Source organism: Diabrotica undecimpunctata, chromosome 6, assembly GCF_040954645.1.
Source record: "Diabrotica undecimpunctata isolate CICGRU chromosome 6, icDiaUnde3, whole genome shotgun sequence".
Taxonomy (NCBI): domain Eukaryota; kingdom Metazoa; phylum Arthropoda; class Insecta; order Coleoptera; family Chrysomelidae; genus Diabrotica; species Diabrotica undecimpunctata.
In genome coordinates this window covers 29,108,650-29,217,369 of record NC_092808.1, presented here as the reverse complement: position 1 = coordinate 29,217,369, position 108,720 = coordinate 29,108,650, and the positions used below count along the sequence as shown (strand labels likewise).

Here is a 108,720-nt window from a genome sequence, read left to right as displayed (position 1 = left end):
TTCGCTTATTTTGACTATAAAATTATCTCTTTCTGACAACTTATAATTAAAATAGTTATTTATATGTACCAAGTCAATAAATTGATACTTTATCAATCGAGTAATAGCTGAGTTGGATGAACAAACTTTATGTGTCGTATATAAGCTTTTATAGCAAACCATAAAAATTTATCATTAAAAAATGAGATCTACCCTTTTTTACAGTCTGTAATAATCTACAATAAGTAAATTGTGTAATTATTTTACAAGTAACGTGCAAGTAGTTGTCCCATTACAATTTGCTATTATATTTTAATTTTAACATAAATTATTTGTAAATTTGGGATATAAAGAGAATATAAAAATAACTCATTTAGAAGCTTTGTTGAAAGATCACTGGGAGTGTGTGTTTAAATAGAAGACTTTAGTCTTCGATTTAGTAGTGACCTTATAAGGTTCTTTGCATGATTGTTAGGATGGTTTTAAGCCGCAGAGCATATTTTTGGGAGCAATTTTGTGATCTCTTCTTTAACAGTCTTGACTTAAAAGTCACGCGTAATGAGCTGATTAGGTACATACCATGCTGCATTTGTAATGACGCGTAGGACTTTTGATTGAAACCTTCCCAAAATATCTACATTAGGCGGATCCCAAAACTCCATACTGGCTTTATGACTGATTTACACACTAATACCTTATTATGTTGCAGCAGGTTATATCTATGATCGTTTCTATGATAGTTCGTGATCGTTTGTGATCGATAGTGATCGTTTCGCAGGTTATATCTATGATATAACCTGCTGCAACTTATATTACAGGGAAAGGTCTACGGAAAGAGGGGACCAGGAAGAAGAAGAATATTTTGGCTCCAGAACTTACGAAAATGGTTTTCTTTGACCACTTCAGGACTATTTTGAGTTGCGGTCAATAAAGTTAGAATTGCCATGCTAGTACCCAACATCCGTAACGGATAGGCACCACAAGAAGAAGACCTTATTATGTAGAGATAGTTGTGATCTTTTACCTAGTAACCAGTTAAATCTGCTAAGCTTAAGACCCAGTTATTTTCTTGTCATGAATATATACTTCTTCCATGTTAACCGCTGGTCGAGGTGCATACCCAGGTATTTTACATGATCTTTTTGTTGTAACTCTTGGTTATTTAAAGACACTGGTGGGCATGTGTTTTTATATTCGTGTATGTTATATGGATTGACTTGCTCTCGTTTACTTTTATGCTCAACTGTCTCAGCCAAATTTGTATTTTGTTAAGATTGGCCTGAGGTAGCTAGGAAGCAACGTTGGCGTTTGGGTGTGAAGCTAAAATTGCTTTGTCGTCTGCGTTAATTGATGTGATGATATCTTTGCTCGTAGGTAGATCGGCTGTAATTATAAGGTAAAGGACAAGTGCCAGAACACTATCCTGCGGAACTCCTGCTTTGATTTGATTTAGATTTGTGTACTGATCGTAATGTCTTACAAGTAAATGCCGGTCATGGACGTAGGACTTGAAGATAAGGAAATAATTTAAGGGAAGGACTTCTTTAAGTTTGTAGAGTAGATCAGTGTGCCAAAAAAAAAGGCTGCTGAACAGTATTTCCTTTCTTCTAGAGCTTTATGAATAAAATTACAGACTTTATGTATTTACTCAGTGATGGCATGTTCTTGTCTCAATCAAATCTGGTGGTTAGGTATTACTTGGCGTTCTGCCAGAATTGGTTGTAACCTATCCAACAGTAGTTTTTCAAAAACCTTTGACATCATGGGCAGTAGGTTAATAGGTCTATATGATTTAAAGTGTTCTGTCAGTTTACCTGGCTTAGGTAATTTATGCCACTTTCCACGGAATGGGGTAATAGCCTGTTCTTAGGCTTAGCATTGAATATATGTGTCAAGTACATAATTCCTTTTTTGACGGGTTCTTTGAGGATTTTGGCAGTAATCTAGTCGTAGCCAGAGACTTTTTAGGGTTCAAATCTGATTGTATCTTTTGGTGAACTTGTTTGGTAGTGAATTTTTCCAAGCGTAGCTCAAGTTGATGTTATTCTAAATACTGGTCGGTCTCGTTTATTATGTCAAAATTGGTGTTTTCTGGAGGATTTTGATGGAATACATTCACCAGGTGATCGGCAAACGCTTCGTCTTTTTCTTTGTTGCTCCTAGCTCATCTTTCATTACCTACTTGAATAGGAGGGTTGGTTAATTGAGGTCGATTTAATTTCCGTGTTACCTTCAAACTTGAGCAGTACTCGTTGATTTCGGTTACTGATAAGTTTTTCAGGTAATACTATTATCCTTATGATTATTTAGAAGGATTTTTAATTGGGCGGTAGCTTGGTTCAATTCAGTTTTATCCTGAGGCGCGCGTGTTCTCTGCGATGTTTTCCTTAATCTTCGCTTTTCTGCAATTTTTTCTTTAATTTCATTAGGCAAGTGTTGGTGTTTGGTTTTTAACTGTCTTGTTGGTGTTGACTGCCAAGCCGCCTCTTGTATTATTTTAGTAAATTGTTCAACAGTTTCGTCTACATCTCTGACACTTTTCAGAGGTATTTTTGTATCCTATTTGTTATTGATAATATTGCAAAATATTTCCTAATTCGTGAATTTATTACCTAGGAATGGTGGATGTTCCTTTTCAAGAATTTCTATGAATATCGTACCCATTATAGGAGAGTGGTCGGATGACCATTCAACACAAGATTATACTGTTCGAAGTTCGGATGGAATTCCCTTAGTGACACAAAAATCGACCAAGTCTGGAGTTCTTTTGGAATCGGTTGGCCAGTATGTAGGTTCACCTGTTGATATCTAAGATTATTACTATGCATTGCTATATACAGTTGTCTGCATTTCGGATTTATTAATCTAGATCCCCAGTAAGTGTGTTTAGCACTATAGCCGCCCCCCGCAAGAAACCTATTGACGAGTTTATTGAAAAACTCCTGATATTGCTGTTTGCTTATTGTGTGCTGTGGTTGACTACAAATCTGAACTGAACAGTTAGTAGACCGTTCTAGTTATCTATGCTAACGTAGTTACTTGGATATAATTTTTACGAAATTATTTGATGCTGCCTTATCGATGATCTAATCGAGAACTACCTTAGTACGTTTTATTATGATACTGTAAACAGAAAAATAACGAATATAAAACAAATCTATTTAGTCCTTACATTAAAGGTGGACGTACGAGTTTAATTAAGACACTCCAAGGAGGATTCCATTTGGAAATGTCTGGGGATTATTATCTATCGTACCATCTTTGCTACTATCGTTTTATTGGAAACTGATTACTGAACAGATCTTTGTAGATTTTTATGATTCTGTAAGCTGAGATGTATTGCAGAAGGTTATGGTAGAATTGTGGTTATTATGATTACCGCGAATATTCGTATAGGGTCGGCAACATAAGAAGAAGATATTAGATTAGTTCATTGGTATATATAAAACCTCAGACAGCTTCTTCTTCTTCAAATTTCTTCTTATATCGGGGGTTAAATATCATCATGGCAATTTTCACTTTATTTGTGGCAGCTATAAAAACTTATATGAAACTCGAAAAATTTTCTCATTTTTCGCAACCAAAAGGTTCGCCTGCTTCCTCCTCTTTTACCTTCAATTTTATCTTTCATGATCTTTTCACGACATGTCTAAAATATTCAAGTCTTCGCATTTTAATAGTTTCAACGACTTCCTCATTTTTATTAAGTGTGCATAAAATTTCAATCTTGGTAACTCTGTCTATCCACGATATATGCAGCATTCTACGATAGCACCAACGTCAAATGCCTACAATTTCAGTTCAGCGATTGTTTCAGCGTCTAGGCCTCAGAGCCGTTGAGTGGCGTGGTAAAAACGGCAGCGCAGTACCCTTATCCTTAGGTCTATTTTTAGATCATAATACTTTCTTTATATATACAAATTTGGCTGTAGCTATTTCAATACCACTTTTGATTTCTTGAGTTTGCTCTACAATATGACTTATCAGTATACCTAAGTACTTATTGACCATGAATTGTGTTTTCGGTAAGTTGATTCTGATGTTATATTTGCGACAGTTGTCGTTTAGTCGTTGTAATATATCTGCCAAGGCCTATAAAGGTTAAGGTAAATATGACCGTGTCGTCAGCAAACCTCAGGTTGTTAATAATTTCTCCATTTATGATCATCTGTTATCATTTTAATCTTTATAATCTTCCTAGAGACTCTTTGAAGATGCTCTACTTGTATACCTATGTTAAATAGCAGTGGTGATAATATACATCCCTCTCTTATCCCCCAACCCCTTCTGACAATTGACATTCTTATTTTGACTTTCAGATTCCAATATAAATTTGTTATCATCCTGATTTCACAGGTTTCAATGTTCTTTGTTTTTATAATATTAATGCATTTGTCGTGTTGGACTTTGTCGGAAGTCTTTTCAAAATTAATGAGGCGTGTTTAGGCATCTTGGGTCATATCTAGGTTTCTTTACATGCGCACATTTATTCCGAATAGCCTCTCTAGTAGCCATGCTAATTTTTATAAATCCTATTATGGTTTATGCTTTGGAACGTCTTTAGTACATGGTTCATCAGTGCAATTGTCCGGTCTTCTAAGCACTCTTTCGTAGTATGCTTCTTAGGAATGTTTACGAATGTCGATACTACCTAGTCTTTTGGTATGGTGCCTGTGCTATAAATATTATCGTACAGATCTACTAAAATGTCTTCCATTTCCTCACCGACAAGCTTAAGAAATTCAATTCGGATGCCATCTGGCCCCTCGCTTTTCTCACTTTGGTCTAAGTTACTGCATACTCTACTTCTTGTCTTAGAATTGTCGGTCCGGTTTCTTCCGTTTGCTCATCTGCTATTTGTTGCATCTCATGTCTGAACAATTCTTTGACATATTCCGATCATATATTTAGTTTATGCTTTGTCTCTGTAAAAATTTACCATTTGAATATTTTATTACATGTATGTGTTTTTGTTACTTGCCAAATCTTTTGCTGCCTTGCCTTATTTCAAAGAGAGAAATAAATCTAAATACCATCAAAATAGTTGTGCGTGATCGGAGTAATTGTATGCTGTATCAAATTAGACTTCGTGTTCGAGTGAATTTAATACTGATTTTTATAATAATCTTAATCTGTGTGATAAAACTATAGCTAAATTAATAGCAATAACCAATCTTACTCAGCGTGTTAGTTTTTCTCTTTTGGCAAACGTGCAAGATGATTTGGACAAAAATAAATATACAGTAGCGTAGTGAATATAAATATACAAGTCATAAAATTACTTGCTACATTTTTTGTACCCATTTTTAAAAACAAAAGCTGAAGCTTATAAAGCAGAGCAGAATTGGCAATAATGTTCTTACACCTTTAAGATGTATGTGAGCAGTTCTCTACCATTGTTTATTGTTTATTTTCTATATTATCTTATATTTTTTAGTTAGTATTGTAATTCTGTTCGTAAACGTTATTCGAATTGATTTTTTGTTCATTTTTTATTGAACTAAAAACATTCTAATAAACTTAATAATTTTCGATTTAAATCAAAATTTATTATATCGTTGTCCAATTAGATAATACATTTTGATATTAGTGTAAGACAACGTACAATGTCATCATCAGTATACTTAATATTCCACTTTTTCAAATTTATTTCTTCCGAAAAGTAATTTTGCTGGAACTTTTCGTAGGAGTGTGAAGTTTCATCTATAACTTTATCTTTCTTTGCAAAACGGCGTCCTCTGAGCCATTGTCATTTTAGTAGCATACAATAGTTAAATATGCTGCATGCAGCGAGTTGAATTTGTAGCTCAATTGGTGTAATTTTGTTAGTGCAACGAACGGCTTGTGAGCAGGTGAGTAACCTTGAGATGGAAGAGGTTTTTGCGAGTCAAGCAGGGCATTTTAAATCGGCGATATTTCATTAAACACTTATCATTTTTCTGGTCAATCTGGTGGTCTTTGTCTTCTGCGGTGCGCCATCGTCTCATCTCTCTCCACTGATTTGACTGTTTTTAAAATACTTATCGGAGAAAAATCCTTTAGACTGTCTTTTATTACTGCCAAAGGATGCTCCTAATTAACGGCTACCTCTACTGAATTTGAATTTCATATTCTGTCGTTCCATATTCTGTATTTACGACTTTCTATGACCTATGTAGAGTGGAGACCACGGGCTGACAAGCGAAGCCGAGGAAGACCTCCAACGCGATGGACCGTCGACCTCAAAAGAATCGTGACCAATTGGATAGCAGAGGAGCAGAACAGAAGCAGATGGAAAAGTCTAGAGGAGGCCTAAGTTCAACAATGGACAACTCAGGGCTGATTGATGATGTAGAGTGTGTCGTTCGTGGTATTAACAATATATTTAATTAGACTATGTATAGTCTGTGTGGCAATTTCGGTCAATCAATCTCTATCTCTTGCCATTTCTTTTAACTTATGCAAAGGTATTTTGCATTCCTGTAATTTGGTCGATCCATCTTTTTGGGAATCTTCCTCGTGATCATCGGCCTTCTACCTTTCCTTGGATAATAAGTCTTTCCATGTTTTCTGTGTATGCTCTCATAACATGTCCAATGTATTTAAACTGTTGAAATTGTTCAGCTCATTTAAAATTGAATTACTTATCATGTGGTCGGTCCACGGAATTCGTAATATTCTTCTCCAACAGAACATTTTAGTGGGGTCTATCTTTCTTCTTTCCGCTTGTCGTAGGGTCCAAGATTCGTATCAGTATGTCAGTATTGGGAGTATTAAGCAGTTGATGAACCTCATTTTTAGATTTCGTGAAGTTTGAGAGTCCTTTCATAAGGTTGGCGATCACTTCTTTAAACACTTCTCTATCTTTTGCAACATGAAATATCTGTTCTACACTGAGGTTAAATAATCTCTAACATTATTCAACCAAGATTTCTTTTTCTTCCATCTATTTATTGATTGCTTATAAGAGAGAGTATTTATCATTATTTTAACTGTCTTCAGAAGTTTTTTATTGTATCCATTCGTCTTAATACTATTTGTGATCTTAGCCGCCCAAGGAATTTTAAAATTACGTCCGTAGAGCCACATTTCGAATGCATCTAATTTTTAACTTTCTACTCCATATAGCAGCTGTGACTAAACTTAGCATTCTACGAACTGCAATCTAAGTGCCAAACTTAATTTCTTATTTGTGAACATCGAGACTCCTCGTCTGAGTCTAACTGGGAGTTTATGATTGCTCCTTGGTATCTATTCTGGTCGACCTTCTCTAGCTGTTTACCTTCCAGTGCCTGTTGTATGGTGTCCATAGAAGTTTTTGAGAGATCACCATATTTTTTATTTACATTCATTGTCAGTCCCATTTTTTTACGTTATTAATTCTTATCCAAAAGTACTTGTAGGTTTTCTATATTTTCTGCGATAATTGCGGTTTCGTCACCAAATCTCATGTTATTAATGACGTTCCCCCCAATTCTTACACCTTCAGTGCTTCCTGAAATACCAGTGGCGATTATTAAACAATTGTGGGGTAGTAAACCTCCCTGCTTGACCCCTCGTTGAATTCATATCTATTTTGTCTCACTGTCTTCTACCTTTACTAGCTTTGTTTAATTCTAGTATAGATTTTTTATTAAATAAACGAAATAAGTCTAAAATTACAGCAACCGAAATCATCTTCATAAGAATAAGCTGTAAAGTAACAAGACTGGATGGTATTAGAAATGAGGAGATAAAAAGAACAATGCTAGAACAAGACATACTACATAAGCTACATTGAAGAAAAACGTTTAATTTGGTATGGACACGTGAGAAGATCAGATCGTACACGGTGGATATGAAAATGTTTTGGATTGAAGCCCAATAGGAAAGTGGAAAAGAGGCAGACTCCGAAGATCATGCAGGCGTGACGTGGACGAGCCCATACAAAGACGAGACCTTAGAGATGAAGAATGGCAGGATAGAAAGGACTGAAGACGTTGGGTGAAAGAAAGAAGGTTGCGACAACCGTAGAAATCCTTGTATATATAGTAATATTCTTAGGATTTAGGTTTACGCATGTCTTAAGTTTACCATGTTGAATTCGGTCAAACGCTTTTTGGAAATTTGGAACACATTTCGTAATATATTCCCCGCATTTTTGTAAAAGTACCGCCATTGCTAACAGTGCTTCTCTTGTTCCCATTCCACCTCTAAATCTAAACTGTGTCTTGTCTAATTGCCCTTCGCATTTTTTATATATCCGCTGTTAAAAAACATTCAGTAGAGTTTTTAATGTGTGGCTGGAGGCCATCGCAGTCGGCACTCGTCGCAGGATTTAGGATTAGTTTTTTGGGTAAGATAATTCATCTGATATTTGACAGTCGTGGTTTATTTTATTAAATAATTTAGTAAAAAACTTTATAATTTCGTCGTCCAAAATAATTTATTACATCTACTGGAATTTCTTTGGGACCTGGTGCTCTACCACTTTTATAATTGTATGGTTTACTTCTGATGTTACGATTTGTAACTGGCCATCAGTTGGTGCTGATGATAAGTGTTATATTTTTAATAAACTTATCATAATGATGCTACGACATTGTTGTAATGTTTAACTAATAAGAAAATTTTCTCTCGCATTTAGCACTGAATTAATATTAATGAAAGAATACAACTTAGTTGGAATAAAAACTCATTTTTATACAGATAACGAAACTGTGAATAAAGGAAAAATGTAACAACAAGGAAAAAATAAACGGCACGTGGCACTTGTGGTGTGCCGACAGAAGTGAATACTTATAGCTCTATATTACTATATGTGGGATAATGAAATTTTATGTCTGCTTATTACTGAATTGTTAATAGTTTTTATAATAACACCACACATTTAAGTTCTTTAAAAACTTTACTTTATTTTATTTAAATTTTTTCATGAATATTTTATTATTATCTTGTATTTATGTTAAATTACTTCATTTTGATTATAATTATATTCTAAAAAATAGTATGTGTATGTACAAGTCGATGAGCAGAATAATAAGTGTTTATGTATGTATATTATACTGCAACCGTCTCGGTCACCGGTGAGATTGATTCATGATACTTCTTATCGCTCATACCGAGCGATAAAAAGTATTCCCTTTAATAATAAAAGATTAAAAGTTAATTGATTTAAAAGAAAACAAAAAATTTCTCCTCGACGAGGAATCGAACTCCAGTCATTCGCGTGGAAAGTAAAAAAAGTAAATAGACGTGAAGATAGCCATGGTCTTAGCGACGTATTCTTCATCATATTTTCTCACCTTTTAAACTTTCCCTGAATTTCTACAAATATTTCAAAATCAAACTTAGGCAAATCGATCCGTTGTTATGACGTTAGTTGTATTGACGACAAAATTACGTTTTTTAAGACATTTTATTTTTATAATAAGTGTATATGCAACCAGAGAGGCATGCTATAACTACAACTCTACTACATAACTCTTTTTAATTTTTAAGCAATCCATAGTACTACTTGTCATCTTTTGTATTTGTCATAACTAGAAACTATAAACACATGCTGCCAGTTTACTAGAAATTAATACCACAGAATAAATAACAATCAGAATGCCCACTCTCAGACGCCGCCTTTGAAGTGTGTCAGCACGCGATCGCCATATTTTAAACGGAAACATAGACTCGGATTGAGAAATTTGTGACAAGCTACGATAGAAGTGTAATTTAAATTTTTAGAGATTAATAATTTAGTAAATTTGAAATAATTTAATCTATTCTTCGACTAAAAGTACGAATAAAATAAAATTTTATGTCTATGGTTGCCGTAAATAAATTAAACCGGATTAATTTTTCTATTCACATCAGATAAAATTTCACTGAACAGCACTGGTTCCGTTTAAAACATGGCTGATTCTGTCTGCGCGGACGAGATGCGCGTAGCTTATCTTGACAAGCAGAGTGGGCATTCTGATTGTTTATTATTCTGTGTTAATACTATTCGGTTTTATCACTGAGTTTTAAAATTTAATATATTTGGTTATTTTCTTGAATAATTTTATTTATATTATATTATCTTAATGCGGTTTTGGCGCTATTTTACCTACGTATAAGTTTTTTATTATTGGGTTTAATATTTGCTTTTGTGTGGTTTTCAAAAAATTGTCAAGTGTTTGTAAGCGAACTGTCTATCGTTACGTTTTTAATACATTTAGTATTTAATGTCATTGCGCACTGTGTTATATTTTTTTAGTATAGATTTTATGAATTGTTCCTTATACACTTATGTACCTAAGATAATAAAGATTTAGAATTTGAAATTTTTTTCAATTTTCTATCACTTTTACGAAATTATTTTATGTTAATCATTTAAAATGCCTGTTTAATTCTTACATAGAACATTGATAAAACTCTCAAGCTTTTCAAATAAAATATCGGAACTAAATACTACCTTTCAAATGGGACACACAGTATATTTCATATCTGTAACACACCTACATTTAATACAGGTTTATGCATCAACTGCTGATCAGGAGGAAGAAGGAATAGAAAAAATGTACACAGAAACTGAGAAGACATTACAACTGACAAAATCTAAAGGCATAGAGGGATCGTTATCGTTAGGAGTGTTAACACCAAAATTGGCGAAGATAAATGTGTATCCATAGGAAGAGCATACAAACTTGGTGTTCGCAACGAGAGAGGTGAGCGTCTCATATAATTCTGCGTTAATCACATGATTTAGTAGTAATTAATACCTGTGATTCTTCCTTTTCTCTTCATTGGTTTGGCCTTAGCTACCAGGGCTATCGGGCTAGGATCTGGGTATTTATACTGATTGTTTAAAGCGATATCTAAGATATAAAGTTATAAAGCCGGTTTAAAAGTTCTTTCACATAAGTTCTATTATTGTAGTCCAGTACTACCGCACTGAGCACATGCAATCCAAGCAAGCAGATAAAGTACATTAACAAACTATACATGTGTCCTTGTTGACGCTAAAATCTTTTCTACTGCGAGTAATGTCTTTGGGTTTAAATTTTTGAACAGCACACTAATAAATTTTGGATGAATTTGTAATTCACTTCTAACCAACTGGGACTCCCTTTGGTATCTAGTACATCTCAATAAAACATGCTGTAGGGTGCCTAAACTCAAAACTGCCATATGGAATTATACCCCTCTCCAGGTTGCGGAATCTGGTAAACCAGGTTTTTTTATATTGAACCGCAACATATGTTCTGCTTTTGGTGCCTGTTCGTTTCGAATATTGGCGATCATTCTGGCTATAATTATTTTATTTACTGATGCTTTAAATAGATTAGTTGTTGCTGTGGTTAACCGTAATTATTCTTTTTCTCCCAATTCCTCGTTTTCCGAATACTTTGCTTTGAAGGATTATTTTCAATAATCTGTATTTAGTGCTGTTTCTCATTATGTGTCCGAGATATTCTAACTATCTTCTTTTAATCGTACACATCACTTGTCCGTCCATGATATCCTTAGGTTTCTTCTGTATAGTCACATCTCGAAGAAGTTTTTCTTTCAAGTTTTTTAACATGTGTACCATATGTAATTCCTTTTACTTGTCCTATTTTTTGGAACCGATTTTTCCAACTAATCCATATTTTTTCTTTATATGTAGTTTGGAAATCTTTAAAGGAACCTTTGGTTCTTCAGTAACGGGTCTTTCTTCCAAGATGTGCAAGATGATCAGCTCTATCATTCCCCATAATCCCGGTGTGATTTGGAATCCATGCAAATTTAATTTCTGTATGTTGTTCATAATGTTGACAAAATTTTTGTTTTAATTGAAGAGTTTTTGTGTCTGTTGCAGCGTTATAACTTGGTCTTGTAATTTTCTTCAGAGCACTTTTTGAATCACTACAAATAAGGCTTTTTTTATCATTCTGGTGAATTAAGTCTAACGCCTCTTTTACCGCAAATAATTCGGCTGAACAAGTTGAATTAGTAGATGGTAATCTTGCTGTTATTACGGTGCTTTCATTAAGCCCACATTACCTTGTTCATCTTTGGATCCATCTGTGAAATTTAGTTTATATTTATACCAGTTATCAAGGTACCATGACATAAACTTGACTTGATTATTTTCTTCCTTTCCTAAAACGATATTTCTTCTTTGGTTTCATAAACCAAAGGAGAAATTTGAGACTTAAGCGGACAGGAGTGACAAGGAAATAAGGAGTTATGAGTCTTCTATAGAAATTAAATTAATTTAGAAAGACTTTGTGGAATTACTTAATTGAGAAATATATTGGGTTGTCATATGCTACCACCTTTAATATAAATTTAGATACTAGCCAAATCTTTCTAAGATCTAACGGCGTTTCTCCGCACTCCGACAAAATAATATGAACTGGAGAAGACCTCATAAATCCCCCTACCACTTTGGGAGCACTATATTACCTCCAAGAAAAATCGATCCATAATTTAGGTATGATCAAATAATATAGGCCTTATGTAAGATGAGTAAAGTAATAGGATGTGCTCCCCACTATATTCGACAGTCATCTAATAATGTTGACTCGACTGGATGTCCTTAACATCATCTTTTCGATTTGGATTTTCCAAGGAAGGGAACTATCTAAAATATATCCTAGATGGGAAACTGTTTCAAACCTAGCAGCGTGTTATTTACTATATGTGTGTTCGGAAGAAATGGCTTGCCTTTTGCTAGATGACAAACACACTCCCATGTCATGAAGTTTTCTAGATATTATATTCTGTACTGTGCCATTAAATTTTTCCCACATCCCCCAGCTGTAGTCGTAATGGTAGAGAGCAACATCATGTGCATATTGAGTCATTATGGCATAACCTGATATAGGCCAACATTAGCCGTTCTTGGCCCCAACAGGTTAAAGGAAATAGGATCACGGACGAACATATGATTTGTCAATATATAATCAACTCAATAAGTAACAATGGCAAATTAAGATCTACCAAAGCATCAAATAATTGGGTAATATATACTTTATCATATGCTGAAGAAATGTCTACTGTAACAGCCGCCGCCGGCTTCATTTTTGAAATTTTATTGACCAGATGAATAATGTTTTCAGACACCTCTGACACTTCAGACATTTACGAAAGCCCGTTTGGAAAGGCGATAGGATTTTATGTTATCTAAAAGTTTACTGACACATGAGGTTAGGGCAATTGGTCTCCAACCTGAAAGACAATTTATATTTTTGTTGAGTTTGGAGATTAAACAAACTGTTTGCCATTTCCATTGTGTTGGAATATGTTTTCCCTCCTTAAGACATACATTGAGAAAATTGATAGTAACTAACCCGGAACAGTATTCCTTCTTTCAGGTAAAGCCAATGAAAGCTCGTTTAAAGAATAGTGTTCACAGTCAATAGTATTAGATTTCACCGGGTGAGATGTAATATTCTCAAAAATAGGTGGAGTCAATGAAATAAGTATTTCCTCCCCCAATTAAGGATTGCTAGGAATGCGGGTATCAGGGGAAGTTGTAGAACAAAACATTGCAAACGATTTTTTCTAATCTAATTTAAAGTTCTCTAAAGGGGCTGCTGTTCCTAACCGCCTCCCTATTTGATTTAATCAAAACTGAACATTTTTTATCCCACCAAGGTATGTCTGGTTTAGAAAATCTAATACGCTTTTTCTTAGAGATGAACCTATTTGTTGCATCTAATATTAGGTTCTGAAAATCTGTGTGTAAGAGTCATTAGCTATATTGTCAATGTTAGACTCAATTAATAGATTAAATTGCTCGCAATTGGCTTTTTTCACATTAAAGATATTGAGACCTTGAAGAAGATCATTTATTTGGGGGCTAGTTCTATGTTGTCCATAACACACTACAAATGGTAAGTGATCACTAGCTCCTATCTCTGGAAAAACTTCCCAGACAATTCGCAGCCAAAACTTGGAGATGCTATCACTACGTCAGGAACACTGTTAGAGTCAGTAGGCGAGATTCTTGTCGCCTCTCCTGTGTTAAGAAAGCACAAGTTATCTTCCTCCAAAGATCAGCAAGACGATTACCATTCGGATTGTTAGATTGTGATCCCCATGAATAAGGTTGGCAATGCAAGTCACTTATGAAGAAGAACGGTTTGTCACATATTTGGACCAATTCTCTAAAGATCTCGCGAAAACGTATATTTGGTGCCTTATATGAGCCTATAATGAAAAAATTGTTCAAATTTAACAACGGTTGTGAATGTGTGAAATCTCCAACCTATTAGCTGCCAGATACTGATGTATAAGAACAAGAACAGCTGTTCCACCCCATCCGTAAAAGTTTACAGTAACAATAATGTCGATAATCGCTTGTAATCCCTACACCTACGTCACAGCCACGTACTGCTGTGACAGACATATTTGAACGATGGCACTATCCTTCTAGTTAACCATACGTTCATGAGTTAACCGTTCTTGGGTGTTAGCTGCATTTCTAACTGTCCAAATCCAAACTGTCGCATTCGCCAAAATTTAGACTGTCAATAACGCTCTCACCAAATTTTAACTGTCTTTTTGTATAATGAATAAACATCCTACTATACGCGTTATTTCATTTTATAAATTTATTGCTTCAGCATTTTCTTTTATGCATTTTCCACTGTTTAATTTATACTTCTATGAGGAACTTTCTGTGCTGTGGTAAATGAATATCATGCTCAATTCCTACTATGTAAACTACTTTTGGTTTTTATTAGCGTATTGTTATCCCTCTGTGTATTCAGTTACATGGATAGCTGGCAATGTACATTGCAGCAAAGCATGCTTCGAAAAATGAATAGATCTTAGATGTGATGAAGAATAAGAAAAGAAAAAAGATTCTTTTGATTACAATTTTAGGTTTTAATTGATATATGTGATATAGTTCAGTAGGAAGTTTATTTATTTTCTTTACGATATAGCTGTATTCTACTGTATCTTTATTTTTTAACATTATCCTACCTTTTATCTGTTTTAGAATGTTCTTGGCTGAAAGTTTCGGTGTGAAATTTTAAATCTTACCTTATTTTAAATTTTACCCTACATATCCTATTCTACGTCTATTGTAGATATTTTCGACTATTTTATTAATACAAGAGATATCCCTATATAGTAAATCAAATGCATAACAAGTCGATTCGCAATTCTTTTACTACCTCTGGCAATTACCAAGGGATATTCAGTTCCGTTTTCAGTGTCATATTAATTAAAGTTTTTGATACTTTAGCTGTTTGATTGACTTATAGTCTGATTTGAAAACATTTTGTGACTCCTACAGCCTTATCTTCAATCCTGATATTCAGTCAATAAAATATTACTCATACTTTAACCAATATCACGATTAGTATTGAGCTTATTTTTAGGAGAACGGATTCCACATAGAGAATAACTACTCTAAAGTGGAATTGGTCAAGACTTATTGTCAGAATGAACGATAAATGGACCAAGATAATTATCGAGTGGAGATCCAGAAAAAACCTCTAGAAATAGTAGGCGTTCTCTAACAAGATGAACCAGTAATTTGCGATCCATATACATAAATTAGATACAAAGTGTAAAAAGAATAAAAGAATTTCGTAAAAGAATTTCGAAAATTGCTAATTAATCTTATTTGAAGTTTGTTTCCTTGGAACGTGCCTGTATAATAAAGCAAATGTATATCATACCCGATTCACACTTCTTCAAGTACAATGTTTTTCGTGTTTTTTGTTTTTCTAGTTTACCCTTAGTAAAATTTATAAGTCTTTTTTTGGTAGTTATGGTTATGGTTTCTTCGAATTCGAATACTTTTCGGCTTAATTTTAAAACTTTGAGGTGAATGGCTTGTCTTTTGGTTTCTTGTGTGCCATTTTTAAGATGAAAATTATTTGAATAAAACTACAATTACGCTATTAACAAATTTTTATTAACAATTAATATTTTGTATTGATATGTAAAAGATAAAAGTCTATACGGCAGGAATCATTCTTTTTAAATGCTAATCTTAACGATGGATATATATTATCTTTTTACTCTTTAACAATAATACAAAATAGGTGTTATACATAATTGCCTACTACTATTCATAAATTTATGTTTCGTGTAATTTACAATACAATCACAAATATTCGATATGAGATTCTTTTCTCCGAAATGTTATTGTCGTACATTTTAAGTTGATGAGCTAGGAACAAGAAAATCTTTGGTTGAACTGTAGACAAAATAGTATAATAAAGAATATGTATTTGATTAAAAAATATTTAAAAATATATGATTACACATAAAGAAATATGAAAGGTTAGTAAAAAGTATCGCCCAGCTTAAAATCAGGAGGAAGAGAAGAGAATATTTACTAAATTTAGCTGTTACCGAAAGGTCTCTAGCTTTTACCAAACTAATAAGTCTAATTCTCGTAATCTTTTCTCGTAAAAATAAATTTTATTCGTGCAAACTTAGGGAATAGACTTACAGATTGGCATAAAGATCCGTAATGAACTATGAAAACACTACGCTATTCTAACGGTGATTATACAAGCTCCTATAATACTTTAGGTAAATATTATAAGCTCAATATAACACTGAAAGAGCTACGATTTTAACCTATATAAATGGTTTATGGTTTATAGACAAATCGATTACGGCTGCATCTTTTACTATAATTATTTCTATTACGGAAATAGTCGCTGAAAAGTTGTTGCATATGACGAATATAAAATATACTATTAAATGCGAGATCTATTATTAAAATATGTTGAAAATATTAAGACGTGTATATAAAACTGTTTAGAACTTTAATGATATTTGATGAAAAATGTTTTAAAACACCTTCAACAGAATGGAAAAACAATATGGATGATGCCCCAATTTAAAAGCAGTTAGTCAAGTTCTGCTCTTATGTCTCGCCTTCGCCTGATTTCGAATTATACCGCATGACAATACAAACTAGGCAGATTCCAGCAGAATAGAAAAATAACCTGGTTACCCCCATACATAAAAAGGAAGAACAATGTTAAACTTTACTTTAAAAATAGTGGAACAAAGACTTAGGCAGATGATAGAAGATCAGATAGGAAAAAAACAAGCTTCTTTTATGAAAGGAAAACAAACGAATGGTAATATACTTATAATTAAAATCATTATAGGGAGGAAACTAGAAACGGGAGACGAGCTATATCTATATTTCATAGACTTAAGAGCGGCTGCCAGTGCTGACATATGAGTCAGAAACATGCACCATCTCCACAACAGACGCAAATCCTCTGCTAGTGTTCGAAAGGACACTTATATAACAGAGTATTTGAATAAGTTCCAAAGAATGGAAAAAAATCTGAAAGTTTCGAAATGCAAAAAGGTAAAAAGTAAGCAGATACGCCGGTTCCACACATGGGGGCCAACGTTGGCGCCAACGTTTTTATGACTTGCTCCAGCGTTGGGAGTTTTCCGTAGGCTGTCGGTTTTTGCGTACACATCAAAGGGATTGGCGTCAATACTGGTGTTGCCGACCACACATTGACCATACAATCGGCGTATAATTATGCGATTTGCGCATAATTTAGTTGTTGGCTCGTATTTTTCGCATCCTGCATAAAATTACCTAATTTTGCACAATCTAGCATAGCAAAAGAAAATAAACCAATGACAATTTATAAAAAGAGTCATCGTCTTCTTTTTTCTTTTAAAACGCTTGTGCTGCCATTTTACACAGCATTCTTTTTAGAAAATAAAAGTTACTTTATAGAAGAAAATTTCCATTCCGTGATGGCATTAAAAAACAAATTTACAAATGTAAAAATCGATCTTCGGCTACTTGAGTCACCTCCGTTGAGTTGTTTAAGATTAATACTCCGATACACGACGGTGGACTATCAGAACGGAGTTTTTGCTCAAAAGCAAAAACTCCGCTTTGTACTTAAATATTTTACAAAAGTATATGCTTGTAATTTTGAAATATAGATCATTTTGTCCTAATAGACCAGCGTCGTGTGGTCATGTAACTTTTAAAATATGTACTTCCATATATCGCCACTATCTTCTTCGACGAGGAGGCCTTCGCCTTCTTTGTAGCAAAATATAATGATATGCACTCATTATCGACAGTCGCAGCCGCTGCAATTATGTCGTACATGTTGACGTTGGCTCTAGACTGACGTTGGTAACAGACTGATACCGCCCTAATACTCAACCCAATGTGTGGAACCGGCCTTAGCTTAAGTTAATGGACAAAATGTAACCAATACAAGTAAAAGTACTAATGTACGCATACGATTTAATTATTTTAGCAGGACATTACGGCAAATTTAAAAGATTGCCAGAGATTTAGACGGAATGGACAAAAAATGAAGATGGAAATAAACGACGAGAAGAGCAAAATAATGATAATAAATAATAAAACCAACACATAATTAAAATCAAAGAGAAATAATTGGAGATAGATACACATAAACAATATTTAGAAAGGAAGAAATAAAAATATAAGAGTTAAACAAAGTTTTTAACGCAATCGTTGTCCCATCTAGTATATATCACAGTATGTAAAGGATGTATAACCCGTATTACAAAAAATACCAGTTGTAGAAATGAAATATCCTTAGGATTGCCGAAAGACCAAAATGGATAGATAAAAAAATAAGAAATTAGACAACAGATAAATCAAGAACCTCTACTGGAAAAAATCCATAGGAAACAGTTTGGCTGTTACGAACATCTGATATTAAAGAAACGACAAAAAAAAGCCAGGCGAAGGAAAAAATGGATAAATATGATAAAAAAAAATTAGAAAAAAGAGAAAGGGCCATTGAATAAATGGATCATTAAGTGCAGACCGAAAAAAATCCACAAGAAATGAATTAGTAACAATTATTAAATTAAAAAACCAACACTGAGAGATATAAGGATTCATCCGAAGAAAAAGATAACTATAGATATCTTGTCCGTGAGGCGAGTTGAGACCAAAAAGAGTGATATAAACAAAATAACCTTTTCCGAATATTTACAATGAAAATAAAGCCGCATTATAAAATAAATAAAAAATATATGCATGATGAATAATGACAATTTATGCTTATTTATGCTACAACTAAATGGATCTTAATAAGTCGTCTTCAGGATTTAGACGGCTTCGTTTTGGGTACCCATGAGAAAATTCGATCAAGCTGTCTACATATATAAGAAGTTTAAACAGCAGGTTTTTTTGTCTCCTCCACTTACGTTCTATTATTTCCCCATCTCTAATACCATACCGTGTTTATCACGCTCCAATAAGCCTGGAAGTGAATTGTCAGCTACATCTTAAGTCTGCGTAAAAATCTGTTTTTAACGACCATATGAGGTCTCGTATTTGCTGCTATATCGTGTTGCGAGAGATAGCCAGAAAGTGACACATCTCAGATTTTGTTTAAAACTTTTGATTTTTTTTAAATATTACAGGTTATAACATGTTTATTACCTTATATTAAGTTCCAAACTGTAGCGGCACCAGTAGGAAAGACGCGCAGGGGTAGACCAAGACCTAGATGGAGGGATGGTATGGACGAAGAGCAAGGAAGATCGCAGAAGTTGCGCAGCAAACTCGCAACCGTTGGCGATGAACAGAAACGACTGGCGAAATAGGTGGAGTTAATACACTCACCTTGCTATGAGTAGTGTATTGGGTGCATTGTTTAAGTTACACAGAATATAAAAAATTAAACTCAACAGTACAAGATCCAAACTGGATTGGCGGCTTTCAATTGAAATTCGCGAGTGGACAGAGGCGCTTGATGTAAGAGATGGCGACTTACGTCCCGGAGACGCACATTTATTGATCCCTGTTTGCATTATGTAAATCCAGAGAAAAGTTCATCATATTTTAAAGGTCTCCAAACCAACATAGTCCAAACCAGGAGGGCGATCTATTAAATATGACCCACAACTAAATCTGAAAGCCTATGTACTTTAAATCTGTCTCACCCTAATAATTCTAATACCAAAAAATATAAATGTAACTTAAAAAAATCGAAACTGCTTAAATATGTTTCTAAGTAACTAATAGTATAAATAAAAAAACGCCCATTCACTACTAATACTTTTAAATTAATTTAAATTTGTTAAAAGAACACCAAACTTTTATTTCCAAGTACATTCCTAATTTCCCATTTTTCCAAATTAAAATAATATTTTTGTTACCAACACCATTACCAAATTAATATTTTGTATAGATCTGAGGATAGATCGATTGATAGTAAACAATGTCAATAATTAGCAAAGAACTGTAATATATTAGGCACCTACTGAGTAACAAAATTATCGAATTAATGATACATTGAATAATATTTGAAATGTGCAACTAGAGTTTGGAAAAAGTCATCATCCAAAGAAAAGTTTCTAATATATGGTTCTGATTTTGTTACGTTTGAAATAACCTGACTAAATCTATAGCTCTTCTAATATAAGCTGAATAAAATACACAGACAATTTCGACTTCTTATTGCTTATTTGGTCTTATTGAATATATAACATTTCAGTTTTATTGCCACAAAGCCGAACAAGTCGTTGCCAATTTCGGAATCTACTTCCATTCACAATCTAACAAATTATTTTAGTTCTAAATTTTTCAACTTCATCACACACAAAAAAAGAATCCTCGTCTTTTAAGTACAGATGCTCTTTTATGAAGTTACTATTAAAACTTCGGAGCGGTACTTATATTCTACGAATTTTAATAAAAACCTTTAGCAAAAGAATTAATAGATTGCACATAGTCATACAATTTCTATTTTGTTTCAGTAAGTTATCGCTGCAGATACCACTTATTTTATTAAATGTCTTATTTCAGTAAAAAGATACAGTAAACGCCAATTACAGTGACGTTTGTTCGCTCAGTTAAGACTATTTGGCAATCGTGTCGTTTACAAAAGTAAATCGTGGCAATAAAACATTGGCAAATGCAAATATGTCTAGATCTCAGGTACTACTAATTAACACCTCGTAGATACGTAAACTAAACTTATTTGATCGCATCGCTGATCAGTGAAATCCGGTAAGGCAAGGTGAAAATACGTCAATTCGCGCACCTCAAGAAACCTCACTATAATTTGCATTTATTGTACTTAACTGAAAATGATATTTAACGCGATTCTTTTTCCTAAACAAAATTTCGTTTATGAAGTACACGCGCAACTGGAACTTATTTAATGCAGCTGCTTCTTTTTTGTATTTTTACGAAAACAAAGGTACCACCATTTAGAAATTGAGAGTAGCTTGGAGTTCAATCACGAATGATATGTTCTGTTGATGACCAGGTGCTTTTATTGAGAGTACCATTAGCTTTCCTTTGCTCGTAATGTTTTTAATCATATAGTTTCCATTTTCTTTCATCAAGTTTCTCAGATTTCCAGAGTTTCTGCTAGTTGGTTCTCGTCCAATTTATTTGTTTTAATACTTTTACAAGGTGTATTTCCACTTTCATATTTGCAATTTTCTGTATAATGTACATTATTTGGGTCACAATTTCAATTGCCTTGTAATGAAGTCTATCATTATTATTCTAAATAACATTTTATACAATATAAAATTTTAATGATTTGCTACTGTTATTATTACGTACTATTATTCCTTCACTTTCATATGTTATTGCTTTTTCTATATAATCCAACCGTTCAAAATATAGAATTCAATGACGCGTGATCAATGAATGCATGTAGTGGCCTGTCGTACGATGCGACGCCTTCTAAGAACTGTTTACACTGTTTTCGGAAAAGTATTGAAAATAATTAATTTTCGATGAGTCTGATTTTGTGATTTTTAATGTTAAAAAATATAAAACATTGAATATTTTGCAGCTTTAAAAAAAGATGCCGAAATAGTGTGTTTTCCGAAAAGGAGAAAAATGATATAATATCGTGGAGGCGTCGATACTTGCGATGTATAAAGCAATATAAACAGGAAAATCGAAGTATCCTCTACCTAGATGAAACTTGGGTCAATGTTGGCCATACTGTTGACAAAATTTGAACTGATATGTCAGTGCTCGACAAGCGTATGTGGAAGGCTTATCTACAGGACTGGAAAAGGAAAAAGACTAATTATGTTACATACCGGTTCTCAAGATGGGTTTGTTGAACATGGATTGCTCTTATTCGAATCTAAGAAAAATGGTGACTAACACAAACATGAATTCCGATCTTTTCGAAGAGTGGTTACAAAGAGTTTTGCTAATTTTACCTGAAAATGCAGTTATTGTTTTAGACAATGCATCTCATTCCACAGTAAGAAATACGAAAAATTGCCAAAAAGTGCTACGCGTATGGCTGATATTCAAATTTGGTTACGACAAAAAAATATTCCATATGGTCAAGGCAAAATTCGTAACGTTGGTGAAAGCCAGTAGGCTACCACCGTACTATTGTGAGTTCAACCCCATCGAATTAATTTGGGCGCAAGTAAAGAGCGAAGTTGCGAGAAAAAATAGTACATTTAAATTTTGCGACGTAAAAGTATTGTTCAACCAAGCCAAAACATTCAATAATGTTACAGTTAATAATTCAATCATGTACAGTTCCCGTCATATAAAACTGGTAAACTTTTTTTTCCCAATGTAAACCTGTGTTCAGACTTGACACAATGGTTCATGAATAAATTCGTTGTTGGCATCACAGATAACGGAATTGCAATAAATTTAAATAAAAATAGAACGTCCAAAAATGTTTAAAGTTTTTATATAAGTATTATTATTATTATCATTAACAACAAAAAATCATTAACATTATCATTAACAACAAAAAATCGTATCTAATAAATTTAATAACCAGAGAGCGGGTTGAGTTAATGTCCAAAATGTTTAAAGGATCTTTAAACGTAAGGTATTGGCACAGGGAACATTGGAATGCATCTACTGTAATTTTATAATGTGTCTGTCGCACAGCCCTCCTTTTCGCTGATTTCATACAATATTTTCGTTGAACTGGCAACGTTGTCCTAGAAATTAGAATGAAATATGTGATAAGATCAACTTACACAACTTGAAAATCACGATTTTCGGTTATAAGAGTTGTATCAGTTTTTTATGACGCGAACGGTACATGGCATTATATCCAAGATGTGGCAATTGGATTTGACTATCTAACAGAATTCAGAACCTATTATTATTAATTTAGGTAACGATGATTCATCACCGGAAGACTCTGATAGTAATTAAATTACGTCACCAGTTCAAGTACGATCCGGAATTTTGTTCTCAGAACCAAAGCGCTTTTCCGAGGAGGGCTCTCATACTGTAGGCATTCCACAGGGCAGTATGGTAGGCCCTTTGTGATTTGTTTTTTATATTAATAATCTAGCTATAAATATTATAAAAAATAGAGACAACATTCATCTGGCAAACTGTGCTGGTGACACAAATATATTGATCTTAGGATCGTCTTTGAACCACCTTCTGAACAACAGTACAATATTAAATTTCTGGGTCTGAACAAGTTTTTATTATTCAGAAAAAAAATTGTTTAAATCACCAGACAATTAAGTAATGAATATTTATGCTCTGGATTAGTTTTTTTTTTGCTTTTTTTAAAACTTTTTTGTTGTTGTTAGTAATTTTAAGTAACCATACTGTTTTTATAACATTTAAAAAAAACTCGAAATTTTTTTCAATTGCGGAAGCTTTTAAAAAATAAAAAGTGTATTAAACGTTTTAATTAAATCAATGAAGTAGCTGACATCTTTTATTTGCCAACATATATGACCAGTTAAGTCGACAGCATATCGGAAACTTTTTTATTTTTAGTTTTTTTTTAAAAAGTTTCAGTTATATACGCGGTTTTTCAAAAACTATGAATTTTATGTAAGAGTTAACACCCAAAATTCATATTTTTTGACAAACCTCGTATATGACTAAAAAAATTAAATATCTGATGTTTGTATTCTACGTTTTAGAACATGCAGAACTTTTTATAAAAACTAACTTTTTTTCATAAACATAAAAATAAAAAAATTACAATTATGGTCCAATTAGTATGTCTCCACCATATTGAAAACTTTTTTATCTTTAGTTTTACGAAAAAAAGTTATGCTTTGTAAAAAGTTCTAAATGATCTATGAAAAAAGAAAAATATTTTTGAAAATATGCGCCACAAGTGTCCCATTAAATCAAGTTTGTTATTCTAAAAGTTTCTAACCATAGAATGCAGAATAGATATTTTATCTACCTACGGAGCTTACTTATCTCAACGATGCCGAATTTATCTAATACGTCTGATAGAATGTGCAGTATACAATTAAATATTGCATTTGGCAACAAAGTATTGGTAATTTTTAATAGATCAGGCCAACATTATCACATCATTGTCTTTGATAATAAAATTTCACAGCCTAATAATGCACTAAATTTCCATAAAATTGGTGAAATTAGGAGTTGTACTATAGAATTAAAAAATACCATACAGCAATGTGCATTCTTAAAAAAAATTCTATAAAATTAAAACTAGTTGTAAAAACTTTAACCCCAATTATTACCACTATACCATAAAGATGACTTTCATTTATTATATTTACTAAAAAGCAATCATTTTAAAGTTGTTTAGTGGTAGTAATTGTATTATAATGTTAAAATTTGAAAACTTGCAGTCGAATGAAATGGCACTTAAAAATGATCAAAAAATATAATTACTATTTAAAACATATAGTAACTATATAATAGTAACTTCTATGTATAATAGTTGATTAATCTAAATAAGTGGCTCGCCCAAGAATGAGCTACTTAATAAGAATTCTCAATAATTTTAATCACCCGAAGTAAAAAGACATTTAGATGATTTATTAGATAAATGAGATAAATGAGAATAAGATCTTGATTAAAATTGCTCAACTTATCATAGTTTACGAGTAGATGAGTTTTTCGTCTTCTTCTTCAGCTGATCTCTATATTTTCGATATAAGCACTCTCATTACTCTCAAACAGAATAAAGATTTACTCACGACAACGTGAAATGTTAAAATTATAAGAGTAACAAAAAAATATGCTTTGGGTACGCTGATGATGTGGTTCTCATTGAAAGAAATGGAAAAGAACTGGCAAGTATAATAAGAAGACTGATTCGGGAAAGCTCTAATATGGGACTGAAAGTTAATATTATTAAATCGAAGTAAATGAAAATCTCGGGTAAAAAAGGAATACACACTACAGGGACTCCTTTAAATTAGAGGTGGAGGATGGATCTGTCGTAGAATTCGAGATGGTTGACGAATATATGGACTATATATGGACTGTACCCTTATTGTCCAGACATGTAAGAAAGAAATCGAAATCAACCTGAGACTGATCAAGAGCAACAGATGTGCTGGGGCCATGAACCAAATAATTAAGGTCAAACATATATCTCGTAATACAAAAATGAGAGTATATAAAACTATAATTAGACCTTCAATGCTATACGCTGCGGATACATGTACTATGAACAAAACCATACAGAACAGACTTGAAGCATGGGAAAGAAAGTTACTTCGCCAGAATGTTTGGTGAAAACTAGTAGAGGCAGAATAGAGAAGATAAACTAATATAGAAGTGCACCAATTATATGCTAACCCTTCAATAGCAAAATTGGCTCAGACATTTAGAAAGAATGCAAAGTAATAGACAAGTCAAGAATATTAGTTGGAGAGTACCCAAGGGCAAAAAAGAGAAGACCAAGAAAGAAATGGAGAGATGTAGTGATGGAAGATGTCAGAGACATGGGAATCAGAGATTGGAAGCTGACAGCTAAGAACAAAAAACGATGGAAATTATTCATCCAGAAATGGGCCTAAAAAGCCGGTTAGTATCATACATACAAGAAATAATTTAAGAGTTCTATAGTAACTTAAGAACATACATGTATCACACATAAAAATATTATAGGCTTAATTAATTAAGACTCAAAATATTTTAAAACTGTTTTTAAAATGAAAATTATTCATTTCATAATTGCAGTTACAAAAGTTTAGATTAATTTAATTTAAAAGAAAAGAAAAAGCATCAAAGATTTGACCCCTAAAAATCATACGAACAAGCTGAATTTTGCATAGAATATCATCTTTGAGACCCCAAAAAAGATGAAAAAAAAGTTTACCACTTTTACCCTCGGGCTTCCCCCTAACCCCTTTCCCTTAGAGGGGTAAAAACTCAAAAAAATCAATTTACCATGAACCTGTACGCCGTAGAAAAAATGTTTTAAATAAAAAATGTAGCTGAGATGATTTTAAACAAAAATGTTAATAAGCACTTTGTGTGGAATGAAAGGTTCTGTCAGAAACAACGCTTAAAGCGACCGGTGATTTTGAATGTAAGTTGTGCACACGAAATCAATGTAAAATAAAATGTGTATCAAGTCGATCTCCTCTGAAAGATTCGAGAAGCCACTGGTCAATACAAGAGGAGAAACACACACCTCCTCATAAACAAAGACGGGAAACTGGCGACGACAGTAAACGAGAAGTTGGTGACCTGGAAAATGTACATCGAAGAACTTTTCTGGGACTATCGAGGTAATCCTTCCAGAAATAAATTGCATGACAGGGCCGTCAATACTAGAAAGCGAGATGAAAGCAGCTTTAAAACAGGCTAAGAATGGTAAGGCTAAGAATGGAAGTACCACTGGAACTACAAAAAAAAACGATCTGCGAAAATGTGCGAAGATTTCCGAACTATCAGCCTTATGAGTCATGCACTTAAGATTTTTCTTAAAATCATACATGCCAGAATTTACAAGAAATGCGAAGAAAATGTCGGTGAAATGCAATTTGGATTCCGCAATTCCGTGGGTACACGTAAAGCACTTTTCCCCTTACAAGTCCTACTTCAGAGATGCCGCGATGTCAGTTGCGATGTCTATATTTGTTTTATTGACTACGCCAAGGCATTTAACCGTTGTCAGCACCAGAAGATGTTCGCCGCTCTACAAAGAGTAGGATTGGATGAGAAGGACATTTGGATCATCATAAATTTATACTGGAACCAGCGTGGAACCAAATCAAGGTCGAAGACCAGCTGACCGACCAAGTGAAGATCATGCGAGGAGTAAGGCAAGGCTGTGAGTTCTCGTCGACTCTTTTCAATATATACTCTGAGGTAATTTTTACTGAAGCCCTCACAAACCTAGAGATGGGAATTCGAGTGAACGCTACTACCTAGTAAAAAGAGCAATTTTAAATGTTTTAGATCGTTATAAGCATATTTCAAATGCCTCATATTTGTTGCCAAAACTCTAAACTAAAATTTAATGTTACAGGTTTTAAACAGTGGCGCACCCAGGGGGGGTTTTGGGGGTTCAAACCCCCCCCCCCCTAGGGCCCTACTCCGACACTGTTACTCGAGACATTTTAAGGACTCAAAATGGAGGTAGCATCATAAGAAAAATTTCGGTGACCAACCAAAACCCCCCCAGAGGCAAATTCTAGGTGCGCTACTGGTTTTAAAGATTAGGTTCTAGTTATCGACACTCCCCAGTGGCCGGTTAAAAAAGCGATAAATTATATTGATCCCATGAGCATCACAAAAATTGGCAAAAATCATTGGCATATTTATTTAATGCCTTTATAAAAACTCAGTTTATTTGCGGCAAAATCCAAAAATTGCGGACAAAAGCTGCACTCTTTACCTTTAAAACGCATCTTGATTTTTGTCGATAGGAGACTCGCATCAAAAGATATCTGACTATATCCGACCCATCAAAACTGACATAAAAATTGTCGATCGCTTCAAGCGTTGTTTCTGAGAGAACGGTTCGTTCTACACAAAAAATGCTAATAAACATTTTTGTTCAAAATTATCTCAGCTACGTTTTTTATTTGAAATATTTTTTTCTATGGCGTACAGATTCTTGATAAATCGATTTTTTTTCGTTTTTCCCCCTCCACGAGAGGGTTTTTAGGAGAAAGCCCGAGAGTAAAAGCGGTAAACTTTTTAGCATCTTTTTTACCGTTTTAAAATTGACATTGTCGGCAAAATTCAGCTTGTTCGTATGATTTTTAGAGGTTCAGTGGCATTTTTGTCTTTGACGACTGGAGTATAAGTGTTGAAATATATATACCATATATAAAAATGATCAAATATCATTCCTCATTTAAAAAGATTCATAATTACTGCAAGTTTCCAAAATGTTACCCTGAAAAGCGCAATTAGCAGAATAAGTGAAAGCAAATATTCTTTCTCGAGACAATTATCTGACTGACTTTAACTACATGACGTCCTCTTCTTGCTTGGCCAGTGATTCTGTAAAAATCAAAATTTTCAATTAGTGATGTACATAATTAAGTGTTTAAAAAAAAAATAAATGCTTTAATACGTATTCTGCTTATTATAGTTATGCATTAGGTATATTTTGCGGATGAGTTTTTACTATCAATATAGATAGAAGTAATGATATGTCAAAAGTTGGTATATTTAAATTTTTAACAAAAGGTGTTTCTTTTGGTTCTTTAAAAATTATGTTTACAGTACTTTGTGGTGGTCTTAGATTAACTTACAGTTTTAAAAGCAATAGATAAAACTACTGTCTATAATACAAAATCCGTATATGTTTACAATCAAAAAGCTTTTTTTTAGTCTTTATAGAGGGGGAGTCTGGAATCCTCAAAATATATTTCAGTCCAGGACGCCGCCTGACTGACCTTAGGGCACGATTCGTTCGTTGTACTCCCAGCGATAGTTCCCGAGGTACTTTACAGACTCTTTTCTGTCATCCAGCGATCCGGAAGCGGAATAGCCGCTGTGAGGCCGGCATCACTTCCGATGCACTACCTTCATTTATCCACAAACTGTCAACAAGGAGGCTTTTTTTTTAACTTTCTACTTTTCTACCTTCAACTTCCAGCATATTTCCCTCTTACCTTTGCCGTTGGCCCAGCTGCCTTTCTTCCTATTCTTTTTTCTTGATCAGTGCACGGATATAGTTGTGTACACTAGTCTAACTTGCTTTATTTTCCATCATTCTCCCAATCATGTCTCTGACTGTAACAAAATTCATAACTGTCTCTCTCTCCAGTCTGTTCCTTTCTACTATCCATCTGTTGAACTGTAACATCGTATGTGTCACAGTGTCCGAGTGCCCTAAAACACCCGTGTCCTAGGTTTACCTCTCTAGGTTCAAAATAAACATCAAAAAGCTGACACCGAGTTGAATTCTACTGGTAAAGATATTAAATTTCTATGGATTAAAGCGCATATAAGTGTTATATATAAAAAATATGTAGACCAACTTTCACGCATTGCACACATTTACAACTGATAAATGCGAACACTGAAAAAATGGGATCTTTAACATAACTTTTTCGAGTATATGAAGCATACTCCTTTCAACATTATGTTTATACTATCTTTGGAATCTAAACAATTGTGTGAATGTCTGATCGATTTTTTGTCTACAATTAATCTTAGGTTATAATAGATTAAAATTGATACTTATTGTTGTCCTTTTTTTATTTTCCTGTCTTCGTGGCCTAACTATTCTTCTTCTTCAAGTTACATCTTCCAGCGAAAGTTGGAAATCATCAGGCTATAGGGATCTTGCTGACTGCCACTCTAAAAAGTTATGCACTACTGCGTTCAAGTCATTCCCCAGGTTCTTCTTCTTACGGCGCCTATGTTGGCATTCAGCATGGCTATCCTAACTTTAATTGCAGGTATTCGAACTAGTCCGCTTTTCGACGTACTGAACCACTTTGTCAGGTTTTGAAGTTAAGATATTCTCCTCCTCTCTGGTCCTTTCTTTCCAAATACTTTGTCCTGAAGAATGAGTTGCAACATGCGATATCTCTATTCATTTCTTATCACATGGCCAAGATATTCTAATTTACGCTCTTTGATCGTGTTAATAATCTCGCATACCTTGCCAATTCTACGTAGAACCTCAACATTAGTTGTGTCCACCCATGAAATTCTTAAGATACGTCTGTAACACCACATCTCGAATGCCTCGAGCTTTGCTAAAGAAGCTTCAGTAAGTGTCAAGCCTATACTCTGTATAATAACGTAGAAAATACGTATCTAATGATAGAGATTTTGGTAACAAGTGGTAAATCGTGACTTCTGAAAAGAGACATTTTTTACGAACTCTGATCTTGCTTTCCATGTGCGAGTAGAGTAGTTTCATTGACGGTTTATGTTGGTAGCAAGATATGTGTAGCTGTTCCCTGTATCCTGTCAATTGGCTGTTAAATAAAACAAAGATCCAGTTCATATTCTCTATTTATATTTGATATGCGCGACATTTTATTTGTAAACTGCAAAAACTATTGCGTCGTCGGCATATCTAATGTTGTTTAGACGCACTCTGTTGACTAGCTTGCTCGAAGATATGTTCAGAGTAACACCGGGGACATAATGCATCCTTGTTTCACTCCTCTATCTATGGAGATCGTCTCTGTCAACTGGTCTGTAGCTGTAATATAAATTGTATATGATTTTCAAGTCTCTATCATCCAAGCCCGCTTCTTTTGAGATGGTTATGAGCTTATCATGTTTACTCTATCAAATGCATTTTTGTCGACAAAGCAAATACATACGTCACAGTTGACATCCCTGTACCTCTGCATAAGTACTTGTACAGCGAATAAAGCCTCTCGAATGTCCATGCCACTTGTTCATCGCATTTGTTATATATTCTGCCGTATTATCACTTTTAAAAACGTTTTAACTGAGTGGCTTATTATGCTAATTAGTCTTCGCATGTTTTTGCATTTAATTTTTTTTTGCTATAGTTATGAAGGTCGACTTAATTTCCAGTTATATATATTTTGCTAAATATAGTTGCTATTCATTTTATTCCCTGTTCATCCATAAGTTTCAGGAATTTTGAAATATCAGGAATCTTCTCAAGTTCTCAAGCCAGGATATTCTTTGTCTTCTCACGTTTCGCTTTTCTTGAACTTTGCTTGTAAAATGAGTGGTAATAATGAGTATTTTTGATTTGACATTTGACACTCTTCCGTTTGACAATTAAATCCATGATATTCTTCTGGAACACCAAAAGTAAAAGACAGCCAACTTATTTATATGCACTTATTTTAGTATCAATGCTTCCAAGACATAAAGAAGAGTACCAAAGCCTCCATAGCCCTAACCTTATATTCCGACAACATACAAACTTTTTAAGTTTAATGAATTAAGCACGTGCTATTTCAATACGTACCGTGATTTCTTTGTTTTGGTCTAGATTTCATTTTCCCATCTTCCCACTGTTTGTAGGTATCCATGATAACAATATCTAGTTGGATGTTTGCATTGCTGACCTAGCCATGATCATGCACTTGGTTTTCTTCAAATTCATCTTCATCCCGTATTCATGACAGCGTTTGCATTACTTTCTGTAAATCATAGTTGGATAGCAATAGTAAAACGAATCACATGACGCCACTACATCTTTACAAAGGAGAAAAGATAGAGGAGGAGGATCATTTCTGATGTATTTGACTTGAAATCCTTTTTGCTTCGTGCCGAGTTTCCTTACACGTTTGTTGGTTTTCCTCGTTCTTACTTTGCAGGTACTTATATGTTGTAATTTCTAGTATTTCTATTCTAGTATTTCTAGTATTATAAACAAAAATTGTCGTCATTGGAATTGATATTTTAGATTAATATTAGAAAGTTACTGTAGGTATACACAAGCGGGTAACGTGTCAAATATACTATAGTCTAATAAGGGAGCATACGCTCACACAAAGAACCAGTAGAGAAAGAATACCATAAGAAAGTATTACATCGTTTGACGTCGCGATAGATGAGGCGGTCTAATCGACATGGCGCGTCATTAGATGCATCACGTAAAAAAACCCTTTTGTCAAAAATATGGTTATAACTTTTGCCATATCGCTAAAAAACTAATAGTAGCCATATTACTATAGTATACCCCCATATTACATCCTTAATATTAAAATTATAAACAAAACTAAGTTTAAATTGACATAGTTCCCAGGAGTTGGCTGTATACCATATTAGTTAAAATAACTTAACATCGAAGTGAAAACTGTTATAATTGGTACATATTTAATTAAAAAAAAATTCCAAAAGGATTACAATACTTGATTTAATGTTCAGAACGTTTTCGGACTTATCCGTTAATCTTCAGTGAACTTTGAATTACTTGCACTAATAACCGCAAAACCAAATAGTGGTTGAGTTTAAATTGCTGACTACAGACTTAAAAGCATTAAATTAAACGTGATAATGCCGATGAACATGGATATAACTATACCGGAACAGTATGTCTCTTCTCGAAATAGCACTCGCATCAGTCTTGGCCTGCAATAAGCTGCCAACTTAATTTACCCATCTTGGACTAAGTTGGCAGGCTACTGCAGACCAAGACTAACGTGAGTGCTATTTCGAGTAGGGACATACTGCTCCCGGATTGATAGATTGATAAGTGCGAAAACGTTTTAATGTTTTAATTAAATATATACCAATTACTATAGCAGTTTTCACTTCAATGTGATCAAAACTAAGTTATTTCAAAATAGTATAAAATATACACACAAATTTAAAAATATATTTGTGTATATGTGTGTACCACAATCATATAATTAAAACAAACAATTTAATACAAACATTCTAAAAGCATGATATTTCCCAGAGCATTACAACAGTATAATCAACAAACGACAGTGTTTATCATTTGTAGTTTAAAGATAATCGAACTAATAGAACGATATGGTGATAAGAGAAAAACAAATCAGTATTTGCCTTGCTTGAAACTTATAACAAAAGTATACAATATATATATATATATATATATATATATATATATATATAATATATTAAGATAATTAAAATATTGGATATTTTTGTGCTATTGCTTTACACTAATATTTGTTGATTTTACTTCACCACCCAGTAATACTTCACGTAGGTACTAGAAACAATTTAAATCTGATACATTTTTCTTTTACCTTTGTTGTCCTTTAAAGCCAGGTGAAAAGCTAAGAAAAATACACGAATGACAGAAATATTACAGTAACAATACTAAAATAATTTCTACAATGTAATCTACTACACCGTCTTCAATGGTACATTGTTTTGGGGGTTTGTAGGTTGAGTATTCTGAAATAATTTCTTCATTCGTCTGCAATTCAACCAGACATAAAAAACTCACCAATTAGTGAGCTACAACAAGCTACGACCTTTGGCGAATCGCCTTAATCTACCGCTATCTATCATTACCTTAGGAAAAAATAATTCCAGATCATTGCCTAGAAACTTCCGAAAACAATCTACTATTATTATAAAACACTAGCCGAGGAGGTTTTTTGAACCGCTTTGTAGAGGTCTGCTTCCAAAAGCTAATTTTTCCTATTTATTGCGTGATCTTATGACTTTTTAAATTAGTCTGGTAAAACATTTTATGCTAAAAAATGTATTTGTGTACCACATATTGTTTAAGAAATGCTTATACCAATCCAATTGGATATAAATCTGGAAAAATAATCGCAAAATTGTATGGCCAAGTTGTGTTATAGTACGAGATCGTACTGCAACACACACCAAGTTCATAAAGTAGTTAATCAAACTCACATTTTTACATACATTTAAACATAGGAGAATACATCCATAAAAGTTTGTCAGTCAAAAAGTTGCCGCAACTAATTTTAACTGTTCATGTATAAATTTCGTTCATTATTTATTTTTTAAATAAAATACTCTGCTCATGACGTACATGCATGTTTTTTATATCTAGAAATTTTGGGCTAGATTATTGGGGAGGTCTGTTAGTCTCTGATCATATTGTTGGCAGAGTTGGTGACTTCTTCGTTCACAGTTATCATTTTGAGGTCTCGAGTCAAACTTCAAAACACTCCTGTAGGTATGAAATTTTCAATATTAAAAGAATTTATTTTGAATTAAAAATAGGTTTGTTCCAACACAACGAAAAACCGTACGTAACTTTTTATTATACTGTTTTCCGGCCCAAAAATTTACGGTACATGTATCTACGGTAATGTTTTGATACTTCTTTTGTCTGTTATGCAGGTCCTTGGGAGTCTCCACCAATGAACGACCACTTATTTTGCCTTTGTAAACACAGAGCTCTTGTATCAAGGCTACACTAAACCTTCTCATGTCAACAGTAAGTTCTGCTGAAGCTGCCTTACTATGCAGTAAATTCGCTTATATAATTCTGATTGAAGCCATCGAGGCCCCTTATTGTCTTTAAGGATACCTTTTTAAGTTTACAATATGCCATGAAATGAGTAGCCCATAATGCTTTATACGAGACCGCGTCAATCGTACCTATAGACTATAGGTTTGCGCGTCCTCACCGATCTTTCGATTTTTCAACAACCAGTCTTCTGTCTTAAGGTCTTGATTTTGACTCTTTAGACGGGTCCTGATGGTTTCTTCATCAACCTCTTTCTCGGGGACGCCGGTGAGGACCATGGGGTGCTTGGGCATATTATTTGGATCAACTTTATTTAAGTCTTCACCACTCCAGTCGTCGATTTTTTTTGTATACTCGTTAGCACAGTTCACGGACAGGGTCCCTTCGCTAAACGATGATTTATGGAACTGCAGAAGTTCATTCTGACCTCCAATAGGAGCCTCATTAAGTGCTTGTTCCAGTTTGTTAATGATCAAATCTGCTTGAGCCCGATCTAGTTGGGTATCAGGATGGTGTCTGTGTGTTACCACTATTCTGAATACTTTTGTCTTGGTGTTTTATGACCTAGTCTGCTCGTTAGAGCCCCTTGGTTTCTTAGCAACTCTGTTGCGAGGGGTGTGATGGTATTCTGCTTTAGTCACCTTCATCCTCGGGTGGTACTCGAGTTGGTACTGTATATTACATAATTGGGACATTTGAAATAACTGCGGCTGGTAAAGTGGGTTTCAGATATCAGCATTATGTCAATGTTATTGTTGATTATGAAGAGCATGTTGCGTTAGCCCGTTAGCATTCCAGAGTGCCACTTTGCGAAACTTGGTCATTTGGACAGTGTAGCGATCATTGTAGCCAAGAGGTTTAACATCGTACTCTTTTATTCAATAATTATTTGTTACAGTTTGAACATATCGCCTTTGGTTTCATGTGATGTCTATCTTTTGGTGTTGCTGCGCCCTTATGCTAGGGAGTTCCATTTGTTTGTTAGATTTTACCTGAACATATGTGATGCTGGGTTGTATATATTGTACAGATTTAATATTGGTAGAGTTAACTTACTTTGGACGAAGTGCCTGATATTTTTTCTGCTGTAATTCTTTGTATATTGTACAGCTCTTGTATTTGGCTGGATAATTGCCTTCGCATAGTATGCATTTCACATTAGTTGACCTTTCTTTTCTTGGGCATTTTCAGTCCATGTCATCTCACGTGCACTTGAAGAAGGTATGTCTCTTCTCTGTCACGGTTGTTCAAATTTTATCTTGTGGCGAAGAAGACGCTCTAGATCATATATGGTTTTGTTGTTTGGTGCTGGTTTAAGATCAACATAAAACATGGGCAGTGGGTTTTTAGTTCTGTAGTGTTTGAAACAGTTAGTGTCTAACACCACAAGTTAATGCAGATCCTCAAGAAAGTTGATATAGACCAAAAAGACATAAGATGCATTGAAAACTTGTACTGGCATCAAACGGCACAGTTAAAAATAGACAATTCTATATCCAAACCCATACATATAAGAAGGGGCGTTCGATAGGGATGTGTGCTTTCCCTCTTTTATTTAACATTTATTAGGAAGCCATATTTCAAGAGTCTTTGGAGGATGCAAAGATGGGAATCAAAGTGAATGGAGTATTGATCAACAACATACGATATGCTGATGATGGTGTCTTAATTTGTGACAACATAGTCGATCTTCAACAACTTGTCACTATAATCGGAGAATACAGTAAGCGAATGGGATTATAGATTAATACCAAAAAAACCAAATTTATGATCATCTCCAGAAACTTGGATGCACTTGAAAACTCCACCATAACACTAAATACTAAGTCCATTGAAAGAGTGAGTAAATTTAAATACCTGGGATCGTGGCTTTTTGAAGACTGGGCATCGGACAGGGAAGTAAAATGTCGCATTGAGCAAGCTCGACAAGCTTTCGTAAAATTCAAGAAGGTACTGACTTGTTCAGAGTTCGATCTTCAACTGAGACCAAGGTTTATTAAGTGCTACGTGTGGTTAGTTCTGCTATATGGCGTAGAGGGCTGGACACTCAAAACGAGGGATATAAACAGATTAGAAGCTTTCGAAATGTGGCTCTATCGCCGTATCCTAAAAATACCATGGACAGCGAAAATCACAAATATAGATGTCCTTAAAAGAATAAACCAAGAACGCCAACTTTTCGAAACCATCAAGAAAAGAAAAACGGCGTATCTAGGTCACATCATGCGAAATGAAAAATACCAGTTCCTCCAACTTATAATCGAGGGTAAAATTAAAGGCAAGAGGAATGGGACGCAAGAAAATGTCCTGGCTCCGAAACATAAGGCAATGGACAGGGAGGGATTAACGACATACAATCTCTGATAGATATTGCAAGAAATAGTGAATTAATGGAAAATGTGATCGCTAACATCCATTAGTGGATTTGCATCTGAAGAAGAAGAAGTGTTTGAAATTCCAAACGTGCTCTACACAGTGTCTATGTTTTTCTATAGCGTCTTTTATGTTGTTTACGTTGACTTACTGGTGCATATTTTTCAGTAGTACTCCGAAGTTACGTTCTTCTTTCAGCTTATATGTATGAAATGGTGTTTTCTTATCTGTTAGGGCTTTATTTATTATCCTATAATTTTCCGATGCTTCTGATTGGACTATGACTTTGTCTAAGCTAAGAACTTTTATTTCGTAGCTATATTTGGCGATTTCGTCCAGTAATTCTATTAAAGGAGTGGCACTCTTCACTCGACTAATAAATATTGGAGGCGGTTTGGCGGTTTTAGGTTTTTCAGTAACATCTGTCTGTGAAATGCTGTAATTTTCGCTCTCTAAATCATTATCTAGACTTTGAAATCTGTTAAAAGTAGTGGTTGGCGAATTTAACCAATAAATAATCATTTATTTTCGTTTGCTTCACAGTTTTTTTATCAGCACTGTTTCTGTTCCTTTTTTTGTTTACAATTGCTTCCCATTATTCTGTTTGACCGGTTTCATTTCTATATTGATTGAGGTTTTGGGGTTGTTGGGCTAGTTGTTTTTTGTATGGTGTAGGTATAAAGGAAAAATTTGGTACATTACCTTGTATCTGTTGTTGTTCGGTGAGCATTTGTGGTTGTGCAAATTGCATTAGTTGAGGTTCATACTGTCATGTTTGTATCATGGTAGGATGCATCATATTTTTAGCCGTTTGTCGCATTATTTGGAACGGCTGCATCACGGGCGTAGTTGTGGAGTCCATTTGGATGTTTTCTTGTTCATAATATATTTACTTAACTTTCGCTGACTTCAATGAATTCAATTATCAAATAATCTTAGGTTGGTTGACGCATTTTCGCCATCGGCTCCCGGACAGGACTATTAGTTTATTCTTTATTTATTTGATTTTTATTAACCGGCAGCGCACTTGTTAGATTACTATATCTAGACAAGGCGGAAAGCTTGGGTTCGTTCGGAAAAATATTCTCATGAGAATTTTTTGCATAATCACTTTCATGAGATACCCCAAAATAATGTTAAAGAGATCGCTCAGGCAAAAAGTTGCTCAACTTTTTTTTTAAAAATTGTAACAATATTTTTTCGGCCCGGAAATTTGTTTTTTGAATTTTTTTTGGATCATTTTGAACAAAATAGGTCTCTTGTAGTTTTTCTGTAAAGTAAATATGAATGTGAAGGAGTTTTAAAAAACTGCCAAGTTACTAAATTCGTTAAACCATTGCCTAAACGTGAAGATAATATGTAATTAATCAATATATATGGTCAAAAACTTCCATAAACTGATTTATTTCTCCGCGAATAAAGAGCTTTTATGACGGCTACGTAATTCGGGCATCTAAATATATAAATTCTTTTCAAACCGATGGAAATCTCTTTAAAGAAATCTCTCGAAATTATTGTACTGCTAAACAATTAGTCTTTAGTCACAATCATAGTTTTCTGTGAACGAAATGAGTAACTGTTTATGTTTACATAGTTTTTTGTGTCTTAGTAGCCTTATTGACATCTATTATCAGTCATAAAGTCGTATCGGATTAGATAAAAAAATGGTAGATCAATTAATCAATCAGAATCATTTGATACTAACTTTTTAATTGCTCGCAATTGGCACAATCTCAATAACAAAAGTTAAATGTTAATAACCTCGAATTATGTTTATTAAATGGTGCCGAAGATATTAATGAACTGTAATCAGTAATTAACAACAAAGACTAGACTGACTTGGTAAATAATCTATTTAAGATGCAATAAAATCATTGTTGTTAGGAAAATTATATCTGATATTCCAGAATATAGTCGTACAGCTTCCTTGTTTAATTTTTTGTGAATACTCGCGAATTTTAGCAGTGACTAAATACAATTTTAATTTTTTAATTAACAGTTGAAATGGTGAGTGGAAGAAGGAATTATGTGGAAATTATGTACATTTTGCGATATCACTAGAAATGACATTTATATTAAGGGGATTACCATTTAGAATCATAAATTACAAAAAGCATGTATCACAATTTCCGAATTATTTGATTTATGAAAGACTCGAGCAGTCGGTAGAAGCATTTAGCTTTGGAACTAAATAAATTTAATTTTGAACATTTATTATGAAAACCCTAATTTTATATTTTAATCCTTAAATTAAACTATTTAACATAATATAAATAATTATGGATTAAAATGTAATGGCGGTACCACACTTCGCTATGTGTTATTTGTTATGCGGCTTCGATGTATTCGGCCAAATATTTGTTATTCCTCGGCGAATAACAAATACGCTACTCCATACTTGTACCGGTGCGACGGGCCAAACATGCCAAATATTTGGACGTAGACGTATTGACGGTAGCTGCAACTTATTTTTACTTAAATGCGGCTTACCAATACTTGTGTAAACATAAAGTGACTAAAAGACCACGTAGAAGATGCTGGTGGACGTCTTTTACAAAAAATCATAGGAAACGAACTCTTTTCAACAAACAGTATACTGAAGCAGCACATGTAACAGATTACCGCGACCACTAGAGAAATATCATTAATCAAACTATCCAAGCTGCTGAAGCTCAATGATGAAGCACAACATATTATCTGATGATAATGATTTGAACTTAAACTTAAATCTTCGCAAATATATGCTTTAGTAATTTATTATTTTAATTGTATAAAAATATTCTTACTTTTGCCAATTCTAAATGTTATAATTATACATTTTTGTGAAATCTGCAATCGCAAGGCAAGGACGTTTTCAATTTTTGCTGAAATTAATATTGGCTCCTTAAATTTGTAATTTATAATCTGAGACTTCAATTTATCTACTATAAACTTGACAAGTAAGAACTCTTCAGCCCATTTTTGATATGTATGAATATTTCAGTGAATCAATAATATGTAAAAACACTTCATTCATCCCCAAATGTAACATCACGTAAGAAATATTTATTTACAGCATGAAAACATGAGGTAGCTAAGATGAATTCACCTACAACATCATTATATGAAATAAAAGCAGTTTTTTTCAAGAAAACCTTAACAACGGGTGAGTAAACAACAAAAGAATTAGTATTTATTTTTATGCAGAAATTATTTTTTGTCGCAATTTGCAATTGTCGCTAAACATACTCTTGCTGCAATGTATGGGACATCATGCCCTACTAAACAAACAAAACGACATAGTAAATTCAGAGAAATGGATTCTTAATTTTCTACTTGAGCTTCCCGACTGATTAAATTTGTATCTTAGATTATTCTAAAACAATCTTAAAGAAACTGTAAGATCCTAAAATAATCTTAAAACAATCTTTCGATTTATACTTCCTACTTTAACTCTCCTTTTTATCTACAACGGAAATTTGATTTTATTGACCTACATTCTATCTGGATAGATCTGGGAAACAATATCCCGAGAAGAAAAGGATGTTTATTTTAACCACTCCTTTATGTGCCTACTAAAATTAACTGACATTGACGATCGCCACAAAGAAGCGCGTGAACATTCACTTTGCTGAAACGGTTGCATCCCTGCTGAAACAAGCGTGAACCATCGCGTAAGTCAAGCGATCAACAAGCATACCTTGGCCGCTCAGTTAATGCTAGCTAATAGCCTTAAGAATGAACTTACGAATAATCGTCCAAAAGCAAAAAAATCGAATTATTTCGTAAATTCGCACATTCATTCGGATTTTGAAATTCCCTAATCCTGTTCCTAGTTAAACGAGTTAAAAAGTTTCAATTTACCGTGGTTTAACCCAAATTAAGTCTCTAACTGCTACATGTAGGTAAAGTCTAATAAAAAATTTGGATATTAAATGTTCTTCGCCACTGTTACGGCGTAGCTTTATGGACAAAAAAAACGAAATCAGAACTTAGTGATTGTACTAAAATGTTGATAATATAATTTACCGGATGTTTGGTTTATACATAATGACAATGCAATTAAATATTTGATACAAAATCTGAGGAAAAGAACAAATGTCACTTCCCCAAAATCAAACTTATCTCGTATACGTTCCTCGACAAAATCATAAAATAAACGAAATTGTTTGAGAATTTTTAAAAGAACTAAGAAAATTGAAATTGAAATTTAATATAGATTAGTTAATTCAGCAGATATGAGTTATTTAACTCCTCATCAGGAGCACAGGAGTTAAATAACTAGAAACACGTGTAAAACAATGGTGGAATTCGAATTGAAATGAAATGCAATCTTTTAATTTCATTTTACCGTCTTTTCTCTACGTAAAGAGCGAAAACGATAATGTTTTCAAGGGTGAACCGTAGATGCATGTCGGAATAAAAGATTTCCTAGTTTCAAAAGGCTCCAGTAAGAGGCTTTGAATTTGCGGTTCACCTAATTTGTTCTTGTGACTTCATATATTTACTTCATACATATATATATATATATATATATATATATATATATATATATATATATATATATATATATATACATATACGTATATTATGTAAGAACAAAAGAGAAAAATATCTGAATAACCAACTGAGCAAAACTGATTGACCGACTAAAACCAATGGTGTAGGAATCTGAAACACATTTAAAGATACTATTTCAAAAATAATGAATGAACATATTAAACATTGCACTTTGAACATACTAAAACGAATCAAAGAAGACAACTGAAAAACAATAGAGAAGACTATAGAAACAAGAAGAAATAATTAAAATAAAACATAAAAGAGGCTAAAGAAAAATTGATGGAGTATAAATGCGTCGAAATTGAGAAGTCAGAAGACAAGCTGATACCTCTAAACAATGTTTAAAAAATTTAAACAAATAGTAGAACTGTATCAAAATAAAACCCCTAACAAACTAATTAACTTGACGGGGAAAATAATAATAGATAATAGAAAAAGAAAATAAATGAAGTAATTTTAAATATATTCAAAACAAAATTAAATAATGATGATACATTGGCAATTAGAACAAGACTAAATATATCAACTATAATGGAGTTATTGACTTTAAGTACTGATAATACCGGTTTTCAACTAAATAATGAAGTCTATAAAAATTTTGGTCTAGCAATGGGCTCTTGTTTAACATTTCCATTATTAGCCAATATATTGATGGAAGATTTTGAAACAAATATTATTTCTAAACAAAATTTAAAACCCACAGTTTGGTGGATATGTGTAGATAATGTATTTGAAATATGGCGTCATCAGAGTTGTTGGACACATTCCTGAATGATATAAACGATAAAGAAGAGACAATAACATTTATAATGGAAAAGGAATATAATAACACACTATCTTTTCTGGATGTTTTAATCTCAAAGAACGATACTGGATATAAGACTCACGTGTATAGAAAATCAGCATACACCAACCAAAAAAGGAATTTTTAAGAATCGACCAAAAGGTACAGAACAACTTAAAATAAGACCCTACAGCACCCACAAGAAATAATGCGAAATAAATACCAGTACCATATATAAAAGGATTATCAGAAAAACTGAAAACGATAGGAAATAAATTCAACATTTCAACAACATTCAAAACAACAAACACAGTGAGATCTATTTTATCTAAAACTAAACTTAAAAATGAACAAGAAAGAACAAACAATTGTATTTTATAAAATAGCTTGTGAATGCGATCATTTTTATTTAGGTGAAACATCTAGAACTTTAAATGTTAGAATAGGTGAACACAAATATTATATTAAAAATAGAGAATTTGCGCATGGGAAAATTAACATAAGGTTCAATGGTTAACAATGGTAAAAAGAGAAAAATCAAAGAAGCAGCTCTAATTATGCTAAATGAGACCCAATTGCATCGCAAATTCCTCGGCAGAATCCAGTAGGATGTGGTTATCCATATTAAAGAGGAAATCAATAAAATGAAAATACATTAGTCAAGTCAATAAGATATCGAGTATACATCATTTATGTTTCTAAATAATATACATATAAAATCAGAGCTTGGTGTTTATTGCGGGTAAACTAAATGTAAGACCAAATACTTACCATGTCGGGATAGTATTATGAGGTTTTTTTACTAGAGAATCACTAACAGGAGGATTTTACTGTCATCATTTTATGTGGTTGTCTTTAAATACGAATCATATTATTGGGATTGATATTTTTTAGCCATTACAAAGTTGTCATTGAAATTCAAGATATTAATGGCATGATTACACACGAGAAAGTATTAACGAAACCATTAAACTATGCTTAATGAAACCTTTCAACTATGCTCCGATTGAAATCAAAGCAGAATCTTCCAGGTAAAAACAAAAAATGACGTCACTTGATTTATTAGTAAAAATCCCGAACATACATTCGGTGACCAATGCAAGATTATCGTGAGCCTTTGTAATCGCGGCTAAATATATAGTAGGTTAAGTACAACAAAGCGTAAAAGAATTGCGATATTATCTTTATATGGTAATCTTAAGGAAATGGTTATTAAAAATCATTTTTGTCTTAAACATTGTTTGGGTAAAAAACATTTATTATAAAATAACTAAAATTATAAACGAATAGTAATTCAGTAAATAAAAAAATAATCTAAAATATTAATAACTTTTAACGCCAACATTTTACATTGTCAACGTTTAACAGGTTTATGGAAGTTTTTAAAATAAAGTAGCAGCTATAATTTACCTACACCAAGATAAAAGTCAATGTTGTTTAAAAAAAATTTCGCAAAGTCTGACCTGTACAGACAACCGACGAATGATCTCCAATTTCGGTACGAGTCATATTAACATCGAACACGGGCAATACGTCCCCACAGTACTTAAAAATTCTGGAATCTTTATGTGAGAACAGGATTCGAAGGAATTATGTACTTCTCGTTTATTCGACTGTTTACGTGAATTATCTCGAATTTATTACTTGGCTATACAACGACCGGTTATGGTTATGGAGTTAGTTTGTAAACAGTAGTTTAAAGATATATATATATATATATATATATATATATATATATATATATATATATATATATATATATATATATATATATATATATATATATATTTCTTACACTACGAACAAAAAGTATGAAACCAAGAATCTGAGGATATACCAGATATTACCAAATATGAGAAACAATAGATATTCAAAAAGTAAAACAATAAGACCTCAAAACTCGGAGGAATTGTGTTTTCCAAATACGAATCTCGCAGCCTACTAAACCTAGAATTTTCCTCGATAGCTCGATAGAGAGCCCGGGGACTGAGTTTTTTGGTTATTGTGTGACGTTTTCATTTATGATAAATAATTGTGCTCTGGTGATGGTAATTGAGTTTGGATTGAGCATATCTAAAGAATACCAGAGAATAGACTGCGTTAAAGAATACTAAATGCGGAAATTGGGGAAGCGGAAAGGTTGATTTATTAAAAGATGAACGATACCCACAAACTGAAAAAATAAAAAAGGAATAGAAAAGAGTGGAAAATGATAATCCAACAAGGATGAGCAACCTAGACCTGAAGAACTAATTTATGTAGGTATATATCTATAAAACGAAACCTACTTCTTTTAATGATATTTGATACTGTATGGTGGTATCATGTGACGAAATAGTGTTTACTATAATTAATAATTGGGACATTTGTAATTAAGGGATTTTTTGTGTTAAATAAACCACGTTGTGCTTCTCTTAATCTCTGTATCCAGAACAATCGGTGTCAGAAGTGGAATTAAGTGTAGAAATAATTTATTTTCGAGAATTTGTGTGGTAAAAACCAGAAGCGAGATCAAGATGGAGGACATTCGAGATATGATTGTCGCAATGGAACAACGCCGTTAGAAAGAAAAGGAAGCTGAGAAGCGACGTCGTCAGGAACAAAAGGAAGCTAAAGGGAGACATCTTTAGAAAGACAGAGATTTGCTTGTGAGTTTGATATCAAAAATAGAGGCATCAAAAGTGAGTAAAGAAGAATGAAAAGAGAAATCAAAGAGACAACAAAACATGATTAAAGGCATTAAAGTAACAAGAGGTCTAGTAAAGAAATGATATGATTAGGCAACGAGAACTCGAGAAAATAACCGCCTAGAAATTAAAAATACCGTTCCAGAAAGAGTGACTAACCCCAATAACAACAAGATCACCTTCAAAAAGGGCAAAAGTACTTGGGCAGAGAAAAATGGCCAGAATAGAAGAAAACGTGCCACCAGCCAGCAGTACACACCATCTCCCCAATGAACTGTTGGAAAATCTAAAGGAGTAAATGGGTCATCTATCAGAAGAATTCATCAAAAACAAAAGTATCATCTTCTTTAGAGGAAGAATAACTAGCGACACTGACTTAGTTCAAGTCAGTACAGCCAGTCCACTCAAATAAATACTGACAACTCCAACCCCATAAGGTAGGCACCAAGACGTATTAGTCCAAGTCCGAACTGACTTAGTGTGGCCAGTTCAATCGAATAAACACTGACAACTCCAATACCATAAGCCAGGCATCAAGATGTCTCCCATTTTCAAAATAAAGAGAAGCTTTTCATTCCATTCTTCAAGATATGTGGAAAGAAAACGTTATCGAAGAGTCAAGTAGCCCTTGGTCTTCTCGTGTGATATTGGTAAACTAATAAAGATGGCTCCACAAGGTTCTGTGTCTACTACAGAAGAATATATAGCGTAATGAAGAAAGACAGCTACCCACTGTCCTGAACAGACGATGCCCATTGCGCCTTGGCTGGGTCGAAAAGGTTTTCCACAGTTCATGTTCAAAGCGATTAAAACGTAACGTGAAATTGCCAATCATAAGAAATATCTTGTTGGAAATATCACCCATATTTCCAACAGGATTAATATAAAAACAAAAAATAAAACCAATATTTTATACCTTTAAAGAAAACCGAAATACCTCTGAGGCCCATAACCCTCTTCCATTTAAGATTCTTAAAAGGACAGCTAACACGTTTAGGGTGATGAAAGCTGTACTACTACTATCGGTTTACAGCGTTCTCCGACGCCTTCCGACTCCTAACCGCCATTCTTCTCTATTCAGCCATAGGCTTGGAGGGATTTCTCTTTCCTCTAGTTCTTTTTCAATTCCCTCTCTCCAGCTTTTTCTCGGCCTTCCTCTTTTCCTTCTCCCTTGTGGTGTCCACGTCAAAATCTGTTTTGGAATCCTGTCATCTGGCATTCTCTGTACATGGCCGTACCATATTAACTGTTTTGTTTTTATGTCATCAACTATTGTATGCTTGACTCCCATCATTTCACGTATTCTCTCATTTGGTATCCGATCTCTTCTTGATTTTCCTGCTGCTCTTCTCCAGAAGTCCATTTCTGTTGTTAGTAATAGTTTCTCTGTTCTTTGTTTCATTTGCCAAACTTCGCTGCCATATGTGATTACACTTTTAAGTATGGTGTTGTATATGAGTTGTTTGTTCGCTTTAGGTATTGTTTGGTCCCACAGAATTCCGTTCATCATGGATATGGCTTTTCTACCCTGTATGTTTCTCTCTTTTATAGCAGCATCGAGTGTTCCATCTTGAGTTATCTTCATACCCAGGTACTTGTATTCATCACAGTTTCTAATTTCTACCCCATCGTCTAATATAATGGACTGTTTTGACCCTCCAATACACATGGCTTCAGTTTTCTTAATGTTGACTTCGAGACTCCATTTGTTATATTCTTCTATTAGCTTTGGTAGTATTAGTATTTGGTCATCAGCGAAACATAAGGTGTACAGTGTAGTCTCGTCATTGAGAGGAATTCCCATGCCATTACATGTTCTTTTCCACAGCTTGAGTGCTTGTTCCAGATAAATTTTGAAAAGGGTAGGCGAAATACAGCAACCCTGCTTTAGTCCTTTCGTGACCTTAAATCCTTCAGATATCCTTGATCCAGTTTTAATTTTTGCAGTCGTTCCATTATACAGACTTTGGACTGCTTTGATAAGACCATGCTTAATGTTGGTTTGCTGTAGGGTTGACCATAGTTTACTTAGGGGTACACTGTCATATGCTTTTTGTAAGTCTACGTACATCAGGTGAACTTCTTTATTGACGGCTGTTTTTTTTTTCAATAACTTGCGTAATAGAGTACAGGTGGTCTACTGTGGATCGCCCAGCTCTAAAACCAGCTTGTTCCTCTGCTTCGTAATCTCTATAGTCATTTTCTATTTTGTTCTTAATAAGTTTCCCATACATCCTACTTATTGTGCTGTTTACCGCAGTTCCTCTGTAATTTCCACACTGATCCTTGCTGCCCTTTTTGTGGATAGTTGACATGATAGATAATTTCCACTCTTTTGGTAATTCGGCTCCATTAAGCTCGGCTCGGGGTAAGCTGTATTTTAATATAAATATTCAAAAATATACATTCAAAGATACAATTCTTTACAAACGAATCAGCAACATTACTTTAAGCCAGATTTTAAAATTAAAATTACTCTTATCAACGCACTTATTCGAGGTCCCAAATTGTCGGTAAATTGGGTGATAAGTAAATTATAGACGCTTATAAAAATTGTTTCATTTACTCAAGTGTCAACTTGACAATGAAACATACTTCCGAATAAACCAATTATCTTATATATCACATACTTGAATATCTATATCTTTTAATATTAAAAGATCTATCATTTATTCCTTGATCTACGAGACTTGATCGCCTGAATTTGTTTAAAAGCGTACCTTTTTCATGTGGTTCTTCTTTAACAAAATTCGTTCTTCCTATAGAGACATTCGATAACGGGGCTTCTGAACATTTTATCACAAACATTACTATTGAGCCTATCACAGGTGGGATGCCAGCCAATACGAATGGTAACGTATAACTATGCTGGCTGTCGAGAATTAGACCAGCAACATAAGGTCCGAGAGTCAGCGGAATTGAGCATAATCCTAACAGGAAACCAATTGCTTGGGTAGCCCCTTCACGGCCGCAGAGATCAAATGCAATAGGACCTGAAAGAGTAGAGATTATTTATTAGTTTCGTATTAGTTGTTTACAACTCATTTTATTCATAATTTATTATATGTTTGCGGTTCCTTTTTTACAGCTATACGTAAATATCTATGTAGAGCAAGTAGATTCTTTTTATGCAAAAATACAATATCATACCATATTCTTTTCGAAAACACTGTTCCACCTCTGATAATTTTGTGAACCTTGAATCAAATATAAACGAAGCATTCGAAATAAAACAGTAATATTCTTCGATATAAACAAAGCCTATGATAGAGTTTGGAAATATCCATCGAAATATCATTAACGTATGGTCCTAAAGTTTTGGGAAAAATTTCACCTGGTCTGATTGAGAAGCAAAATGCATTTAACAAAGAAGGCCATAGAATTGAAATGTCATCAGTTATTGACATTTAATAAACAAAGCAGAATATTTTGGTTTGTGCTCTGCAAAATGTCTTATAAAATTGATATTCGTCGAGGTGTTTATAATATGGTTGGGCGAATGTCGAAACGAGATATTGTTAATATTTATCGAGATCAAAACATAAGCAAATCGACAATTTATCGCACAATCAGAGAAGGTGAAGAAGGGATACCATGTGTTAACTTGCGTAAAAGTGGCCGACCGCGGATTTTGAACCATATAAGAGAGGCAAGACTGATTGAAGCAGCTAAGAACAAAATTGGGGTCTCACAGCGAAAACTGGCCAGAAGATTTCATGTTGGAAAGACTACAGTATACAGGACCCTATCGAGTAACAATATTATCTACCGGAAAAGAAGGAAAGCTCCAAAATACACAGAAGATCAATTAGAGAGAATTCCAAGATGTTGCCGCGCGTTAAGGCGAGTGCATTTCGTCAACAAGTTGATCGTGATGGACAATGAAAAATATTTTACTTTGTCCAACTCTGAGATGAAGGGTAACGATGGGTTTTACACGAACGATTACGAAAATGTACCTGATGAAATAAAATTCAAAAGTAAGAAAAAATTTGAGGACAAAATTTTGGTATGGTGTGCAATTTCTGAGGCTGGCTTTATCTCACAGCCCTACATTGGTGTTGTTCGAGGCGAAGCCTTAAACGCAAATATTTATATTCAAAGATGTCTCTCTAAATTGCTTCAGTTTGTGAACACACATCGTGCAAATGATCAAAGAGTCTTTTGGCCAGATCTTGCTTCATTACGCGAGGATCACAAGGGACTGGTACGAAACTAACATTACCTTTGTACCGAAAGCAGACAATCCCCCCAACCTACCTCAGGCTCGACCAATTGAAGATCAGGCAATATTAAGTCCGAAAATCTATAATAACGGATGGGAAGCACAAAATCAGGAACAGTTAAGACGCCGCATATATACAAAAATTAGAGAAATTGACGCCGAAATCGTCCAAAGGATGATGCAACGTGTCAGGGGAATTATTAGGCAAATCGAAAATAATGGTCCTTTGTCTGTCATTTAAATTTTGATTTATAATAAGGATAGTTAAGTTAAATTGTTGAATAATTTAATAAAAATATAAGATTATTGTGGTCAGAGTTATATGCTTTTGAAATTTTTCCCAAAACTTTAGGACCATACGTTAAAACGCTTAGTGAAAATATATCTCACTGAAATATATCTTAAAATTTCTGGAAAACAGAAAGGTGGAAGTTCGTGTTAACGGAATATAATCACAAACAAGAATCAAGAAAATCATATACCAGAAGAATCAAAATCCTCGGCACAACTTTGTTCTTGGTTCATATCGAGACTCCAAACCGAGTGGACGATTAAATAGTTTTTGTTATCACCATGCGACAAGTTCTCGAATTGAACAGATAAATGTTAATGTAAAGTGACACTTGAAAAAAATAAACTCATCCAATTTTTTCAAATTTAAAAACAATTCACTAAATTATTTATAATGTTTTCAACCGGAAACGGATCAGGATTTGACAACTATATAGTTAGGGAACAAATGCAAAATCTAAACAGCGAGCCAATGTCAAATCAGTATCCATCAAACTAAATAAATTCTTACCCACTAATACAGATTCCAAACAACACACAGGGTCGCCTAAACTACAGAACTAAAAATTGCAAGAAAAGAATCAGTCAAAAAATACGTAACACAACTTAATAGATAGGACCATTCAATATAGAAACCATTTAAATCATCCTTAAAACTTAAAACAGTATCGACAGCAGTACTAAAAACTAGAGACACACACAGAACCAACGGGCAAGAAGCGATGAAGAGAAATCAGAATTATTTACTGAGCATTTAGCAACAGTATTCCAACCACACAAAAATTAATAAGATCAAGAAATTCTTAATTATTTACATTCAGAATAACCATCAATAAAGCCAATATGACCAACAACGCCAAAAGAACTTCATAGATATCATAAATATATTAAAATTAATCGAACATTTCAAGATGAATTACTCACAGTTACGCCAATAATTCTAACTTCCGTTTTTTTTGCAAACATTCAGCTTCAATACTGAATTAGATCCTGAACCGCAGCTAGATAATCAAAGAACATGAAAAACCATAGCTGGAAAACAACTTTTTAAATATATAATTGAGGACTCTAGCAAGTAAAGAGGTATAAGTGAAAAAAAGTTAATTTTGAGTAAATTTGAGTAAATTTTATTGACTTTACTTATTTTGGAGCTATTTTTAGATTGCTAAGTAGCACTTTTACATCTAAGAAATGCAACATAAAGGTAAAACATGTAAAAAGATCATAAAGTTTTTGTACAAATTCATTCTTCACCATAACACTAATACATAACTGACTTATGATTCATCGACATCAGTGTCGTAATCACGTGGTGACAGATATGAATTCCTAAACCTAATAATGCAGGGAAAGATTCAAGGAAAGCGCAGCATAGGTAGAAGAAGAATGTCCTCGCTGAGAAACCTCGGAGAATGGTTTGGATGCAGCTCAACTGAACTCTTTCGGGCTGTACTGTCAAAAGTTAGAATAGTTGTGATGATTGCCAACCTTCGTCGCGGAGATGGCACGTAAAGAAGAAAAAGTGTCGTAATGATGATCAAAATCGTCATTATATATAGGCCCAAAAGAAAATTTATTCAAAAATTTTTAGTTATTTTTGTTTATAAACTTTTTTATATTCCATTTTAAAATTAATAGTAATAAGAAAAAAGTGTAAACAATTTAATTTCCTACAAATAATGTTTAATAAAATATTCTGTAGGGTTGCTAATTTACGATATACAGCGCGAAAACCCTTTTTCCCAAATGGCAGCCGGTAAAAATATAACCTCAATGTAACTTTTCAATGGACTATTAATGTTAGTTTGTAATTGAATAAAATACATATACCCTAATTATTAATGCTGGAAAGATATTTCTAAATTTGTTGGAATTGCCAAACAATAAATAAATAACCACTGGGCAAATTCTTGTATGCAGATGATATATTATGAATGTAGAAAGAAACTGCAAAAAAGAAGCAGTGGTGGAATATTGTGAGATGTTTTCTTTTATGATTTCTATTATTATTGTGATGTATAGTGTTATTTTTATTTTTATTTATGTTTCTACAGTTTATAAATAATATTTTACAACAAATAGTAACAGTAAAAACTAAGACAGTACAGGAAATATATAATTAACGTTTAAGCAAAAATATTCTTACCTAAGAGAGAAATAAAACAGCCGTCAAAAAGCCCCATGGCTAACGTAATGACAACCAGCCATGGATAGTGTCCAACGGTGAAAGGTAATAACATAGTCATTAGACCTATGCTAAAGAAACTGAGCTGTTGCATGTATATCCTGTTTACATTTGGCAAATCAGCTATATATCCAAAAATAAGTCTTCCAATGCCTGAAATAATATGATGAGTATTATTGTTTATCGAGATTTTGCAATTACAAATATATATATATATATATATATATATATATATATATATAAGACGTAAGAATTTAGGTTTTCAATAATATTTATCTGTTATCTGTAAAAACACATTAAATTAATTATAATTATCAAAAAGTTTAGCGAGTTGTCTTAAAAACGAATTATTGTTTTATTTATGCATTCAAATAATAATAACACATTTTTAGCTAATTGTTTTAAAAACAAATTGGTGTTTTATGAACATATTTACGGGGCGTTATTCAATATACATATCATGTTGAGCCTTATGTGTAATATAATTTATTACAAAGGATCCCGGCACTTTTCTTATGTAAAAGTTAGCAGAGGACAGAGACTGTTACCACAGGGTAGTGATGTAACGAATGTCAGTTTTGTCGGTGGCATATATTCGCATTCGCGAATACTCATGCGAATGCGAATATTCAGTTTTTTTTTAATTTGGCAATTTTAATTGTCTCCGGCATTGCCGGCAGTCTCATTTGCGTGAGGTGTGTAGTTAGATAAGTTCAGATAAATTTAGTAATCCAGCAATTTTCAGAACAATTATACAAATCATGTACTGTATTACATTACAGTGTAGTGTACATTATAATATGTATCTTGTTCCGAAAATTGCTGAATTAATAAATTTATCTGAACTTATCTAACTGAAGTCGAACTGTTTATGTTTGTTTCTTTACATAAAAACACATAGACTTCCCCATGTCTCTATTAACATCTTTATCAACGTCTGTTATACCTTGCAATTTTTAGAAGGTTCAGATTAAAGCAGAAATCTGAATTTGTTTCGAAACTATTTTACGGATTTTTCTATCAGATGTCGCTATTGCGTCCATAACGAAGCCATTTTATTGTAGCTTCTTAAAGACAGAAAAGATTTATTTTTCACGTTGAGAACGCCTATGAATAACTGTTCTGATGAGACTTATTAAGTCGAAATACGTATCAACAGATACATAGACGCTTTGTGCGTGAAATCAAATCTTTGCTGTCTTTTTCAGACTATTTTTAATTTGTAGTTTAATAATTCTTAAGACTTTTTCAAGATGATTGTCTAAAATTAAAAAATTTTGGATAATAAAAGTTTCAGAGAATAATTTGTTTTTGTTTGTTTACACTGCATCATTTACTTTTTGTTTTCTAATTTTATAGTTTTCTAAGCTTGTAAAATAAAGTGAGTTTTCTTATAAAAAAACTGAGAAGTGAATGGATTTTTATTTTATAAACCTAATCTTCAAATTATTTTTTTTTCTTATACATATCTATATGCAAAACATTCGCACAAATTTCGCGAATGCGAATATGCAAAACTATGCGAATATGCAAAACTATGCGAATATGCAAAAATATGCGAATATTCGCGAATGCGAATATTCGTTACATCACTACCACAGAGGTTTTGTTCGTCCTTAATTTTATGTTAACTACACTTCTCCAAGAAATTAACACACCACTTCGAAATATTAAAATATTTTATTAGCGTTAATAAAAATTTCCATTGTAATGTTATATTTTGCAAGCCCCTTGTATATGCTATTCGTACACTCTATACTTATTGACTGCGTTTTATCCGTATAGTTTTTTTGTATCCGTATAATTCTATAAATATACTAATTTCCAAGTGTTCACGAATTTTATTCGGCTACTGTTTAATTGTTGATTATTGTTAATTGTGTTTATTATGGAGCATCAACCACGTAATTTAACCCGAGATGAATGTGCCCAAGCAGTGATACTGTCGGAAGAAGGTTGGAGTTACCGAAGAATTGGTCGTCGGTTTAATATGTCCCACACATCCGTCTCACGGGTATTAGAAAGATTCCTCGAAACAGGGGATCATACTCGCAGACCAGGGCAAGGACGAAACCGGGTAACTACCCCTATTCAAGATAAATTTTTAAGAATTTCTGCTCTTCGACAACGTTTTGTAATACATCGAAGTCTACAAATTCAGCTTCGAGACGTGCATGCTATACAAATTAGTACTAAAACTGTTCGCCAGCGACTTAGGGAATATAACTTGACACCTAGGATTGCCGCCCGAGGTCCTCTATTAACTGCAGAGCATCGAAGGGGGAGACTACATTTTGCCAAAGAACACCGTAATTGGTTAGAGGCTGACTGGGAACGAGTGCTATTTACTGATGAATCCCGATTTTGTTTGTACAATAACGACAGACGTGTTCGTGTGTTGCGACGACCCAACGAACGATATGCTCAGTGTAACTTCTCACACACCACATTTTTTGGTAAAGGATCCGTTATGGTGTGGAGTGGTATTTCTTTGACCACACGTACGGACCTGGTGGTCATACAAAATGGAACTGTTACAGCTGAAAGGTACATATTGGAGATCCTGGAGCAACATGTAGTACCATTCGCTCCTTATATCGGTGAAAATTTCTTACTAATGCAAGATAAGACTTCACGCTGCACAGATCGTCAGAAATTATCTAGAAGAGGTAGAAATTAACACTATGGAATGGCCAGCACATATTTCGGATTTAAATCTGATTGAAAATCTCTGGGATATCCATGGTAGGCGATTAAGAGCGACACCGATCCAACCAAACAACTTACAGGAAGTGGGAGAGAGGCTGATCCAGATTTGGAGAGAACTAGACCAAAATGAAATACGGCAATTAATTTTAAGTATGGGATGAGTATATGATGTGCGGCTGTTATACGTAGTAGAGGTCGAAACACTCGTTATTAAGACTTTTTTTAGTTTACTTTTCTCATCATTATTTTTTTAGAATTTTCCGTTTTATTTTTTTTTCTCCTATACTTTAACATTTTCTGATGATTAGACAAATTGTTGTAATTACCAATAAAATGTAGAATAAATCTGGTGAAGTTTTATTTTTTTTTCTTTGCCTGTTTACAAATAAAATTGATTTATTGAAGTGGTGCGTTAATTTCTTGGAGAAGTGTATATGGATATATATGTAAATACATATCCCTGTGTGCTCGTTACTCCATAGAATTATGGAGCGTCGTCCGTGTAAATATGGCCTTAACAAAGGCGTTCCTTCTTTACTATATAAGTTTTGATTATATGGGTTGTGTTTTCCCCTTCATAATGGATTGACGTTGATAAATAAAACTTCAGAGATTCGAAGGTACAGTGGTAACACCAGCTACAGAGTTAACTGTGAGGCAGTAAACCTGTGAAGGCTGAGGACTCCCGGCATGGGAACCCCAGCAGGTCGCTAAGGACCCAGACCGGTCCAAGGTCTGGTGATCAATAGAGACCGATTGCTTGATATGTTTCAGAGAGGTTATTTCGAACATTTTTTGTAGCTATCCTCCTATTTAAAATTATATTATTAGTATATTCTGTTATTGTTCTGGTTTAATGATAATGATTTGTATAAAACAGTTCTTGAGAATGTATTAAAGGAATGAAAAGTGCTCGTTAAGATGTTTTATTTTTTTTGCATAAAAACGGCGCCTCATATAGAAAATAGACAAGAAAGATTTTTTGTCACGAGTTGAACGAAAAAGTTAATGATTATTAATTAGAAATACTCAGTGGCGTACCATTTTTTTTACTGAATTTTGCCGAAGGTACCTACCTTCGATAAACTTATAAGTAATGAGAACAGCAAAAGTTTTATTTTATGACTTAAGTACAATCATTGTATATGACTTATAGATATTTGGCTACATGTCAAATTTTATTTAAACGATTACCTGATGCTATTCCAATACACATTATGGGCAGCTTAGTATCTGAGCCATCTTCAAACTTCTCCTTCACAAGTTTCGACATATAGACGTATGGTACAAAATAGCCGAATAATGAAAATGCGATCGTAGACACCCAGACCACATATCTAAAATTTTTCAGTAATGCGAGGTTAAAAATACTGCGAAATGATATTTGCTTCCTTTTGGTTGAACTAGTTGTATTTACTGGCTTAAATAGGAAGGAAAACAGCATGATAAAACTCGATTTTAAGGCTAGAAACCTCAGGGTCCATTCTATCTGAAACAAAAACGTACTCTTAAGGAAAATATTTTTATAGGTTTAGTGACTAGACAAATAATAAATATAACACTCAGCGGCACGAAAAACGGAGCATTCGTATTTTTAAAATAAAAGCTATAGTTCTCCTTAAACTTTTATTATTATAATATCGTAAACACAAACTGTTTTAAGTAATTTCCAAAAAAAAATTAACTTTTGAACAAAGAACTGTTTCAGTAGATAACGCTTAATTATTGAAAACTTAAATCATGCGTCCGGACAAACTTACTTTAATAATAAATATTTCCTCCACGTGCTCGAATTATTGCCCGAATTCTCATTGACACGCCTAAAATCAAATGAGAAATGTCCTGTTGAGGAATAGGTTCCCATTCCTCTAAAAGGGATTCTTGTAACTGATATAAGGTTAAAGGGACAGGAACAGGACTTCGTATCCTTCGCCCAAGCATGTCCCAAACATGTTTGATTGGGTTTGTGTTTGGACTCAATGCTGACCAGTTCACTACAGGAATGTTTACTTACTGTGAGGCTTGGCATTATCATGCATCAGAACAAAGTCATTTCCAATAAAACCAGCATAAGGCACAACGAAATCTTAGAGAATTTCATCAATGTACTTGGCAGCTGTTATGGAGCCTCTCGGAACGATATGCAATTCTGTACGTGCCTCTAGACAAATTCCAGCCCACACCATAATTGAGTCCCCTTGATAGCCTACCCTAGGACTAAAGGTACATTCTGCAAAACGCTCATGTGGTCTTCGCCATACTCTCTCACGGCCATCTGGAGACCGCAAGGTAAATCTGGACTCATCGGTAAATAAATCGTGCCTCCAATTATTTACAGCAAAATGAGCATGGTTTCTGGCAAACTGAAGCCGCGCAACTCGATGACGCCTTAGAAGTTGTAGGCCCATTACAGGTCTGCGACTGCTTAAATTTGCTTCTCCAAGCCTTCGCCTAATTGTTTGTTCACTTACGTTAGTATTCCGGACGTACTGAAGTTGATTTCGGATTTGTACAGCCGTGGCACGACGATCTAAAAGGCCGGGACACTTAACATACGCTCAAGGAAATCCAATAGTTGATATTGAAGAAACAAAAACAACATGGATGAACTACGTGACAACAACATTTGAAGACAATAGAAATGTCACCGTCATACAAAATAAAAATGACGATACCGTACCACCTATTCTCGAAGCGGAAGTAGAAGCTACTATAAACAACATTAAGGAGGGAAAAGCCGCAGGACCAGACGAGTTCTACCCAGAATTTTTGAAAATTATGGATAAAAACGAAGTAAAAAGACTTATCTTGATCTTTAACAATATATACCAAAGTGGAAAAATACCCCAACAGTGGCTAAGATCAACTTTTATAACAATCCCTAAAAAACCCAATGTCAAAACTGACATACTGCTCTGTCGTTATGTAAGTCCTATTCGGCATCTTTGTCAAGAAAAGCCCTGTCTCATCACAGTTGAAGACTTGCTGGGAGATATGTATCCTTTGGCTTCTATCATTTAGGAAAACGTTTTGATGTAAAGCTCAGCTGTTTTCACATCCGAACTTGCTGCCTCATCATGCTTGACGACGGAGTGAATGTCGGTCCTTTTTCTTAAGTTGTCAAACCAGTCCCAACTGGCTGGAGTCTTCCGATTTATCATTTGTGGAAGTGTGTGGGATCTGCTCCAGCAAATCTTCGTAAATCGCTCGTGCCTACTCACGTATGATATATATACTTTGGAGACCAGTTGGATGTTTTTAACCTGGATTTTTGGTAGCCGGTGACTTTCCATAACATGATATTCGTGTTCAGCGACAATATATTCAATATTTGCTGGGTTAAAATTTTTTTAATATGCAGGTCTGGAAAATGCATTTTCCAAATGCATTTTTCTTATGCACAAATGCAATTTTTCATTTCTTCATGATCGCATTAGTTCGCAAAATTTCCTGACGGTCTCACGAATCGAATGCACCAAACTGCATCTGTCCGTCTTACTGCAACGATTTTCGAAGATTCATTGCTTTATTTCCTCGACTATTAAAAAATATCACTCATACAATACTTACTAAAAAAATAATCAATAATCAAATAATATAGAACGACTTTGCCCTTCGTTGAGTAAATTAATGTTAATTAAATTAAATATATTTTATCTTTTAATATAATTAACGATAACAATTAAAATTCATTTAACTATTGGGGAATTACGATTTACAGAATATTTACTATACATTTATTTATAGATTTATCTATTAGTTTTTTGTATTTACAAAATATAAAGACAAATTATATATCAATTATATGAAAATATAAATATAAATATTTTTGTCAAACAAAAAGAGAACGAGTTCAAATAAAATAGTATGAACTATTTATTTTATTCTAAAAATTATTGTTTTTACAGCGAAAATTAAACAGAAAATAACAGTGTTTATAGTTCTAAACATTGTTTATTTTATTTTATTGTTTACATTTTCTATTTATTGAAAAGTTGTGAAATTTATGTATTACAGTTTTTGATGGAATGTATTCTTGGAATCAATTAAATTACAATAAAAAAAATCCGACTAGTTAAAGAAATATTTCATTTGAATTTTAAATTAGACTGTACTTATTGAAGACAACATTATCTGCATTTAATGAGTACCCGCCGTTAAGATAGGCAAAAAGCCCTCACTTCCAAAATTCAATTTTTTTCATTTGTTTACGTTCTATGTGAATAACACGTTAAGCACCAAAGCGCGCTCCTTTTGCCTTAGACCAAAGGATTTTTTTATACTTCCGACATCAAAATTATATTAGTTTTTGTGTGTGCATGACAATTTGGCGTTCTGACAATTAAAACAAGGGAAAAACGTTGTGGTCACTTTTGGTGCACAAGATCTGTACTAGTAGCAAGATATTTACTAGGCCTTTCTTGGCAGCTTTATGAAGACCACTTTATCATTTCTGTCCCTATTTCTCCAGAACACAATTATCTATATAGTATGGTATAAAATTAGACCCAACCCCTGGTATCCAAAGTAAAAGTTATTCTTCAACACCAAATTGTTTTATATGGTCAGCATATAGTTCAGTAAAAAGTTACACTATTTCGAGAATCGGGTTTGGGAGGAGTTGGTGGAGAAGTCGGTAAATTCGTAGTTTTTTACGTTTTCCGCAAATATTTCGAAAACTATGCGTTTAGCATGAAGAAGGTTCTATACAAAAATGATCTAAGCAAAATTTAAAACAACAAAGGTCCTATCCATAATCCTTCCAAAATCAACGGTTCCGGGAGCCACGGAGGGTGTAAAAGTGGAGGTTTTTCCATATTTTTTTTTGGAAAATTATAATATTATTACTGAGGAAACTAATTTTTTTTACCGGATTGTGTTTTTTGAATGTAACTTGCTATTTCAGTGGTTGGTAGTATGTTAGAGATAAGCTCTTTATTAAAGGTAAAACTCACCACTTTCTCAAGGGGCGCTCCTTTTTAAGGGAATAGCGGCTTCCCCAGGACTAGGCCATATAAATCTGTGGTACGGAGAAACCCACTCTGAACTTTCTATGGACAATGCCGCATGAATATCTTTCCAACAGTAAATTCAAACAAAATCATTTTAAATACTCAAAATATTTCTTGCATATTAGTAGTGATTATAATGTAATGAGTTTCAAGTAAACTGATTCATCCGTTCAAGTAAACTTATTCATCAGTTTCAGTTCTCTTCAAATACAACATCCCCCTCTTCTACATCTTCGTCTATGATGGTTGTGTCCCTATTATCACATCCTAGGCCTGAGAAATTGCTGCATATGCTTGAGCAATTTAGACCACTCTTTCTACACTCACAGTTACGGATGCATCCGTCTTTGCAAGTATACACTATGAAGGAAAGTAACTCCTCGGGAGCTGTAGCACGCACTGTTGTAATTGGTGTCAGGTGTTCGTTAATCTTCTTTCAACCCCACTCGAGCGGATTCTTCTTCTCATTCAGCCAGTTCTGTACCTGGTGGTAGATTCTGATCGAATTCTGGCTGGAAGATTCTAAAGTGAGTGGTAGTGCAGTTAACTTGTGCACAGAATATATAGGCTGCTTTGCAATAGCCTTCACGTAAGACTGGTAGTGAAAACAATGTTCCTGGCACCAAAAATCGCAAGAAAGAAATGCTTTCCGGCGTCAGCTATTGAACTGGGGTCAGCTTTAGAGTCGTTGAAAACTAGAAGTTTTCTACGAAGAGCATTGTTAGCTAGCATTTTCCTGTAAATACGTATACTGCAATTAGTACATCCTTCATATTCCCAATGCCTCGTTGAATGTCAGTAATAGTGTAGACTTTTTGCTGCTGATTGCTTTTCTTTGGTACCACCATTTTTAATTTCTTCTCTGATGGTGCGTGGACAGTCAACAAAACTAGTAGGCCCGTGTCATCACCAATAACACAAGATTCAACATCTTTGCAAGAGTACTGTAAGAAGTGAAATAAGGCCCCATTTTGTTGTTAGCGTTAACTAAAAAATCACTCTGGTTTATATTTACATGGATTGAGTCTTCAGCTTTTACTTCAATGCTAGAACGTGCTCGGCGTATGTGTTCTTCATAATTTTTGTTTACTTGCTGGTATCCATCAAATACAACAGTCACTCTTCCGTAATGAGTAATTATGTAGTCTCTGTATTGCTCCCAAATCTGTTTGAAGTTAGCTGGGCGTCGCCAGACAACACAATGAAGGAGGTGACCTCCATCAATGATATATGACATTTTCCATGAAACTAGAGTACATGATGATTCTTTTGTGCCTGGAACCAAAACAGTAACCATTGAAGATTTGCTTCCTTTTGTCATCAAGTCAGATTCGTCGAACAAAGATCGAGGATAAGCACATAGTTCATATTGAAATACTTCTTTAAGTCCCGTAACACTCCTTACTGTACACACCATCCGATGTAAAAACTATCTCTATTCCTAAGTTCGAATTATTCGCAATACTATTGTTGTCTAGGTTAGTTCATAAAATAGTTTCGGTATATGAAAATCGTATCCAATTTTCATCTGCTTTATGAACTGATTCTCAGATTACCCTATGTTGGATTAATTCTTCTCTTTCTCGTAGGAACACAGGGTGGTGGCGAATCGTGTATCCCAAATACAAGATTTAAATAACCAATTCACTCGGAGACATCCCAGTTCACAGGACAATGCCGCTGATTGTCTGACAGCGAAGGAATTTTGAAAATCACCTATTTGGTGGAATGCCGCAGATTTTTTATTGAAACCCCATTTACTCTAGTCAATTAACGAATCTCACATTCCAAAAGGTATACTATCCGAAGAACGAAAGGTAGCATTACCAACCCGACAACTATTAGTTCAGAAAACGATGTGTGTGAGATTAGAACAAGGATCTGCACAACAGTATATAAACGAGTGGATACTAAACAGAAATAAGAATAAGAATGAAATAATCACATAGGACAATGGATAGCAAGAGATAAATCACCAAGCGAAAGAAGAACCATCAGCCTATCACGCAAAAGATGGAGTGCTATCTTACAGGTATCAATCCGTGAATGAACAAGCAGAATTGCTAGAGACAGGACGAAGAGGAAGAAGAACAAAAAGAAAGGCTAAAAATATTAGAGGTGTTCTGTTACATATTACATGCTACTTAAGTTTAATATAAGTGCAACCATTTAAAAATATTACTAATAACATACCTACTTACCCCAAAATTTTTCAAAAATACGTCTATCAAATATGGCATCGCTATCGTAAACACCGAACTGCCAGCTGTTACAAATCCATTTACTTTTCCTAAATATTTTTTAAAATAGTGTCCTAGAATGGCCAATGACGGTGTGTACATTAAAGCTCCTCCTAGTCCGTACATAACTCCATACGTAATGCACATGATTACTATATCCTCGATGAAGAAAGAAGAAAGTAACATGCCACCAGAAGCTATTGCACCGCCCAAGAAAGTAGTCCGTCTGATACCGATATAATCAGTAAGTACTCCAGCTACTGGAGAAACGAAAAATACTGTGCCCATTGAGAAGGAGCCCACCAAAGCTGAAACAAAAATATATACATATAATATATTCTAATCTGTAACAATAATAGGTATTCTTAGACATAAATTATTTCAGATTAGATCACAAACAACCGATTCTTTTAATAGCTAGCAAGTAAAGGAATCCTTGTCTTACGCCTCGGTTGATTTTTACTGGTACTAAGACAAGGAGACACAATATCTCCAAAATTATTTACAGCTGCCCTAGAAGATATCTTTAAGTCAATAGACTGGGAAAATAAGGGAATCCCTATTAACGGAAGATACTTTAACCATCTTAGACACGCAGATGATGTAGTACTAATAACCGACACGTGGAATGCACTGAATACGATGATTGACGAGCTACACACAGAATCCCTAAAAAAAGACTGAAAATAAATTTCAGCAAAACTAAACTAATGTTAAACAAACCTATGATAAACATCCAAGGGACAGAGATAGAACACATAGATGAATATACATATCTGGGTCAAAATATCAAGGTAAGCAAAGAAAATCAGACTACCGAAATAAGCAGACGTGTAAAAATGGGATGGGCAGCATTAGGAAGACTCTCATATGTACTTAAAATACAAATATACCTCAAAAACTGCGAACCAAAGTGTTTAATTCCTGTATCCTACCTGTACTTACGGGTATATGGAGCTCAAGCCTGGGCATTCACTAAAATAAACATGGAGAAGATTAGAAAAACTCAGAGAGCTATGGAACAACAGATGCTGGGTGTTCAATCACAAATTAACCCCTTAATTTGTAATCTCACATTATTCTTAACTTCTTAATCTATTATAGTTTCACCGTGTATAAGTGACATTGTAAAACGATATCGTATAATATTTTAATAATTAGTTCATTTACCTACAACTAAATAAATTGCCGAATAATATATTTTCTAATTGAACTTCCTAAGTGTCGAACATCACATAACGAACATCATATTGTGTAATTACCAGTAGCTGTCAATAAATCAACACTTTTACTCCAGAACTTCAACATTTTATTATACCTATCATCGTCGATCGACAAAAAGCGGACAAAGGGGCACTTACAAACCGATTCGAACCTCAAATCTACGTTCGAAACTTTCCACTGGGTATCTCACTCAAATACCATAACACCAATGAAGACATTCGTAATAGAACAAAAGTAAAAGATGCTGTCGACCAGGCAGCTAAGCTGAAATGGAAATGGGCTGGACATAACGAACGTCTTAAGGATGGCCGATGGAATAAAGAAATCGGGAATTGGTGGCCATATGACGCCAAAAGACCACGAGGAAGACCGCAAATGCGCTGGAGCGATGATATTAAAAGAACTGAAAAGTAAAGGAATAATTTACTAAGGTAGACTAAGTTAAAGTACAGTAACGCAAGCAAGAAGTGACTGGTCATCTCCGCGTAAACGGAAAAGAAAGTTTTATGAGAGAGATAAAATAGGCTTGTCGAGTCTATTCCTACTGCATATTCCCAACATAAACAAATTATCGAGGACTGACACGCACGTGTTCCGACGGTCTTCGCCTGTTCATTAGTCAAGAGACTTAAATAATATGATGTATTGCCTTAAGCGAGAATAATTGTCATTTTACAAACTGCTCAGTCTGATTATATTCAAATTGTAATGTTTAGCATCCTAATCAAACTCGCTGGATAAATTTGACAGAGAAGCGATTACAAAAATAATCCCGAATTCTTTTTTCGAAATGAAATACCCACAATAGATAAAGTTTTGAGACAACGTATAGACAAAGAAATGGTACCTTACTTTGAAAGGCATTCTGCAAAAATGTTTATAAAGGAAAAACCTTTGCGTTTGGGTATAAGTTATGGTGCCTCTGTTCATCTGATAGATACCTATTTCTGTTTATACGCTAGAACAACAAAATCAGATTTACGCTTGGATGCTGATGTAGTATTAAAATTACTAAGGGCCGATTGTTCGAACGCTAACCAAAACTTAATTGTAATCAAATATTTAATTAAAATCAAATTCATCACATGTTGAGGTTATGTTGACTGACTTATTTTATTCAATTTTATTATTTTACGTTTTAATTTAAAATAAACCATAATTAAACTCTTTCTGATGTTAATTTCATGTTTTTATTTACAAATCAATATTAATAATAAGTAATTTTTAATAATTTTGACAGCTGCTGATTTGATTGTAATTAAATATTTGATTACAATCAAGTTTTGATTAACGTTCGAACAATCGGCCCTAAGTGTTGTAGAATCTCCCTCTAACCAAAGGGTATTTTTTGACAACTTGTTTTCATCTTATAAGCTGTTCACAATATTGAAAGAAACGGGAATTTATGCAACTGGCACAGTGCGAGAAAACAGGATTAAAAGTGTCCACTGAATACTTATTATTTCTAAAAAAGATATATAAGGTTCGTTCTACTTCGTTTTTGACAAAGAAGCTGAAGTGTCTGTAGTTAGATGGAATGACAACTCAGTCGAGACAGTAATATCCAATAACTGTCCGGTCCATACCATAGGCTCGAAAGAAGTAAATATACTCATGCGCATGCCGAATGATATCCAAGAATACAATAGATGTATGGGCGGTGTTGCCTTACATGTCAATGGCATAGCAAATTACAGGATTTGGTGGCCATTTTTTAAAAACGTAATTGATAGTTCCATTGTAAATGCCTGGAAACTTTACAGATTGGCAAATAAATTCCCTAATCGATTTTATGTCATATTGTAGTTTGTCTAATGAAATCGGAAGATAAACAACAAGAAGAATTAGAAAATAATGAGAGTGAAGAAGATAAAAAGTCAACTATACCGTTGACAGTAAACATGGGTAGACCGTCGAAAAATAGCTTACCAGATGAAATCCGAAAAGATAAGATAGGTCATTTAGGCATGCAGAAAATGCAAGAAGGTGCAGGCAGTGTTCTAATCATACTGTTTTTGTTTGTCAAAAATGCCAAGTTTATTTACACTAATTATTCTGAGATTTTTCACAAAAAATAAAATTGTGTATTTTAATTTTTATATTTCAGTTCCGTCAAAAGTTCGAAAACGAACCATTTTTGTTGTGACACCTGTCAGGATCAAAGTGTAAAACACTCTTTTTACGAATGTTTAAGTTTATTTTACCCAAGTTAATAAAATATATTTCATAAAATTGCAGTATTTCTCTGCTTGGCGGTTAATAGGTTAACGATATTTTAAGAGGCCAAAAAATTGCCGAACACATCGATTGTGATCCTTCGTTTCCACCGATAAATATGATTAGGCTCCGAACGAAAAAGCATTTATTTGACTACAGTGTAAAGATGAGGTTCAAAAAAATCCATTTGACCAATTTAAAATTAATTTTTACTTTGTTATATTGGACACTGTCTTATCAAAATTGAAAGAAAGGTTCGAACAAATAAAGCAACACGATACACTGTTAAATTTTCTCAACGACCTATATATTTTCCTTAAAACGGATAAATTAATTAGCACATTACAAAATGTAAAGCTCTTTAATATTTTATTTGATGCAGCGAAAAACGAAAAAATATTGTATGTCAAGATTTATATGGTGAGATTAACAATTTTGTGTCCTATTTTTTCCCTAAAATGAACGCATTAAATGCCATGAACTACTTGTTCGGCAATAACCTCATTTATTTCCAAATTTAGTAATTGCTATACGAATTTTTTTAACATTACCTCTGACAGTAGCTAGTGGAAAAAGAAGCTTTTGAAGACTTAAAATAATAAAAAAATTTTGACGATCCACAATCGCCTAAAAAAGGATTTCAGACATCCATCATTAATATTGAAAAGGACATTTCAGAAAATAAAGTTGTGTCTGACATTATTTAAAAACAAGCTAGAAAAGCAAAATTTACTGTATTTATTAGTAGATATGATATCATCCTGCTCTGTATTTATATTTATGTATTTAGTGCTTTAATATAGAACATTACAAATAAGTTGTAAAATTATATTATATTGACTAACTCTGTATGCTTCTTAAAATTTTGATTTTTTTAACGTAAAATTGTTTTAAATTTTTTATTTGCAGATGCTTACAAAGTTACTGTGAAGGATCGTGTATTTGCACCATTCGACCAAATCGGTGCGATTTGACGGCAGACAACCAAGTCAGTCTGCAGCAGAACGACAGAGTGGGGGTAAATTTTATCGTGTATATTGTGACAACGACAAAATCGTATGACTCCAAAAAAATCATTTGCTGATTAATTTCGAAAACGGCTTATAGCTAGAAGGTTTTAAGAGATTTCTTTGACATTTGTAAAGAAAAAGAGTGTCTTTGGAAAATAAAATTGACATCATATCATGATAAAACCGCTAGAAAAAAACTGAAGATTTTGGTTGCTAAAGTTCAAGAAATGAAAGCGGATACTAATGAAGAGTTAATAAAAAAGAAAATTAATAATTTTCGAACATGTTACAAAACAAATTAAAATTATCTGGATATAATCGGAATTCTTCTAATAAATGTACGTGACAGTATGTATGTCTTTTCAACAACCAATCTTTGCGCCACCGCCTACGTTTCTTGTATTTTTTTCGTTTATACAAAGAGCAAGAGTCGCTAAAAGTATGTCGTTATCTGACATGTTTTTGATTTGAAAGTAAAACTCATAATCCGATTTTCAACATTACTGTATTCGCTCCGTGCGTGACTGACGCGACACCTACCGCCTTCATCTGACTGTTTTGGACCTACCAATTTTCAGGTTAAACATATGACATATGTTTGACATTGTTAAATACAGGCGAAATTGACAATTATTAATAATTAACTTTTTAATTATATTTTTTCAGTTTATGTACAAAATAAATGTAGTATTAAAAACTGGGTTTCTCAAAATTCATCATAATATATCTTTTTAACCCCAAACGGAAAAGAAAGGGAAAAATCTAGTACTGGCAAATCAAGTTTTTCACGTGAAAGAGCATATAATTAAAAACAGTAATAGTAAAAGGTATGATATAAAAGCTAAAGTCATCAGCTCTGCAGTTAGCTTGAAGCCTTATAAAATATCATTTAAGGTAAATTATTTAAATATTTCCTATTTCAATTGCATAAAAATGAGGTTATGTGATATTTACTATTTCATATTAATAGCACGGATCCATCTTTTTCTTTTCTCTAATTTATATGTAATCTTTGGGAACCTATAAAAACTACACTTACTATTTTTGCTATTATTAGCACAATTAAATACGCAACATGTATTTGCACACATTTTTGATAAAATTTATGCGTAAAAAGATTCCAATTTTGTCATATTTCGCCGCTACGCACGCTGGCATCGTTTCAAGGTACCCCTACCATGGTCACGCACGGAGCGAATACCATTTTTCAAAGTAAAAACGTTGCATGTCACAATTTATATAAAGTGACGTCACTTATATTTAAAATTTCCAGAACGTCAAACTTAAGAGTTCAAATTTTCCTAACAGCTAATAATACGAAACCCATACGGAACTGCTCGATCGTTAATAGGCGTCAACATGGTATAATAATCAGAAAAATTTAATCATCATTATATTGAGAATCTTAGAATTATATTGATTAAATAACCAAAAACATTTGTTATTATTAATAATATAAATTTTATGAAATAACTCTTTTAGTCTAATATTCCACAAAATAATAATTTTAATTAAATACTTCAAATACTTCAAATTTTAATGACAGTTCAGCGTGTGGCAAAATTGTGTTGCCGCTTTTTTAGAGTAAGAATTTTGTTTATGTTTTAATTTCTTACACAATTTGATCATAATATATTATATATTAATAAATTGTATTTATAAATACATATTAAATTTAGATTTATAGCTTTAAAAACTAATTATTGTTGTTTATTATTGTGATTGTGCTATGCCAAAACAACTAAATATATAAGATAGATAAAATTATTGACTAAATCTTATAATATATAAGATAGATTATTTTGAACAAGAAATAATGGCCGGACGTTTTTACTATTAATGCTCTAAGAGACAAGTTTAAAATTTAGAATATATAATTATGTATTAGTGCATTTACTGTTAATATAACAGTTTGACAAATAGTTGACATTTTAAAAATTCCTCACTTACTAACTATTCTGATATTTTGGCAACGCTGTGGGGTACTGACGTCGTAAATCTTGAATGACGTGCAATCATTTTTTTATGAAAAATTCTATACTGCAATTATTGTATTCGACAAAATCGTACTGCGCCGTTGGAACGTGAGTGGCGGGCTTTAGAAACGGCCCTTGTTTGGATCTCCACATCGGAACGTTTTCAAATTATATATTTTTTTAATTCAAAATTAATTCCAATTAAATAACAACCGGTTCTGTAGATTAATGTTTATTATTTCTGAAAATTGGTTAAACGTTTGAAAGTGATACTAATTATTATTGTATCAATTATGAAATGTATTTACAATGCATAAACATATAAAAGAAAATCCATTGGGGTATTACGTACTAAGTATCAAAATTTCATCATATACCTATTTAATTGATCCGAAAAATTTTCAATCGAATAAATTGACGGTTATTGATTTGTCGAATAGCCAGTTCAATTCAAATTGACCCCGGCGCAACCATTGTTTAGTTTCTTAATTTCACTGAATAGTTTCCCAACGTATGCTTATAAACAAACAATTATCATTTAATGATATTTGTATATAAAGTATTTTCCACCTAAGAAGGCCGCTTTTTAACATTTTACTGCTCTGTTGTTTCAATCAGCACTGCTTAACAAGTTATCGTTTATTGGTTTTAATATTTTATTGCAATAGTACGAGTACGAAATATTTATTTAAACAGTGAATTTATTACATGTTATTTTTTTTTTTTTAGTTTCTTCTGACGTATCTGTAGGTTTACCCAATAATCAAAGTTATGTCTTCACAAGAACATATTATTTCAAAAATAAGGAGTATCATGTGTCATAATAATTGTAATCTCCTTTATACACACTTTAAAAATTTGTTTAGCAATGTATTTTTTAAATCCACACAATCATTGAAAAAAATTTTATTTAAAAATATCTTTCTGCTAACGACACTGTTATCGACCACGTAAATCAAATTCTAACTTGTCATCATTTTACACTTCTGTTTATCGTTAAAAATTAATTGATAGTCGTGGGTTGTATTGGTGTTATTTAATAATTTAGCAAAATACATAATCAGCAAAAATCTTATTTAAAAGATGCGAACGGCTTTTGCAATTACAATAAATGCAGTGTTTATGCCTGTTTAGCATTGGCTGTTAAATAATTTGTGTTCGATTGTTTCGTCTGTTGTACAACCCTTGTCCTTTTTAGGATGTAGTAGTTGTATATAAGTACCTATTTTTTTTATAGTAGTGTAGTGAAGCAGTATTTTAAATTAAAATGAGTAATTTGGAAGAAAATAAAATACAGTGGAAGCGTAGAGTGTTATCTCCAGAAGAACGGCGTTTAGTTCTGAAAGTCGAAAGTTATTTCAATTTGGAAAAAAAAATAATATGGGTCCATTGACATCTGTTATGGCAGTTCAGAAACTCACATGCGATGCTTGCGGTATCTCAGAGAGGACATTCCGAAGAATTAATAACATGAGTGAGGATGAAATAAATAAATTAAGCAAGAGAAATCGTCGACATCCAAAAACTTTAGATTTGCACCAGTCAATTAAACTTGCAATTAAAAATATTATATATAATATGTATAAAGCCAAAATGTAACAGTTAGTGCTGTGTTACAAAAAATAAAAGACAAGGAACTGTGTGATACATATTAGTTTAACAAGTTTGTGGAGAGGGCTGAAACATTTAGGTTTTCGATATAAAAAGACAAATAATAGACAAGTTGTATTTTTTTTTCGATAAAGGAAATATGTCAAAATCGTTCTGACAAAATGGCACCACGAAATGTTATTCGTGCGTTAAACGTGAGCTGCAGAACTGCATATCAGGATATCGTGAGCTACCTAAGCGTCAAAGTTTAATTACTGATTACAAGCTTTTGTATGAATTTCTTTCAGATATTTGAAGTAATTTATCATGCAGCCTATTTCTTTTAATTTCTGCAATTTTTTTTTTGTTTTTGTCTTGGTTTTATGTAATTTTAAAAGCTATGGGACGTATCCCTACTTTTTCAAGGTAAATTATGTCTTTTGTTATGCCATTTTTTTATATGCGCTTTTCTGTGGAACGTATCCACCGCATAAAACGAGCCTTACTGTATTTAAAAGACATTAAATATTATAATATTTATTTTAAAATATTATATTTAAATTGTATACGTTGTAAAAAATTTAAAAATATTAATTTGTGTTGTACCCCCTGCTAATAACTCTTAGTAGGGTTATTAAGAGGGGTAATGCAGGGATATTTTTGTTTAAATAAAAAAACATGCAATGCAACTAATATGAAAATGAAACAGTCCACAGATTTTCTTTGTATACCTTCATCTTGGAAATTATTCAATGTTTAGGCGTCCTCAGTGTATATTAATAAATGTTTTATCATATCAAATCTTTCAACATTAAAGTTCTTGGTTTTCACCTTAATTAATACGTATTTTAAATACGTTTAATGTTAAAAATATATTTTTTCTAAGCGATAGCGGTATGAACATTCGATCCACAGATTTACTTATACGTAGGTATCAAGTTTCAGTAAGGAAATAAGTTCAGTAGTAGTAGGTTTTCTGTAGTTTACGTAGTTTCTCTATGTACTCTTAATTTAATTTTAATAATACGAGGGAGTCTCAAATTTCAAGTTTCAATGTCAAATGTTGGTTAGAGTTATCGACGATTAAAATAACAACGCAACTGATTATTTTCTTTATATATTTACCAGATAAGGCAAACCAACACAACTGTACTATGGACGTAACAAGTGAAAACATTAAAAACATGTAAATAAATTTTCTTATTATGAAAATAATTGACGGGAGAAATTATACAGTTTGGTCTTGATCAATACAAAAAGTATCGAAACGCCTTACTGCCATACTCCAGTCATCAGAGATGAAAATGCCACTGAACCTCTAAAAATCATACGAACAAGCTGAATGTTGCTGATAATGTTTGCTGTCAATTTTGGGGCCCCAAAAAGTTGCAAAAACGTTACTTCCACCCCCGGCAGTACCGGTGCTACGGTATAAGGTGCCCGCCTGCAAAACTAGCATAGGCGCCCTTCGGTTTTTCTAAATTTAATTACTTATATTTATTTTAGCTTCTGTTAATCGTACATAATTTAGTAAAATTCGATGTAAATAGTTTAAAAATTTTTATTATCTTTGTTTTAATTTTTACAAAATTATAAATAAGACTGTTAATAGTTTTTAATTTTTTACATTTTTATGTGTTCTTCTTCTTGTTCTAATATCGCTATAACCCTTTGTGGGTCTTGACCTGCTTAATAACGTTCTTCCATTACTTAGCATACTGACGTACTTTCCTCCGCCACTGCCTGATGTTCATGATTTTAAGATCTTCCTCTACGCTGTCTATCCGCTTTTTATGGGGCCTACTTCTTGTATTATTTCCTTAGGGTTTCCATCTCTGGATTACTTTTACAGCTCGATTCTCTGTTTAATTACTGTTTTGTAGAATACATTTTTATGTAACATGTTTATTTACTACAAATCATTCATGTGCGCTCCTAACTACTGACACAAAACTTATAAACAACTTCAAAGAAATTTGAAGAAGATAAACAAAGCATTTCGAATAAGAGCAAAGCTTGTTGAAACAATCTATTTACCAATAAATTCTATTACTACGCTCTGTTCGGGAGGAATTCACATTTACGCACTCACATTTAAAAAATAAATTTTTCTATTTTACTATTTTGAAACATTCTTCATCATTGGCTCCACAACCCATGGTAGGTCTTGGCCTGCTCAAGGATAAGTCTCATCAATAATCAATAATATCGATGTCATCGGCGTACGCTAGTAATTGTACGCTGCGATTAATAATAGTTCCTCTGGTTGTTATTCCAGATTCTCTTATCGCTTTCTCTAGTGCAATATTGAATAGAAGGCATGATAGGCTGTTTCCTTGTCTAAGTCCTATCGGAGACTGGAACGTTCTTGAAACTCCGTTCTGCACTCTAACTTTACACTCGACTCTTGAGAGGGTCGCTTTCACCAATTTTACTAAGTGTACTGGTATGCTGAATTCTATCATGGCCTTGTATATGCATATGTTTTTTCCAGAGCTGCCTTAGAAGGAATATTTGATCGGTCGTTGAGATTTCTTTACGGAACTCACACTGATATTTACCTATTATGTCTTCACAATATCCCGATAGTCGGTCGTAAATAATATATGCCAATATTTTGTATGTTACGTTTAGGAGGGTTATTCCTCTGTAGTTGTCACATATGGTTTGATCTCCTTTCTTGTGGATAGGTACAATTATACCTACATTACAGTCTTCTGGCAACTTTATTTGCTTCCAGATCAGTTCTACCAGTCTACATATACAGTATGTCAGGTTTTTTTTGCCATGCCTTAAAATTTCTGAAGGAATGCCATCTGCCCCAGGAGCTTTGTTTTCTTTCAATTTTTGTATAGCTTGGATGACTTCTACCTCTGTTGGGATGTTATCTTTCTCTCTTTCGTCGTCAATGTCCTCGAGTTGGATTTCTGATTCATGGAGCCCTGTCTCACCTCTTATATTTAGCCTTTCCTCGAAGTTTTCTGCCCATCTTTCTAGTATCTGGTCCTGATCACCAATGATCTCCCCTGTTCTATTTCTAACGATTGATAATCTAGGTTTGAATTCTTTCCTGTTCTGGTTAATCCTCTTGTAGAACTTTCGCGTTTCTGCTTGCGCCTTATAGTTCTCTAGTTCTTTTAGTTGGCTCTCTATATGCTTCTTTTTTTTAAGTATTCGTTTTTCTTCTCGTCTCAGCTGCCTATACTCTTCCTCTGTTTGTCTCGTTCTTCGCCCTTGTAGTCTTCTATATGCCTGATTTTTTCTTTGCGTTGCTTGTGCGCATTCCATATCGTACCATTCTGACCTTAATTTTTTACGTTTTTGCTTTCTGATAACTTCAGTTGCCACTTCTTCCAATATGGCTCTACATTGCCTCCAATAGTTGTTAATATCTTTAACTATAACATCCGTGCAGCCTTCCAGCTTGCTTTCGAGACTTTCCTCGAATCTCTTAGCTGTCTCAGGGTTCTTCAACGCTTCTACTTTAAACCTTTCCTCTTTACCTCCTTTTTCTTTCTTTGCATTGGAGATTCTAGCTCTTAGTTTAGCTTGTAGTAGGTAATGGTCCGTGTCTATGTTCGCCCTGCGTCTTGCACGTATGTCTATCACGTCGCTGAAGTGTCTTGCGTCAACCACCACATGGTCGATTTGGTTTACTGTATTCCCATCTGGACTTCTCCATGTTCCCTTATGTATATATTTGTGCCTGAAGCATGTGCTGGCAATCACCATGTTCATTGATGAGGCTAAGTGTATTAGTCGAGTTCCGTTGTTGTTTGACTCTTCATGTAAACTGTGAATTCCAATGGTTGGCATGTATTCCCTCTCCTTACCTATCTTTGCATTAAAATCTCCATTAAGACCTTTACGTCATTTCTAGGACAATGTTGTATGATATTTTCCAGTTGTTCATAAAATGTTCATAAAACAATATATTTACCAATAAATTATATTACTACGCTCTGTTCGGTAGGAATTCACATTCACGTACCCACAGTTAAAAAATTAATTTTTCTATTTTACTATTTTGGAACATTAGTAGAAAAAAATGTCATTTTGGCGTCTCCCAAACAGGAGCGCTCGCCTGCAATGCATCCCTTGCTGGCCCGTTACCGCCGGCCCTGCCCCGGGCTTCCCCCTAAAACCCACCCGTAGGAGAAACGGAAAACATCGATTTACCAAGAATCTGTACGCCGAAGAACAAAATTTTTTAAACATGAAATGTAGCTGAGATTATTTTAAACAAAAATGTTTATTATCACTTTTCCTGTAGAACCGTTCTCTCATAAACAACGCTTGAAGTGATCAAGGCTTGACGGTAAAAATTTGATATCTTTTGATCAGAGTGTCCTATCAACAAAAATCAAAACGCGTTTTAAAGGTTAAACCCTTTTTTTTTCATTTTGCCTCAAAATCAAGTTAGTTTCTATAAAACTGTTAAATAAATAAACATTGCGCGGTTTTGTCATTTTTCACGATTCTCATGAAATTAATAAAATTTATCACTTCCACTGATCGGTCACCATGGATTTCCATCGGTTTCCATTGTTGCCAAAACTTAAAATCGAAATTTCATGCTATAAGTTTTGAAGATTAGGCTCTAGCAATGCAAATTGTTTTTAATTGCATTATATTGCATTATTCGGCAATAATGTTATTAATTTATTTTATTCCAACTTAAAAACAAGCATTATTAGTTTGTAAGGATGGGTGAAAGTATGTATGTCCCTTAAGAGCACATTATGTGTATCTTACAATGGTCCAGCATTCGCGTTCTGATATCTCCTAAAATATGTGATTGGTTTTTTACTCATAACTCAGTTAGCTTTTAAGCTATGAAGTACATAAAAAACCATTTTGTAGGTTATTTTAAGGGCAATAAGATCATATAAAGAGTGTAGGCAAACTTTGAACAGCAATATCTTAACCAAATTTCGTCTTACAGAAAAACAAAAAAAAAACCAAAATATTTTGAAAAAATGCATGTTTTTCAATTTTTTAAAAATTTTCTTTTACTTTAAAACCAATTTTTTTTCAAAAATAAGCACTTTGAGCCGGTCAAACTTACAGATCGGTTTATACAATGTATTGTATAAACAATATATAAATAAAGTAACGATTAATTTTATTTGGGGTGCTAATTAGGGAGTGATTTTCATGATGTTATTACCAAAAAAAAGGGACCAACTTTATTTTGAGCTTAAGTCTCTAAATTTTGATGCTAGAAACTAAAAAATAAAGCTTTTTTTAAACAGTTTTGTTTTGATGCGTGTCCCCCGAAAAGTGCTTAATTTTTTTATTATTTCAATTTGACAAATAAGAACCTATCTTCCATGAGCTACAACTTTGATTCTACTGGGTCAAAGACTTCATAAGTACGTAAATCGATGTTTTCAGTTTTTATCCCCCTACGAAGAGGGTTTAGGTTTAAGGGTATAAGAATACAATAACACTAGATTGCCAAATGTAGATTTCTCCTTTGATCTCATATTTATATTTTCTGATTATTCCATATAAAGTCTGTCACTCTTGTTTTCTGTTTTTTCTTTTATTTATTACTACTGGTACCGAGAAAATTATGGGACGACAAGAACTTTATTTAAATCATATTTATGATAAACCATAATCACATTCATCGATCGTTTCCGCACTGTTGACAAATAAATTGGAATAATAGTCGCCACGATTTTATAACGGATAAGTCCTCAAAGAGCAAGAACAAAATTCATTAATTATTATAATGACTTTTCTATTAGATACTCTAGTAAATATACAAATTTAATGTTTCAGATAATACTGTCTAGCGTTTTTATATGATGTCATTTTTTTGTATAATATTAAGTATTTCTTGTTTTCATTAATACTTTAATCAAACAAAACTTATTTAAAAGTAAACTTTTTTTCTTGTCACTGAGGAGGTAAGTTGATTAACCTCCACACCATATAAAAGTTCTCGGGTATCAAATGATTCATTGTATTCTTTACTCTGTTTACACTTGGAATAATTTAATTCAATAATCGTAGGAAACTGTAGTTTAACACAAGATGGTACGTCTTTTTGTAATTAACGAAACATTTTTTACAAATGAGGATTTATCAGTTTTTAGTAGCAAATTCTTTGAAACAATATTTCAACCTGAACTTACATTATCAATTTTATATATAATCAAGTAACAATTTCAATGTATTGTAAACAACAAAATAGCATACTTTGCATTTGAGACAGTTAAGTATTTTGTTTTTTTTTTTATTTGAGATTTCTTATACCACTCAACAAAGTTCGAAAGCTGTTTAGGTAGCGGGTATTTATATACTCATCTATGATCCTGATAGGATGGATTTACCGATAACGACCCTAGATTGAATATGGACATGATTTTGATGAAAGCACAGGATTTATGGTAATCCGAAAAATAGGGGATTGAGGCACTGATCCTGCTACCCGACACTCGGAAAAAATTATTATCGAAAAAAAATCCAATATAACCTCTTAATGTGGTTATATACAAGGTTATACGACTTAGGCGAAGAAAAAAGACTTTGAGAATAGAATCGTGAAATATACAAGAAATCGCAAGAAAACAAAATTAAATACTCCCAAAAATCGAAAGACTAGGCACTAATATAATAGTCTTAAGTGAATAAAAAAAAAAGAGTCAAAGAGAGAAAATTATAGATAAATATACACACATATGAAGTGGGGTTCGCAAAGATGAAAGAGCAGCAAAAGGAGTATGAATATTAATAAAAAATAAATGGAGAAAACACATACAAGATTACCAAAAAATAAATTAAAGAATAATGGAAATTAGGATTAGATTAGATTTAATAGTCAAATAGGAAAGGAAGATGAAGGTATATTTATATAGGTATATATTGATGAAGTGATGAATATATAGGTGAAGGTATATATTTCGTCTTCTCCAATCGTGGGACGATTGGAGAAGACGAAATTAGAAACGAAAATGGAAGTCGGGTAATTGAAATATGCAGAGAATACGATTTGACCATAACCAACACAAGTTTCTAGTATAAAAACATATATAGATACACATGGGAGGAAACTAGTAGAAACCAAACATCAATTATTGATTTAATAACAACAAGGAAAGCCAGTAAAAGTATAATACAAGATGTAAGATTATACAGACAAGCAGATGTGCAAATAACCACCGATTAGTACTAGGGAAATTTATATACAGGAGAAAATGACAAAAAGACAATATCCAGAGATATGGGGAGAAGCAAAAAATCTTAAATACGAGGTGTAAAGTAGAATTTCTACAATAATTTAGTATTGGAAAACTATATTAGAATAGGCTACAGGTCAATGGAGCATCAATTAACAACATTAGGTATGCGGACGATACTGACATAATAGCGGACAGACTCCACGGCCTCCAGAGGTTAATGAATAAGATAGTTGAGCATGGAGAAGAATGTAGATTATCAATAAACATCAATATTATCAAAAACCCAAAATAATAATGAAAGTCTGATAAAATTAACGTTAATACTTTAGAATAAATAGAAAACTACAACTATCTTGGTACAAGAATTAATGCTACAGGTACTTTGTACAAGATAACTGAAATAAATAGACTGAGTTGGGCTTGCAAGGTGCTATGTGGCGTGGACCCTTAATGCGGCGACTACTAAGAAGCTAGAAACATTAGAACTGTGGATATATAAAAGAAGCTTAAAGATATAAACGAGCATGTAACAAACAAGGAAGTCATGAGAAGTGTTGAATAACCAAAAGAATGGAAATAGTGGAAACCATCAAATCAAGTTCTAATACCTGGGGCATGTCATGCGTGGTGAGAGATACGACTTACTTCAACTGATTACACAAGGAAGATCCAGGGCATTCTGACAATTCTGACAAACAAAGATCTGGAAGGGCAATATACTTCGAACTGGAATATATGATGGTAAGAAACAGAAAGAGGGGGAGTAGATGTATAGTTTCCATTGCATTTATTTATATTTCCAAAATGCTCTGGAAACTATCAGATCGGATAAAAGTTGATTAATCTGCTGTTTTTTGTTACATTGTGCTTGTGCCATCGACAGATTTTAACAGACCGTTCCTATTTAACATTTTCTTAGATAAACAAATTGTGTTATCAACACTAATACTAAGAGTATTATTATCAAATGAAGTTTCCTGAGCAGTAGTCACAAGAATGAACTACAGTAAAACAAAAATAAATGAGTCAGGACCAGACAAATATAACAATACAAAACAATACCATTGAAAATATTGAACATTATGTATATCTGGGACATGTTATCAAACTGGGAAAACTAAATCAAGATGCTGAAATTAAAAGAAGAACACAACTAACATGAGCCGCTTTCGGCAAACTAGCATATATCTTGAAGAACACCTCAATTCCTATAAACTTAAAGAAAAAGGTGTATAACACATGCATACTACCAGTTTGTACTTGCTTGAAGACCGTAACCCTTACTAGAAAATCTGCTAACAAATTAGAAATAACGCGAAGGGCAATGGATTAGATTGGCGCAAGATAGAGAAAGATTGAAGCAGTTCAGGAGTGGATGGAAAATGGTTGACAAAGAAGAAGAATACTCAGAGTGACAGATTAGATAGTTTTACATATTGTAAAGATATTTAATAACAAATAACTAAACAAAAATGTTTTGAAAAATGTCTTATCGTCAATGTCCGTTACCAATCCAGATTGTCAGATAACATTATCGGCAACAAGGATGTAGAACCTAACTTACTACTAAAATTGTTTAGAGTATGTAATTTATTTAAGAATACATGTTACATAATCGTAGATTCTGTACACATATTAATCGAAGAAACGTAAATCAAAAACAAGTGAGAGCAATAGGTGTATCGATTGCCTACATTTTTATTTTCATGAAAAAGTGTTTTAAGTTGAATAGGTGTCCTATAGTAAATGGGATGTGCTGATCACGAATCTGTACTTGGTTTTTTTCCAGCACGTCAGGTTTTCAAGAAAAGTGTATTTAAAATTTTTCAAAGAAACTGCTAAAAATACTGAGAAAATATTTATCGAAACCTTATTTAATATAAAATTACACTGCAAAATTGAGTTGTTCTTAAAAAAAAAAAGAATTCAGTATAACCTACGTTAGACAATACTTGTTTTTTTTTTTAATAAAACCGTTCTCTTTTTCCATGAAAACTGCATTTTGTGGTCTTCTTTTTATGCATTTTTGTGATCCAGTCTTTCTTCAAGGTCCAGCAGTAATCAGCCATCATTCTTATATTCCATCTTCCTTGGTAACGTCTCTCCATCTCCTTTATATCTTGATGGAACCTGTCTTCCAACTCCTCGCTGACAGCTCCAAGATTTTCGGAAAAATAGTCAACGTCTTCTTCTTCATGTGCCTTGTCCGTTCCGAACGTTGGCAATCAACATGGCTATTCTGACTTTGTTTACGGCAGATCTGAATAGTTCAGCAGATGACAATCCGAACCATTGCCGCAAGTTTTGGAGCCACGAGTGTCTTCTCCTCCCTGGACCCCTTCTGCTGTCTATTTTCCCTTGAACGATCAGCTGTAGTACTCTATATTTATTACGTCTCATAACGTGACCCAAGTATTCCAACTTTCTTTTCTTTATACTTATTCCTACCTCTCTCTCTTTACCTATCCGGCGTAGTACCTCTTCGTTGGTCACGTGCTCAGTCCAGGATATACGTAATATACGTCGGTAAGCCCACATTTCGAAGGCCTCTACTTTTTTCATCAATGTTGCGGTCATTGTCCACGCCTCCATTCCATATAACAAAACCGGGAATACATAACATTTCAGAAGTCAAATTTTGAGAGGTAGGGAGAGGCTTTTAGAGGTGAAAATTTGCTTCATGCTAGTGAACGATGCTCTTGCCTTTTCTACTCTAATACGTATTTCCTTCGCTTGATCCCAATTTGAGTTAACTGTTGTTCCCAAGTAGATGTACGAATCCACGTGTTCAATTCTTTCATTGTCTAATATCAGTTGCTGTGGTGGTTGTTGGGTTTTGCTTACTAACGTCCATTTGGTTTTTGTGATATTTAGTCTGAGTCCGTATTGTGCACTTGTTTTTTTTATCTTACTCATTAGGCAACTCAGTTCCTCCATGCTACTTGCTAGAATCACAGTGTCATCAGCATACCTTATGTTATTAATTATTTCTCCATTTATCTTTACGCCTGCTGTGCTTTCCTCCAGGCCTTCCATAGTCAACGTGGGAATCCAAAAAATGAAGTTTGACGCTCATATTGCATTCCAGTTTTTTATAATTTTCGACCATGTTAGCTACAATTTCTTTATAGTTTGGATACTTGTTGTTTCCAAGGAAACCGTCTATGAGTTCTGCGAAAGAACTTTATGCTTCAGATTCATCCTGGGTCATTGTATTCTGGAACAATCTGTCCGATTTTAAGGTTCGAATTTGAGGACCTACGAAAATTCCTTCTTTAAGTTTAGCTTCAGAAAGTGCAGGAAATTTGTCGCACAAATCTTTAAAGCAGTCACATTGTTTATCTAAAGCTTTGACAAACTGCTTCATCAATCCTAGCTTTATATGAAGAGGAGGCAAAAGAACTAATTTTGGGTCAACTAGTGTATCACGTTGCACATTTTTTGTCCCGGTACTAGTCTTTCTCTGAGTGGCCACTCTTTCTCGTAATGTAAATTTCGTGCTCGAGTGTCCCACTCACATAAAAAACATGGATACTTTGTGAATCCAGACTGCTGACCCAAAAGCATGGATATTATTTTGAGATCTCTACAGAGTTAGCAACAATATTCGCTATACTTTATTTTATTTAGCAAACAGCTCAAAATTCTCATATGTTTCTTTCAGATGCACGGAGTGAACAACAGGCACTGAGGCACAATTATTACCATTGTGCAACAAGACACTCTTCAGACTTCTCTTAGAAGAATCATTATTGTGGAATCGTAATTGTCAGCTCACAGTTTCATGACTACTTCAGAAATATTATGACAATACACCCGTAAGCCCTCTTGAGAAAAATATTCCTCGAAATCTTTTTCACGATACTATAGCAGAAAATGTGGTATCTGGAGCCAATAGATTTTTATCTTTCAGTCGTTATCCTAAGATTTGTGCAGCATCCTTCGATAGACCCAAGTCTCTCACTGAACTTTCATCTGATGATTGCTGTTGGATGGTGTTAAGAAAAGTTGGAGGAATAGGGATTCCTGGTTCATGAGATACAGGTCGTTTAGCAGAAGGTAAATCAGGATATTAATTTTAATGTTAATTGTTAATTTTTTGAATTGAAACCTTTAATATCGCAGGAGCAAAAGTAGCAGTCGTCTCCATGGTTTTTTGGTTCCCTCTATACCATAGGAATGCCGAAGGGTAAAGAGTTACGTGTACCTTTTGTCTATTTTCTCAATAGTTCGACACATTGAAAGCACACTTTGTGTGGAGCTCAAGGTTTGTCCTGATCACCAAACTTTACAAGCCCCAATAAGGTACTTGTTTGCGTTAGTATATAATATCTCACAAGGTTTTTTCAATTTTGACGTGATGGCAGTGTTGCCATTTAAATGTAATAATAATGTTCTACAATATTTTCTGTCGATCTATCAAGTATTTTAAAGAAATAATGTTAATACAATTTACGAAATATCAATAAGGTATTTGTTTGCACTAGTACATAATATCTCACAATTTTTTTTTTAATTTTGTGTCACATGTCAAACTCAAAACACCAAAAATCATGTCGGCCTGTAATTATGTATAAAAAATGCTGTTAAAAAATTATTTAAAAAAAATGATGACCACTAATACTTAAATTATTTTGGACTATAGGGTAAGTAGATAGCATATCTTAAGGACAACTAAACAGTGTAATAGACTTTTTAGCGATGTAACCTCAAACAATAAGAATTTCCACGCAAACAGTCAATAAGTCTTGATATCACGGCTGAAACTAAATCCAATACACCAACAAAGAATAATCAGTACGAAAGATGTAGAGAATTAAAAGAATAGAAAAATAAAGAAATTTATAATAGTACGAAACAAGACCCACGAATGCATTTGGTTATCCAGAAGTCTAAGATCAATTATTAACGACTTTGTTAATCAACAATAAAATCAGTTAGTAGCCTCTTTCTGGAGGCTGTTGAACAACGCTAGGAATAATCTTTTATTCCGACATACAACTACGGTACACCCTTGAAAACACTATCGTTTTCGCTCTTTACATAGAGAAAAGAGCTCTTTTCTCTACTCTAGAATTTTTAAGTTCATGATGGGTTCTAGGAGGATTCCTTCGGCCATGTACAGCACTTCTGGAAAGCACATCTCATGCATATTCAACGGGGTTCATGTCTGGAGACATCGCAGGCCATTCCAAACGGCAAATACCTTCTGTCTTCAGATAGTCTAGGTTGTAGATGATGAACTCTTAATGGTCAACGACTCCTTAAACCGACAATTGTTCTTATTGTAGGCAACGATATTCTGACTCCTTTAGCATGCCTGAAGTCTCTTTGGAGGGCTGATTCAGACATAGAAGAATTTCTCCGAATGGAAATTCTGATTCTGATCATTACTAAATCGAGGTCTAGCAAAGCTAGCTCTATTCTGTATCGAATTTGTCTCCAGAAACCTAATCCATATCCGTGAGACATCACTCTAAGAAACACCCACGCTCTCCGCCACGAACCGCTGTGAATGGCTTTCTTCAACTAAACAGATAATTCTTGCACGGTCCAATTTAGAAATTAAATTAAGATTCATTATAAATCACGTCACACATTTTACCACAATAAATTTTTCAAAACCTTGGCAAAACCAGACCAATTAAATGGACATTGAAATAAAATTAAAAACCAAAAAAGTGTATTTTATATAAAAAGGGCCGATTAAATATGTGATAAGGTTACGGATTTATAAAAGTGTAAAAATCCTGAATACGAGGGGTGATGCATGACTTTTGAAACTATGAGTATTAATATAAAATAGATAGTGCAAATAGATCACTTTGTAACTGTAAGCGAAAATTTCAACAGAAAATAACGCCGAAATTTCTGCGGAGAATATATAGGTTTTGTTACTAGGTATACATAATATTAACTCAACTCAAATTATTTATAAACAAAATATTGCTTATTTCTCTGGAGTAAATAGGGACCAGGATTTAAAAAAAAATGTTAAAAAATACATCAAGTAAACAGTGCACAGAAAAAACATTAAAACATCAATAAAAATTCTTTACTTTTTCGAATTCTTTAAATTTGACATTGTTATATAATACATCTTGTAAGTATTTATATATTTCTAAGTTAAAATGAAAACAATGTGTTACAAAACAATCTTTTTTTAAACCTTGTTTTTGTTTAGAAAATATGAATTATCATTTTAAAGTTTCAAAAATATAGGTTGTTAACTGACATATTTACTATAAATATTTATTTTTTGCACTAATTGATCTTGCAATAACAAACCATTGCGACATAGTCGACAAATTAGGACATTAGTTTAAGCTTATCCAACATTTTACTTCTTCAACTTATCTTTTTTGTATGTCGGAAAGTTGCCTTATGGACTACAAACCCATTGGACATTTTTAAGGGGTCATTTTACTCATGAATCACATATAAATACTACAATAATATGTAATAACAACTTTAGAAACTACGCCGTCAATTTTTATCGGTACAGGTGGCTACACAGGTAGGTTAGACTTACCACTCAGGAGGAGGGTGGGGGTGCATTTTGGCCAAACATATTTTTACGGCATGTATAACTTAGGTAGGTAAAACAAAAATAATTACCTGCGACCTAATGCCGTACAAAAATATTGGTAGCAGTAGCAAGGACAATCTTTGATTTTCGGAAAATTTTAACTCCATTTTCGGCAATTTGATACAGTACGGTATTCAAACACATAGTTTTTTATCGTTGTTTAGATCTTTTTTTGCAGCTCCATACATATCGGATGGTACAGGGGTAAGAAAACTAGGGCGCACCCCTCTATTTTTAAGCCATTTATGATATTGCTGAGTTGCATTCTTGGGATGAGATAGTTCATTTGATTACATGAAATCAACTTTAAGTTGAGAATATCCGTCAGAAAAAATCATAGCATGTGATTCGTCTTTAAAAAGACAACTACATGCCATGATGACACTAAAATTCTCCTGTTAGTGATTCCATAGTAAATCATGAGAAAAAACCAGGAAAAAACCTACTATTTCCTTATAATATTTTATGAACTATCTGAACTATATGAACTATCTTACAATTTTTGGGTCATTTTTAACACAAAAGTATTTTGGTATTTTTCTTTAAAGTTGATAGTTTTCAAGTTATAAACAATTTAAAATCTCAAAAAAATGAAAATATGCACTTTCAAGGCTGGAAAACTCATATGGAATTATTTTTCAGGTTGTTAAGTGCCTAAATTGAAGAGCAGTTTTGAGAAGGTCTATTTGAAGGTTTTGAAAAGTTTGTTTTGTTCTTTACATTACCAAGAAATTTATCTTAACATGATTTATAATAATACGTTTTGTACTGGCAGAAAGGGTCGATAATAAATTAATAATAACATAGGAATAATGTTAAGAAAATGATAAATTGATTTAAAATTATATGGATAAAAAATATATAACTAATAGAAAACAAATCTAATGGTTCGTTTTTATTGTATTCTTACGAGTAATCTAGAACTTATCCAACTTCGGAGCGCTGTAAAACCCAGAAAAATTAATGAAATTATTATTATTTTTTATAATTATGTTTATTTACAATCTACATCATAACAGAGTATTAAGTAAATGTGTTACAGGTTTTGGGCGTGAATGAGAGACATCCAATGATGTCTCACCTTATTCTATTTTGGTTTAGTTTTGAAGTAGGTCTTGGGGCCAAGTTCTATCTAGTCTTCTTGTGGCTGAACCATTGTTGAATAATTCCCTTACTAGCTTATTTTCATGGTAAATGGTACGTTCATTTTGTGACTCCGTGGGTCGATGTATTTCTTCTCTGATATGAGGAATCTTTAAGTCGTAGTGAAGTGTTTGATTACTTAAGTACCATGGTGCATCCACTATCGATCTTAGCACTTTAGACTTAAATCTTTGGATGATATTCAGGACGTTGGCTTTGCACAGCCCCATGAATGTAGTCCGTAGAACCAGATAGGTTTGAGTATGGCTTTGTATAAAAGAATTTTGATTTGGATGTTAAGATTTGATTTACGTCCAAGAAGCCAATACATTTGCCGGAATTTTAAATCCTTTGGTCTGGATATGTTTCTTCCAAGTGAGACGTTGGTCAAGATGAAGGTCAAGGTATCTAGCGTCTGTTACTGTTGGTATTCTTACATTTTCCATTTTTACAGGTGGGCATATGTTGTGACGGTTGGTAAATTTTATTTGAGTTAATTTTGTTTACCAGTTAATTTACTTTTGTTCTCCATTTCATATACCAGTCACTGAGTATGTTCAGATGATGTTGCAGGTTTTGTGAGGCTTGTATGGGATATTCATTTACAGCCAGTATTGCTACGTCGTCAGCATAGGAAGCGATTGTAATATTAGTCTCACGTATATCGGCTGTGTAGAGTGAGAAAAGCAGCGGCCCTAGAACACTACCCTATGGGACTCCGGAGTTGATAGGACAGAGGTTGGATTGTTGGTCTTTGAATTTTATAGAGAAATATCTATTTGATATGTAGGATTAAAGTAGGAGGAAATAGTTACTGGATAGTGCTATTTTTACTTTGTAAAGCGGACCTCTGAGCCAGACTTTGCAAACGCTTGTGAGATGTCTAGAAATATAGCGTTACAGTATTTCTTTTCTTCAAGACTTTTTGATATTTTATTTATCATTCGATAGACTTGTTGGGTAGTGGAGTGAATTTCCCGAAAACCAAACTGATGTTTTGGTAGTAATGTTAAGCAATCATGATCTGCGTATATCCTTTGTAGCAGCAATCTTTCAAAAACTCAAAATACTAAATAGGTATTTTGAGAACGATTTCCGAAGTGGAAATTGAAACGTCAATAAACGTATTTTAACCTTTAATTGTGGCTTATTCCCATTTAAATAGTAATTAATTTAAAATGCCACAAGAAAATAGCTTCAGAACAACGTTTGTAAGATGTTCAGCGTCTTGTAAGTGTATGGCTTCTTAAGCTTCTTAGTCGTCTTCCATAATGTCTGGTCATTTGCTGTAAGGTTTGTAATATAATGTTCGAAGGTTTCGGTGTTTGCGGCTTTGATGGCTACTCCAAGTTGCCTACGAAGTCTATTGAATATACGTAGATCTATGTTGTTTCTAGATCTTTGCCAGGTTCTCCTCCCATGACGTTTTTCAGCAATAAGTTGGCGAATATGCAGGGGAACATTTGTGGTATGTATTGGTTTGCGTTCAGTTCGTGGTGTAGATTGCTATGTCGCTTTTTGCACAAGTTTGTTGAAGTATTGAGCTGCTGTATCTATGTCATGTGTAGATTTGATCCGCAGATTAAGATTGGTGTTTTCTTCTAGGTAGGATTAAAAATCTGCCCAGTTGGTGTTTTTTGAAGGAAGTCGAAGAGGTGGTGTGTTGTTTATAACTGTGGTACTCAGGCTCATAATAACCGGTGTATGATATGATGAGAGATCATAGCTGAATTCTATTGCTTTTAGAAGATTACGACCTTTTGTTGTTGTAAGTCTTCAGCCCCAGTGTATAAAAATGAAATTATTTGTACTTAATAAAAATTATTCTTTAAAAAACCCTCTATAATATTGCGCTGATGTCATTTTATCGTAAAATGAAAAAAGTTATAAGGCCCAAAAAAATTTTTTTCAAATATTTTTGTTGTTTTTGTTAATAACTTTTTTATTTCCATTTTACAGTCGTAGACAATTTAATCTGCTACAAATAATGGCTAATCAAATTTTATGTAGGGTTAATAGTTTACAAGACACAGCGCGAAAATCCTTTGCACCCCTTATTCTCCCTCCCCATTGAGTTGTAGCCACCTGCACGAATAAAAATTAACGGCATAGTTTTTTAAGTTGTTATTACATATTATAGTAATGATTTTACATGATTCATTAAAAACATCCCATGGGCTTGTAGTCTATAATTTCATTATTTTGGAGAAATAAATTAATTTAAAAAAAAATTAGAATGCGTCATTTTGAAGGTTTTTTTTATCTGTTAACAGTTAAAATGTTTTTATATTTAAGTATAAATAAATAACTTTTGAAAGGTAAAGGAAAATTCGAAAAAATCGAATTTTTTGAATTATTAAATTGTTAATAATTATCAAACACTAAAATACATACTCAAACATTAAAACTTCGAAATGTCTGCACATAACGTATAGGTTTTCTTCCAATACGTTATGTTAATAGAAAAACTTAACTAAAATACCTGGCAATTCCGTCTTAGCGTCTATATCTGTAAGTCCTGAGAAAAACTTATTTCCCTGGACTATAACATTAAGCGAGTGATTCACGGAAAAACGTGTACTACAGAAATTACAGTAATGATAAGATAAACCTAGGCGTCAAATTCATATCGAAGCAATGACATCACAAGTATGTAAATTAAGTTACTTAATATGTATCTGATATTCGATAAAAATTTCGTCAGGTAATTACCATTTCTGTACTTATATATTTTATGTAATTTTTCTACAAAATCTTTATAAACGTTCACTCATTATTTTTTTATGGTTTATCATGAACAATAAATATATTTAATAAACAAATGTATTCTTCTAAAACTATTTTATTGTTGCATTTTACTTTTGTAATTAATTTATAATGAGAATTCGTCATCTCGGGGGTGAAAATTTTTTTTACGTTTTAACCACAGGTTTCGATTAAAAAAGTGATTCTAAACAAAAAATGTTCTATACATTTTTTTTGTAAAACTGATATTTTTCAAGTTATTCGCGATTGAAAGTAACAACTTTTAAATAAAAAAAATCGACGTTTTTAATCGATTTTTCGCGAATAACTAGAAAATGGTGCATTTTATCAAAAAAATTGTAGAGAACAAATTTGTAGCTTTTAAAAAGACAAATAAAATTCATTTTTTAAAATGTTTTTGCGATATAATAGGATCCGAAATACGGCCTATCAATGTTCAGCGGTTTTCTTCAAATGCCAAATTTGAAAGATTTAAAGTCAAATATCGGGAAAATGATGCATTTTTGGAAGAAAACTCATAGAACCTTTTTTAAAGAGCATAAATAGATCTATCATAAAAAAAGACTCTAGCTCAAAAATTGAGTGAGTTATGATGAAAATAAGGTCAATACCTCATTTTTTTTACGAAAAAATCGATGAAAACAACCCCCTAACTACCCCCATAATTAAAATCGATCTTCACCCTTCTGCAATTCTCTTTGTACATGTATTGTTAATACGTCCAAGAAGTTTGACCCATTTAAAATGCTTAGTTTTAGAAAAAGTACAGCTTAAAGCAGGAAATGATTTACAATTTCATATTTTTTACCCTTCTTTTTTTAAATATCCCCGAAATAACTGAATATATGAAAAAAATCAAAATGTACTAAATTGTAGCTTTTTTAATGACTAAAATTTTCCTTTATTTAGATTTGTTGTACAATGAATATTTGGCGAGATATAGCCGTTTAAAGCATCGATTTACGATCAAGCACCATATTTTTCGAGCCCTTTAAATTCACCCCATTTAAAAACCAAGGGTTCCAAAAAGATTTAATTCACAGATCCTTGTAGCTCTTAAAAACCTCTACAAAATCGTTTTTAAAGAAACACTCTATCGTTAAAAGTGAAGGAAATACGTTAAAAAAACCAATTAATTTTTTGAAATAGGGTACCCAGATAGTTCAAAATTAATAGCTTTTTCCCATGCTTTTACTGGCTGTGATACTGTATCTGCTTTTTACAATAAAGGTAAAAAAAATATTTTTGATATTCTTCAAAAAAGACCGGACATGAGGGAACATGCCGAAATTTTTTACAGTAGTACTGCTAAGCTTGAAGATATTTTAGATGCTGGCAGATACTGTGCAATAATGTTGTACGGAACTGTTAAAGACACGCAGCTTACCAAGTTAAAAAAAATAAAAGATTTGGAAGCTTTTCTCGAGCAGATGCGGTACGGACAGTTCATCAAAGCTACAACGAAAAATTGTGCGGTTAAGCTATCATCCCTTCTGCCCACTGTTGATGCCTTAGATGAGCATTCAAAAAGATGCTATTACCAAATTCAACAGTGGCTTGGCAATGAAAATATCAGAGCAACAGATTGGGGATGGTTTTCCAAAGATGGTTTGTTATTACCCGTACGCATGAATAAACAACCTGCACCCGATGAACTTTTGAAAATTATTTTTTGCCAATGCAAAAAAGGATGCGGCGTTTCATGTGGGTGCAGAAAAGTTGGTTTATACTGTAACTCTACTTGTTTTGGGTGCTCAGGTGAAGGGTGCAATAATAGTCCACCAATAATTGAAGAAGATGAGGATGACATAGATCACGATGAAGATGTAATTGATGACGAATAAAATTAATATTATAATTGTTTTACCTATAAATGTAAATATTTTCAATATTTTATGTATTAATTACTTTTTTATGTATTAATTATTAGTATTCACTATTTATGTAAATGTATAAGAATATATGGTGCCTTTTTATGTTGATAAATTTTTTTGTATTTAATTCTACTTTTTTCAATTTATATCTATTAAATTTGTTTATAAAAACTGCAATGTTTTAAAGGGTGATTTTCAAAAGTTGAAAAGTTGCAAAATTTTGGCAAAAAATTGTTTTCACCTATACCACTCATAACAATTGATTTTTTAGGGTTGGAAATTTATGAAATTGTATTTTAAAGTATAAAAAAATCACTATTTAACTAATCCAAACCAAATTTCACTCATCTTAAGATTTGTAATGTTATTTTACAATTTTTGAAAATTAGGGGTAGTTTTCACCCCTAAGAACAATCAGGGTTCATCTGCATGACATAAACTATAAAGCAGAGGGTGAGTTGAGCTTAAATCCAAATTTTTATCCAAATTGATCCAAGGCGAAATCATTTTTTTAGAATTAGTAATTTTTTACATTAATCTCTAACAAGGGTTGCTTTTTAAGTGTTGAAATATGATGGAACTCTATTCAAAAGTATAAAATAATCATTATTTAACTAATTCAAACCAAATCTTACCCATATTCAGGTTTAATATGTTATTTTATAATTTTTGACAATTAGGGGTAGTTTTCACCCCTAAAACCCTTCAGCGCACTTCGGTTCGATATAGATTTTGATCCTTGGGCTATCACCTACCTTCTGTTAAAATTTCAACTCAATCCATGCAGGACGAAAAAATTGCGAGGTTTTAACGTTTTTCGAGCTTCATTTCCTGAACTATATGTTTCAGCCTCCAGGTAGGAAGGCGTTTTCATAAAACTGTTGAATTAATAGCAGATAACTTTGGTATCAATAAATCCATAGTATGTAGGTATATCGAAATACTGTTGAAAAAAAAAGGAAAGAACACCCTACTTTTCTAATATAAAAGCGATTTCAGTTAGGGGGGTAGGGTTTATTTTCAATATTTTAAATATATTTTAAGATTTTTTTTTAAATTGTTTAATATAAATTTATTTATATTACATTAGTATATTATAGTATAACATTTCAAGAGTAAAGACATTTTGGTACAAAAACATTAAAAATTTAAAAAAATTACAGCTAATTTTCCCAGATGAAAAAAAAGTTACCTTGCACTGTTCATCGTAACTTACAACTTGATCATCGTTTGAAAAAAAAAAACCAAAAATATTTCGTTAGTTCATGAGTTTCCCTAGGTCTCAAAGTCGAGATATTGTTCATTTTATCCCTTGTTCACATTTTAGAAGTAAAAAAAACACGAATTTTTTAAAATTTCGAAAATTTTTTATTAAAATTTGAAAAATTTGATGTAAAATTAATTATAACAACATAATAAATAATATCTAAACGTTGCGACATAGCAATTTATCTATAATAGAAGTGTGCAAAATTTGAGAAGAATCGATCATATAATTTTTGAGATACAGTGTACACCGAGTTATTATTATCCCAAGAAAAACGCGTTAAAAAATAAGCTTATTTTTTTTATACTCACACAGTATTGCCTATTCCAGGCCCATACATCGACGTGCTAAAATTTGTAGAGCATCTTTTTGCTCCTGCTTTTGACAAACTCTGCCTTTTTTTTTGTTGCACTTGCAGCCATTTTATTTGCTCTAGTAATTCGACTGTTATCTTCCGCGAGTGCATAATTATGAGAACCTGACACTGTACTTATTCCAATTTCTATGTGAGGACTCACTCACCTCACTCAGTCATCTCACTCACCTCACTCACTCACTCATCTCAATCACTCATATCACTCAATCACTTTACTCACTCCCTCAATTTAATCACTCATCCCACTCACTCACCTCACTCACACATAAATGCCTATAACCCCATCAATTTTGCTCCGATCACCCTGAAATTTTAACTGGATACTCTCGATTATACTATCCAATAAAAAAATAAAAATAAAAACGCAAAAAATACCCTACTCTCCCCTTTAAATTGGCTCAAACTTTGAAGAGATGTAGCTTTGGTCATGCTGATCAAAAGTTTTCATTGTCACAAGACTCAATTATTTCACAAAGTTACAGAGCTTCAACGTGCCCATTTGAATAATATATAAGTGAAAAATATGTAGGGAGTTAGTAAATAAGTGCGACAAACTTCAGGGGGTGATTCTTCATGAAAAAATAATGATATTTTCTATATAAATGTATGTCTGCAAATGCTTCCTTTTCCGAGCTAAGGGTCGTTGAAATTTTTTCTATAATCTGACGATTTATTTATTGCTTTGAAACCGGTTGGGTTATGCAAATAAAATTTGGTCTGTTTTAAGGGTAGTTATTGTGCATTTTTTGCCATACAATTATTTAGAATTTTATATTCATCATTTATGGGCGTACTCTTGCGCGCTTACGGGTAATGGTCTCCGTTTAAAAAAAAATAAATAAATACGACACTGACTGAGATTTCTCTTGTTAAAAAAAAATAATAAAAACTTCTTAGCGGCATTCTTGTCCGGAGTGTTATATTGACATTGCGATTTACACCTTTTATATCAAAAATTACTAACTTTAAGGCAATACTGATGCATGTTATCAATTTAAATTTGACAGAAACAAAAACATTTAAAAAAAGAAACAAAACATTACAAAATAAGACCTATGCAATAAAAAATTTGAATATTTTTTAAACTAATTGATGGGTAAAATTTTAGAGCTGAAATTTTGATGGTTTGTTAAGCAGTTTCCCCTTTGTATGACCCTCATTAATGGAAGTTTCATATAGCTAAAAACAAAAAAGATATTTGTACAGCCCTTGGTTTTTTACAGATCTTAAATAATTTCTTCGTCCTACTGCAATTTCTTTTTTTTTTTAATATCTATTATAGATTGGTTTCGCTCTTTAAAGAAACCCGACTGTAAGATAATATGAAATACACCAGGAATATTTGTGCAAAAACGACAACCAATGCGGCTAAGAATTGAATATTGTGTCACGTTTCAGGGAGGTTATTTTTAACATTTTTTGTAACATAGCCCCTATTTGAAATTTTATTAGCGGTTCCTTCTATTATTGTTCTAGTTTAATGTTATTGTTTTTATCATCATTATCATCAACCTGTATGTGTCCACTGCTGGACATAGGACTCCCTCAGCTCTTTCCATCTGTCTCTGTCTTGTGCGGCTTGCATCCAGTTACTGCTAACACTCTTCAGGTTGTCAGTGCATCTGGTCGGTGGGCGTCCTCTGCTCCGTAGTGCTTCTTGTCTTGATCTTGTCTTGTCTTGTCCATCGGTTGTCTGAGAATCTGGCGACGTGTCCTTCCCAATTCCATTTTAGCGACGCGATTTTTTCGATGGCTCCTTTTGTTTTTGTTCTACAACGTATTTCTTCGTTTGGGATTCGGTATCTCAGAGAGACACCCAACATCTGGCGCTCCATAGCCCTCTGAGGCAAGCGAATCTCATTCACTACCTTTTTTGTGAGTGTTAATGTTTCCGCTCCATAAGTGAGTACAACACACATTAGTCAAATATTTTCCTTTTGAGGCATATGAGTAGGTCCTATTTCAATACATAGTTTAATTTAACAAACGCTGCTCATCCTATGCGACGTGGGAGCTCACATGTCTGGTTATCTCTGCCCGACCGAACTTTTAAACGAACGAGTACTTAAACGATGCAGTCTGCATAATATCCTTTCTATCAACAGCAATATTTCGATTTAGCATCAGATTAGTCATTATTTGCGTCTTGTTCATATTAATCTTTAGTGATATAATTTTTTAAACATTATTATTGCATCATCCATACGATCGACTATAAGGACGATGTCATCTGCAAATCTCAAATGACCGAGCTTCTCTCCATTTATATTGATACCATGCTTGTTTAGATGTGCCTTCTTACAAGTATATTTTAAAAGCGTCGTGAATAGCTTTGGAGAGACGGTGTCTTCTTGCCGTACTCCTCGCTGTATACAGAATTTATTTGTTTCTTGTTCAGATAGTCTTACGCTAGCTGAGACTTTTTGGTAGGTATATTTGATTATGTTAGTGTAGCGCTGGTCTATTCGGCATTCTGCCAATGCTTTTAATATTTTTTGATGGCTTATGGTAGAATGCTCTCGTAGGCCACGAATATCAGTGCCAATGGTTAATTGTATTCTGCAGACTTCTCTATCAGGTTTTTTATCACTAGTAAGTGATCGTTAGTGCTCTATCCCGATCTAAAGTCAGCTTGTTCTCTAGGCTGATAGAAGTCTAACTTAGCGTCCAGTCTTTTTTTGATAATTTTTGTGAGACGTTTATGTATAAGTGAAAGCAAACTTGTAGAACGGTAGTTTTTTAGATCTATTATGTCTCCTTGCTTGTATAATAAAACAATGACCATTTTTCGATTGAGAAGGGGTTTTTCCTTGGTAGATGTATTCGGTGAAAAACTTGGCCAAAGCCTTGATAATTTTATTTCCACTTAGTTTGATCGCCTCGATCACTACTTCGTCATCGCCAGGGGATTTGTTATTTTTCATTTCTATAAGTGCCGTTTCGATTTCGTATTGACTTATTTCTGGCGTTGATTCTGATTCCTGGTTTGTGGTTTTTTTCAGGGGCTGATATTGCCTTTCGTCGCTGCTCATACATTTCGCAATAAAAGGATTCGACATCAATAGTTTTGGTTCTATCCGTAGTAATGTTTCCATCTTTGTTTTTTATTTTGTACATTTTTTTTGCCTATGTTGTTCGTATTTCGCCTCAAAACTTTAAAACTTTTATTTTCTTGAATTATTTTAATTATTTCTCTTGTAATGTTTTCTCTTACGTCTTTTCGGCTTGACCGGTGGATATCTATATTTAATTTCTTCATTGTTGTGTAGTTGAAGTCGTATTTATCAGTCAACTGTCTTGTTTTACCTATTAGCTCTTTGGTATTTTTGCTTAGTTTTTCTTTATGATTGAGAATGGTCGAGCAGCACTCCCTTTTCGTTCCTGTTAGTGCCTTTGTTATGCCATCATTTGCTTGATCTGCATCTTATATTTCATCTTGTAAGTCTTGTATATGTCTGGTTAGTGTATCTTGATACAGGTCGTTGTTTTCTGTAGGAATCCATTTCTGTTTTCGTGTTTTTAGGATAATCTTTGTTCTTTCCAATTTGGCATTTAATAGTATCTTAGCTCGGAAAACTTGTTGAGTACTTCGATGTCTTTGATTATTTCTTTGGTGTTTGTTATGATATAATCTATTTCATTTTTGACACTGCCATCTGGGTTGATCCATATCCCTTTACGCTGTCCATTTACGTCAAAATACCAAACAATATTAAAATAATCCTTTATTATTTATTATTGGCGCCATCTATTAGCATGTCTATAAAAAAACAGAACGAATTTTTTCCCGGACGCAGACGAATACCACTTATAAATAATTATATTCAGGATTGTACGCATTTTATACAATATAAAAAAGTCATAAAAATTTTCATTGTAACAAAAATTTAGTGCATTTCTAGATAACTTCAAATGATTTTTTTGTTAATCAATTTTCATTTACGTAGTTTTAACGTCACAACGAATTTATTAACCGTTGTCGAATAAAGTTAATTCCAAGTTTTCCCATTAAAATTGTTTATTAAATGTGTTTTAAACAGCTTATCGTTTTGTTGAGTAATTTTGAAACTGACCACAGACAGCGTGAAATATAATGAAACAAAAATATACACGTAAGTAAACAATGATTAGCTTAAATAATTCAAACTCTATGATGTAAGTCCAGTAGATGAAAAATCATGTAAACAACTGCAGGGAAATAGCAGGGTGAATTATTAACGATGATTATGATTAATACAGGAATTTCGGAAATTCCAATAACTAGAGTCCGTTTAATGAGAAAATATGTGCAGTTTTTCAAAAGTTTATTTTAAAACACCTTTAACATTTTAGGAAGAATATAATATATGTTTTATGAAGTAATATGATAAAATATGAAGTTATCTAATTAAACAACATAACTTTCTAATTTTTTAAATTCCATATTTCCGTTACTATAAAAAGCATATTTGATTGCAGCTGGCAACTCACTACAAATGCAAATCTTCTAATAGAGGTTAAGGGTTACCTTCAAGGCCATAAGCCATGCCGTACATATGTAGTTGAAACCAATAAGGTTTTTTTTTAAATTACTTAGAGGTATGAACTAATTTGCTTAGTTACATATATCTACTTTAAAAAAGACTCCATAAACACTCTTAACCCTTTCGCTATCGGCTAAGTATCGGTTGCGCGTTGCTCATATACGGCGTCGGGAAAATTTTGCACTTCGCGGTCGAGACTGCCACACAGTAGTTTACATTCTTTAATACTGAAGGGGTTGAATCGTTTTTCGTTTGTCGGCAGTTTGTTTATATTCGTTTTATCGAAGAAGCGGATTTTTTTCGTAAATCTTCAAAAAACGGTATTCAAAAAGTACGGCGCTAGGGTGGGTGAGGTGCTGCCGGGTATGTACGGCATCAGTGTGGTGTATTTGTGGATCGTAACGTACATGAACAATACTAGTAAACAAGATGGACAATGTAGAACGTACTATTACGATTATAGCTCTTCAAAGATGTAAATACTTAAAAACGTACGGTGACAGAACCTGAACGATGGAGATTAATTTGCGTAACAGTACGGCGCTCGCTTATCAAAGCTACAAATGAAACTCGTACTTTTACGGCAACAGTATCGAAAGGGTTAACACTAATAGTAATAAGAAAATAAAAAGCACGAATTTTGTAAAAGTTGTATCTTTTATAATTTTATAATTTTTTTGGATTTTTAAGGCATATCTATACTATGAATACATATGAAAATAGTACAAGAACCCACCATTGAAGAAAATTCAGGTCCCGAAATCCTACCAGAAGAAATAACAGCAGCCGTCAGACAAATGAAGGATGGAAAGGCACTGAGACTTGATGAAATTCCTGCAGAACTGTCGAAGTTATTAGATGCAGAACAAATAAAAATAACTGAAATATACAAGGCAGGAAAAATACCAGTAGAGTGGCCCAAATCGGAGTTCGTACTATTATCCAAAAAACCAGAAGCAAAAGTTTGTGAAGACTATAGGACCATAAGCCTAATGAGCCATCTGCTGAAGCTGTTTTTAAAAGTCATCCACACAAAAATGTCCCGGAAATGCAACAAATTGCGCCCAATTAGTTTGGATTTGTGAACGCCGTTGGTACGAGGGAAGCTTTATTTAGCGTGCAGGTATTGTTTTAGAAATGTAGAGATGTCAGCTGTAATGTTTTTGCATGCCTGATTGACTACAGGAAGGCTTTCGATAGAGTCAGGCATGAACAAATGATGGAAGTGCTGAAGAGGACAGGGATTGACGGAAGAGACCTAAAAATAATAGCTAACCTGTATTGGAATCAATCAGCGATGCTCCGAATTGATGGAAAATATACAGATAAGGTCAAAATCTTAAGGGCAGTGAGACAGGGGTGCATAATTTCACCTCTGATATTAAATTTGTACTCGGGGCACATTTTTGAAGTGGCTCTAAAAGATATTGATGAAGACATCTCAATAAATGGCGTCAAGCTCAATAACCTGCGGTATGTAGATGATTCAATAGTGTTTTCTAATACCATAGAAGGCCTGCAAAACTGAATGAACAAAATAACGGAAAAAAGTAGAACATATGGACTGGATATAAATACCAGCAAAACCAAGCTAATGATCATCAGCAAGAAAAACATAACTGGAACAAATCTGTGTGTGAATCAAAAGAGAATTGAAAGTGTCTCACACTATAACTACTTGGGAACTATAATCAATGCGCCGTGGGACAATCCCCAAGAGATTAAATGTCGCACCGGAAAGTCAAAAAGTGCATTCATAACTATGAGCTCGTGTTTATATGACCTCACCCTAGAAACAAAAACAAGTGCTTCTGTAGGAAGTAAAAACGTGGACATTGAAGGCGGAATCTATCAAAACTTCGGGCTTTTGAGCTATGGTTATACAGAAGGATCGTGAAGATACCATGGACAGATAAAGTCACCAATAAAGAAGTACTGCGGAGGATCAACACAACCGCGGATTTGGTCAACATCGTGAAGGGCCGTAAGCTGCAATACTATGGACATCTCTGGACTCCAATGCATTTTGCAAGATAAAAGGGCCCCAGGACGAAGAAGAATATCCTGGCTTGCTAACCTGAGAGCATGGTATAGAAAGACCTCAACACAGCTATTTCGCATAGCAACCAACAAAGTCATCATAGCCAGGATGATCGCCAACGTTCAGAACGGACAGGCACCCTAAGAAGAACCTATACTATTATTATTGCCGTAGAATACTTTGTCTCATTAGGGGATAATCTTATATTATTGACTTTGACAAACCAACTTTGGGGTACCTGCCTACCTGCTGACCGAGTAATATTGATACCGTCCGTGTTAGTAAACTTAAAAACAGCGCGTATTCTCTGAGCGAAAAAACTATTCATACATGTTCATCAACAACCTTTAATTTCAACCAACACCGTCTTCCTGGGGGGATTTCCTAGGATGTGAGACGTTTTTAATGTGAAAGTTTAATCAGTGTTTTAGGCATACTTGAAATGACTCCTAAGTATTTGTTGAAAAAATCGAAATTTTATGTTATAGGTTTTGAATATTAGACTCTAATAATGGAAATTCCGCAGCGACCGTTCAATGGAAGTGACACATTTTATTGATCTTACGAGAAACGAAAAAAATGGCAAAAATCGCGACACGTTTAATAGCTTTATAGAAACTAACTTTATTTGCGACAAAATACAAAAATTGCACTCTTCACCTTTAAAACGCATTTTGATTTTTGTGGATAGGACACTCTGATTAAAAGATATCGAATTGTTACCGTCGAGTTGATACGCATTTTCTTTAAAAAATTGATTTCGCGCGCTTAACTGACATTCAAAATCGCCGGTCTCTTCAACCATGTTTCTGACAGAACGGTGTCTTGTACACGAAAAATACTAATAAACAATTTTGTTCAAAATTATCTCAGCTACATTTTTTGTCTGAAACAGTTTTTCTATGGCGTACAGATTCTTGGTAAACCGATGTCTTCCGTTTTACTCTCTTACGAGGGTAGGAATGGCAACCTTTTTTGCATGTTTTTTGGACAAATTGACATTTTCAGCAAAACTGTTTATTCGTGTCGTTTTTAGATATCACATCTGTACGACTACTATTACGTATCTCATGAAATTTAAATTTCGATTAATATCAAAATAAATTGACAAAAGTTTTAGAATTCGAAATAATTAACAGTAATATATTACAGTGTAGACTGTAGAGTACCTAGAAACACTTAACTGTTAATAGTTTTAATAAAATTTAAAAAGGCAAATATTATTCTGTTTCTAAAAATACAAAAACGCTTATTTTAGAACAACTTTCATTAATATTACCTAATTTTATTCCCATTAAATATAAATAATATTAAAACGCAACAAGAAAATAGCTTCCCAACAAAACTGTCTTACCTGCTTTTCCAGATGCATTTGTAACGTTCCTTTTAAGTAAATTATCGTGGAATTCTGAATAAAGCACACCATAGGAATTGATGACACCAAATAATATTCCATTACAAAAGAATGACGCCAACATTATCACCCAAGCTCTTGATCCCCCATCTGCGGGGTGTTTGTTATTGTTTTCTTCGTGGTTTCCAACCCCATTTTGTTGTTTGCCACTGACAACTTCTAATTTTGACGACACTAAACTACTTTCAACGTCTTCAATCATGTCTTAACCTAACTATTTTTGGGCTTCGCACATCACAATGTTTTATTTGACGGAATCCACGTGCTCAACACACAACACGCGAACGAAATGGCAGAAACGAAAATTCAAATGCATATAAACCGCAAATCCACATGGTTATCTGTCAGTTTGCTGCATGGGAGGGGAATATTGGATTACAGTAACAGTAGTGTCTAGGTTACGGTGGTCACTATTAAATCCATTCATACCGCTGCCCCAACGTTGCCAAGTGTTCGCTTGTAGTAAAAAAATTTCAAATAATTTTATAACCAGTTCATAATCTATATATAGTTTATTTCATTGTATGAGGTCAATTATTTAATAAACAGAAGAAAAGTTTTAATTTTCGTGGTATTACAACAAAAAACACGAACTTAAATTTAGGTACTATTGATCAAATTCTCGTTGATTTAAATGTCCATTATTTGGAGGAGGCACAAGTCATGTTGTAGATTTTGAATTTGAATTAGATCTAATCAATTGTAGGAATATTATATTTTATTTAATATTGACTTTTACAACATCATTGTCGGTTATCCAAATACAGTTAACATTATAAATAAAACGTTTGATATCAATATACATTATGTAGTTAGGTATTTATTTTTGGTATAAATTTTCAGTTATATCTATACATAATTCGGACAATGCATCAATTAGATGAGTAACAATTTTCTAATGAACTGTTTGCATTGTTGGAATGAATAAATAAAATAAGCGGCAACCGTTTTATGTTACCCGATTGTGACTTTCTATAAATAGATTCTCTTAGATAATATTCTCAGCAGCGTTGCCGGTTTATCTTTAATTTCAAATAATAGAATAAAAACTCATGGTCTATCAAGGGCTCTACGTTATGGTACAGGGAAATAAGCAAAAAATAGACCCTGTTCGGGACCGTGACTAATCCAGATATTTGACAGTTTTTTTAGTTATTATAGGCTTATATAAAGAAAACTTATATGTTTTCCGCATAAATTTCGGCATCTTCTTTTAATTATTAACTATCTAGTGTAAAAAATGCCATTTTTTTGATTTTTTGCTTACCATTGAAAAGCTTAACATTTGAGGTAAAATTACAAAACTTTATCTTTTAAAACATCAAAAAGCTGTAAAATGGCGATTTCTAGAAGTTGTAAAATTATTTTTGTTGCTTCAAAAACAACTGCAAAATAAGGCAAAAACGTTATTTGTTATAACTAATGTAAAAATCAACCTAGCCATTTGTTATTCTGTCCAAAGTTGGGTATTATGGTCCTTAACAAACCCTCAAAATTTCAGATCGATCGTGTAGCTGTCTGAAATAATTATAATATGAATCATAATAATTAGGAGCAGCACGACCCCCTGCGAATTGGGGATTGATAGAGGGTAGCAGGGATACTGGGACATCTGGCAGTAGGTATAAAATGCATACCCATGAAAATGGGGTTGTATAATTTGTGTTTAGGGTCGCTACCTGGGGATCGCCAGGGTACGTCTGGAGCCGGCGCTGGACGTGACAGCATGCGAGACGTCGGTGGCAGCTTGCTGAGGAGGCGGGCCTCTGTCGTACAATCAGCTACAGCGCAACAACAAGAACAACCACAAGCGAGCCAAACAATACCAAGAGCTCCACTCGGTGAAGGTGCTGCGCTGGAACATCAGCCGCCGCTCACTCAAGCGGGACGACCGAGGCAGCGCATGAAATGGACTATGTCCATGAATGAAAATATTTTACGCTTCTATTACCAGGTTACAAACCTCGGTCAAGAAACAATCGAGTATCTACAAAATCTCTATTCCGAATTTTGCAGGCAGTACCCAGAAATTCAAGTAACTGAACAACGAGTTGCAGATCAGTACCGGGTAATTATAAGAACAATCTTATCCCAGAGACTAGACGCAATAGCAATACCATCAGAAGTGAAGTCGCACGGGAGATTAATAACCAAAAGGAAAATGTGGATCAAGTCCCTAATGAAATCCACAGGCAGATTCCTGAGCTTGCCCTGCAAAGAAACTGAACCTAATAATACACAATAGGACAACAACGAGATACTGGATATCCTGGTAACCAAAATGGCACGATGCATAATGATCTGTACATATAGCAGACAAGCGCTACTAACCTTGAATAGACCACGTGTCACATCAGGTTTAGTAATGGAGTGTCACGAGTCACTAACTCAAGCTTCGGATGGTAATACCACCATCCTGAGATGGGTTAAAGGACACAATAGGAATAAAGGCAACCGCATTGCTGACCAATTATCTAGGAAGGCGGCAGGCCTAAGACTCTTAGGACCTGGGGATCTTTTTGGTTGGTCAACTACAACAATAGCGGAAATTGTCAAATGTCACTCCCATACGCAAACCGTAAAAAGATGGGAAGAAGGGAAAGGATGTAAACTTGCCAGGGTAACACTAAGTAACCTTGAAGGGTCAGCATTAAAGAAGTACTTGGGAATGACCAGGAAAAACCTACGTTTGACAGTTGGTTTTTTAACTGGTCATTGTCAACTAAGCAAACACCTCCACACACTGGGGCTAGCAGACACACCTCTATGTAGGAAGTGTGAACGAGAAGACGAAACTGTAGAGCATGTCCTATGTGAATGCCCAGAGTTATCGTTAATACGAGAGTACGCGTTCGGCGAGTCCTGACCCATACCTGCCCACATAAGAGAGATGTCTCCTGGTGACTTGTCCACCTTCCTAGAAATGACAGGATGGACAATGAGCTAAGGGTGACAGATCCATGGGAGGATGCACAATGGGTCAATTGTGGCTTAAGTGCTGTGAAACTTAACTCGCCCTCTCTACTCTACAGATACAGAAGCAAAATGGCACGTGCTGTAGAAGAGTTTAATGGAATAAACCCACTTAGCAGACCACCGCTACTAAAAATAAACTAAAAATCTAGTTGCTCTGTTACAAATTATAAATACTGAATTCCTACCCAATTACATCGCAGAAGCCTATACGCTGGAATATTTGCACGTTCTTATTGACTGTTCAGCAACAGCAACAGCTAATGTAATGGGAATTAAGATCTGAACACGACGGGTTAACAATGTCGGAAAGACATATAACAGAGTGCACCCTTGGAAAACCGGCTTTTAAACAAGATTGAATTATTGCGTAGGGATATTGGTCAAATGCCAGCATATATACGCGGAATAACGAATAGAAAAGTCATTAAAAGAGCTGAGGAAATAATGCTGAGAACTGCAAGACCTTCGCAATATGATCCAGAAAAAAATACAACCCAAGAGTGCCTGGTTATATTAAAACAAAAACTCTCTGTTTATTCAGGACAACCATATCAAGGAGGTAAAATGTTAGTAACAGTCGGAAATGTGACAATGCGCTTTTTGAGCATGCTGAGAAGGCGTTCTATCGGAAACTTAATTCCACTATAGAAAGTGCCGATAAATCATGTCCAAGTCAAGAAGAAATTCTAGAGTTTTGGAGAAATCAACTTTTCACACCAGCTACTCTTAACACAAATGCTGGGTAGATAGAAGAAACGACGTACAACTGTCAACACTACCGTACTACTGTATATGAACGCTTCATCACAAAAGTCTCTAATATCATCAAAGAGCTTCATAACTGGAAATCTCCTGGAGTAGACAAAGTTTAAAACTTTTGGTTTAAGAAGTTTTGGAGTGCTCATGAGTGCTTATCAACACTAATTAATTATGTTATTTCTTATCCGCAGGAAATACCATCATTTCTAACTCAGAGAACAACTTATTTAATACCGAAGTATCAAAATAATACCCAAGATCTAGCTAAATACTGCTCAATTACTTGTCTTCCAACTTTGTATGTCACATCCTGTGTAGCTCTAAACGATATCATATAACCTCAACATAAAGAGTGCGCTAAGGGTTCCATGGGCTGCAAAGAACAATTTATTATTGACTCAGTCATTTCTAAACAGGTATACACCAAATAAAGGAACCTCTTCACTGCCTTTATTGAGTACAAGAAAGCCTTTGACTCAGTGTCGCATGAATGGTTTGTTGATATATTAAGAATATATAAAGTCGATGATAATATAGTGCCCTTCTTAAGACATATAATGACAAATTGGAAGACTAAAATTCACCTCCAAATACCTCGGTCACCAGCAGAGTATGGGTCATTTGGGCATGGCAAAATTTGTATCTCAATAGCATTGTAAGCACCTCTACTCGGACGTCACACATTACGTCGAAAGAATCTACGTTACTGACTGTCATAGTTCAATTATTATATGCTAGTCGGCGCCAGTAATTCGCCATTTTTAATCCGAATTAATTTAGAAATTATGTTTGCAAGTCGGACCGTGGGAACTTTCTTATTTTTTTTTCTATAAAAACCGTATTCGCCATCCCCTCCCCTTTCCAATGAGCCCTCTTACGTCACGATCCGACACGTGCCCACGATGCCGTTTTTACCCATGGTCGGCAAAATTTTCCCAGGCCTTACTGCCCCAATACCTGCTATGACAGAATAAAATTTGGAATGAGCTTCTGAGTACCTTTAGTATTGTACCACCTACCTTTAGTATTAGTATCCCACAGCTTGTGCCATTCGTGCAATATTCTCTTCATATATCTAATCTGATTTTCGTATCTTCTTTCGTTATCGAACACTCGCACCTTTTCCGTAATCATTAAGTTCTTCTACTTCTTGCTCTTAATAAGCAATTCGGTTTGTTCATTAGCGGATTGGCAACTTTATGAAAGGTTATCATTGAATCTTTTGCGCGGTCGTCCGATACTTCTTCTACCGATTGGTAATAATTATCTCACCACCACCATCCTACCCACCCACCATCCTCGAAGTGCGGTAGAAAGAACGAAATTACCGCGGTATTTAGGAGGACGAGGTCTTATGGATGTAAGTGAGCAATTAGAAAAATAGATTACTAATTTAAAATCTTATTTTCAGAGGCAGGCTGAGACATCTACTCTACATAGTGCGATTTGTGCAGTAGACACAAAACCGATCAAACTGAGGAAGCCAGAAATACGCATTAACCGTCTTACTAAGAACGAAAAAAATGCTCACTGGGCTGAGTAAACCTCTGCACGGGTGATATCCTAAGGAATACAATATATAGCATTTGAGTGATTCCCGCAGACTAGCTCAAGTCCGTCTTTGTCACAATACCTAAAAAGCACAATGCTAGAAATGCTTAGAATATCAATTAATTAGCCTAATGAGTCACACTCTTAAGATCTTCCTAAGAATACTCCACAATAGAATTAGACGCAAATGCGAAGAAGATACCCAATTTGATCTTAAAAATTCTATGCCAACCTAGGGAGGCACCTTTTGCGATAAATATCTTATTACAAAATTGCCGTGATCAGAGAAAAGATGTATTTGTATGCTTCGTGAATTTCGAATATGCATTCGATAAAATACAGCATGTAATATTAATGCAGATAATAAAAAATATAGGCATAAATGACAAAGATATTCGTGTCATTAAAAATCTTTACTGAAATCGAACTACTATCGTAACAATTGGAGACAACTACACCGACGAAATCTTCATACAACGAAGAGTCAGACAAGGTTGCATTTTGTCCCAAACGTGGTTCAATGTTTACTATTCTTCTTCTTCCTCTTTATAAGCAATTCTGCTTGTTCATTGGCAGATTAATACTTCTGTAGAAGGTTGTCACTCCATCTTTTGCGCGGTTGTCCGATACCTCTTTTGCCGATTGGTGATCTTACTATTTTGACGACACAGGTCTCCTCCATTCTGCTTATGTGGTTATTCCATTCTTTTTTTCTATTTTGTGTCCATTCATTTACACACTGTACGTGATATTATCTTTTAATATCTTCACTTCTCTTTGGATCTCTCAGCGTATTTCCTGTAATTCTTCTCAGTACTCTTATCTCTGCCATTTCCAGTAGCCTTGTCTGTTTCGTCATATAGTGCCAGTCTATTTCCTTTTTGTACTTGATCTCTCACTTCTTTGTCCAGTCTCCCTTTCCCAGTAAATTCTTGTTCAATACTATTACTTATTACTATTGTTTTAGTTTTCTGAGATGAGATTGTCATATTAAATTCTTTTGCTCTTATGTTAAATCTATTGACCAGTCTTTGAAGACTATCTTCATCTTGGGCTATCAATATTGCATCGTCTGCGTATTTTTATTTCTTTGCTTCCTATTCCTGTATCCTCTTCCTTTGTTAACGATTTTGATGATTTCATCCATGATTAGATTAAAGAGCATGGGGCTCAATAAATCTTCTTGTCTTATTCCGCTGATTAATTCTATAGGTTCTGTAATTTGTCCATCTATTCTGACTTCCATTTTGATGTTTTGGTAGATGTTTTCTATAGTTTTTATAATATTTAGGGGAACTTCTCTATTATACAGAAGATGGATTACATGTTTCAGTCTTACTCTGTCAAACGCTTTCTTTAGGTCAATAAGACACAGAAATGCTGGTCTATTATACTCTAGTGATTTCTCAGTAATTTGCTTTATAACAGATATTGTATCTGTACACGATCTTATACTACGAAAACCCTGTTGTTCATCTGCTAAACTTATCCTGTGATTTATTAGCATTTGTAAATTTTTGGTTGTAAGTTTTAGGGTAGTATTTAACAAGCTAATAGCTCTGTACTTTTCTGGCTATTTTTTATCTCCTTTTTTGAATAGTAGAATTAATTCACTCGTTCTCCATTCTTCCGGTATTTTATTGTGTTTTATAATTTTATTAATTAATGTTATTAATTGTTCTGTATCCCGTCTTTACCTGCTGCTTTTCTGTTCTGCAGATTTTCAAGAATTTTCCGAACTTCCTGTACATTTATATAAAGTTCTTCATTTTTGGTAATATCTGGTGTTTCCGGTTCTGGCGTCATTTGTTCTTCCTCTGCATAGAGCTTTTTTAGGTAGATAATCCACGTATCCGTTTCTATGTGTTTTGGTTCTATTGGTTCCTTTACCCCCGTTCTTTGCCCTCTTATGAAGCGCCATATTTCCTTCTGCAGACCGTAAAAATCATATTCCATTTCTTTCGAAAAGCGTTCCCAGTGATCATTTTTTATTTTTCTTACAAGTGCATGTGTTTCGTTTCTAATTGTCTTGTGATTGTGGTATGCCTCTTGTGTTTTGGTTGACATGTATTTGAGGTAAGCTTTTTTCTTTTCTTTACATTTTTAATTCACTTCTGTACAAAACCGTGTAGTTCTTCGCCTTGAAAACGATGTGTTCTTATTCATATTTCTTTTACCAAGAACGTCATTGACCGAGGCTAAGATATTTGACTTAATTTTTGCCCAGCTTTCTTCGACTTCATCATTTTCCGTGATATATGTGATATGTATCTTGTGGAGTCATCCTTTCTACGGAGCTTTTGACTTGTGGTGTATTCTGGTGTTTTGTTATTACATATATGTGTTTTCATTCGGATTTTGCACAATACCAATTTATGCTCGCTTCCTATTTCTGCTGATGTTAGTGCTCTTACATCCAAGATTTGAGAGGGGTTTAACTCTCTATTCCACAGAATATAGTCTATCATAGATCTTTGTTCTCTACTGTTTTCAAAAGTGTATTTGTATTGTTCTTTGTGAGTGAAAAATGTATTATTATTACGTATTTTATGCTGCAAAGGTCCGTCAGAAGGTCTCCGTTTTTATTTCTGATATTTTTATTATATTGTTGTTTTATTCCTGGAACTATATCATTGCCAACACGGGCGTTAAAATCACCCATAATAATTATATATTCATCATATGGGGTCTCGTTTATTACAGTCTGATGGTGTTCGTTGAAGTTTTCCCTTGTGATGGTATCTCTGTAGTTCTCTGGTGCATAGATTGCTATCACATTCAGATGTTTGACATCCAGTTTAACGTTTACACTTACTATTCTTTCAGAGGTATATTTACATTCTTATACTTGGTGTAAACTTTTCCTCTGTACTAACAGGGCGACTCCTTCTTTGGCTCTGGTTTCTTTCGCAACACCACTGTAAATCATCAGATAGTCATCTAATTTGACCCTTTCCTTTTTTCTTCGTCTATTGTAGTGTACATATGTCTATATTTTTTTCTACAAGCTCTTTTGTAATTTCCTGCTCTCTTGTGTTTAGAGACTTTACGTTCCAAGTACCGATGAGAATATCGAGAAGTCGTCGTAATGAAATCATATCTGTTCCGAGGCATAATCCTGTTTCTATAAGCTGTATGGTTTTAAAGTCTATCAGTAGGGTGCTAACCTGGCTGTAGGCCAATGTTTACTTGGATTAGAAAGGCACTTGAGAGACAGCCATATGGAATAAAAATCAACGGGGAACTATTTAATGTAATTTGATACGTGGACGATACAGTAATTCTGTCAGAAAATATTGAAGGTCTCCAAATTCTGCTTAATCATATTCACGAAGTAGAAGAGGAAATGGGCATTAAAATAAACTCAAACAAAACCAAATTTTTAGTCTTTAGTCGTAACCCACATCTAGATGCAAACTTTCAACTAAATAGAGTCCAAGTTGAAAAAGTTCACAAACTTACTTATTTGGAAACTGTCATAAAGGACCAACTAGATCCAGACATGGAAATAAAACGCAGAATAGGAATGACTAAAACAACTTTTATGAAAATGAAGACAATTCTTTGCAATAATCATCTCAGTGTAGAACTAAGGCAAATAATGGTTAAGTGCTATATTTGGTCTGTACTTTTGTATGGAGCAGAAGTGTGGAACACTAATTAAGTATGAACAGAATTGAAGCATAAGAAATGTGGATTCATAGATGGATGCTGAAGATACCGTGGACAGCATGAAAAACTAATGAGGAAGTAGGTACTAAGGGGTCAACAAAGATAGAGAACTGCTAAAGACTGTTAAACACCAGAAAATGTCTTATCTGGGACATATAGTGAGGGGAAATCGATATAGAATACTACAACCGATCATTAAACGTAAAATAGAAGGCCGTAGGGGTGTAGGAAGAAAACAGGTTTCTTGGTTAAAAAACGTTCGTAAATGGACTCAGATATCATGTGCAGGGGGTCGTATTTTCGAATTCATTCGAGCATATTTCGCATACAAAATTAGAAGAAATTCGCTCAAAATTCAGTTTTTTGTATTTTCCAATACTGCGTGTACGAATTTTGTATACGGCTACTCGAATGTGTTAGAACTATTCGAATTCCAATGCTAGTATACGATCCAATTAATTGTTGTTATTTCAGTTGTCACTGGGGCCGTGTACGTCAGATAAGATTCCAGCTGGTAGTTTTTAATCGTTGTTTTATGCAATATTTTTACATTAAACTTTGTTTCAATAGCGGGTTTAAATAATTTTTTATTAGAAAGAAATATACTTAATGCCTTGCAGAGGCTGAAGTATTAGCGGAACGGAGAGGCAGAGTTTATCCTCCCTTTCTTAACCCTCTAGAGGATTATTCGGATGTACAATTTCAAAAATTATACAGATTTACACTTAGATTTACATTTAGATAAACAAAGCCCCCCACAATGTAGTTGATAGGCCTGAATAGCTCTTTTTTTACGGCCGACACCGAACCAACATATTTTATGCCATTTTTTTTACTCCTTTCAGCTGTGGACGGCCGTAGCTCAGCGGCAAGATACTGGCTTTGTTAGCCAGAGCGCACGAGTTCGAATCTCGGCACCAACAACGACATTTTCATTTCTAAAAATGATACGAGCCGTTCACCGTGCTTCGAAGGGCACGTAAAGCCGTCGGTTCCCCTGGGCTAGTGTGCATCGACACTAGCTACTTGAAACAGGGTTAAAGATGTAATTGGCGTCGGAACAATCCGAAAGGATCTCTCCGGCAAAAAAGACATACGATATTATTATTATTACTCCTTTTAGCTAATTTACAAGAAACGAATTGTTTTAGACTTAGGAAAGGAAAGAGAGATGACAGGTAACGCTCATTTAATAAATCTTCGAAAAATGAAGCCAGTTTCGATGTGACCGCCATGTTTTGGTGCCTGTACGTTTTCCATTACTAACTCTCATCAGGTCTACTGATTTTTTAGTAGATCTACTCATTTCAACTTCAATTTACTGATTTACTGAAACACTTTATCGATCTACTAAAAAATGTGTAATGATAAAATCATGTTTAAAAAGTGATCATTATATCAGTGTTCAATTATAAATTTTGAAAAAAAAAAACTATTTACTGATATATATCCATTATTCTCAATCTACTGAAGAAATAAAATATGACCTGGCAACCCCTCTGGT

The 108,720-nt window shown here is 33.7% G+C and overlaps 1 protein-coding gene across 3 annotated transcripts; it reads right to left on the bottom strand.

The window, feature by feature from the left end:
* Window positions 1-15,810: 15,810 nt before the first annotated feature.
* On the bottom strand, window positions 15,811-98,623 carry kar (monocarboxylate transporter 10-like protein kar). Of its 3 annotated transcripts, none has more exons than XM_072534535.1 (6): window positions 98,199-98,623; window positions 61,017-61,363; window positions 54,998-55,292; window positions 51,056-51,247; window positions 47,114-47,386; window positions 15,811-22,860 (listed from the first exon to the last, which is right to left on the bottom strand). In XM_072534535.1, exons 1-6 carry the CDS (start codon window positions 98,458-98,460, stop codon window positions 22,826-22,828), a joined length of 1,404 nt encoding a protein of 467 aa, XP_072390636.1. In that variant the 5' UTR covers window positions 98,461-98,623; the 3' UTR covers window positions 15,811-22,825. The 3 variants fall into 3 exon arrangements, with proteins under 3 accessions (XP_072390636.1, XP_072390635.1, XP_072390634.1); XM_072534534.1 differs by having other exon boundaries at window positions 15,811-28,126; window positions 98,199-98,622; XM_072534533.1 differs by lacking the exon at window positions 15,811-22,860 and having other exon boundaries at window positions 46,682-47,386.
* Between the last annotated feature and the right edge of the window lie 10,097 nt (window positions 98,624-108,720).

Excerpts from the sequence above, each read along its gene's own strand:
- kar (XM_072534533.1), bottom strand. The coding sequence starts at position 98,460 with ATGATTGAAGACGTTGAAAGTAGTTTAGTGTCGTCAAAATTAGAAGTT. Across the intron at positions 51,248-54,997 it reads GTGTATTGGAATAGCATCAG|GCATTGGAAGACTTATTTTT; the intron begins GTAATCGTTTAA and ends ATATTATTTCAG. Across the intron at positions 47,387-51,055 it reads CTGTTTTATTTCTCTCTTAG|GTCCTATTGCATTTGATCTC; the intron begins GTAAGAATATTT and ends CTACTCTTTCAG.